Source organism: Rhipicephalus sanguineus, chromosome 7 (assembly GCF_013339695.2).
Source record: "Rhipicephalus sanguineus isolate Rsan-2018 chromosome 7, BIME_Rsan_1.4, whole genome shotgun sequence".
In the NCBI taxonomy this organism is placed as follows: Eukaryota; Metazoa; Arthropoda; class Arachnida; order Ixodida; family Ixodidae; genus Rhipicephalus; species Rhipicephalus sanguineus.
The window spans coordinates 121057781-121201959 of NC_051182.1; the positions used below are offsets into that span (position 1 = coordinate 121057781).

General features: G+C 47.2%; 1 protein-coding gene across 3 annotated transcripts; it reads right to left on the minus strand.

Annotated features, from left to right (window-relative positions):
* Positions 1-11829: 11829 nt before the first annotated feature.
* LOC119399817 (uncharacterized) lies at positions 11830-105440 on the minus strand. 3 transcript variants are annotated; one of them, XM_037666673.2, is made up of 6 exons: positions 105322-105440; positions 98609-98656; positions 77428-77579; positions 67079-67173; positions 28469-28585; positions 11830-12140 (listed from the first exon to the last, which is right to left on the minus strand). In XM_037666673.2, exons 1-6 carry the CDS (start codon positions 105415-105417, stop codon positions 11917-11919), a joined length of 732 nt encoding a protein of 243 aa, XP_037522601.1. In that variant the 5' UTR covers positions 105418-105440; the 3' UTR covers positions 11830-11916. The 3 variants fall into 3 exon arrangements, with proteins under 3 accessions (XP_037522601.1, XP_037522600.1, XP_049273574.1); XM_037666672.2 differs by having other exon boundaries at positions 67079-67212; XM_049417617.1 differs by lacking the exon at positions 28469-28585.
* Positions 105441-144179: the final 38739 nt, after the last annotated feature.

Genomic DNA, 144179 nt, shown 5'->3' on the forward strand with positions numbered 1-144179 from the left:
GGCGCCGCCACGACAGTACACGGCCTACCGTTGCCTGGGAATGCCATCCACGCTTCCCGCAGCGCCAACGGCTTACTCGGTGCTCCATCGGCACCCGAGCCGCTTAGGGGTGCTGTCCAAGCTCCCTCGGACAAGGGTCCCTCCTATGTGAGTACACCGATTGTGTCCAACTCCTCGGACGTCACCACTGGCTCCACAGGCGGCTCGCCCGAGAGCACCGCCGAGCTTTCCGCCACCATCACGCGACTCCGAGTCACGGTGAACGCCTTGGCAGCGTCAATCTCCGTGCTATGTCCTGCCGCCTTGCCAGCACTGCACTCACTCAATGCCGCGTTGGCCGCCGCCGCCTCGCAAGACCATGAAGAGAGCTCACCCGAGAGCCACAGAAAGCTCCTGAATGCCCTCACGGAGCTCTCATACCAACTAGGCTGCTTGGCGTCGTCATGCTCCGGAGTTTCGGCTGCCGTATCACCATCACCGGCTGCCTGCGAACTACCGGAGTTCCGCGGCTTCCAGGACGACGCCGACCATTGGGTGGCCACCGTCAACGCTCTAGGAGCTCGTCAAGCGTGGACGGACCAACGGAAATGGTGCGTGGCCATTGACCGCCTTCGGCTTGCTGCCGCGGCGTGGCATAGATTCGAAGGCGTGCGGCAGCAGTCCTGGGCGGAGTGGAGCTTCAAGCTCATTGCTGCTTTTGGCCGGACACCCTCCAACTTCTATGCGACCACCGAGGCCAATCTGACTGCGACCGAGGATGGAGCTCAGGAGGAGAACCACCTCGAGGCTGCAACTGCGCATTGCAGCTCACCGGCGGGCAGTTTGGCAACCTGTCCTGGTACGCACATACCTCCGAAACCAGGCGCACCACTTCCTGCCCCGGTATCTGACACCATACCATGCTGGATAGACGCCGAGACCACATCCCATTCACAGCGGGCCCCGACGCGGCCTCTAAGCTGGTCAGCACTAGAGCGCACGGAGCCGTCGGCCTGCTGTCTGACGTCAGTTTCCACGCAACAAGTTGGAAACAATGAACGAACCGCCACTCCATATTCGACCCTCACTTGGAAGTCACAGCCCCGGAAATCGCGGCAGTCATTGGCCGAGTGTGCGAGCGTTTCACTCGCAGAAGCCAATGCAAACGAATTCACAATCGTCGAACATCTGGCCGTTTCGTCAAGATCTCCTGACGACAACATGGCCGGGCCTATCGATGCAGACGGTGTCGGCATCGACAATTCGGGCTACATGGCATGCGAGCCTGCTGATGACGCGACTCACTTCGTTCTGACTACGGGCGTACCGCCTGAACGCCGCGCAGATCAAGACGAAGCTGTTCTCGTCGCTACAGGACTCACCACTGATCCTTCGGACAGTCACCGCAGAGCAAAAGAGTACGATGACCGCGAGGGAGATGCTGCTCTGTCAAATAACGACGATCCCGTCCCGCTGCCTGTCCGAGTTCGTACACGTTCTGCGTTGCGCAAGTCTTAGCCGGCTCTGCACGCAAACGCAAATAATGACCAGAGCGTCAAGCTGAGGCGGCACAACGATTGTCTGCTTGGCGTGCGACGACCGCTGCATCACGGCCAGGGTCGCCCACCAGACCCACTTACGGCAGATCGACGAGCCAAGCAGCGTCGTTGCAGGCAACTTCGACTACCGCGAAAGAGCCAATTTCGTCAACAAGAGACAAACAAGCCAGCTAACCGTGCAATGTCGCAGTATGGCCGAGACCAACATTCAAAGTTAGCATCGCCAAAGTTTCAGGCGAAGCCCCAGCGTGGTCGAGACCGGCTACAGCGATTCGACCAGTGTCGCCCACCAGAGGCTCTTCTGGCAGGTCTCCCAAACAAGTTGCAGCGTGGTCGAACCCGACCACCGCGATGTAGCCAACACCGCCCACCGGAGACATTGTCGGATGGTCCGCGAGTCGCAGTCATGGCCGAGTGTGATGACGAAAAGCGGCACCGAGGCTGGCGCGCGAGCGGCTACGGCGAAGGAGAGAAAGATGAAGTTTAAATAAGAACAGCCGGCCCACGAACGGGCGTTGTCTCTTGTTTCTCTGTTTCTTCGTTACAATATATATATATATATATATATATATATATATATATATATATATATATATATATTGAAGCGGTCTGCGCCTGAAGCATCAACGCAGAGGCATCACGGGGAAGAAGAAGAAGAGGAGAGGTTGAGAACAGTGACAATAAATGGCGGAAGACATCCGTCTCTCTATAGCTCAATGTCTAAGTAATTTACCTTAGAGGAACGCTACATTTTGGCCCAGCCGTCAAGCGAACATGTGGGTGACATTCTTCGTTGATTCAACGTCACCAAGTGGGATAACCTTCTCCAGCTACCAAGTGGAAGGTGAGCCAGCGGAGAACCTTGCCCGCGATGCGACAACCGCTACCGTCGTCAAGTCGGTGCTGCAAAGAGCATCAATCAGCCGCGAAGAACTTCTAGAGACGGGATCCGCCAGGCTAGCCCTGCAGCTGGACGAGCTTGAGGACTGGGTCTTGAAGCCTTCGCGCCGACGCACCGTTCAAAAGGAAGCATCGGTGGAAGTGAGCATTTTTATGAACCTCATCGAACAAGAACAACGACAGATGACGCAGCAGACAATTTCTCGCAAACGTAATGAGACTGCATGACCACCGACGAAACATAGTGGAACCAGATATTTTCGAGGAAAGCCCCGCAAGCCCCAACTACTCGCTTTCGTTTTCCGACTATGCATGCGAAAAAAATAGGTGGGTCTCTGACGACCAGAAGATTGAGAATATGCGTCGCTATCTTGGTGGTGTAGCTAAAAAGTGGTATGAAATGCAACTTCTGCTTGAACCACCAGCATGCTGGGAAAACTGGGAAATGATATTTTTCTCAAGTTTTCATCACAGCGCTGTAGAATGTTGGGATGCGGCTCTGCGCTTCAACTACCGGTGTGGATTGTTGATAGAATATGTTCTTGAGAAACGGCGCTTATTGTACGAAGCGGAGTCTAAGCTCACACCACCGGTAGCGGTAGCTTTAATTATGCAAGGGCTATAGGCCTGACTGGCTGCCCAGGCGGCGCTGCGAAAACGGTGCTAAAAAGCGCCCCCTACGACAAGTTCTTTGGTTTCGAGTAGTCAGACTGGCGGCCGCATGCAGCACTAAGCTCAGATGCGCCATGGAGCCGCCGCTGTCGGTTGTGCTGCGCTTTGAATCTCGGCCAGTTTCTGGCGTGGCTGAGTTCTTCAGGTCAAACAATCTGCGTAACCGCAAGAAGCTCGTCATCGTCAAGTATGTTTACGACGTGCAGTAGATTGGAGGAACCATTTCGGCGCGCTGCAACTCGCAAGTGCAGCGAATCTCATACGACGTTGAACTCGAGTTAAGTTTTACGAGGCATGCTCGCGCGATTAACGACAGTGCATAAACGAAAAGATTGCTGTTAAGAAAGCCGACATGATTTGCATTACACGACGAAACGGAATCAAGAAAGGTCCAGTGACGAAGGCTAGCCGTCGGCGGCCCGAATGAGCGCATTCGCGTCGTGTGCCGTTTTCTGCCGCATTCAGTCGCAAACACACTTTTTCCCCATTCACGGTCGTAATTTTCAGCATTTGCTTCTAGGGAATTCGTCAAATTCTGTCAGCGAGCGGTGGCGGTCGAGAAGCGACGGCGCGCAATGTTTACAGCCGGTCGCTGGAAGCAGCCGGCTGTAAGCTGCCGGAAAAATCGTAGGCACATACTCAGGGTGACTCATGGCATCGTTTTACTCGTTTCGAACGAAATGCCGGCTCCATATCCTCGTGATCGCCGTCGGCAGCCACGGCGTGCCGTCTGGACTGCACACAGGGAATATATACATATATAAACGCGTGCACGTGCGTACGAAAAGTAATCAGCACGTTACGTTGCAAACCACGTTTTGCTCGCGTACTCACTTCACGCGTCGGACGGCACGTATCCAGCGGTTCCGTCGCTCCACTTCGTACGGCTTTCAGGGGAACCAGTAAAACCGCACATTAGGATTCTTACCCCCATGTTCGAGGCAATTAACCACTCATTAATAACGACAGCGACCGCGCTTCGGGACCGCGCGCTGCTCAGAGCCGTCGCCCAGACCACCTGCTTTCGGCACGGTTTGTTGAAGCAGGGATCGCTCGTCAAACATGTCAGACTCTGCAGGCATAGCGGACAAGTTCCTGTGTACGTTTTAAGCACTTTTTGAGCCTGAAAACTAGGCGCAAAATTAAGTAAAACGCTTAAAGCAACTGAGACCTGCGTAACTCGCCGGTCGGCGTCCATTTTTGACTACCCAAGCAACTTCGGCGCACGCCACCAGGCTCCGCCACAGTACTCAAAACTCCAGCGCGTCAGCCCTATGCGTCGATGTCCGAAGCCAAGTTCAAATAGGAGGCCCGAAGACATTTGAAGATCTCCTACAGTGCCTGGAATTCGTGTCGCCAGCAGCTGAATTGCCGCAAGAATGACCGCCCTGTAAAACAGAACAGGTTTATAACTCAGCTGAACTGAACGCACCACATGAACTGAACGCCCATGAACAGTTCGTTCATGTGTCTAGCTCGTCACCTTATCTAAAAGAAAGTTCATACCACGATAGCAATCGTCATAGTGACACACTGTCAGTACCTCAACTGTTGCCGCCGAGAGAACCAGAGGCCCATGAAGAGCCTCACATGAGAGGCTTGAACGATACAGTCTACGTCGTGTCCACTTGCTTGCTCCACGTTCCTGTTAAAATCAATGACATGGAAATGAAAGCCGTGGTCGACAGTGGAGCATCTCTGTCTATAATAAACAAGAGGCTCGTGGTCATCAGCAGCCTGCGTGCTGGAAGGACTCTGCGCATTCAGGGATATGATGGGACTGTGAGGTCTTGTAATGAGTGGACATCTCTAGTTCTCGAATTTCCAGGCCACAGAAATACAACCGATGCGTTGGTGCTGGCAGACGTCACTTACGAGTTCCTACTATCTCGCCCTGACATAAAGAAGTTAAAGATGAACATTTACTGGGAGGACAAGGTTCTAATTGAAGTTTGACTTCGTCATGTGACATCGTGCAGGTCCTCTACTCACTGATGCGGATGCGCTGTCCAGGCTTCTGATACCAGCCGCAGTTGACAATCGTCTACAAATCAATCACAGAAAGCTCTGGGAAGGTACCGAAGAAATGAAATTCATTATTAGAAAATATCAGGTGCCACCAACAATGATCCCCAAGATTCTGCATCTTTACCACGACACCCCCAAATCAGGCGGACATGACGGTTTTTGGCGCACGTACGGCAAACTACTGAAAAGATTTAAGTGGCCAGGTATAAAAAATGACATCAGGACCAGTATCCGTACATGCCACGAGTGCCAAACGAACAAAGTCAAATACAAGCAACCCACGGACGCTATGATAACAACATATCACTCCAGTGTTCCATTCGACGTTGTTCACTTGGACTTCGCGGAGCTCAAAAAGAAACGGAGAAACAGCAAGAGGCGTACAAAAAGAAAATGAAGAAAAACTTCGACAGTAGACGGAGCAGTGACGTACCAGACATCCAACCTGGAGACTTCGTCCTGGTGCTCCAATGATAAGTTTTGTGGGCCCTTTCAAGTCATCAAGACGGCTTCACAACGGGGTATCATGAAGACCATCTGGTACCTGGGAGTCTCTTGGCACACCGAATGCGCCTCCATCAGCGATATGTTTAAATATTACACCAGGAGGTGTGAACAATGAAGTCCGGGAGAGTGAAGCGGTCTGCGCCGGAAGCATCAACGCAGAGGCATCAGGGAGAAGAAGAAGAGGAGAGGTTGAGAACAGGGATAATAAATGGCGGAAGACATCCGTCTCTCTACAGCTCAACCTTAGAGGAACGCTACATATATATATTGTTAAGCTGTTTAATGAACGGCACTCGGCGACAATGCACTTTGGCGACAGTCAAGGCAAAAGCACGGGCTCCGAGCGCGAGAGGCGTTTAAAAGAGGACGACCCACTAGGAGCCGCTGGAGAGCGCAACCGTTGAACAGTACCAATTGCTTCGCCACAACTACCCCGGGTACGAAAAGGGAGCCGTCCGGCGACCTAACAGATCGTTACTATGAGTGGGTCATAGTAGGCCTTGAGGCGCTCCACGTTGACTATGTCGCGCCCTCGACGGCGCATGTCTGAAGCTGGTTCGATGGGTTCGATCAGGTAGTTGACCGGGGATGTGCGCTCGACGACCCGGTAGGGGCCTTCGTATTTCGGCAGTAGTTTTGAAGAGAGGCCGGTTGCAGTGGTAGGGACCGAGAGCCATACGAGCGCTCCGGGGAGGAACGTGGACTCAGAAGTGGTGGTGCCACCGCGAAGCTCTTCTGCCGCTCTTGTTCGTGCGTTGTAAAGGCCTTTGCAAGCTCGCGACACTCTTCAGCAAGCCTGGCTGTGTCAGAAATAGGCGCACAATCAGATGGATCCGGCTTGTAGGGTAGTATCGGGTCAATGGTGTGCAACGGGTGCCTTCCGTACAACAGGAAGAAGGGTGAAAAACCAGTAGTGCTCTGAGGGGCGGTATTATAGGCGTAGGTGACGAAGGGCAGAATGGCATCCCAATTTGTGTGATCGGCGGCGACGTACATTGAGAGCATGTCGCCGAGCGTGCGGTTGAAGCGTTCGGTTAGGCCATTCGTCTGCGGGTGGTAAGCAGTAGTTTTGCGATGAACAGCATGGCACTCTTTGAGAATGGCTTCGACGACTTCCGACAAGAAGACACGGCCTCGATCGCTGAGAAGCTCCTGGGGTGGACCGTGACGCAGCATGAATCGGTGTAGCAGGAAGGAGACAACATCACGCGCTGTAGCCGCTGGGAGGGCAGCGGTTTCGGCGTATCGCGTTAGATGGTCAACGGCGACGATGGCCCAACGGTTACCAGCCGACGTCAGAGGAAGTGGTCGGTACAAATCGATGCCCACGCGCCCGAACGGACGGTTAGGGCAAGGTAATGGTTGTAGACCGACTGGTGACACGTGCGTTGAAGGTTTTCGGCGTTGGCAATCGAGGCAGGAGCGGACGAACTTCTGCACGTAGCGGTACATCCCTCGCCAGAAGTATCGTTGTCGAATGCGGTGGTAAGTTTTGGATACCCCAGAGTGCGCGCATTGCGGATCAGAGTGAAAGGACTCGCATATTTCAGCACGCAGACTTCGGGGTATCACAAGAAGCCACTGCCGGCCGTCGGCGTTGTAATTGCGTCGGTGCAGTAGGTCGTCACGAATGGCGAAATGGTGGGCTTGACGACGCAACGCGCGAGTGGTTGGTGTTGTCGACGGATCAGTGAGCAAGTCTATTAGCGAAGCGATCCATTTATCCTTGCGCTGCTCGGTAGCGATGGTGTGAACATCGATAGAAGAAACAGCAGTGTGAGATACTGAGCAGGAGGCATTGTCGTCAGGCAAGGGGGAGCGCGAGAGGGCGTTGGCGTCAGCATGCTGGCGTCCGTTGCGGTACAGCACGCGGATGTCGTAGTCTTGCAGGCGAAGTGCCCAGCGGGCGAGACGGCCCGAGGGATCCTTCAATGACGACAGCCAACATAGTGCGTGGTGATCGGTGACGACATCAAATGGGCGACCATACAAATAAGGTCGAAATTTTGTAAGGGCCCAGATGATCGCCAGGCACTCTTTTTCCGTGACAGTGTAATTGGTCTCGGCTCTAGTAAGCGTACGACTTGCGTAGGCGACGACATATTCGGGGAACCCTGGTTTGCGTTGCGCAAGAACAGCACCGAGGCCTACACCGCTGGCGTCCGTGTGTACCTCGGTTGGGGCCGTAGGGTCGTAGTGGCGTAGTATGGGAGGAGCCGTCAACAAACGACGGAGCTGTGCGAACGCGTCGTCGCATTCGGACGACCACGAATGTAGGGGCCCATTACTTCCAAGGAGCTTCGTCAGCGGCGATATGATGGTGGCAAAGTTGCGTATGAAACGTCGAAAATAGGAGCACAGTCCTACGAAACTGCGCAGTTCTTTGACGGACGTAGGTTTGGGAAATTCGGCCACGGCTCGAAGCTTGGCCGGATCGGGAAGGATTCCGTCCTTAGACACGACGTAGCCTAGGATTGTCAGCTGCCGTGCTGAAAATCGGCACTTCAGGTTCAGTTGGAGGCCGGCGTTGGTCAAACGCGTCAAGACATGCCGCAGACGTTGAAGATGCGTGAAGTCCGGAGCGAAAACGACGACGTCGTCCAGGTAACACAAGCACGTGTGCCATTTCAAGTTGCGCAGAACGGTGTCCATCATGCGCTCGAAGGTCGCGGGCGCATTGCACAGACCAAACGGCATGACGTTGAACTCGTACAAGCCGTCGGGCGTGACAAAGGCTGTCTTCGGTCGAGCGTCATCAGCCATGGGTACTTGCCAGTACCCCGAGCGCAAATCGAGCCCCGCCACGGTGGTCTAGTGGTTATGGCGCTCGACTGCTGACCCGAAGGTCGCGGGATCGAATCCCGGCCGCGGCGACTGCATTTTCGATGGAGTCGAAAATGTTTGAGGCCCGTGTACCTAGATTTAGGTGCACGTTAAAGAACCCCAGGTGGTCGAAATTTCCGGAGCCCTCCACTACGGCGTCTCTCATAATCATATCGTGGTTTTGGGATGTTAAACCCCAGATATTATTATTATGAGCGCAAATCGAGAGATGAAAAGTATTCTGCTCCTTGGAGGCTGTCAATCGCGTCGTCGCCGATCACACAAATTGGGATGCCATTCTGCAATGTGTGACGTCGTCATACGACGTCACACATTGCTAAAAGCACTGCTTCTGATTTCTTCTATAAAATTAAAGGAAATTTTACGTGTGACACTTACAATTGCATCTATTTGCTCGAATGTTCCGTCTGCAAATTACAGTACATTGGACAAACCGAAACGCCCTTCAGATATCGGTTCAACAACCACAAGTGTCATGCTGCCACCATTCCTAACCTTCCGCTATCAAAACACGTGCACATTCCGGGCCACTCATTTGATAATATTACAGCTACAATCCTTCAGTCTGGTTTCCGTTCCCACCACGAAAGAGAGCTTCGAGAATCGTATTTAATCTATAAGTTTAAAGCCGTCACTTGTGGTATGAATGAAAGCGCTGGCAAACTTTCATTTTTACCCATTTAGTTTCCTAAGCACTCTTGACTACCCCCGCTATTATTGCCGCTATTCTTTCACGCAGATAGATTAGTTCCCTGTTTGAGCTTTGTCGGATCATGACAAGATGTTACACCTGCGTTTATGTTTATCGATAACTTGCTCGCAGTTGTACCTATGACGTGCTATTGATGTTTGTGCCGGTGACTCACGCGTTATGTGGCTTCATCATTTTTTACTCATTGTTAATCATTTTTTACTCGTTTATTCTTTTTGTCTTACGCAAGTGCGCACGCGTGTATTCTCGTTTTTTCTTGTCCTATCACGCGCACCGTTTCCCCACGTGCTTTTAACAACCGCTTGTCAGCCAATAACAGCGCTATGATACGCTACTGCGCATTTTATATTGCGGTACCGTCGCATGTTCGCATCACTCCGACGAAGGCCGGTCCCGCGGCCGAAACGTCAGTCCTTTACTGAACAATTTTTCCTACGTGCTTGATTTTTTTCAACAATATATATATATATATATATATATATATATATATATATATATATATATATATATATATATATATATATATAATCTCCAGCGCCGATCGCAGCGATCGGCACTGAAACATTCCTAGGTTTAAGTGCACATATACACTCCATAAAGCGGACGGGAGGATGACCGCTGTCCTAGCTCAGCGGTAGAGCATCTGACACGTTCATCGGAGCTCACAGGTTCGGTCCTTGCTGGCGGCAAGTTATCTTTTCGTCCGCTTAACAGTCTTCAAATTTATTTCCTAAATACTACAAATAACATCCGCTACACTTTGCTTGGAATTATTGCCTGTTAGTTCTTAATATTGTTGTCTAACAAAAAACAGCCCTTAATAGTCATCTTATTTTCTTAATTCATAGCCAGAGTGTCGTTCTGGCAGACTTGGTGCCTTCAGGTAGTATGCGAGGGATTATTGGTCAGCTGCCAGCTCGTAAAAAGATCACGTAGTACGTGACGTCAGGAAGCAGAAAAACAGTGCTCCACACTCACCGCCATGGCTGCTATCGGCGCTGACTAGCATTGCTAGGTTTAAATGCACATATATACCCAACGGTGTGGACGGGAGGATGACCGCCGTCGTAGCTCAGTGGTAGAGCATCGGAAGCGTTAATCGGAGGTCGCAGGTTCGGTTCCTGACTGCGGCAAGTTATCGTTTCGTCCACTTTACTTTCTTCGCATGTATTTCCTAATTACTGCAAATACCATCCCTTACACTTTGCTTGGCATTATTGCCTATTAGTTCTCAATCATATTGTGTCTAACGAAAAAAAAACAGCTCTTAATAGTCATCTTCTTTTATCAATTCATAGCCAGGGCGTCGTTCTGGTAAACTGGTGCGTTCAGGCTGTATGCAAGGGATTATTGGTCGGCTACCGGCTCGTAAGAAGATCACGTGCTACCTGACGCCAAAAGGCAGAAAAAGAGAGTTCCACACTCGCCGCCATGGCTTCGATCGGCGCTGACTAACACTCGTAGGTTTAAATGCACATAATAACCCCATAAAGTGGACGGAAGGATGAGCGCCGCCGTAGCTCAGTGGTAGAGCAACACACGCGTTATTCGAAGGTCACAGGTTCGCTCCCTGCCAGCGGCATGTTATCTTTTCGTCCACTTTAGTTTCTTCACATTTATGTCCTAAGTACTACAATTAACATCCCCTATACTATCCTTGTCATTATTGCCTGTTAGTTGTCAATAACTTTGCGTCTAACAAAGAAAGACGAGCCCTTAAAAGGGATCGCTTGTTCATTGCTATTTTTTGTAGTTCGCGGGAATCTGTAGTAAGTAGAAAAGCACAAATATTGAACAGATATGAAGTTCTAAATTGTATAATCAGACGTTTTGCTAACCTATCTACACTTTTTCTCCATAGAATTTTTGGGCTAGCTTGGTTACTTCAAAAATTATTTGATTAAACGGGCCTAATTAGGCAATTTAGCGAAAAAAAAATAGTGTGCTTTTTTCTACCCAATAGTAGGCAACATGGATGTGGTGGTGTGTCGTCATAGATTGCGTCGACATAGTTTTAAACTCTCGTTAAAGATAGCTCGGGCACCCTGTATATATATATATATATATTGTAATGAAGGTAGTGGACATGCGGCTTGACCTAGAGAGAAGACAAGGACGACGACGAGCGATCGTTACCTGTGCTGCTAGTTAGTCCTTGTCGGAGTAAAACCGGTGTCCAGTTGTCGCGACTCCTACGTTTAACACATCCTCGTTTGAATTGGTGGAGGTGCTGGGTATTGCCAGCACCTCCACCAATTCAAACGAGGGTGTGTTAAACGTAGGAGTCGCGACAACTGGACACCGGTTTTACTCCGACAAGGACTAACTAGCAGCACAGGTAACGATCGCTCGTCGTCGTCCTTGTCTTCTCTCTAGGTCAAGCCGCATGTCCACTACCTAAGCCGCATGTCCACTACCTTCATTACAATATATATATATATATATATATATATATATATATATATATATATATATATATATATATATATATATATATATATATATATACGCGCGCACACACACACACACAGCCAGGGAGCGACAAAAACGATCCGAGACAAGTACCTACCTGCTTACCTATGAGAAGGCGTCTGTCATGAGCCAGAAAATACTGCGTAACGAACGAATTATTTGGCAGAACTTTATTTCTCATATTTCTAGAACGCATATCACAACTGCGTGTGTAGCTTTGTCTCATTCAGTAACACTTCAGCGCTACCTAACTTCACTGTCGTAACTCTCGGAACTCTCCTGACTCTCGTCATTTCTGTTTTCTGCTTTATCGTTTGAGTCAACAATTGTAAGGCATGAATAAGTCATAAGTGTGATGTTCGGCTCGATGTTTTTGCAGTATCTTTTGGCAGCTCGATCACACGTGGTAAAATTTCTGCTTTGTGCTAGTGCAGAATTTCGCACATGTATCTCGCACCATGGTTGCCCTGTAAGAGAGCCATAGGAAAGCTTTTGAATAATTGGCAACGTTACTACACAATGGACAGAATGAAGTCCTATTCGGGCATTTATTGTGCGTTTCAGTGTAAAAGGCAATTAATTTCTGCTTTAATCCGTCCCGCGTCCGTCCCGTCCTCTGCAATACATCGAACAAAACGTGAAACCGAACGCGCAAATTTTTGATACCATATGCCTACATATTGTCATTGCTTTCGAATGCATTGCTTGGAACTTTTCAAGCACCGGGAATGTCGTTGGTTATGCAAAATATTTCAAAAGCCCTTACCTACTAATGACCAAAAGCCTGACCTGGTACTTTTTTAGTTTTTAGTAGCGGAGGTGTATGAAATGGCCGTAAGTCTGTGAGCCGCGTACATAAAATGATCATCGTGAATCGGCCTGCGGTCTTTTCGTCCTCTTCTTCGTTGTCATCGGCTGCTATAACTTATGTTTCGCTCTCGCCGATTTCTCCGGTGCGAGATGCAATAACTGATGGGCGAGCCAACGAGTACAGACAGAGAGAAAGAAAGCGAGAGCGAAAGAAATTTTAGGGGAAAAGTTTCTTTGCGAGGTGAGATTGAAACCTGTGTACCCATGATCTGAAGGGAACGTCGTAACCACTCGTCTGAAAATATTACCAGGACTTGTTGTCAATACGCAGAACATAATTCGTCACGTAAAAATAAACTTTACATCCAGACACGCACATTGATCCGGATAGAAAGAGGCGTTTCAAAATTCAGGCAAGCATGCAAGCGCCCAGAAGTCCAAGGCGCCCCGGAAAGGGGTCAGGAGTCTGAAAAACCCTGCGCAATTGAGCATCTTCTGGGAAGACAGACCTCGTTTTGTGGTTTGCATGATTGCGCATAGAAGACTCTGAGGATCGGCGCTATGTTCCTCCGTGATGTGACTAGAAATCATTGTTGATAACGCCAGCCGGGAGGAAAAGAATAACCGTTATGTTCTTTGCTATGCCTTCGACCCGTTGTCAGATTAAACACTGCACGTAGCTGCCGCGGCACCCCGGGCAGGAGCTTTGTGTCAGTAGTCATTGTCTTGCATTCATAATCATGCAAATCGCTATTACACTTTGCAGCGGGATATCTCGGGGCACATACATGTTAGAAGATTTCTTCCAAATGGAACTGTGTAAAAACGCGACTGTCTCCAACATTTCAATACAAACATGCCCGCTTCCTGCACTCACTAAAAAGTTCATTATTTAATCTTGTTTAACTGGGCGGCTGGCAGCAATAACTACTTTTGCACTTTGTGTACCCCTCGATAAAAATACTTTTCTGCAAAGAGCTTTTCCCGTACCTCCAAGTGCTGAATTTTAAGAAAACCGTAAAACTTATTTTTGAACGCCCTGTATAGTAAGCAAGGACTTTGGAAAGTGAAGTGGGGGGAGGGGGAAGAGGACAGATGTGAGGGTGAAGAGGAGGGAAAGTAGGGGGGGGGGGGGCAGAGAGTAAAGTTACATGTATGCAGTTACATGCATGGGCGCTTGTGGGCTTGTAAAGCATTGCACAGGAAGAAAGACAAAGATATGTTTATAAAGAACGAAAGGCAGAAAGAGCAAGAATGTGACAGTCTAAAAAAAGAGCGAAAGAAAAAAGCCGGCAGATCCCACGCATTGTGGGAATCGATGTAATGCGAAGCAGCCAGCAGAGAGCTGCATACATCGTCTTGTATGTCATTGAGGAAAATGCGTGTCATGGTTTTCATGTTAACTCCTATTATTTATGTTCGTCACACAGTAACGTCGCGCAATACCAACTTCGGGGTCGATCAAGCTAGAGAAACGGCCGCCAGCACCCCATGAGCGTGGCACGCAAGTCATGCTGTACATGACATACGTGTCATGACTTTCATGTTAACTCGTGATACTTATGTTCCTCACACGGTCACGTCGCAAGATACCAATTTTGGTGTATATAAATCTAGCGAAACAGCCGCCAGCGCCCCATGAGCGTGGCACGTAAGTCATGCTGTGCATGACATGCGAGTCATGATTGTCATGTTAACTCGTGTTTTTATGTTCGTCACACAGTCACGTCACAAGATACCAATTTTGGTGTATATAAATCTAGCGAAACCGCCGCCAGCGCCCCATGAGCGTGGCACGTAAGTCATGCTGTACATGACATGCGTGTCATGATTTTCATGTTAACTCGTGTTTTTATGCTCGCCACACAGTCACGTCGCGCAATACCTATTTCGTAGTAGATCAAGCTAGCGAAACGGCTGCCAGCGCTCCATGAGCGTGGCACGGAAGTAATGCTGTACATGACATGCGTGTCATGATTTTCATGTTAACTCGTGTTATTTATGTTCATTACACAGTCACGTCGCGCAATACCAATTTCGGGGTAGATCAAGCTAGCGAAACTGCCGCCAGCGCCCCGTGAGCGTGCCACGTAAGTCATGCTGTACATGACATGCGAGTCATGATTGTCATGTAAACTCGTGTTTTTATGTTCGTCACACATTCACGTCACAAGATACCAATTTCGGTGTATATAAATCTAGCGAAACCGCCGCCAGCGCCCCATGAGCGTGGCACGTAAGTCATGCTGTACATGACATGCGTGTCATGATTTTCATGTTAACTCGTGTTATTTGTGTTCGTTACACAGTCGCGTCGCGCAATACCAATTTCGGGGTAGATCAAGCTAGCGAAACTGCCGCCAGCGCCCCGTGAGCGTGGCACGTAAGTCATGCTGTGCATGACATGCGAGTCATGATTGTCATGTTAACTCGTGTTTTTATGTTCGTCACACATTCACGTCACAAGATACCAATTTTGGTGTATATAAATCTAGCGAAACCGCCGCCAGCGCCCCATGAGCGTGGCACGTAAGTCATGCTGTCATGACATGCGTGTCATGATTTTCATGTTAACTCGTGTTATTTGTGTTCGTTACACAGTCACGTCACGCAATACCAATTTCGGGGTAGGTCAAGCTAGCGAAACCGCCGCCAGCGCCCCATGAGCGTGGCACGTAAGTCATGCTGTACATGACATGAGTGTCATTATTTTCATGTTAATTCGTGTTATTTATGTTCGTTACACAGTCACGTCACAGGATACCAATTTTGGTGCACATAAATCTAGCGAAACCGCCGCCAGCGCCCCATGAGCGTGGCACGTGAGTCTGCCCCATGAGTGTGGCACGCATGTCATGTACATGCGTACATGACATGCGTGTCATGATTGTCATGTTAACTCGTGTTTTTATGCTCGTCACACAGTCACGTCACGCAATACCTATTTCGTAGTAGATCAAGCTAGCGAAACGGCCACCAGCGCTCCATGAGCGTGGCACGGAAGTCATGCTGTACATGACATGCGTGTCATGATTTTCATGTTAACTCGTGTTATTTATGTTCATTACACAGTTACGTCACAAGATACCAATTTTGGTGTATATCAAGCTAGCGAAACGGCCGCCAGCGCACCATGAGCGTAGCATGTAAATCATACTGTACATGACATGCGTGTCATGATTTTCATGTTATGACTTCTCATTTATGTTTGTCATACAGTGATGTTACGCCATACCAATTTTGGTGCACATTCGATGAACCAAGCGACCAGGAGAGCACAAAGTCGTAGGCGGCTAGATAGATAGATAGATAGATAGATAGATAGATAGATAGATAGATAGATAGATAGATAGATAGATAGATAGATAGATAGATAGATAGATAGATACGCTCAAAGTCGCAGAAGTTCGCTAAGAAATGCTTCGCATTTAATACAGAGCGAGAGACGTGGTTATGGCGGGGGTATGTCACGTGACCATAGGTCGGCAAACTCACTCATGAGTCGACTCATTCAGACTCACTCAGGCTCAGTTCGGGCCGTGAGTCTGAGTCTGAGTGAGTCCGGCTGAGTAATATTTTGGCGAGTTTGAGTCGGATTGAGATCAGTTGAAGACAACATTAGTGAGTCTGAGTTCGAGTGAGTTCAATTGAGGAAAATATTGTAGTCTGAGCCCGAGTTAGCCTTGCTCAAAATACAATTCTTGAATGAGTCCGAGTGAGCTCCACCTTTTGTTACCGACTTACGGTCCTATATACTCATCTTCAGCATTACTATCAACCTTATAACGGCTTACGTTTATACTCAAGTATATTCACTCATATCTTAACACACTAGCAATCATGCGCCACCTCAATATTTATTGATCAGACGGGCGAGTTAGGGTAAGGGGTGGCATCACGTCCCCCCGCAAACTCTTTCATTGGAAGTTCTTGATAAGGCTACCTTCTGTGAGTCGTGTATCTCATATAAAATGTCCTTACTGAATTTAATATGATAATGATTATATATGATTATATGATGATAACTCGTATTTGATGGTACAAGGTCAAATGTCGTATCTTAGATCACCGATTATGTGAGTATTGGCGTTAAAGGGTTGCTGAAGTGTTTTTACAATTCGGTAAAACTTTTTTGTTAAGAAGGACCAACATTATTGTCGACGATGGCGTAATTGTTTTCGCTGTTGTGGCAGCAGGAGCTTTAAAATACGCGAAAGAAAAGTTCGTTTTGCTCCCCCCAAGCAAGCGCGCCAAAAGTGTGGGCGTGGAAATGAACTAACCGGAACTACGTCATAGTCGGTAGTTTTGGCCACGGTGGTAGAATAACAGGTGGCCCGACGCGCCGCTCCGCCAATGTACCGCGCGTGTCACGGTGCTCGAGTTGCCGCCGCTTTTCCGCAAGGTGGCAGCAGGTATACTCTGGGCCGAGGAGGAGGAGGAGGAGGAGAGGTTGAGGAAAGGAAAAGGCGCAACTTCTGCAACCCTAATTGGGAGCACGGCTCAGCGCCTGTAGGGGAAAGGAGGAAAGGGAGATATAGATGAGAAGAGGGAGGAGAAGGAGAGGAGGAATGCTGTCCATGACCGAGGACGCGGCGGGCGGCTACTATAGCCGGTTGGCAAGTCCAGTGTCCTCAAGGAAGCGAAGAACCGCCTTGAAAATCTGGGTGTGATGCTTTGCAGGGAAAAGGAGGTCCCTCTGTGTAGCCGCGGGAATACCCTGGCGACGGAGTGCGGCGAGCAAGGCAGCTCGTTGTGCTTGAAGCGCTGGGCACACACACAACAGGTGATCAATTGTTTCGTCTGCCCCACACGCACTGCACGCAGGTGACGAAGCTCTGCCGAGCCGATGACGTCGTGCCGCAGGCCAGGAGCAGCCGATGCGTAGACGCAGTAGAAGGGACCGCTCCCTCCTGGAGAGGCCCCTGTCAGGCAGCCGGGTCGGAGGTTCCAGCCTGGCCACACGTTCGTCGGGGTGGCAGCGTAGCAACAGCCGCCTCAAAGTCAGCCTCGAATAGTCTGAGGCGACCACAGCACGGCATACAGCGACGGTAGAGTGATGTGCCTCCTTCGCCAGTGCGTCTGCTTGCTCATTTCCCTGAATACCCACATGAGATGGGACCCAATGCAGGGAGACATCGACGCCGCTGGCGAGGAGGGCATGCAGCTTAGTGACCAGCAGTTGAGTTCCGAAGCCCGCCCGTTCCGGTTTCGCGACGGCCTGCAGTGCGGCTCGTGAGTCGCACGCGACAGCCACGGGACACATGGGGGGGTCTGCTGCCAGGAGGTCCACGGCGAGGTGGAGACCGGCCGTCTCTGCGGCGGTAGAGCAGGCATCAAAGGGGAGACGACAGGCGGCCGTTCTGCCAAGGGCTGGCATGACGCAGGCGGCCGTGGCTGTAGCTGGGAGGACGGAGCCATCCGTGTAGACAATAAGCCTACCAGCCAGCTCTTCCTCTAGCTTGGAGGCGACTGCCTGCTGGAGAGCGCAGGTGGGTGAGCGACGCTTGGAGAGCCGACCTAGATCGGTAGTGACTGTCAATGGTTTCACTGTCGGCGGAGGAGGGGGCATGGCTGGAGGCACAGGTCCTACAGCTTCTCGATAGACCTGTAGCAGTGCGCCCATCCGAGATGTTGGTCGGCTTTCCAGCCGGGCAAGGAGAGGGCGTCCATCAGGCGCGTGGGCGAGCCGATCGATGTGGAGGAGACCACACTGCTGTAAGAGCAGGGAGAGGGGGCAGGCGCCCGCCTCTGCCAGGGTGGCTGCCACTTGCGAGGACCGCGGCAGGCCCAGGACACTCCGAATGAAGCCCCTATGCAACAGCTCGAGGCGCTCCAGTTGCCGGAGAGGAAGTGCCACCAGAGGCAAGGCGTACAGGAGCCTCGCGGTTGCAGCTGCTGCATGAAGACGAAGAGCCCAGGATGGTGCGCAGCCGCGGCCGCTCAGGAAGATGCGCTTCACCGCCTTCTGAACTCTTTTCACCATCCCCATGGCTTCTTTGATGGCGGGAGCCCAGGACAGCCGGTGGTCGATACGGAGCCCAAGGTAGGTCACTGTAGTCTCCCACGGAATCATGGAGCCATCGATGGTGAGGCGCGCCACGCGGCGGCGTACTCTGGGCCGATGTCTCCGCTCCGGCGCATTTGAAAGCATGTGGCCAGCGTGCGTCGCGAGCATTTAAACCGCAATTTACATCTTTAACTTTTGAGAAAGAGATCCGCGGTGTATTTATTACACCAGAGAGGTCTTGAGAAACACTGGAGTTGCCGTCGCTTAGAACGCACGCGCCACTAATGAAAGCATGCAACGCAATCAGCGGTGCAGCGGCGTCTCTTCCTTTCTGCTTGGTCATCTTCGATAAATGCGGAGGCGTCCGGGAGTGCAAGCGTCCGAAGAGCAAGAGCGTCGCTATGCGACGCAACCAGCGTCGCAAAGTCGCAATCAGCCTTCGAGTCATGATCATGGCCAGATCACGGTGGTCTTGATTGGGTGATCCCACGGCTTGAGATCCGCTCTGATGCGTCGCGTTTGTTGCGCTCTGTCAAACCAACGCGCGTGACCGCATCGGTGTTTCCGCTCACTTTGCAAGCTGGAACCACCTCTGAAACCACGGTGGCTCGATCTGTGCCGCTGATGCGGCGGCCACCATGGGACGAAAATGCTTCGCTCCAAATTGCAAATCTGGCTACAAAACGTGCAAGGAAAAGCTGTGTGTTTTCTCCGCGCCGAAAGACGAAAAGCGACTGCAGTTGTGGAGAAATGCAATTCCACGGAAAGACCACCAGTTACAGTCCTCCGACATACATACGATAACGTGAAAACCAAATGCTTTTTTTTACTCTGTACACTCGCCGGTAGAAATTTTCACGCTTTCGAAAAAAAATACGTGCGTGTCTCTTGCAATCGGCACCCTGTGACAGTCATATCGGGACTACCCGCGCCAATTAAAAAAATTAAGCTTCATAAAGCCTGGCGCTCCTACTTTTGTGGTCGAAGCTGGCAGACAGCCACTACAAGCTAGTGAAAGCCCAAACAACCGTTTAAAGCCACAAAATTGGCTAGAAAAACCGGTCTTTACAGCTCAGCGAGAGCTTGCAATGCGCGTCTTTCGGCCCAAAAACTCGTCGCGAACCTAGCGACGGCCGCGAGCAACTCGAGCAGTACGGCGACGCGCTCGCGGCGCTCGATGGGCCACCTGTTTTATTCTACCACCGTGGGTTTGGCGGAGCCGTGGCCTCCGTGACTACTTCTGGGTGCGCGCGTTGGTGGAACTGATCGCGAAGGCCGTGCTTTTACAGAGATGATGGCGCCGATGACGCGGCACACTGAAGTTGACGTCACCGCCTTCGCTCAGTAGTTCAAAAAGCGCTACGGCTGCAGCCGCTCCTTTTTTGCCAAGAAATGCCATTTGCGTTCACTTCTGTGAACTCTTACATTGGTTTTCGAATTCAGCAAGGATCAAACTATGATTACACATTCCAAAGTCATTTTTTTTTAAAGTGCTTCAGCTTCCCTTTAAAGAGGATTGGCACCATGATCGAAAAAGCTAATTTTACGCCAACGGACTCGTGAGTCGACTCACTAAGGCTCACTCAGACTCAGGTGAAGCCGTGAGTCTGAGTGAATCCGGCTGAGTAATATGTTTGTGAGTTTGAGTCTGAGTGAGTCCGGTTGGGCATAAGTTTAGTGAGTCTGAGTCTGAGTGAGTCCGGCTGAGGAAAATTTTGGTGAGTCTGAGTCCGAGTGAGCCGTCAGAGCAAAATATATTTCTTGGATGAGTCCGAGTAAGCTCGAATTTTTTTTGCCGACCTATGCACGTGACTAGATGCAACCTGAGGTTACGTGATTTTTGTTACATGAATAAATATTACGAAGAAGAGGGTGAAGTCAGTGCGTGCCGTTTCGTGATGATGATGGTTTCTGTTCGCACTACCCGGCCCAACGAAAAACTGAAACAGCTCCGCCGGTAAATGGACAAATCATAGACGTTTTTCATAGACTTATTTTACTATGTGATGAAACGATTGAGGAAAAAAATGTCATCATTCTGCAGTGCTGTTGAGGGCAAGAAAATGTGTTCATGTGATCATGGTTTTTGTAACCGTTTCTAATCTTTACACGAGCACATGTTTCCATCCCATTTCGGCTATCAATGATGTAAGAACACATGATACTTGGTGAAGGTTTGCATAGTGAATGTTCTTTCTAATAAGGTTAGTTGTGAGAAGGCACTCTGTGGTGTGTCGCACCTTTCTTTTGTACTTGTTTTTTGCGCCGCCCGTTTCAAAGATGCACAACCAATTCCAACTTGCCCAGACATGAATTCTTCGGTTGACTAATGTCGGTGATCCAAAACGTTGAATATGGATTCCCCAGGCTTTTGGAACATTTTTTCAAGTGTCTTTTTTAAGGTCGTTCGTCAAGACTGCCACCTGCGCTACAACTTCAAGTGTCTGAACAGGAGCACGATTCTCAAAAACCTGCACTGCCGGGTACTGGTAGACACATCCTAAGGACGTTAGCCCGCAAGAAATTTTAGCAGGGATTGCTTAAAAGCCCGCATTCAGAACAAGCAGCTAGTCTCTCAGGTAAGAGGTCAAGTATATATAACCGAGGCATATGTTCGAACTAACCTATATGTTGTTCAGTTCAGAGAGGTTCTCGAAGCAAGAGAAAATGCGGAAGCTCTTTAAAGAAGAAAATGCACGCACGCCCACGAGGAGAAACTGCAAGGACACTCTGAGGCCACAAGCATGAAAAACCTGTCTCGAAAGCAGCTTTCATGGGATGAAGTGAGCGTTTTCTCAAAGGGGATGAAATTTGCTATAGCACCGCAGCTTATTCCAAAATTTCACGTTCCTTTAGAGACTAAAGCATGTTTCTGCCACATCAATAATACTGCGACTGTAAGCTATGCTCGTAGCTCACGTTTTGTAACGTTTTGGCTAATTACGAAATACCTCGGTCGAATGGCACTTGTAATGAACGCGCTCCGCTAGACGACCTGAGGTCTGATCCGTGTGTCGTGGTCGTGGAAGCCGATAAATGTAAAGACATTGTTGTAATGGACCTAAAGGACTATCGAAGAAAAACGCAACAACTCGTTTTGGATGATCTATGGCGCTTTCGGATGATGCAGCACGAGCCTGCTTTAAGTTGTGAAAAGCAGTCGGTAGACTTTTTGCACAGACTCAAAGAAGAATGCATGATTTACCGCCATCTTTTTTTCGTCGGATGGGGCGACGCCTTGAGCTTGTGATAAGGATGTTACGGTATCTTTCAAAGCCGGACGGTACTAACATTGCCACTGTTTTTAATGAATGGAGCTACCTTCAGCTTTTGGTCGATGATACGCGACGCTGCATAAAAAAACCTCGCGAGAGGAGGACTAATCAGGCGAGTTTTTTTGCGTGCATTCCTTAAGGTCGCAGTGTATGTGAAGCAGTGCATAGGGCCTTGCGGCCTTTGGGAGTTCGAACTGTGCCTAAACTTATGTCCCCAATTGGAAATGTGTTCCTGGAAGCAAACAACTGCACACCCTCGGACGAACGAAGCGGAGTTGTGAGCAAAGTCAACTGCATGGACCGTGATGCGAGCTTCACCGGCGAGACAGTGCCGCGACGTCGTACTCGCGTCAAGGAACACAACGAGCATGTGTTAAGATAGAAGTAGTCGATCACGCCTGACGAAAAGACACGTGTTCTCTGTATTTCTCGCTTCGTCTTCTTTTCCATCTTACTTGTTTTGTCCATAAAACTTTCTCTATTTGCTCCTCTCTCTGTCTCTCTTGATTTTTCTATTTTCTATGCCGTGCTTTACTCTCTCTCCTCCTCGTTTCTCTGCTCTTCACTCTCACATTCCTTCTCCTGGTCATCACTTCTCTTTACCATAGCCTTGTTATACTATACTACACAAGACTATGTTATGCTCTGCTAGCGTGCCTGCATAGCCGAGGTGTTACGATGCTCGCCTTCTGATCGTGGGTACGCGGGTTCGAATCCCGTTTCGTCAAGAATTTTTTTCGCCAAGAAGTCATCTGTTCCTTTTTCATTATATCTCCTTCTTTCTCACCCTCTGTGTGCTCGTTCTCTCACCCATCAGAGTTATTGCAGCTTATACCGGACAAATCAGCGCACGTGTTCTGGGAGCAAAGCAGTAGATGAAGGAGGGGACAAAGAGGGCGCGCGCCGGTCCATTTTCTGCTGACGCTTAAAGGCATAAGGCTTAACAGCTTCGTTTAAACGTGAGTTAGCCTATGCGAGTGATTCTGTAGTTTCAACAAGTGTGTGTTACGTTCGTGCGTGTACAGCTACTTTCGGTCCATCGAAAGGCCTCGCGAAATGAGATTTACTATCAGTTCTTTCTGCGGCGTCTATCCCGCAGCTTGCCACGTGTGCACGAGCGAAATTGCTTCGTTACTGATCGTCGTGCGCGAGGTGCGGACGCGCGGCAGTGCACTCAGTGTTTCGTCGATATAAAAGCGCATAGCGGCATGCTGTTCAACTGCGCAGCTCGGTGATCTGTTTGGCCGATGTGGGTGTTACGAAAAGGACAATATGGAATTGTTGTTCTTCACTTCGACAGCATGGACTGGCCTGTTCATGGCACAGAAAATGTATTGTAACGTGGCTGCGGTGGTGAAGAACGCTGCAGGAAGACTAGGAAATACATGACTCTTTATTTGGGCCAACTTGCGCCCGGAAATTGGAATTTGCAAACTACAAGCAATTCACACTTTACACTGATAGCGGAGAGAACAGTCGTCGGCCATCGAGTAATCTGGTGATCGGGGAACCGCGTCGTCTTTTATACACCAGTCATCGAACCGTCCTGCGTTATCGCTGGTGCTTGCCTAAGCTCTGGAATGACCTTGACTTGTACGTCTTGTGCGTACTCTTAACAGAATGACCTCAAACAATCGGAAAGCATCCTTAACATTGCGGTGTGGTCTATGCACATTACGGCTAACAGTTTTTGATTGTATAACCAGAACACATCAAAATAAAGAAAGAAACGCGCGCGGCAATGACCCTCTTTGAAAAAGCATCGCTTTGTTGCCTATAACAGAATATAGATGTGAAGAAATAGATGCAATACGAAAGAACAATAACAAAGCAAGCAAATAACTAGAATCGTAAGAATGCTTAACACTTACGAAACGGCTTAAGGCACCCGACATCAACAACTTCGGCTCGTGGTCTGTGCCACTGAGAGCTTCTGATGACGCCGGAACGACATCGTAGTCTAGTTTGCCGATACGTCGATGTACTTTGCAAGAGCACACATATTCGCGAAGAAGCTTCTCGTTAAGTGCGCATCGGCGTATCGGAGTCCACTCCCACACGCGGTCAGCGGTTCGGTATTCTACGTGGCATTGTAGAAGATTAAAGTGACGGCTGTCGATCCTCTTCTAGTTTTGATACGCAGGCGCGCGAGCTCTCGAACTTCGTCGAGATCGCCTTCGCGGGTCGCTGTTGGCAGCACTGCCTCGCGCGTCGTTGTCGGGCTCCTTCCGTAAACCACCTTGAACGGCATCAAGTGCTTTTTTTTCCACTGCCGTGTTGTAAGCGAAGGTTACTCACGAAAGAATGACATCCTAAATCTCGCGTTCCATGTGAAAGTACTATTCCAGCATGTCGGCAAAGATTTTAACAGTGAACCTGCTTACGCTCTGCGTAAGTTGCATGCCCTATCACGATTCATAAACGCGCATGTGCCACAGTAATTGGTTAAGTTTCACTACTCCCCACTGGTCCACTAAAAATAAAGAAGACCACTGGTCCTCTAAAAATAACGAAGCCAAAACCTATCAACATAATTTATTTTATTTATTTTTACATACTGCAGCCCAATTAGGGCTATCGCAGGAATGGGTTTTCTGTACATCAGCAAACACAAGAATACAACTCCTAACAACAATTTTTTCCTCGTGATTTTTTTTCCTCGGCGGCGCCCCAGCCGCCTGCTGGCTCCCCACCTTTCACTTCTTTGTTTTAAGACGAAAGTGTTTTATGCCGGGGTCACGGCTCCATTGACGTATTTCGGTCACGGATATGACGTTGTAAAATATAAACACTAAGAGATGGCAAAGAAAAAACTAGAAGAAAAAATTCGGCAGAACCCACGCGTTGAGCCAAAGTACTGAGGAACCAACCAACCAACCAACCAACCACGCGTTGTGGGAATCGGTTTCATGCGAAGCAGTAAGCGAGTACTTCTGGCTTTGAGCCAATCGTTACGAGGTGGATCGACGTGTTTTTGTAAGTGGAGTATCTATGTGCACAACGTGGGCTAACAAGGCATGTCGACAACGCTGGCGTTTAAATGGTAACTTATGGTGCGATGTAACGTCTGTTCTCGCCGTTCCTGGGTAGATATGAACTGTCAATCACCTGTGGCGCATACCCGGACACCGCGGCCCGTGGTAAACAGGTATGTGCCACACGTGTCTGAAGGAAAGGATTTGACGACGTACGCGAGAGGATTTTCAAGTTATTCATGTCATGACGCGACAGTCATATTCTTCAAGTCCTCTTACCCGCCCACACCAATTTTGGTCTACACAAGTTAAGGAGGCGGTGATAAGAGCACCCAGACGGAGGCGGCTAGACAGACAGACAGACAGACAGACAGACAGACAGACAGACAGACAGACAGACAGACAGACAGACAGATAGATAGATAGATAGATAGATAGATAGATAGATAGATAGATAGATAGATAGATAGATAGATAGATAGATAGATAGATAGATAGATAGATAGATAGATAGATAGAAACGCTTAAAGTGCCAAAGGGTCACTAAGAAATGCTTCGCATTTAAAAGTTTCGCCGCCGACAGTCGAACTTACGAACCCTCGCTCAGCAGCACAAAATGACTCGGCCACACACGGCACGTTCTTCGCCATACTAACGGCGACCTATTTGTATACACCATTTGCCGTTGGCGGTACTCAAAGATCAGTGGTACATCAGCGTGTCTTCGTTATCACCAGCGAGATGGCGCGAATGGCTCGAAGGGCGCGCTTTAAAGGTCCTCGCCCCACGCGCTGCTATGAGCACGCGCCTCTACAGAGAGACTACTCGTGCGCGCGCTTATCGCGTGATTGCGTTGGTTTGTACGTCTTGTGCGCTCACCGCAAGTTTGCGATTACGTTAGAGAGCACGAAGGTCACTTCGCTCACTGCAGCTGCCGTTTTTGCGAAAGGAACGTGCGGCTCACACACAAATAAGTTAAACTGTGATAGTTAGCGCTCATCTTGTGTATAGTTGTGCGTTCGTTTCGTGCGTCCTACTTTGTATTTGAGCAGAGCGCTCTTACTGTCGAGCTCTGACAGTTGGTATTTCGCGCTCATCCTGTGTATGTTCCAGGGGCGTAGCCAGAAATTTTTTTCGGGGGGGGGGGGGGGGTTCAACCATACTTTATGTATGTTCGTGCGTGTGTATGTATGTGTGCGTGCCTATATACGCAAGCAAAATTGAAAAATTTCGGGGGGGGGGGGGTTTGAACCCCCCCAACCCCCCCCCTTGGCTACGCCCCTGGTATGTTCGTGCCGTGCGTCCTTTCCGCTTGAGCAGCGCGTTGCAAGTTTCGAGCTTCTTGCCGTTCTTCGCGTGATATTTCAATTTGTTGCTACAGCATTCATTCCTTCGCTCTTGCGTCGAAGCAGTGCATAGCAAACGCTCAACTACGTCTCCGAAAACACGTTTCACATTCGTGTTATACCGATTCCCATGAGAGAGGGATCAGCCATGTTTTTCCTTATGTCACCGTCTTCGACTCGGACGCATATTCGAAAAAGCGCTTCTCTGAGAAGTTGTGATGCGTATTGACGCTGGCGCAATGCTTGTGTTCACTTCAAGCTTTCGTGTACCAGCGTTTATTTTTAACTCAATAAAACTATGAAGGTGTCTTTCCTACGTTGACCAATTAGAGGAATGGAATTGAACTGCCCGGCCATTCCCGGAGTGGGAATGGGCTAAGTTTTTTCATTCCGAGGAATTGAAAAGAATGGAACTGCGGAAAGTTTTAATTCCCCGCAATGAAATTGGAATGGAATGAATGCGCCCATTCCGCAACACTGGTATAGAGCGACGCTCAAACGCAGGCCACCAAAATCATTCGTAGGCAGCCGCCAGTCGAAGAGATTAGAGTCTATACGGCCGATGGCATATACGAGTCCTGCGTCTAATCATTTAGTCCAAGCGAACCAAGAAAACAACCGTCAGCAATCTAGAAACCAAAGCCGCTAACGCAATGAGGCTAGTGTGCAGATTTACATACACCGTGGCATGGAGGAAACCAGCGTCATGCGTCTAATACAGGCACTTGTAATTATCCACATTGCATACGTAGCGGCCTTCCAAAATAGGTACAAAGTGGAAATCAACAAAATGAACGCCCTGATCAGGAAAGTGTACAAACAGGCCCTAGGCGTTCCAGAATATGCGAACACGGAATTATTTCTGAAACTAGGCGTTGAAAACACGCTAGGGGAGATTGCCGAAGCCCAGCGCGTCTCGCAGTTAGAAAGGCTGTCCGCGACGAAAGCGAGCAGAAACATAATGACAAAATAGAGTATCACATACCACGTTCAGCTCGGAGAGAAACAGGACATTTCCATGGAAATCCATGCCAACATCGTCATAAATCCACTCCCTAGAAATATGAACCCCACCATCAACGCAGAACGCAGATGCCACAGAGCAAAAGCGCTGCTCAAGATACACGGCACGAGTGAAAAATGCCTGTTCGTAGACACCAGCCCATACGCCAAGCAGAGAGCGCATGCTGCAGCGGCTGTAGACGCGACCGCAAAATGCATTAACGCATGTACTGCCTTAACTGCAAGAATAGAGGAAGCGGAAGAGGTGGCCATCGCCATGGCCCTCATTTCCACTAAGCACAGCTTCATTCTGAGCGATTCACAAGTCGCGATGAGGAATTTTGCGCACGGACGTATTTCGCAACATGCCTGGAAAATTATAACGCAGTGCCAGGGACTGACGTGTTCGGAGGAACCTTGATATCTAATTTACTACCCGGCACACGCAAAGACAGCCACCTAAAGCGCGAACGAAACTGTCCACGCGCTATCGCGAGAACTAACCCGCCGCGCAGCCTAAGGGATACCTTCGTCGGGCGATGATGCTGCCGAAAACGAACTACTAATGAAAGACAGAATAACCAGCTATGCAGAATGCACAAAGTAATATCGAGACTTTAGGCGGATTTGAGACTATTGAGATTTGAGACCCTCCACGTCACCCTAAATTAGATAGAAAAGAGGCGACAGAGTGGCGCACATTCAACCCAATTCTTATCCCAACCATTTCAACTACACAGGATGTTCCCAGAGATCTACGCAGTCTCAATATGTAAAGCATGTAAAATAGAAGAGGCCTCTCTAACCCACAAACTGTGGGGGTGTCCTAATCAGGCGACTCCCCAGAAGTCCTCCGGGAGCGATGGCGCAAAACGCTGGTCAGCTCCGATCTAAGCACCATACCTGGGCTATCCAGCAGGCCACGGAGGGTAGTGGAAGACAAGGTCTTCCATCCTCTATCTCAGCGGTGTGGCCCGGACCAGCAACTAGACTGATCTCGAAATAAAATCGTTTCATTCATTCATTCATTCATTCATTCATTCATTCATTCATTCATTCATTCATTCATTCATTCATTCATTCATTCATGAAGTAGTGCCGTAATTAGGGAGGGAAATCTGAATAATATGTTGTAACGAGTGTTTTAGTTTTTGTTGGTCTGAGTGCAAATGTTCTCATGTAAGAGACGTTCAGCGAAATATCTTTGGCTAGCTCTTTAGAATACGCAGCTGCTCAAACTGTACTGGGAATAGCTTTAACCTCCCGTGGCTTTACACTTTGCTTCGCATCAGATGCTTGGAACATGTCTTTGAGGAAGGATGCATGAGATTGTTGCCCCCAAATGAGTGCTAGACCTCTGGTTCCCGAACGTACACTTACCGTTTCTCTCATCGAATTCTTCACTGCTTGACATTATGATGTCCTTGCGCCTTACTTTGAAAACGGCACACATCTCGGTGCTGTTCCAGTACCGCAGTTTTTTCTTAAGGAGATATTCTGTAATGTATTGAAGAACTACAATTACCAGTGCATACACACTGGGTATTGTGATACAGATTCACTTCGCAGCGGCTTGCTAAGGCGTAAGATTAATGCACCCGGATTTAGACAAAAGCCATCTGCCGACACATACGACAAAAATTTATTTCGGACAGTATAAAAACAAAAGTGCTAGAAGCGCACAATACAAGAAAAAGGACGTACTGTCGGCGCCAAATGAAGCGGGAACAGGGCGAGCATTCGCAGGGGTACAGTGCGAGCCCTCTAGTCATCACCATGGACAGGCGCGCGCATCCGGTTCGGCAGCACTGCGCATACATATGCGTCTGTCCACGATGATAAATTGACGGTCTTTAATATACCACTTCGAATGCTTGCCGCTGTTCGGGTTCCATTTCACGCCCACAGTACAACTTCTCGCTTTAATTTGCTCTGCTGAACACAAGCATCCTGGTGATTTTGAGCGTTCTGCTGACTCGTCAAGCGACATATGTTTTAAGCTGTTTGCATTTTAGGCTTAATTCAATTTTCTTAAGCTTAAAGCCAAGCCTTTTTCACAACGAGAAAAAAATCTGCGTAGGGCCATGTGTAGCACAATTTCTTTAGTGATGCACAGCCGCGAGCACGCTACACTCGAACGCTCCGCCGCGTGACCTCGTCTCGCTTCCACTGACACCAGCGTCGCCAAGCGTTCGACGCGGTATGTTTGCTGCAGCAACGGTAACTGGAGCACGGTTCAATTTACCTGGTAAATTTCTGCTTCATTCTAATCCCGTGCAATTAAAGACTTTTTACCCTGAGATATAACGAGCGATACAAGCAAGCTATGCAAGTCGGCTAGATCCACCTTACAACACATGTTGTGGGGATGTCCAAAATATCAAGATCAGATGGCAGTCTCCCCGGAGGACCTATGGGCGCGGTGGTCGACCGCGTTGCTCAGTTCAGAACTGACGGAACAACTTTCGGCTGTGCAGCGAGCCGTGGAGGCAGCTCACGCACCTTTCAAGTTTGAATTCTCAGGTGCCGCTCGAAAGAAATGACATATTGGATAATCAGGGCAAACGCACGTCATGGCGTTTGTAAAACTTCCACACTGCATAATTCTGAAATACGGTCCTGTAGTTCATTCTCTGATTCACTAATTTTCAGACAGCGTGAATCGGACTGTTCTCGCAATTTAGTGGTCGCCCTCCTGTTTATTTCACGTTGCACTGAAGATGCGGTGTCGGAGCGTAAGATCTGCGCGTGTTCTGAGTAAGAAGAAAGACTCATGGATGCGATGGAAACAAACCAATTTTCGTGCATAATAATTAGGAAAAAGCGGTAAGTGCTATCTTGTCGGATAACAAACTCTCTCTTTAGGTAAATATATAAACTCTGGTCATAAATGCAATATATCGAACAGGAGCAGTTTGTAGCTGTGAATAAAATAACTCGTCGGCCCTTTGCACCATCCCGATGCTGGTACCCATAACGCCGTGTTGCCGTTACGATTCAAGACGCTATTCTTGATACTCGAACATAAGCTTAATGGCAAAAGCACGAAGAAAGTAATGCGATGCGTGTTTCCTATATGGTTTTGAGTTATTATTCATAAAAAGCTGCAGTGAATATTTTTTATCTTCGTGTTTACCGGCGGGAAATGATTGGGCAGGGTCCCTCAAGACTGCCTTGTGGTTTGTGGAAGCGCCTCATGTAGGGAAGACAGACGTTTTGTTCGGGTTTACAAGTGTAGTGTATTACCGTGAACGTGTCTTTTTGTTTTTAGGATTTTCAAAACCACTCACACTCACAGACGCGGCACGCAGGGTTGCCGACACCGCATCATAGGTGCCGCGGGTACTAAACAGGAAGGCGAGCACTAAATGGCGAAAACAGTCTGATTCACGTTGTCTCAAAATTATTGAATCAGAACATGAAATACACGACCGCATTTCAGATTCATTTATCGTGCAACTTTTACAAACGCCATGACCATGCCTCTGCTCTGCTTTTCCAATATACCATTTCTTTCGTGCGGCCGCTCCGATTTGAAACTTGAAACGTGCGTGAGCTGTCGCACGCAATGGTTCATTGCCGAGATAAGCATACGACGAGTTTTCATCGGCGCACGTGAGAACGTAGCCAGGAGCGAAACGCGGTAACCCTTTCAGTCACGGTGTGTACAATTGTACACATCAACTTCGGAGTCGCATCACGCACCGCGTGTTTCTTCAAATGGCCTGAAACTTAGTGTGCACATTCGCGCATGCTTCCTGAGTGGATAACTAGCAGTTATTTAACTTCATTATGCTGCTTATTGCTGCAAATGATCACTATGCTAGAGACACTACCATGTTCGACGATCGTTCGACGTGCGCCGTTCCAGGACCGATGTCAAGAGTATTTTTTTTCTTCACTCGAAAAGCATGCAACCAAACAACAAACTGGGCGTGCATTTTCGGCCTAATAGTTGAGTCTTTTTATGCAAGAGTTGAAGCTTACTAATTGCAGAATAATTAGATATTTAATTACACGCTAATTAACATTAATTACTGTAACTCACACAAAACAACACATTCTTTCATTTTATTTCTTGGAATGTAATACTGAGTGCCTTGGAATGATGCCACGCAAATTTGATGCATTTGCAGACAGTGCATCATAATTCGTGACTGAAAGGGGTAAACACGAAGCTGCGAAGTTGGTGTATTCGATCCACACGTCATGCAGAAATTAAACAGAATTTTACCAGTGCAATCGAACCGCGCTCCATCTATCGTTAGCTGCAGCAAGCACACGTTGTCCAACGCTTGGCGGCGCTGGCGCCACTTGAAGCGGGACGAAGCCACGTGGCAGAGCGTTCGAGTTAAGCGTGCTGACCGCTCTACGTACATGAGAAATCGTCTGTGGCGAATGCTTTCAGGTATGCTCATTATTAGTAAATATGTGTGCCGTGAGAGGGAGGGTCGATTGTGTGAAGTTGAATGCTGTGAACGACAATTGTGGGGTAAGTTGTGGAAAATCGCAGTTTAATAATTCACAAAGCACCTCTTCAGACATCGTCGATACAAGTGCACTGTCATTTGATCAGCGCTTGCGCCATGCAGCCTGATACTGACAGAGTTCGCGCAGTCAGCGAGTCGGCAGCTGCTCATTTTTATGCCGATGACCAACACTTCCTTCCACCGTGTTTTCGCTTCAGCTCTCTATTCAGACATTTTCCGAAATCTCCCACACTCTCACCAGTTTTCTCAAGAAAGGCACCACAATATTTTGGTGACCCGAGCAAGTTCAGGTTTTGCATACGATTGATAGTCGCCTGATAAACCCAAACATAGTGGTCATTTTGATCACCCACGTACAGTGAAATTCGCACTGACGGATGTAGCCATGACGATTGCGCTACGTTGCGTGACTTCAGCAGGGCAAAACTCATGTATTCCCTTAGGCTAGCCGCCGTCTTTTACCCTAGCTGAGAAATAACTTCAACTGAATGTGAACGTGTTCCCATGGCTTGGGCTATCGCTAACTTTCACCCTTACGTGTTCGGCTGAGAGTTCGTCATTGTAACATAGCACCATGCCCCATGTTGGTCTTCTTGCCCAAAAATTGATTGGGCCCTCTTGGCAACTAGGTCTTACGCCTACATAACTACACATTTTATGTGTGCTCGAAAAACACGGGCGACCACATAAACGTTCCGAGTGCCCCTTTCGCTGTGCGTTCGTCTTGCGTAGCTCCACCTATATCGATGCCGGCTTCTGCTTTATCGACCAATACTTTTGCACACGTCGCCAATGCACAGCGTTGTGACCCGCATTTGCTATCCCACATTGGGCTTCTAAGTTCGGAAAAGGAGACATTTTCCTTTTGTGTGTTTGCCGTGTAAGATCATGCATTGCCGCATTGCAAATGCGGATTTCTGTTGTTTTAGCTAATCCTTGGAACTCTGTAATGCGTCATCCTCTCCAGCGCCTTCTCGAGGGTCGCCTTCTTTGGCTCCTTTCAAAAAGAATGCCGCTTGTGCTGGGAGTCCATGCTCCGATGGTTGTCGCCATGGTACATTGTAGCCGAGTGCCGTCCAATAAACGGCTTTAAAATTGGTGAAGAGAGCTGTGCCCTCAAAGGAACTTTGGTCCTCCTACGATGTCCTGGAGCTACCATCCCGTACCCCGTTATCTACTATGCCTCAATACGACACCCAGTGAACACTTCGTCCAGCACCGACTGCATGTCCCGGTATCCCTCGTGTCCGCGACCCACCTGTTTTCACTGGTGCGGATGGCACCGAAGTTGGGGAGTGGCTTGCAATTTATGAGCGCATGAGCGTTCCCATTAAAAAAATCACGCCCTACCCACGAAGTGAATGATGATTGAGGAGCTGGCTCGGAGGTAATCGGGTGAACCGTCAAGGACTGGCGCGCCATTTACGAACGCATGAGCGTTACCAATAAATAAGACGAGGCAGGAAAACGTAGCAACTTGGTATCCTACCTCACGTGTGTGGCATGTCTGTGGTACATCAACCAGTTTTTCCAACGTGGTCCGATTACAAGTCCGTCATTATCGACGTGTTCGGCCGGCCTGCCATACGTAAGCTGCAAGCAGAATAGCGCCTACGCGAACGAGCTCAGCAGGCAGGTAAATCTTGCACGAGCTACATCGAAGACGTCCTCGACATGTGCAAGAAGGCCAACGCGACCATGTTGGAGTTGAGAAAGTCAGGAATGTTATGAAAGGCATCGACGACGTTGCCTTCGCCATGCTGCTCGCCAAAACCCTCACACTGGGGCAGAGGAAATCACGATGTGCCAAAGCTACGAGGAGCTGCGCTGACAACCGGTCGATGACCCGTTGCCCTTCATCACGCGACGCTGATCTCGCTCGCTTAACGGCCATTTATTACCACTCTGCCTTGCTCGCCGAAATCAAGTATATTGTGCGCGAGGAAATTTCCCGGCAGGTTTCTCTACTGGCCGTTGCTCACTCTCAGCATGTTGAACAGCCGTCAACTACACCTCGGCCTCCCTTCAACCATGCAATTGAGCAGAAAATCGCAGAAGTCATGCAAGAATACCACCAGCCCCCTCCAGTGCCTGTACTAATCATTTACGGGCAAGTTGTAATCAGGCTGCGCATGCGATCTCGGTGGCTGCCCCATTTAGCTACGCCGAAGTCGTCGCCAGACCTCGGGCCTTCGAAGCGGGTGTGCCGTGTGAGGTTTTAACTAAAAGGGTTTGAATGAAAGCTTTCACCCTTACGTGTTAGGCTGAGAGTTCGTCATGGTAACAGATCACTATGCTCCATGTTGGTTCCTCTGGATCAAAAACTGATTGGGCCCACTTGGCCACTGGTTTTTACGCCTACGAGAGTACACAGTTTATGTGTGCTGAAAATACGGACGACCACATAAAAATTCCGAGTGCCTCTTTCGCTGTGCGTTCGTCTTGCGCAGCTCCACCTACATCGATGCCGGCTTTTCTTTTATCGACAATCACTTTTCCACAACGGACAAGGCTGTGGAGGCTGCGTTGTTATGTGCACTTTTTGTCCATGTTGTCATGCAGCACTGTTTTTTGTTGTGATGAAGATCTTACCACTGACTCCGAAGCCCTCCTGGAACATTTTTCTCAACGCACCATGATGCACAGAGAACGTGCTTTTCCTCCAGGGGGTTATGTTGAAATTTGGTTAATTAATTTGGTAACACTAAAACCTGTCGAAAGGACGCAGGACGAAGCGGACAATTCGCTGTGTGTGTCACTTCTCTCCTTTGTCCCGTGTCCTTTTCACTGGTTCATTCTTTTAGAGCTAATGCCAGCGAGTATTTTCTGACTTGTGCCCGAAATGACGTTGTGATGCGAAGAAGAGGTTGAAGTCGATAGTAGCGCTCTGGCCATAGTGCTAGAACACTTTGTAGTGTATCTTAATATTAACGCGATTGCGTTGAAGAGCTTGTTTCGCAGAAAATCCAGGGTCGGCATCCATGCTGGCCTCGTCGGTTGTAAGCGCAAAATCATCATGTTGTCTGTGACCAAAAAATCGAGAAAGATGCAAATAAAATAAATCATAAAATATATTCGGTTCGAGTGAGCACTGATACCATCAAATTTGCGTGGCAAGCAGCTGTTCTATTAGAGAGACACGCAATTGCTTCAACTGCTTCGGAAAAAGAAACATACGAATATCATGTAGTGGAAGGAGTCTCCGTAACGTCGGGCTGCAGCAGCATAGCTCACTGCTTGCAGGTGCGGCTGCGCTGACTCGGGGGTGCCTAGAGACTGCTGGATTTCCTCTCGGACGATGTCGGCGATCGAGGTAGCTTCAGGCTGTGGTAAGGGCAACAGATTGCACAGTTCTTCCCGCACGATCGCTCGGATCGTTTCACGCAGGTCGTCGGAGCCGACGGCATGAACAGCTGGGCTGTCTTGAATCGATCGGCGATTATACTGGCGGTTTCGCATTTCCCGCGTCTTCTCAATCGTCGTCGCCTCTGAGATGAATTCTTGGATTGTCGAGGGTGGGTTCCGCATCAGCCCAGCGAAGAGCTCTTGCTTTACCCCTCGCATGAGCAACCTGACTTTCTTGTCCTCAGGCATGGCAGGGTCAGCGTGGCGGAACAGTCTGGCCATTTCCTCTCCAAAGATGGCAACGCTTTCATTTGGAAGTTGTACCCGCGTCTCTAGCAAGGCTGCGGCCCTTTCTTTTCTGACGACGCTTGCAAACGTCTGCAGGAAAGCGCTGCGAAAGGCGTCCCAAGTTCGAAGAGTGGACTCCCGATTCTCGAACCAGGTCCTTGCTGCGTCTTCAAGGTAAAAGTAAACGTGGCGCAGCTTGTCCTCGGAGTCCCAGTTGTTGAACGCTGAGACCCTTTCGAAGGTCTCGAGCCAGGTTTCTGGGTCTTCGAACGACGCCCGCGGAAAGTTGGCGGCTCCTTGGGCTGCCGGTGAAGTATCGGCGCAGGCTGCACGGGGTCGGTCATCGTCGCTGCGGTTGGTGTTGGGACCTGGGGCTGCCTGGTGTTTTCGGGAAGGAGCCCGTACTCTGGCTGCAGTCCCTTCTGCCTGCGGCTTGTTCGACGATGCGGGTTTTCTTTGCCGTCGTCCTCCTCGCGGCTTGGGCTTGGGTCAGCGCTTCGCGGGGCCGTCCGGATCATGGAAGAAGCAGCACCTCCACCAGATGTCACGTGGTCGTGACGTCGACGAAGACAACAGTCAGCACGTCCGAGATGAAACTGTTTATTTGGCCGAACTTGTGGCCGAGAAACTGAAAGTCAACAACAGCAATACACTGATTGCGGCGAACAGAGCGTCGACCTTCGATCAACTTTACAAGCGGTGAAGCGCGTCGGCATTTAAACATGTGCCGTCGAATATTCCAGCGTTATCGCTGGCTGTCGTGCAAATTCTAGAATAAGCTCGAGTGTGCGCGTCTTGCGCGCAATCTTAACAAAACGATCTACAATGATCGCGAAGGTTCTCGAAGAGCGAGGCGCGGTTTGCGCTGAGCGTTGCTGACAGTCTTTGTGGCCGAAAACCGAATACAGCAAAAGTGATAAAGAAACGCACGTGGCAATATAATATTACTTAGCAGAAGCGTAGAATCACTCCAGGCGCCAAAACATGTGAATTGCGCAACGAGTGGGTGCTTACAAAGCGCTTAGGCATATTTAATGATCATCAGCTGTGAAAGCATCAACATAGTGAGCAGCTGCGTAGTTTGGTGTGTTGCGTTAAGAACGCCCTTCACTGATTCGCAAAAAAAGAATTGTGGCGTAGTGGACACTTAACAACTGTACTTGCAGTAGGCATTCCTATAAAGTTTCAAACGGCCAATGTTACGTGCACAGTCGTTTGTTTCCTTACGACACGGTTGAGGTATGCATCAAGAACCAAATCCAGGCTAGCATTTGAGAAGCCGATGTGCACGGCGCCCGATTACGCTATTAAGTTCTACTCTTCCAGGAGAAACTCAAGCGTCCTCCAAGTTTTTACAGCGAAAGCTGTTATGAGATCATTTTAACGGCCGTTTTTGCCGCCGTAGTTGTCCGCCGCCGCTGCCGCCGCTGCCGCCGCCGGTGTCCGTAACCGCTATCGCACGAAATAAGAAAACAAGGGAGATAAGAAAAAATTTCTAGGACGGAACGAGGTTCTAACCTGGGCCCTCTGCGTGGGAACCCAGTGTTCTACCTCTGAGCCACGCCGGTGCTAGAAACTGCGTTGCAAAAGGACCCTATACAGGCTTCATGTCGCGAAGGAACCACATTAACATATGTAATGTGGTGTGGTAGAAGAGTAAAATAACAACCACGCGTCACACAGTGCGAATTGCGCAACGAGTTGGTTGTTGAATGCTTCCAACCCATTACAAAGGCCTATGCGATAACTCTTCATGGTCATCACCCACAGCATCAACAAAGTGCACATAATGCCTTACAGGTGTTTAGCAGGTACCACGGTTATCCGCAGAATGACGAAGAATTGCATAGTTGATGCTTCCCCACTTCACAAAAATTATGATGATTTATAGCGTAGAGGGTTCCTCGCAAGTGCACTTCTATTGGTTGCCAAGGAAGCCCATAATACTCCCATGATCTCTTTCCTCAGGGTCTCAAGAAAGTTAATTCCCTCTCTCTCGCTCTCTGTTTCTACGGTTAACGTGTGTAATAAAGCGTGGTGGGACAGTTAAATAACGACCGGGCGTCACACAATATGAATTACGTAACTAGTGCGTCGTTTAAAGCTTCCAACCCATTACAAAGGGATCAGCGATAATTCTCAATTCTCATCAACGGTCGCATCAACAAAATGCACATAATGCCTTACAGATGGTGCCTCGCTTCTCCGCAGGATAACGAATAATATCGTAGTGGGTGCTTCACAACTTCCCCAAAAATTATGATTTGTGACGTAGTGGGTACGTTGCTAATGTACTTGTATTGTAGCCACAAGAGAGTTTATAACGGGCTCTAGAAATGCCGCTCTTCCAGCTTTCGCTGTGACTGTGCTGCGCTTTCCGCGCAGGCCTGGCGTTTTTTTCCTCTTCTAGACACTTTTCCTGTAACGCTATATTATTTTGTAGTGCTCTTCTATGGCTGCTAGTATGAATTCTGACAGTAGGTTTTGCAGGGTGCCCTGAACTTGGACTCCATTGTGGCTGGCTGCCATCACTGCTGAAATTAAACCTATGCTTCTGGGAGTTACCTCCCCCACTCATATTGTTATGACGCCTTGAAGTGGTGACGCACCATACAGCGGCCGAGCTTATTTAGTCGACCAAAGTGCACGTTTCTACGATTTTATCTGATACACAGTGAGAGTAAGAGAAATTTAACGACAGTAATCTCTCAGTACGCTGTCTCTGTGTCTCTGACTTTAAAACGTTGAGTCGGGCTAAGGGATAACTGAATCATAAGTAATGATCTTGTACCTAATAGAACGGCTGATTAGCTGATTTTGATACTGGCCGACTACCAGAGCGTTATTTCATCTCTGGTAAATTGATTGCCCGTAATTGCCTAACGGAAACACAAGGAACGTAATAAACGGTTTAATGTGGAGAGATATAAGTATAATACTGACAGTAGAAATAATAAGCAAGAATAAAAGCACTTAGTCATACGATTCGGAGAAGATCACCCTTATGGAAGGTAATATTGATGAACGATCAAGGGAGCGTAGACACCAAAATCATCTAAGAAACTTGTAATATATGTAAAACGCTGATTACTAGAATCCCTGATAGCGACTACAAAGTGGACGATAGTGCCGGCACTAACATAACATTACACCGTTTTAATGTCACATATCCGAATTGCGAAAACTCCAGCCAAAAAGTTGAAAACCTCAGTGTGACGAAAGGAATGAGTATCACGTGATGGCAACATGGCGAGGAGTACTAAAGCGCTTACGTCAGCCAACCAATGTGCTGTCTGATACGTTTCAGACGTGGGCCTCGGCTTTGCAGCAGGAGCAGCACCGCAGCACGCAGCTGCATATTTAAACAAGGAGACGCGGTAGCTGTCGTCGACTCAGTAATGCGATCTTATGCGTCCACCTGGACGTGAGAAACTTGAAGTGAAAAGCCATTAGACAACTTCAGCTGGTCCTCAGCTGACTTTTGCAGGCTCTCATTAGAAACGCCTCTAAGCTGTTAGCGTAGAGGTGCTACGGTAATTGAACTAAAACTATCTTTCACGTCTTCGATCCACTGGCGCTGAAGGATGCAGCCGAGCACGACGTCCTAATGCTTTCCACGGACAGCTCCAACGTCACATCCTTTGGAGCTTTCTCCTGGAGCTATTACTGAGGGTTACTGCGAAGCCTTTGGAAAAGTGCCGATATTTGTTTTCAATGTATTAAAACTGAAATAAGCAATCTCTAAGCCGCCTTTTGCTGTCAAAATTGGTCAGAAAGCTCAAGTTGTAGCCTGTTTGCTGCTCTAATTTGGTGTGTCGACGCTCTTAATCGAATCTCGATTACAACAGCCACGTGTGTGGGTGTGGCAACATTGTGTTTTTAAGCTTTTGAGGAAATTTGGGCAGCTCTTACAAAATGTGGACAACAGAAATCTGAGAAGCACGCGGCGGGATGCCGGTTGTGACGCATTCGTGCAAATAATCCGAACATTAGGAGGTGGACGGACGTGTTTGTGCAAATAGTGTGCGTATAAATGCCGTAGTAGACATTGCACATACGCATAGATGCCCAGCGCACTCATATATCGACAAAAGGCGAACCAAGGCGTTGAAATGGTTGTTTATAGTTGCGTGACGACGCCACCAGTAACGTCAGCAATATCACGTCCAGCAGTGGTGGGCTATGTTTTCTTGTATTGGTCAGCGATGGCAGAGAAATGACTCATGATGATGACAGAATAAAACAATAAACACTGACTGTTCCGATATTTGAAATGAGTCGACGGTGCAGTGTTCATGTAGGTCATGTTACTGTGATGACGCTGGATGGCGAAGCACGGTGAACATGGAATGCCACAGAAAATGCGAAGACCATGTAAGATTCGAAGCGGTCTTATGTAATGCGTAGTCTTTTCACTATTCGCCGCGAGATCGGGCTATAGTGGCAGCACTGTCGCCGCGTTAGTGTGGATAAGCGGTCGGCGGCGCGTATATAAATGTACACAGCGGCGCTTCGCCGTAATCGGTTTGAGTCGATTGTCGGCGAATAAAGCGCGTTGACTGGAGCCTAATGGTGATGAATACGCCCTCCATTGCCACATTAATGCACAAAGCCGGACAAACGTTCCTGATATGTGTGAGAGAAGCGCCATCATCTGCAAATCAAGGGGCTTGACTGCGCTCGATGTTTTTTCTTACTTTAATTGTGCGTGCTTACCTTGTGTACTGACTATACCACAATATAAATAGCGTTGTGCGACTGAGCCAAGTAAGATTTACTTCTTACTTTAGCGGCTACAAAAACAAGCCTCTATTTCTAAGTGAAGTAGAACATTGTGCACTCTACTTTTCTTTTTGCATCAATACGCGTATACCGCTATAGAAATGCGTGGCTTGGGGTCTTTTCTACCACTAACCGGCCTTTGCCCACGCTAGTCCTCAATTTGCTGTATCACAATGATTTCGAAATCGCCAACGCTTTACGAGAAGGTGTCGCTGAAATTCTACATTCACACCTCGACATTTAGTACTTCTTTCTTTTAGGACGGCGCCAAAAGCACTATGTGATGTGCTTGAACGACAAAGTGGCACCCACATTGATATGATTTTGGAGAATGGACGGTAGAATGGTTAGACCTAGCGCCATACCGACACGTGCATGCACTCACTTATTAGAGTATCTACAAGTCAAGGAAGGCGAAATGCTTGTGTATATCGTGTAGGCATATGTACAAGCATTTGATATTGTGCTAGCACAACGGAAGAAGCTGTAATCTGAGGACGTGCATGACGTACGCGCCATGACGTACACGCCATCTACATCACGGAGTTTTGTCCGCTCGCCGCTAGGTGCCGACTCTGCTCGATCTCGCGGCCAATAGCACGAAATCGCAATCGGAGACAGCGCAAACTGCACACACCAAAGTGCGACGTATGGACCACCATGCTTTCTCTGCTTTTGCCGCTCTGCAGCATAGAATGGTCGGACATTGACTGCTATGCTTAAGTGACATATTTTGTAGCTAAACAGTCTTACGGTATATTCTACTGGTGGCCTCCATCCTCCGACGTACAGGTGGGCGGATCCGGCGTTACTCGCCCTACGAGGCACATAATACACAAGCGAGCTGCACGTGAATTTTGCTCTTGGAGGCAAGACATCACTGGAGAAATCACATGACTACAGTGAAAATTTAGTTTCTAGTCGAAGCGGTGTCGAAGATGAGCCAAAGCTCCTGAAGCTTTCGAGCAAAATGGCGGACGCGTAGATACACCAAGAGAACGCTCAGCTGGGCAAACTGCTGCTCGCAGGCGCGGCTGAAGTCTTCATCTCTTTCGTAGCTTTTGCTACTGGTGTTCAGTAGGTCAGCAGAGGGGATGGAATCAAGTGAACGCTGAAACTCAACGCTCAAAGCGATGCTTGTTTCGACTGACCTGAGAAGCTCGGGATAGTGGCAAAAACACGGCACTCTCGTCACCCACAACTTGCGCGCACTTAAGACATAGTATATTACTAAACAAGTTTTCTTTCTTAGTTTTCATCCGAACCTTGGTAGCCCAGTCCAAAAGCAAGTGTCTTGACAATTAGGGCATATTGCCATGCTTTTCCGAATGTGAGTTCAGCTGAACTGAAGCATAAGATTTCTGACGCTCCATCGATTGATACTTCCAATCGACGACGCAAAATGCAATTGGGAAGCGCAGCATTTACCGTGTGCGCTTCATTTAGATATTTCGTGTTGGTGGACTACAAGCTATTAGCTGGACAACGCGTAAGGTCAAGATCAGAAATGCCATATTTCACAATAGCGCAACTAGAGGAAAATTGAATTCCAAACACGCATATCCACGATGGCGTGATGATCCTTTCGGTGCGCCGTTCTAGAGGCTGAAGAACACTAGAGACATAAAGAAAACACGGTAACGATTAAGCCCGAAAATAGCGTTCCGGGGACGGCCACTCGCTACAATAGAGCTGAACGCTTACGTTAGGAGGGAACTTTGCGCAATGCGAAAGATAGTAAGAAGATAAGAAAACCTCTCGTCGAGATGCAACCCCCATCAAGTGCGATCCATTACGCGGACTCGACGGAAGCTGTTCGCGCACTCCGTCGAGACGACTATTCTATGCGCGTAGCAATGCTGCTTCACCGTTGTGCGCAGCCTATGCGTGCTCAGTTCGAGTTTGCTGGATTCGCCGATCTAGTGTTCTGGCTCATGGCGCGGCAGATGACTCCTACTGTCCTACACTCTAAGAAAAAAGAGAGTCAAAAGAGGGTCATGGAACCGTGACTCTCCTCGGGTGTCCATCTGACCCCTTTTGGAAGGTACAGGCAGAAAAAAAGAGTTCGCATTTGGGAAGGAGTCACTGGACCCTCCTGAAGCGCGTTTCGATTGGCTTCGGTATACGGAAGAGCCGCCATATACGCCATACATATCGCACGCTCGCCCTTTGGCGCCGTTGTGGCGCATTGCTCGGCGACGCAGACGGGGTTGGCGCCGGGGTGGCGCGCCGCTCTCCTCTCTCAGTCGTCTCAGTTCTCAGTCTCCTGGTCTATTGGAATGCGTTGCGTGGATGAGTTGGTTGCGCGTCTTCGGTGGTACTGACGCCGGCTCCGTGCACGAAGTGACGCTTGGAGGGCGGAATATTCATGGAGCTGTGGATACGGACAACGGGCGCCAGTTAACGGTGAGTGTACTGCTTTCGTAAGCACTAATTATACAGCTTTAGCTGGGCGTCTGCAGCAGCTCTGCGGAAGTTATCTGCCAGCCATTTCCAACAGCAGCCTGTGTCCACCGGGCTGTTGCGAATGGCCAACTATAGCTGTCAGTTAACGAGTTGCCACCGTTATGCGCGTTGCTGTACAAGCTCCCATAAAGTGAGCGATGCAAACAATAATCGAGGGTCATTTCTTGCTGATCGCACGTCGTGTCTGCACTACTGAAGGTGCAAGATGTCGTTTTGAGATGCCCTTTAGTCTACTTCATAATAACATTTCCATCGACCTTGAGTGTGCGGCGTGCTTCCACGCGTGGGAACGTGAAAAAAAAAAAGCCTGTGTACAGAACGCTCAGACGCACTATATGTAATGGTTTTTGTTGGCTGAAAGACGGTAGTTTGAGGTGCAGATATAGTACGGTGGCTTCCAGAATGTACGCGGTAGTCATTCAAGTTGGACACGCCTCGCCGGTGAAAGTGAAAGAGCTCTAGACTTTCGACGGCGCGCGTTGTTGCGGCCGCCGGCGTGCACTCTTTTCCCTCGTTTCTGTTTGCTGTTTTCGTGGTTTGCATACAGTGCGATAACGTTGGGCGCTATAACAGAATCGAGTGAGTGTACGTGATTGTGGGAGTTGTGCGCGCTAATTCTAGCATATGACATGTCTGATCTCGACGTAGACGGCGTACGCACGCGCTGGGTGTCGTTCGGGCCCTAGTACTCGCATCTGTTTTTCTGAGTATTTAAGGATGGGTTACGTTTGTAAAACGTGCGGTCAATAACCGCTCACGGCATGCCCCTGGCTGCCGGAGGATGTGCTTTGTTGTTTTGTTGTTAGCCTTTATTATGTCTGTGTGAACCACTTATTGTGTAGGTTGTGCAAACCTTTACTGCAATTTCATTTTCTCATCATAATATCACGTTCTGCTTTTCAGATACCGTTTTTCATGGTGCTCACGCTGGACAGGAGCGACAACCTAGCAAGCCACAAGTCTGATGCTTCCAGCCGTCACCACTTTTTGATTTATTCTTAATCACAAGGAATAAATATGGAAACATGACGGCAATTTCTGCTGTTCATTTAGCACTATATGACACTGTGCACATCACAGTCACACATTTTAGTTGGCTATACTCATAGAAGCATGTGAATGAGGAATACCCAAACTTCTTAATTGGAAATCACAGACCATCTTTTCGCGCTTTCTATATAACTTTGTTGGAAAATATGTGTTGTTTTGACGAGTTTTATTAAAATAATGCTAAAACTGAACTATTCTTTTTTTACAGTAGCTGGGCAGAACGGCAAGTATTATTGGACTTGTTTAAAATGAATACTCCACTATTTTCAACAGTAGTCGCGCAAAAGTAGGGCAAGGATCAAATGAGTAGCTTAAAATACTTGTGGAGTCGCTTGATGCTTCGGTGTGGGTCCCTTGACCCCCCTAAGAGCGGTACCGGCAAGAGTCGTCTGACTCCCTATGAGTGATAACGTGATCCTCCCGATGAGAGTCTTTGCACTCTTCCTAGAGGGTCAGGGGACTCTCCTAGAGCGAGCCGACCCTGACCCACCAAGAGAGTCACCGTGACTATTTAAAGAGAGTCGTATACGTGGCAAGTCAGAACTCTCCGAAAAGAGTCACGCATACTCTTTTTTTTCTTAGAGTGTATAGCGGTCGTGTACCATTTACCTCTGCCCCTGCTGCCACCTTCTGACACTGCGGACATTCACAAAGAGAATTTTTGGCACACCAGGGGAGCTGTCACACCTTTGCGTGGTCATTTCCTCCCTAGTGGACTCACTCGTCAAGAGGAGGCAGTGCTCCGAAGAGTTCGTGTGAGTGGTTGCTGTAACGCCTTCAATCTGTGCGAAGTCGGAGTACACCGAAATAAGTTCGAGCTGCCCATCTTGTCCGGCGCCTTTGCGAAAAGCCGGCCTGAACCACCATTTATGTACATGTCCTGAGCTCCATAATTTTGCGTAAAGTACATTGATGCCATAAGGAAAAAAACCTGAGGAAGTGCTTTGTTGTTCCCTTAGCTTCCCCACAGCATGTGCATTATTGTTCTTCATTACTGAATTTCGCGTTATAACTACGTGTTCTAAGCCAAACCGGCCTCGCTTTAAACAGTAAAGTGCTTCCCGGTAAGTTTTCATAAAATACCGTTTTTTACCAACGCTGCTAGCAAAGAAATTCCCTCCGACTGTCCGAATATTTCGCTTTCGCTTAGCGCTCTTTGTTTCCATATCCCCTACACTCCCAGCCATTATACTTGCTACTGAGTCGCTTAGTTCTTTTTCTCGATTGTGAGTCAACGCTCTTCCTATACAAATAGCGGAACTTTCTCTGCCCATCTACTGGCTCACTGAAGTTTCAAATGCGAACTAAGACAACGACAAATGAGGGAACAAAACCAGCGCTTACTATTGATTCAAAGATGTATTAAGCTTGAACTAACAGATATACCCAAATAGTGCACGGGACCCGCTACACATGCCGATATACACCGTATCCTCTTCACTAGCAGAATGCGTTGCTGGGCGAGTTGGTGCACTGTGTGAAAATAAAACCAGAGCGCGAGAAAAGACGGGACACGAGAGACGAGAAGAGTCCCGTCTCTTTAGGAGCTGGCTCGCCAGGTTTTTAAAGTGGGGCAAGGTCCCGCGCCGTAAGCGTAACCTTAGTTCCACAGGCGACCGGTGCAGGTGCAGCTCGCGCGAAAGAGAAGTCTTCTTCCTCTTGTTCTTCGAGTGCCTTGATGATGATATTAACGCAGGCAAAACCCCACATAGCATAGCCAACTGTAGCATGCGCATGCTCGCGCGAAAGAGAAGTCTTCTTCATCTTGTTCTTCAGAAGCCTTGATGATAATAACGCAGGCAAAACCACATATAGCCTAGCCTACTGTATAGTGATGCAGAACTATCGATGGTACTATCGATACTATCGATAGCTGAGTCACTATCGAACTATCGATGGTGAAAAATACTATCGATAGCGCTATCGATAGTAAAAAATTTGATGGTATTATCGATAGTATAAAATCAATAGCGCCGACTCACTGCGCAATGAACTTGGTTCCCCGCGCGCGTGGTACATAGTGGAGACGGAGGAGCATGCTGAAGGGCAAGAAAGTTGACATGATTGTGTTCTTCACCAGAGTGCTTTGCTTACGCATGATCATAAAGTCAAGCTGTTCAGCTGTAGCGGAAAGGAAGCCTTTACACGTGGTGGGACTGCGCGGCTTCAAATTCATATTGCATTTTATGATTTCAAAATAAAAAAATAGCAAGAAATTAATTGTAAGGTGTAACTGGTAGCTTTTGGATACGAATTTATTGATTGATATATTCCACCATATATTCCACCAACGAAGAACACAAGGCGGTGGATTGGAGGGCTCGCAGGGCAGCAGCAGCGAGGGCTCGCTGCCAAGACGCTGCGGCGAGAGCTTGCGACGGCTCAGAGAGACGTCAGCGTCGTGCGGACCGCGAGATACAAGCCCACGAAGCCGAAGCTGCGCGGAAGCGGCGGCAAGAGAACCTCGAAGAGGTACAGGCGCGGGATGCAGCGGCCAAGCGTCGAAATTGGTCGCTACCTGAAGTTAGTAGCGCCGACGCACGCTTCAAGCGCGATTTTCTCGGCCACACGTTCGGCCACGGGTGCAAGTCAGTGACAACTTGTAATTCGACAACAACCTGACCACAATCGATACTATAAGAACGTGTGACGTCTTTATATCACAGTAGAGGAATTGAATATGGACTTCGTGGATATGGCGTCATTTTTTCTGCTCTGCTTTTATTTTCAGTCTTTTCACTAAGCCCGTTCCTTTTAAGGAGTGGATTTACTTTGCTGGAGTTAAGGTCTGGTGACTCATTCAGGTTATAATAACAATAATATCTGGGGTTTAACGTCCCAAATCCACGATTTGATTATGAGAGGCGCCGTAGTGGAGGGCTCCGGAAATTTCGACCACCTGGGGATCTTTAACGTGCACCTAAATCTAAGTACACGGGCCTCAAACATTCTCGCCTCCATCGAAAATGCAGCCGCCGCGGCCGGGATTCGATCCCGCGACCTGCGGGTCAGCAGTCGAGCGCCATAACCACTAGACCACCGTGGCGGGGACTCATTCAGGTTGACCATCCTATATTATTGGTCTATGTTTGCAGCCAGGAACGGTGCGCACGTGTGGTGGGTATTTATGTCCTGGTTGGGTATATGTGTTCGATATTGCTTAATAAAGCGTGCAGTTGAAAACAAGCGCCCGTGTCATTGCCTCACTTGTTCTTGTCGCAGATCGCGCATGAAATTTCGATGACATACCAACTAGCTGGTGTTTTATATCCCTTAGCTTACTATCCCTTATTCTTACATATTCCTTATACTTCTTATTCCTGTTGTCTGTCATATAACTTAGGCTCCCTTCGAACTTAACTTCTCTCTGATCTTCTCAACCTCAAAACTTGTCGATCCCATGCCGTCGTGATGATCATCCCATATCGCCATGTGGAACTGAGAGCACCGGCTTGCCAGGATTCTGGCTGGGCTGGCGGCAAAGCACGTGAAGTGACGCGTTCGCATGAAGCTGCTTTACTTGCCTAGGTAGATCACATGATCTCGCTTTGTCCAATCAGGTGTAAGCGCGGTCATTTCAAATCTAGCGGTGGATTCGCTAAACGCACGCGCGAATACAGCTTCGCTGTTCGATGGTTTGCACGGCATGCAGCTGGCTGAATTCTTTTAAGGCCAAAGCCTTTGAGGCCTCATGAAACGCGAAAATTGACTTAAGCGTTGACGGCGTCGCCTTCAGCACGAGTGATGAAAAAAATTATCACGTGATGACGCCACCATAACACGTCTTGATGAGGCCACAAGTCGCAAATATTCGTGACGTCATATTGTCACGGGATCGTGAGGTCAATGAAGGCAGTATTCGGCGTGTTGAAGATGAAAGTCTTTATTTGGCTGAACTTGTGGCCAGAAAACGGAAAGCCAAACTGCAGCAATAGACGCAGTACACTGATAGCGGCGAACAGATCGTCGGCCGTCGATAAACTGATCATCGCTGGGACGCACCGTACTTTTTGCAACGCGCATCGGACTTTCCAGCCTCATCACTGATAGTCGCGCAAGCTCTGGAATTATCTTGGCTATTCGCGTCGTGCGCGATCTTAGCAAAATGATCTACTACTATGTCGAAGCTTCTCAAACACTGCGGCGCGGTCTACGTCGAGGGTTGCTAACCGTCCTTGCGGGTCAAACCCGAATACCTCAAAATAAAACAAGAAGCGGGCGTGGCAATATGACGTTAACATGGCGCCACTATGAAGTAACATAACGTGGCATCATATTATCACATGATCTCAGAAAATCGTCGCTTGTTCAAAGGTGGGCTGACCACAGAGGCAGTACTAATCCAGGAAAGGTGTAAAAAGCTTGCAATGCTTCCTATCCTGGAGGCAACGCAAAATGGCGTTAGGTGGAGAAATATGTCTGAGGAGAGCGGGGGAGGATCAATACATCAAGACATGAAAAAGAACGAGAATATGGTTTGCGCCTTAGAGTCGTCTTTGGTGAATGCATAAGGGACCCAGTGAGTTTTTCTCGCTCTTCGGTCTCCCACCCGCTCTCTCGATGCACTAGCCAGACCGAGTGGTGCTGCTCTGACTGTGTACCACGCTCTACGAAAATTAGGTAGTGTCCGCTGCAGAGGAGAGCACATGATTGTAGGTGGCTAGAGAGTTACATAGAGATTGGTATAGATTGCATAGGTACATTTAAATTGCCTTTGGCTTGACGCATATTCTTCGCGCTTAGGACTAACGTTTCCCAATGCAGGGGAAACCATTGCAGCAAGACTCGTGCTGTGAAAGGGTCGCAAAAGCTGCGCAGCGCGTATTCGCGTTGCTTGCCCCCTTCATTGTCTGGAAGGGCAACGGCACGCTCGCGCTGTGCCAGCGAGAATTGTCTGCAGTCGCAGGAACAGTTCTCGACACCTTCTCTGAGCTAGTTTATCTTTACCGAAGTGTCACGCCATATATAGAACACTGGATATGAAATATAGCCGACAGAGGGTATGCATGGAACTCCCTCCGAAGAAGATAGCGATCGCTACTTAACATCACGATGCGCTAATTTATATAAAAGCCCACATTAGCAGACTCTGCATACGCTCCCAATTTAGGGTGCTCCACAGAATGACGTAGTCAACTACTGAGCGAAACGCCACAGATAACGTACGTTGCAAATTCATTTTCTCGTTTGTAAAATGAAAAATATTTGAAGTTCTTTTGGTATTTTCATTTTCATTGTCTGCACCTCCCATAGTCCCGGTTAAATCATGCGGTGCGCGTTGATGTCGGGGGCAATAGTGCTTCAAACGCTTTTTTTTTTCAACTACGGGACCGACGTGAATTAACCGTGACCTCGATTACTAGGGGCAGCAAAGTTATTAGGCATACAAAACGACCCCCCCCCCCCTCAAGAAAAACCGATTATAACAAAACCAAGACTGAGGAAACAGCGGAGCGGTTGGCGTCCCCTCCTCCTTTACCTCCTGCTAGCGTATACAACACTCCTCCTCACCTTCGCTTCCGTTTCGCGCTCTTGCAATACTATATTACACAACGATATGCTATGCTTTACCTTTTTTCGAACTTCTCACCCTCATATCACTGCTCCTCAACCTCACGTCCCCTTCCTACCCCTTGCTATGCTATACTATACAAAACTATGCAATACGTCACTCTCTCCCCGCCTCTTTTCTTTCATCCTCACCCTCCCTTCCCTTTCCAATCCCTTGTTTTACTATGGTCTAAATGGTAATACTGTGCTTTAGCTCGTCAAACGAGACAGCGAAGGAAAACAGGGCAAGAAAGGCAGAGCGGACTTCGCGCTGGTTAACAACATGAGCGTTTATTTTGTGGGAACAAATATGTACAATTCTTATTCTTTACTATATCCCACTCCTCCTTTCTCTCCTCCATTTCACACTCTTCTTCCTCTCCTCCTCATCCTGAATTCCTTCGGCCTTCCATCAGTCTCATCACCCTCCCGTCCCTTTCACATCCCTTTGCTGTTTTCGGTAGTGGTGCTTGCCCGATTCCTGTAGAGCATACATGCACTAGTTCTAAATGCGAAGCATTTCTCAGTGAACCTGATGCACTTTCGCCCTATCTATCTATCTATCTATCTATCTATCTATCTATCTATCTATCTATCTATCTATCTATCTATCTATCTATCTATCTATCTATCTATCTATCTATCTATCTATCTATCTATCTATCTATCTATCTATCTATCTATCTATCTATCTATCTATCCGCCTACGTCTGGGCGCTCTCCTGGTCGTCTGCAAAGGTTGCAATATACGACAATTCGCATAGCAGTGTATCAGTGTATGAAGAATACGATTCACTGGTCATGACGTGAATGAAGCAAAAAAATCGGCAGATCCTATGCCTTGTGGGAAAAGATTTAGTATCGAAGCTTGGGCGTGTTGGTTAGACACAGCGCTCTGTGTGCGTCGCCTTTCTTGTCCTCGTTTTCTCTTGCGCTGTATCCCCTCCGGTGGGAAAAGATTTTATGCGAAGCAGTGAGCGAGTAGTTCTATGCGTCATATTTTGGCTTTCAGCCAAGCGTTACGAGGTGGGTCGACGTGTTTTTGTAAGTGCCGTAGGTGTGTGCACATCATTGGTTTACCAGGCACGTCGACAACGCAGGCATTTAAAGGTAACTTGCGGTCTGATGTAACGTCAGCACTCACGTTAGAGCACATACGTCAGTATTATTGAAACGAGGTGCACTTTACGGTGCGATGATGTAAATATCATGCGTGCCTTTCCTTAGCCTGCTCCTCCGGTGTCGAGCAGCGTTTGAAGATAGCTTGCTTTACCATAGGAATACGAATTTAATGTTTGTTAGACTGCAGTGTAAGCGGAGACAACACTAGAACATAGACGTTAAACCGACATGGCGCATGTATCGTACGATTACATATGTAGCGTCATTTGCTTTGTTTAAATTTAGATAGCCAGCACCACAGCCATTTGGCTTTGCGCTGACATTACGCCTGCACAGGGTGTTTTTCCGAACCTGCTTGTAGACCTGACGTGGTTCTGTGGTAGAATACCTGATTGCCACACAGAATGCTTGGGTTCGATTCCTGCTGGGACCCTAAATTTCATTCTTTGCCTTCTACGAGTCATAGCTGCCGATGTACTCTCTCGTATTTAAGTCACCAATGTCTGTTCTCGCCGTTCCTGGGTAGACATGTTTTTCACTCGTAATCATGAACCTACCAGCGCAAATGCGTACCCTACTGCTTACCTTTGTTTTACCGTAACAAGTACGCAAAAAAAGGATCTAAGTTTTTAGCTGTTTGTTGAAAAATAATTTACTGTATAAAGTTTCAATCATATGTGGCGCATACCTGTACGCTGCGGCCCGTGTAAAAGGGTATGTGCCACACGTGTCTAGAGGGTTTGACGACGTACGCACAGGATTTTCACGTTATTCATGTCATGACCCGACAGTCATATTCGTGAAAGCCACTTGCCCGCCCATGCCACTCCTGCTCTACACCAAGTTAGGGTGGCGATCGCGAGAGCACCCAGACGTAGGCGGATAGATAGATAGATAGATAGATAGATAGATAGATAGATAGATAGATAGATAGATAGATAGATAGATAGATAGATAGATAGATAGATAGATAGATAGATAGATAGATAGATAGATAGAAACGCTCAAAGTGCCTGTGGTTCGCTAAGAAATGCTTAGCATTTAATACCTGTAACGTACGGCATGAAACCCTTTCAGTCGCATGTGGCACATACCCCCATACCACGGTTCATGTTATGTGGGTATGTGCTACAGGTGATACAGAGTGTTAATCGCCACAGTAACTGCGAACAAACACGTCGGCACGCCAGATATGATACCAAGATATGATATGAGTGACGTCGTAGTGGAGGGCTCCGGAAATTCTCACCATTGTTCCAGTGTTATTTAACCGGTGTTCACCATAGTTCTTTAACGAGCATTAACATCGCACGGAACACGGGCCTTTATCATTTCTCCTCCATTGAAATTCAACCATCGCGGCCGGGATCGAACTCGCGACCTTCGGCTCAGCAGCCGAGCACCGTAACCGCTACACCTCCGTGGCAAATGCAAGGAAAATGAGGGAGGTAAAGGCAGAACACCCCTGGAAGACGCTCGACTACCATCCACTTGTCCACGTGGTTCGCAGCGTGGACCCAGTAGAATGCGCAAAAACCGGGGTCGATGTTTTTTACAATAACTCTGCCGAGGGGACCACGCCTCTAATCATTACCGGTGACTTCAACATTGCGTTATCAAAACCCAACAACGCCTGCTTCTTACACTGCATGAAAGACGGCTTGGATTTGAAAAGCACATCGCAACACCTCGTTACCACGTCGAGGACAGGAGGTATCATGAACCATTTCTTCGTAAGAGGCGTCCACGATTTCCACCAGCTGTACTATACCTTGCACTTCATTACCCTTAGACCCCCTGTAGCCGCGGTCACGAACAGATCCGATAAGTTCTATCCAGCTGTCACGAACTGTCACGAACCCCTTCCACACATGCACACGAGTTCGTGAAACGTACTTGCGTTCTCCGTCACAACAGACAAGTACAAGCGTAACAGTAACAGCTGCAACTGCAACTGTGACTGGAACAAACAAGCAGTGGCCTGCGCGTGCTACTCGACTGCGTATATATCTAGAGAAATGTTTCTGAGTAAAGCTTAGGCGCGATTAGCGCCTGTCCTGTGCATCTGTGTTACTTATTTTTGCTGTTCAAATTCGTGCTATCCAGTATTGAAAAATATATGCACTACATATCAGCTTACCGCGTGTGGTTTTGATAACGCACCTCTTGCTGTTGGCATCCCTGCGCTATTGTAAACAACTGGTTATGTAACACATGTGCGACTATTCAACATAGGTGTGTGCGTACACCATTTGCAAATATTTTTTGTACACACCACGTTGCGCAGCGAAAAGCTTAAACAGCTCCGCTGTTAAAAACCGAAACTAATGTTACAACAATTACTTAGTTCAACAAAGGAGGCTGCAAGGCCGCGTGCGATGAAATTCGCCGAGTTTTGCTTACATACAAGTTCCAGTTCTTCCTGACTGCAGGGACAACAAGGCCTCCATCTCCCTCATACAAGCTGTAGTTCGGGAAAAAATCGCGTCTGGGCATGCCGTCACTCTGCCTGGTCCAGCACGCGAACTCTCACCAGGTTTCCGCGGCCACTCGCAGCCAGGCGCAAAGATCTCTTCCGCCCCCCCGCCATCCAGCCGAGTGGCGCACTGTGGACGATAGGCCCATCTGCTTTAATTTTTTTCCCGTATTGGCACTTCGCCGTCTCTGCCGCAGCCGCTTGTCATCACCTCCTGGGTGGTCGTCTCCTAGTCACTACCCCCAGCTGCGGCACAGTCATACCTTCTTGCCCTACACGTATACTCGAAGCATCAACGTCGACAGTGTCCCGCCAAGGTCTAGCCGTTCCCCGTCTCCACAAGATCGTCCCTCACGTCTACCTCTCATTTACCGCTCATCGTCTCCATCCTCAACGAGCGCTTCAATTCGGGAAAATAGGCGGCACAGCTGCCGGAGGTGGCTCTGCAACTACGACCCGGCCTTCAAATGCTCTACCAACCCTGCCTACATGCGGAAACCTGCGGGACGTGAAAGGTGATGGTGATTATGTCACATGTCTTGTCGCCACAGGGGCGCAGCTTTCGGTTATGAGCGCTGCTCTCCGCCGAAGGCTCAGAAAGGCCCTGACACCCACCGCGATGAGTGCGGTATGCGTCGCCATGGTGCCACTGCGCCTGTTTTTGGAATGTGTACATACGTGTTACCGTGTGTGAACACTACGTCATAGTTTTATTTACTGCAGTCGAAGAGTGGCCGCATGACCTCATTATAGGCATAAACTAACTTTCTTTCGAAGCACTAAGCCCAAACTGACTACTCCGAAGGAGTTGTGCAAGTGGACCTACCATTCCCTACCGACCGTTTATGACCGTTTATGTTCTGCTGAGTTCGCTCGCTTGTCCCCATAAGCTGCGACAGCTGTTCTCCTGACGCTGTGTCCTCCCGTTCCAGATCGCGACTATGTCATGTTACTATTCAACGACGGGGTTTTGACGCGAAATATTGCACTGCCAAGCACCATATACCAAATAATCGAGAATTGGGCTCTCGTACCAGTCGTCAGTTTTGTGTTTCTTACGCACGTGCTTCCCCATTGCATCGCCATGACGCATATCACCCCTTTAGAAGAATGTGAGATCTCCTATTTGGCTACTGAATTCCTCTCCAGTACCAGCCCACCTATCTCGCCTATTATTTCGTCCTCGTCGACTGCGGACAGCATTTGTAAGACGATTGCCCCTGATTTTTCTGCGGAACAAACAACAGCTCTTCGTCACCTGCTCTCATCTTGTCGGGTTAATTTTCATTTTAACGACCACCCACTCGCACGGACATCTGTTGTCACCCATCGCATCAATACCGGTGACGCGAGTCTCATTCGTAGGAGACCACATCGCGCCTGCACTGCGGAAGGATCGTCATACAAAAAGTGGTTGACAAGATGAGCGACAAGCACAATATTGTACCATCAAGTAGCCTATTGGCATCCCTGGTAGTCTAAGTAAAGAAAAAGGACAACAAAGCTGGTCGTAGTCGATGCAGAAGACCGCATCGACTACATCCACCACAATCAGGCAAGAAAGATGCGTATCCACTACCTCGCAGAGATGGTGCCCTTGACTGCCTTCATTGAGCCATCTGTCTTCAGTTTAACTCTGTGCAGGCTATTGATAGATTACCGTTTATGAGATCCACCGGGAAAAACGGTGTTCTTAACACCACATGGTTTATAACAGTTCAAAGTCGTGCCTTTTGGATTGTGCAATGCGCCAGCTAATTTCGAGCGCATGAGGTGCACGGTTTTGCGTGACTTGAAGTGGCCAATATGCGTCTGTTACCTCGACGATGTGATCGTATTTTTCTCGACATTTGAAAGCCACCTGTAGCGCCTCACAACTATCCCATCTATACTGCGCGCTGCTGGCCTTCGGCTAAATTCATCTAAATGCCATTTCGGTCGCTGTGAAATTACCATGTTCGGACATCCGTTAACACAGCAGGAGTCCAACCTGATCCAGAGAAAGTTCGAGCAGTGCGAGATTTTTTCCTCGACGAAAGATGTCCTCAGTTATGCTCTTACTTGCCGCTTACATGCTCTTACTTCCCGCTTTGTAAAAAAATTGCCGACATCGCTCGTCCTCTGACTAACCTTTTTAAGAAGGATGCCTCTTTCTTCTGGGGCTGTAGCAAGAGCAAGCATCCTCTACCCTTACTGAGCGGCTTAGAAGTTCACCGATTTTCTAAAACTTTGACCCTTGCGCGCCTCTGAACTACTCACTGATGCGAGTGGCCATGGCATTCGCGCTGACAAGATATCTCATTGCGCGAGCGATACCGACCAGATGCGTTGCAGATGTTGTCGACTTCTTACTCCACGGCGTCATCCTGCACCACGGCTCCCCTCACCAGTTACGAACAAATCGTGGCCGTTGCTTTTTGTTGAAGGTCGTTGATGACCTGCTCCGCTCCTGTTCTACCGAACACAAGATCACCACCGCGCACCACCCTCAAACGAATGGGTTCATCGAACGCCTGAGCCACACCCTAACTGACATACTTGCCATGTACGTTTCCGATGACAACCGTGACTGCGAAGCCACCTTACCGTAGATTACATTTCCTTATAATTCGTCCCGTCGTGACTCCACGGGATTTTCGCCATTCTACCTTTTGTATGGCCACGAACATGGCTTGGCCTTCGACACGTTGCTTCCCTCTGACATACAAATCTTAAGGACTGATTAGTTCCGCCATGCAATCACCGTGGCCTCCCATGCTCGAGAGTTCGCTGGACGTCGCCGCACAGTGTCACACACTTCTCAAAAGCAACGCTACGATCATCGGCACCGAGAAACAGTATATTAAAGACGATAGACTTTCTTGGGGAACTTAAACGCAGAAATTTTGGTCTGTCTTTCTGTTTGTCGGCACGTCACCCGATTTAGACACCCGGCCAAAGTTGAACCACTTGCTTACCGCCCACCCATCTTGAACTGGTACGGCTGTTCATACTTGTGAACGTTGTCGATCAAAAATATTACGCGTATCTGAGGCGCAACATCATTAGGTAAGTATTAGGTAGTGTGTTCCTTTAATAGAAAATACATAGATACGCAATTTTTAAGACCCTAGTTTCTTAAGCTGCGCTGAAAATGCGACTGCGCTGAAACTTGTCTTCCTCCGTGCCCTCTGCACTAGCTCATGTTGTGTTTCGGTTTCGGTTCAGTATTGCATTGTACGAATGACAGGAAGCGCCGCTCTGGCATTCCTGTTTTACCCAGTGGACGTGTAAATAAGAGAGTTTGTTTGTGGAGACTACTCGTTGAGTGGGGACGTTTCTTCTCCTTCGGCGCATCGCGCCAAACAGCGTGTTCGGGCTGGCCGGCGTCCCCACCGGTCGCTTTGGTCACCGCCGGTCTTCGCCTGCCGCTGCGCCGGGACTATCAGCCCGCAACACAGCACTCATGTTTCCCGACGTATTGCCAGATGGCGTCCATATCTCACGCAGCGCCTCTTCTATCGTCTTTAGACGACATTTGCAGCGAAGCACGCAGATACGCGGCCAATTTTTGACTGGTTCCCCTTTTCTCCTATGGACGCCCTCTCGTCGTGTCGGTTTAGCGTAAAAAATCTTTTCTCGTTGCTCTATTCCCTACATGATCTTGCGCCAACTCTCTGACGTGACGTACGACATCGCAACAGCCGACGTGTCTTTGCTACCTCACGTCACCAACGATGTTTACGTTGTCAGACTCAAGACCTATATACCCACATTAATTGATGCGGCATGATTTGAACGGGCACGGAGCTAAACCCGCGGGGAGGGTGATGTTGCGGTGAAAGGAACGAGGACGCTGGCTCAGGTTAGAGGAACGCGACGACTCTATAAGGCGCGCATTTGGGTTGGTTGGTTCATGATTAACTTTATTAACTGTGATTAACCGGTGCGCTAATGACCGCATGCGTGAGCATGCGAACAACGTCCGTAAACAAGCCAGAGACAGTCAATTGTCGCTTCACTCTAATGAATGTGGTTGCCAGCCGTCTTTAAAGATTCGATATTCCTGTCAAAGTACCATGTTGAACGGGCGCGTGTCATTTCTAAAGCGTACCATATCTATAACGGCGTAAAGGCGTATGTCAGCCTCCCCTCGATTTCCTTCCTTCCGAAGGAGTTAACTTTTCTGCCCGATTGAAGATTTTTTGGCCTCTGCGCAGACCAATCATATTTTTCTTTGTCTCTTTGCTTTTCAGTTTTCTTGAGATTGTGGCGCAGTTTATACACGCGGACTGGAAGAATAAAACACATTTGGTTGTTAGCCAGCGCCGTGGTTCGTGTCGTTTGACGCCTCTATGTATTGTAAATACACGGACTCTGTACTCGCGCGCCTGCTTTCTTCGTGCAACAATATGAAAAGCTCCGTTTGCCACTCCTCACGTTCTTCTTGCAAAATTTCAACATGTCGTCACTTTGGAATCCCTGCATGAGGTACATGCTAATACTGCACGCCGAGATATGCATTAGTGCTCACGTTGCATCCCCTCGGTTGTTCCGGATTGGCACTTTTCCCTTGAACCGAAAACCGGTGAAAAAACAACCAACCTTGCAGGACGCTTGAGCTTCGTTTTCAAGAAAAGAACGCGGTTGCGTAATCGGGCCCCAGGCGGAACGCCTTCAACTGTGCCACACGGAAAGGAACGTTGGTGCGCGTAACATTGGCCGTTTCAAGCTGTTCTAGATCGTTTACTGGATGTAGATTTGCGAAGTGCCCACTACGCCATAATTTTTGCTCTTGGAAATTGGCGAAGTACCCACTACACGTCTGTATGGTGCCGCGCACATTTAAACCCTTTGTAATGGATGGGTAGCTTGATACCACACACTTATTGCGCAGTTGACTTGTTTTTACGCCTGGTGAGATTCTACAGTTGTGCTAGCCAATATCACATGCAGTAGGAGAATCCACCCACGACATGACATTCTTATAGCGTTTCTTTTTACTAAGCAGTTTGAAGCACTGTCGATGTTCGGTGGTAGAATACCTGCTTGCCACGCTGAAAGGCTGGGTTCTAGTATCACCCGGGCCAAACATTTTATTATTTATTTGCACCTATCTGGAATTTTTCCTCACGGACAAAGCGGTTTTTTGTTCACGACCAATGGCACGGACACCAACACCTCGATTTCTGCGAAACGAGCTCTTTAACGACATCGCGTTACAATATTTCGGATTCACTCCAGGACGACATAAAAGACAACGTTTCCGTTATGTTTTGTTCCGGAAAAAATATTGTGCTTAAAGCGAAACTCTTAGGCGCCCATTCCTGCGTTAAGCGGCGTGGAGTTGCCGTTGTCGGCGTAACCCATAGAGCGAACGAACACGAAAGAGAACGAACGCGGCTCAGTGATCCGCTATGTTAGCCTCTGCAATGCCTCGTGAATGCTCGCGCTTGTGATAGCCCGACGGATGCTTCTAGAACGCTGCCATGACTGAGTTCGCACACCCCGCTTCGCGCGCTCCTCTGCAGGGCCATCGTCGCTCAGTTAGTACGTCAGCTCCGTCCTTGCTGCCCTCCCACTGACGTGGCCGTAGCAGGACCCGTATTGTTCAAAGCGTCAGCACCGAGCAGCGCCTTCCTGCAGGGATCACGCTTGGCGCTCGCGTTCGCGTCCTTTGTGCCGCGCGGCGTCATCGAGGTGCGCATGAACAGCCGCCGAAATATTGTAGCAGTTGACGTATGCTCCCGGGAGTTTTTGGAGGAGCTTCTTGGTGTCACGGAGCTCAGCGGCATCGCTGTATCGACGCGGGTACCCGTTGATTGAGAATTCAGCACCGGGTACATGCGTGGCGTGGATGGCGATTCTGCAGATGACGAGCTGCTTTAGTCTATTGAGCTGAGCGTGCCGGTGGTCTCTGCCACCGGGACCAGAAACACAGTGATGCTACGGCTTGCCGGCCCTGGGTGCGCCAGGGCCGGCAAGCCGTAGTTGCGGTTTTGGGTGCGCCCTGCCAGGCCAAGCCCCCTTCAATACCTGCAGTGTGGCCGTCTTAGACACGCAACAGCCACCTGCAGGCGTCTCAGCTGCTGCGTACGCTGCGATAGGAGTCATCCTTCAAGACAGAGTTGCAACACCAAAGCTCTGTGTGTAAACTGCTGTCACAAACGGCCTGCCTATCGTAATTGGCACGAGGACGCAGGGTGGCCACGATCATCGCTTCCTATATGGTCCCGCTATCAAGGAGAGCTGTGCGCGCTGTAGTACAAGGGGGAATCACTCCCACTTCTCGGGCCCTCCTTCCACCAGCACAGCCACCCGCGAATATGCTCAGGCTCCCTGCAGTGCACCGCGTCCTGCACCACCCCCTGCCTATCAGCAGCTTGGTGGCCATACGGTGCTGCCTGGTCCCGCTTCCAAAGCGTCGCCTGTTTCCTATCCTGTGAGGCAGTCTGCCGAACCCATGGCGACACTGTGCGATGATCCGCGAGACGCCATCATTGCTTCGCTACAGCTTAAAATGCGGGCCATCGGCGAGCTGCTCCCATCAGACAGTCCTCCAAAAGCCACCTGTCTTCAGGCAGGTGGTCTGCAAGACGGCTCCTGCCGTCATAGCTAGCTGACAAGAGCCCGGCCACCGCGCACACGTTCTGCACATACCTGTGGGTACACAGCGGGTCCTCCTGTTTCCTTCCCACCACCACGCCCAGGTGTTCAAGGTGGTTGTTAACTTCCTTGGGGATGGTGGACTGGGCGAACGGCTGTAGAGGCCACCGCCACGTTCCCTCTCCCCATTCCCCTGCAGACGCTGAGACGGGTTGCACAAAAAGCATAGTTTCCTTTCCCTAACCTCTCCTCCTCCTCCTCGCATGCCTCTCGCGCATTGGCGAGTAAGTGGGTTTGGGTTGATCTGCGAGTCTTGAGAAAAGAAGAAGACGAGCACGAGACTCCGAGCAACGCTCCTAGTGACGCGTCTCCAGGGGCTGTAAATGAAATACAAAAAAAAGCCAGGCCTGCGCTGAAACCGCAGCACAGTCAAAGCGAAAGCAGAAAGAGCGGCGTTTTTAGAGCCTGATTTAGGCTCTCTTGGGGCTACAATACAAGTACACTAGAAAGGTACCCACTACCCCATAAATCACAATTTTTGTGAAGTTGGGAAGCACCTACTAAGCCATTATTCGTCATTCTGGGGAGAAGCGAGGCACCAGCTACACGTCTGTAAGGCATTATGTGCACTTTGTTGAAGCGACGACTGATGACAATGAAGAATTATGGCTCAGCCCTTTGTAATGGGTTGGAAGCTTTAAACGGCCCACCAGTTATGTAATTTGCATTGGGTGACGCCCGGTCGCTATTTCCCTCACCCTTCATGCTGTATAACATATGTTGACGTGGAAGAGAGACGGGGGGGGGGCGAAGAACTTTACTGAGACCCCGAGGAAATGGATCATGGGCTTATGGGCTTCCTTGGCAACCAATACAAGTGCACTTCCGAGGAACCCACTACGCTCTAAATCATTGCAATTTTACTGAGACCCCGAGGAAACGGATCATGCGCTTATGGGCTTCCTTGGCCGCCAATACAAGTGCACTTGCGAGGAACCCACTACGCTCTAAATCATTGTAATTTTACTGAGACCCCGAGGAAATGCATCATGCGCTTATGGGCTTCCTTGGCAACCAATACAAGTGCACTTGCGAGGAACCCACACGCTATAAATTATTGTAATTTTACTGAGACCCTGGGGAAATGCATCATGCGCTTATGGGCTTCCTTGGCAACCAATACAAGTGCACTTGCGGGGAACCCACTACGCTATAAATTATTGTAATTTTACTGAGACCCCGAGGAAATGCATCATGCGCTTATGGGCTTCCTTGGCAACCAATACAAGTGCACTTGCGAGGAACCCACTACGCTATAAATTATTGTAATTTTTGAGAAGTAGGGCAGCAGGCACTGTGCCATTTTTCGTCATTCTACGGAGAACCGTGGTACCTGCTAAACGCATGTAAGGCATTATACGCACTTTGTGGATGCTGTGCCTGATGACGATGAAGAATTATGACAGAGCCCTTTGTAATGGGTTGGAAGCAATCAACAACCTACTCGTTGCTCAATTCGCATTGTGTGACGCCTGGTTGCAGAATTCGCGTTGTGCGACGCTTGGTGCTTATTTTACTCTTCTACCACGCTATATTGCATATGCTAATGTGGTTCCTTCCCGACATGAAGCCTGTATAGGACCTTTTGCAAAGCAGTTTCAAGCACCGGCATGGCTCGGAGGTTGCATACCGGGCTACCACGCGAAGGACCCAGGTTCGAACCTCGTTCCATCCTGGAATGTTTTTCTTATTTCGTTTTTTTTTTCTTATTTCGCGCGATACTGGTTACGGACACCGGCGGCGGCGGCGGCGGACAACTACGGCGCCAAAAACGGCCGGTGAAATGATCTCATAACAGCTTTCGCTGTAAAAACGGAAGCAAATAGACGCTGAGCGATACAGACGCACTATAGCAGGCGTCAAACGGCGTTTGTTTTTAGGGGCGAAGCTCCTTATGCCGTGGGTCCGTCCATCCTCCGTTTGTAGGTTTGTTTGTGGTAGCCACCTCTAGTTCGTGAGAAGCGCGCGTTCTGGTATGCAGTAGAAGAAGAAGACGCCGTTGACGAGTGAGACCCTCGTGCGTGTTCGCCTGTGTGGTATTCTTTCTTCTTTACTGCGCGCGTTCTGGTATGCAGTAGAAGAAGAAGACGACGTTGACGATTGACACTCTCGTGCGTGTTCGCCTGTGTGGCGTTCTTTCTTCTTTACTACGTCTCGTGTTTTCAACGACACCCGAAGACAACATTTCAGAAATAACGTGCCATGAGGCTCCCTCTTGGCACGCTTTCTCTGTAGCTCGGAGTCGCCAGATGGAAGACAAGGCTGCGGAACGGAGGGCACGGAAGGCGGCAGCAGCGCGCGCTCGCAGACAGAATCCTGAGGTGAGAGCCCGCGAGGCCGAAGCTGCACGTCGACGCCGCGAAGCAGATTCCGCCGTTCGAGCCCGCGAGGCCGAAGCTGCTCGACAAGCTGCACGACTGCGGCGAGAAGACCATCCGGGGGACGTGTATAGACCTGGTATTTTCTAATTTCCAGTTGCAACCCGTACAAGAACCGCTGTCCCTTCACTTCACTGACCATAAAGCCGTGATAATGAAGGGACAACGCAAGCCAAGCATAATCTAATTAGGAAAAATAAAAGTTTCATGTTTGTAATATACACACAGTGTTTCTCACTCTTCATATGATGATTGATGGGGCGTTACACAGAACATTCACGGTTTACCGATGATTCTCTCCGGAGCTTCGCCCCACTTATCATCATTCACCACGTGGATATGCTGTGATTTTTTTGTAAAGTAAAGAACATCTTCAACTACTACTCGTCGTAACAAGAAAAATTCCTTCTGGGTGGTAAGAACATTGAAACACTTCTTCATGCGAACGCAACTACTGCAAGAAGTCTCGCTAGCTTCGACAGCGTCGCACGTGATGTATGGAGCGGAGTTGGCAATGCCCAGAGTGGTGTGCGCTGCAGTCGAGTGCTGGCAGTTTCCGTGGCAATATGTCATGAATGCTACATTGCCACAAATGTGGATAGCCACAATTTCAAACACAGTTGATATTGCGGCGCTCAGCATTTGCATTGGCAGTATCTTAATCGTATGTGAAGTTTTTCGTTTATAGTTTTCGTCCCTTTGCAGCGCGGAGTGTAAAGATGCGCACAGCCAGAGTAATTGGAGGGAGGATTGGTAGAGGGCGTGCGGAGAAGAATATGTCGCGTGAACAAGTCAGATGTTCACGGTCTTTTACCATGCTTTAAGTAATGCCTATACAACGCTTAGCTGCGCCCATTCCATTCCATTCCTTTTATATTCGTTTCGGGCATACATCTTCTCTAGCTTAATCGGTTGGGTTAACTTTGGATGCGCTGGACATCTACTACTGCAGGTGCCACAACAATTCTAGCTGTGTAATTTCTATCTAAACTAATTTGTAGCAATTTTGAGACTCTAATATGAACTTATGACAAAATGATAATAACTGTTGGGGTTTAACGTTCCAAAAGCACGATAATGTTACGAGAAAACGTATATTCAAAAATATATACAAGCAGAAATAGACGCTGAGACAATGGCGGACCGGAGCCTGTCCCTTCAGCACTTCGTCGTTGTCCCTCTTCCAGAGTGGGCCCCACTACTACCTTGTGCCACTGGCCCACTGCTACCTTGTGACACTACCCCGCGGCGTAAAAGCGCCGACCCGGCGCTGGTCACGGAAGTAGTGAGGTGGACGGCACATATAGTTTCAGTCTTACGACGTGCACAACAGTGAGTGGCGTTGGCGTTGAGTGCACTGAATCGGCGACTCGCTGTATTTCATGTGTGAGGTCAGTGACCTTCCGCAGGACTTTGTATGGTCCGTCATAGCGAAATAACAACTTTTGTGAGAGACCGATGCGACGACATGGAGTCCACAACAGGACAAGTGAACCGGGTTCATAAGAGACATCTCGGTGTCGGCGATCATACAGGTCTTTTTGAGAGGCCTGAGATGCTGTGAGGCGCTCTCGGGCAATCTGTCGTGCTGTGTCGGCTCGGGCAATGGCATCGAGAACGTATGTGACAGGCGAGTTCGAGCCAGTGGGAAGCAGCGTGTCAAGAGGGAGGGATGGCTCACGTCCATACAGAAGATAAAACGGGGAATAACCTGTGGTGTCATGCCTGGAGGAGTTGTAAGCGAATGTGACGTAGGGTAACGCTGCGTCCCAGTCGCGGTGGTCGGCAGAAGCGTACATCGACAACATGTCGGTGAGAGTGCGGTTCAGGCGCTCCGTAAGCCCATTAGTTTGCGGGTGGTATGCCGTTGTGAACTTGTGGTTTGTAGAACAGGAACGAAAAATGTCCTGGATGACGCGGGACAAGAAGTATCGGCCTTGGTCGGTGAGAAGCTGGTGAGGAGCACCGGGATGCAAGATGATGTCATGCAGTAGAAAGTCGGCGACATCAGTTGCGCAGCTGGTGGGAAGAGCGCGGGTAATGGCGTAACGTGTGGCGTAGTCAGTCGCTACGGCGACCCACTTGTTCCCGGATGCAGAAGTGGGAAATGGTCTGAGGAGGTCGAGCCCGACGCGGTAGAATGGTTCGGCGGGGATGTCAATAGGCTGAAGGTGGCCGGCTGGAAGCATTGTTGGTCGTTTTCGACGTTGACAGAGGTCGCAGCTGCTGACGTATTTTTGCACGGAGCGATAGAGGCCTGGCCAGAAGAAACGGCGCCGGACGCGATCGTAAGTGCGTGTAACTCCAAGATGACCGGCGGTAGGTTCATCATGGAGCTGGCGAAGGACATCTGCCCGCAAGTGGGAAGGCACGACGAGAAGGCGTTCAGGGCCGTGGGGGCGCATATTGTGGCGGTATAGAACACCGTCGTGAAGGCAGTACAAGTTTAGAGAACTGCTTGGAGTTCCGGAACTCAGACTGTCAATGATGGGACGTAAAACCGAGTCGCGGCGTTGCTCACAACCTATATCGAGGAAGTCTGGTATTGAGAATGCCCCAGACTCAGCGGGTCTCTCTGCGGTGTCGGGTGGATCCACTGGGTACCGTGACAGACAATCGGCGTCCTGATGGAGTTGGCCGGATTTGTAAACCACCGAGAAGGTGTATTCTTGAAGGCGGAGAGACCAACGACCGAGGCGGCCCGTGGGATCTTTGAGCGAAGAGAGCCAGCACAGGGCGTGATGGTCAGTTACAACAGTAAAGCTGCGGCCGTACAGGTATGGGCGAAACTTAGCAACTGCCCAAACTAGAACAAGGCACTGTCTCTCGGTGATTGAATAGTTCTTCTCCGCCGTGGACAACAGTCGGCTGGCGTAGGCGATGACGCAGTCTCGTCCGTGTTGACGCTGAGCGAGAACAGCTCCAATTTCATGGCCACTTGCGTCGGTGCGAACCTCTGTCGGGGCGGTGGGATCAAAGTGGGCTAATACTGGAGTAGTTGTGAGGGCTGTAACGAGCGCCGAAAACGCAGCAGCTTGAGGTGAACCCCAAGTAAAGCTGACGTCTTTCTTGAGTAGTTCTGTGAGAGGACGCGCAATATCGGCAAAATTCCGGATGAAGCGGCGGAAATAGGAACACAACCCGAGAAAGCTGCGGACATCTTTAGCCGAACAGGGTACGGGAAATTGTGTCACTGCGCGAATTTTGTCGGGATCAGGCTGGACGCCAGCTGCGTTAACGAGGTGACCCAGTACAGTTATTTCACGACGGCCAAAACGGCATTTGGAGGAGTTCAACTGTAGACCAACTGTAGACCAGAATATGAGAGACGCCGTAGTGGAGGACTCTACCATTTGTACCAAATTTCTACCATTTTCACCGCCATCAAAAATGCAACGGCCGCGGCCAGGATTCGATCGCGCGACCTGCGGGCCAGCAGTCGAGAGCCCTAACCACTACACCACTCTGGCGGGTTAACTTATGACATACCTAATGTTTATTTTAGCGTATATGACGCCTTCCATCATCTTTATATTGCCTTTAACAGTGGAGCTGCTTAAGCTCGGCAAAGCTGCGTGCATACCCGACAAAAAACTATCGTTATGATGAATGGCCTCTGCTTTATATGCCATCTCGCGTCGCCGGGCACCTGGCTCAGCCTCCCCTGCTGTATGCCATGCAATAACTCGGCAGGCGCGAGCTCTCTTTGTCCTGTTCTTCATTTTCCGCTTCCCTCCCCGTTAACGCCCGCGCGGCGCGCGCTCTACCGCTGCACCGACTTGTCAGGCGCGGCTGCAAGAACTAAGATGGGCGAGAGATTTAGAGAGCGAGACAGAAAAAGAAAGAGATAGAAAGAAAGGAGTAGGAGAGCAAGAGAAGAAAAATGAAAAAAATCACGCCATATCCACGGAATGAATAAGGATATGTGGGCGAAGCTCGAGAGGGTAAACCGTAACTCTCCCGTGAAAGTTAGCCCATTACATCATTAGAAAGACGTAAGACTGCGTATATTATACAAAATCAACTTTTATTTTGTTCTTGTTCGTTTGTTTCGTTTCTTCGTTTGTTCTTTTCATTTCGTCGTTGTCATGGCGGCTGGATTGCGAGGTTCCTTCATTATGACGGCTTTATGGTCCGTGAAATGAAGCGAGAGAGGTTCTTGTACTGGCTGCAGTGGGAATTTTGCAAACACTAAGTCTATGCACGTCCCTCGGATCGTGGTAGGTTGCATATGGATACATCTGAGTGCGTATTTGGAAAGCATGTGCTGCACGATCCAGTCATTGGCAATGAGGTCCACGTTGAAGTCCCCAACCAGCACAAACGGACGGTTCTTCCACTTGTTGTCGTAGTCACGTAACGCAGCGTCTATAAACCACTTGACGTCCCCGATAGACAGGTTGGGTGCGAGGTACACGGTCATGACAGCGACTAGCAGAAGGCGACTAAATCGGTGGACCGGTGTTTCGACGCGTGGTGGCGATTCCGGACTCGACTGTCGGCTCCGCGATGGAGTGCCAAGCATGAAGCTTACCGCGCACCTCCACCAGTGTAACGACGTGGGATCGACGAGGACACGGAGCACGACAAACACGCTTTATCGATCAGAGAAAGAACTGCAACGTCTTCTTCGTCCCTGCGCTGGGCCAAGAACACTCGCGCTGCTTCGTTGCCATCACCACTGGCACATACGCGCGGCATAGGCGGTCACGTGCGAGCTAGGAGGGACAGACCCATGGCTTTAGGAGCTTCGCCCCTAAAAAAGATCGAAAGAAAGAAAGAAATAGGCAGAGAGAAAAGATAAAAACAGATATAGAATTATAGAGAAAAAGCAGAGAGCGAGACAGAAAGATATAGAGATGGAGAGAGAAAAATGGAAAGAAAGTAAAGAAGAAAGAAACAGAAAACTAAAGTGAAACAGGGAAGGCCGTCAAGCTCCTCTGCTCCTCCAGGCTAGGCACTACTGATGCGAAGCTGCGTTAACTTTTTATAATTTTTTGCAGGTCATCAGACTTCCAGACAGTACGGTCTGAAATGTAGCAAAGAGTGTCCCTCGGATCTTGTTCCACTAATAAATTGTTTAATGCACACTTTGTTCCGATTGGTTATGCGATGCAGCCAAGCCATATGGTTGGCCCAAATCTATGCCACCAATAAACCACATAAACAGCAAGGGCAGTCGTTTGATTCAATCGTGATATTCTATGCAATTAAATGTAATTCAGTGATGAAATGTATCGTAATTCGAAAATTGTGATGGCTGATAATGCGTAGCTGAGCAATCGATGAGGTAGTCAGTGTTTGTTATTGAATGCAAAAGTTTGCCCTCATGCATGGTCGCTTTTTAAGGTCTGACAAATTAGCTTCCCCGAAAAGCAGCTGTAGATATTTCACTTACGGCTGGAAATTTCACCTCGATATCCATAATTCCAGTCCTCAGTCATAGTCGGCTTGTTATGGTATGACAAGTTAGCGTGCACGTATTTCCCTAACCTGCGAAGGCGTAAGTAGCATATAGGTTTTATCGCTATGCTGGAAGAAAGTCAACAAAACAGCATTTTCGAAGCTTTGTAAGAGCGCCTTTGCAGATAGAATACAGTTGTAGAGATAAGCGCTTCAATGAAAGCACGAAAATGGACACATATGTGTACAGACGTGCACATTCTCTCACGAAAACAGCGCGAAATGTCGTATAACAGTTAGCCGCCACTCCCCACTTACCCACTCTGAAAGCATAGTCCATAATTTGCGAATACTGGCAAACAGTTTTAAATTTATATGCCAAAGAGGTAGCGGCAATTCGCCTTCAATGAAAAAAAGTGGGAAGCATTGGATTTCGTTGTTGTAGAGATATTTTGCTATTATCTTCAGAAAAGAATACAATGAATACATTAGATACATTAGACTCCAGCAGCTGTAGATATTTCCCTTACGTTCCGCGTGAAAATGTGCTGCGCTGCTTCCCTCGCATCGACATAATTTTATGGCCTACGAAATTATACTTATTTTACGTTTTGTTCGCACATTGCGAGTTCTCATCGGAAATTCTGGATCCTTTGTCCTATCGGAAAAAGTGGGCAAACGAAGCTTGGTGAGTGCGTGCCTGACGTACTACTTTTCTTTCTGGTTCGGTCTTTCTTTCTTTCGTTGCTCCGTTCTTACTTTCTTTCTTACGTTCCTTTTTTCTCTCTTTCTCTTTATAACATTGCGCAATGCTTTCTCCACTTTCCTTCCCTCATGCCGGGAATGAGACATTCATCCACGTGCTCAGCAGCGTAATACTTCAGTTGCTGGAGGGAACAATGACGATCATACGTCCATACCAGAGCAACAATGAAATGTGGCAGCGCGAAATGACAAGTCATCTCGACCACCTCCATAACAGACCAGATTACCGTATCGGGAACAGCTGATCGCCTACAAGTCCACAATCGATACAGTGTCAATTCTTGGAAAACGGCCCGTGCAAATTAGGCACGTGAGAGGCGCATCTTCGAGGGCACAGGAGCGCGCAGGATTCTCTATAGTGGGGGGGAGTCTAGTTTCCGCGCAGCAACCCCCTCCACCCTCTACAGCGTCGGGACCATCGTGATTAGCTGTTACACATAAATAATTGTATAGAAGGCGATGTAGAAAGCATTAGTACAAAAAAAAGAAAAAAAAGCCGTATGCAAAAAAAAAAATAAAAACTGCCGCCACCGGGAGTCGAACGTGCGACCTTCGGATCTCGAGCCGAGTACTTTACCACTACGCCACGCTTTTTTTTTGCTTTATTGCCTGCTTCCAGACATAAACACATCACAAACACATAGAATAAATAACATCAAATATTGTCCGTCCTACTGGACAGACATCAATTTTAAAATTCCTTGAGCACTGTCAAGGGTTCCACTCTCGATAACCACTCAGGTACAATCTCCTGCGTTTTCTGCAATTCAACAAATTTCGACATACACTCTCGAAAGTACATTCTTGCGGGCCTTGCATCTGGATCGCGGTGAAATCTGCCATACGAGCCCGCCATAGACAGTGGAGGCCGGTTAACATTATTAAGTCTAACGGCAATCCATTCTCATTATCTATTGGGAGAAACCTGATACCGTATTGATCTAACGGGAATTCCTTCAAAATGACTAGTCAACATACGAATACACCGTTTGGCTTCAGCTTTGTATGTCTCATACTGGACACAGACGCGATCTTCACATCGTACTAAAATTTGCATAGTTATTAAACGCGAACAAACTGCTGCCGGTAACAAATGGCACGTCGATAATGGCAACAGCGCTAACTTTCTTGTAGAATTCACAACGTAACTCCAAAAAAAGTGTCAAGTGGACCGAGGAGCGGGTATAGTGAACCGAATGTTACAGCTAAGTTTAATTGCCGTTTCTCGCTTTTTCCAAAGGGCGACATGTGCAGAGGCTTTACGTCGACTCAAATCTCATTCGATAAATAGGCGCGTACAGTTGATTGAGTATTGTGATGCTGTTTTCGCGCAACCTACAGCGCAGCCGTGCCAGCGCACTGATCTGACGCTGTATCATTAGCTACAACTGCAGAACAGCTCGGCCAAACGCAAGTGCAGTGCGCGGGAAAAATATGCCATCATATTGGTTCAGTAAGGCGTTCGAATTGACAAGTCTATGTTCTCGCATACGTGTCAGAGAAACGCCGGCGAGTGCGACCGGCGGCGGTTGGTGAGCGGAGGCGTTTGCTGGAAGCGCGTCGCATCTATGCTGATCGCTTCTTGTGCGGACACCGTACACAAGAAAAAACGCTTCATTTAGGTTAGCCGATGCCACAGCTGTGCTGTAAAGTCATTCGTACTCATCAGAATCGTGTATCCTGAAACCCAGAAGTGCCGATAACACGTAGACGGACTCGGTCGGTAAGCTATGCCTAACCTTTGGTGGCAATCATGGTGGTAGAATAAGATGGTGGAAGTGATACTTGGTCGGGCTTATCTCGACGCAGGCCGAAGGTAAAAGTTTGTGCATTTTAGCTTCGCACGCATTTCCACTGTTGCCTTAAAGTGCCGCTGAGGTAAGTGAGTGTGCAAGAATTGCCAGAGTTGCGTTTCTAGCGTGACGGTATCAAGCGGCGGCGGTTTTCTGGTCTACCCACTGGAAGGGCTCATTTACTTCTCGGCAACTGCGCGCCGATGTAACACAGATCGCGCCGATGTAACACTGTCGCTGTTCACACCGACACTTCTAGACATGTAAACATCACAATGGAGCAGCACATCGCGGATGTAAACCTGATAAGTACGTGCGTAAAATGTAAACATTCACGGCTGCTGTGCTCCACAAATCTTGAGGCGGTTACGCCGCACGAATAAAAAAAAGCGTGCTGAAAAGCCTAATGATCGGCGTTGGCTTCTTTGAACTGTAAACATACTTTTCTACACATTGAAGAGCAAAACATTAGAAGTGACAGTGATTTCACATAACCTCACGTGCACTTCCATCATGCCACCGTCATCCAGCTTGTTCACCAAGCCATCCACCGAAACACGTTTTTCTCGCCACCATCAGCCAGCATTTTCCACTTAACACCAAAAAAAGCTCGCCACCACCACCACCATCTCCCACCATTTTTCCACTCTCGCCACCATCAGCCAGCATTTTCCACTTAACACCAAAAGAAGCTCGCCACCACCACCACCATCTGCCACCATTTTTCCACTCTCGCCACCATCAGCCAGCATTTTCCACTTAACACCAAAAGAAGCTCGCCACCACCACCACCATCTGCCACCATTTTTTCCACTCTCGCCATCATCAGCCATTATGACCACCACAGTAGGGGCGTAGCCAGAAATTTTTTTCGGGGGGGGGTTCAACCATACTTTATGAATGTTCGTGCGTGCGTTTGTATTAGTGCATGCCTATATACGCAAGCAAAATTGAAAAATTTCGGGGGCGGGTTTGAACCCCCCCAACCCCCCCCCCCCCTTGGCTACGCCCCTGCACCACAGCTTCCACCATATCCACTATTGTTTCCACCTTGTCCACCAAGAATTCCAGCATCCACCAACCCACGATTTTCAATAGGGATTATGTGGTAAGCAGTCTGCCTAGCAGTCTGCAGTCTGCCCCTCAACCGCTAGCGAAATTCGAGAGCTGTGGCTTTCCCCATCTGCAGACATTTACGAGGCGTTGAAGGCAACACTCATTCGCAGAGTCACGCCCCCCGAAAGCTAACGGCTGCTTCATCTTATACATGAAGCCAACCTTGGTGACAGTAGGCCAACAGCTGCGTCATGTGTAGCAAATCATTGGGCAATATAGTAAATGGTCTTGACAGGCTGCTGCTCCGGGATATATTTCTACAGAAAATTCCCCCCAACATCCGAATGGTCAAATGAAAACGATTTTATCCAAACTGGCCTAGTTAATCGACAAGCTCATCGCGGTAGCTCCCCCATCAGTCGCGGCCGTAACAAGCGAACCGTTTCCCCACATGAGCAGCCTCAAGAGATGAAGAACGAAATGTCGCCTCTCGTGGACTCCGTGGCTGCTCTCCATACGGCGTCACAGTCAACCAGTGAGAGTGCTCCGCAGTTGCCTATTAAACGCCAGAAGATATGTTGGCACCATCGCAAGTTCGGCAATGCTGCACGCAAATGTGTACCACTCTGTGAAACCTCGGGAAACATCCCAGGCAGGCGCTGAGGGCGTCCAACGCTGCCGGCTTACAAAAACGTCGCTCATCAGCCTTCTTCCTAACCGACCGTAACAGCGGCTTGCGCTTCCTCGCCGGCACCCAATTACCAACGGCATGATGGAACGTTTACGCCGGCAGCTCAAGTCTGTGCTCACTGCAACAGAAGAGCGCAGCTGGAGGGAGACACTGCCGCTCATTCTCTCGGGAATACGAACACCTGTCAAGACAGGCACCGGCTGCAGCGAGTCCAAACTGGTCTACGGAGCGACACTACACCTTCCAGAAGAATTCTTCACGGGCAGTCAGCAAGACGAATGTAGTACAGCCACCGCAGCTTACGAACTTAGGCTACGAGGCTCAATGGAGAAGCTTCGCACTAGGCCACCGCGACGGGCAGGGCGGCATGCCTTGTACGTACTATGCGAACTCGCTTCGTGCACACACGTGTTTGTGCGCCATGACGCAGTTCATCGGCCACTCGAACCACCCTATGACGGGCCATTCCGAGTACTACGTGGAGATGGAAAGCAGTTCACCATCGACGAGCGCGTTTGTCACGAAGCGGTATCACTAGGTCAGCTGAAGCCAGTGCACAAAGAAGCTGCAAACACCGTTTCAGATGCACCATAAATGTGTGACACCAACATCCAAGCCTCTACTCTTTCAAACACGCCAAGTCACAAGGACTCGCAGTGGACAGTCTTCAGGGCGTCCCGCCGTATGGACTTGTGAACAATTTAAATCGTCCTGTGAACGTAGGCCAACTCAATAGGAGGGGAAATGATGTGGCGGCTTCACGGTCGCACAGCAGCAGCCCGACATCCTTTGCTATCTTTGACTGTCGGTGAACTTTTATCGCGTTGTGTGCAGGAAACGGACGTGGTGCGAGGGTGCGTAACCGTAGCTGTACGGTCAGGAAAATAAAGTTAGTTGTTGCTTCTTCTTCAGGGACGCGCTACTCGCTTCTGTCTGCTGATTTCCAGCAGCGCACGTATCCCGCACATCATACTCTTTGTACATGAGTCTTGCCCTACAACATCATGTCCTTCAGCAAGTGTCCACTTGCCCAAGATAAATTATTTCAGGAAAAAAACACTAGCACACAAATGAAACAGACTGGATGCGGACGCAGCGCTGGTTTAGTAAATGTGGCTCAGTTTCATTCCAACAGATGCAGGGTTTGGCTAATTTTATTGCGATAGCAATTATATGGACACTCCCGGCGGATTTTTGCTGTCTGTCATGGTGTGCGCAGTAGTCCCATCTGGTGCACGGCGTTGGTGTTTTGTGATGTGCGCCGACGAAGACGACGACGAGACACGGAGAAGGCCGAATCATGTCGTCAAGGTCAAGCCAAGCCGCGGTGAGAAGACAGAAGGAGACGATGTGGGGTTTGAGAACGAAAACCGAGCGAATTTTTCATTTCATTAAATTTTATTCTTCATTTATTCAATTATCTTCCAAATTTTATACAACGAGTTCTTGGCCAATCCTCCAGAGTGTGTGGGTGCCATGGTGTAGAGGGCAAAAAACAAACAAGCAGTCGCAGTGCGTAGCGCTCGTCGGGTCCTGGTCCCGAAGCCTACCTATGCCTGTTGATCGCCCGGGCCTCGCTCCTTTCTAGGGGGCGTTCTAGCAACCGGCGCCAGTCCGTTGTGCTCGTACTGGGGCGCATTCCAGATCTAGGCCTATTACTGGCTGTACGGGACGTGTTTGCCAGACTTCGACTCTGCCACTGCTCCACTCCGACTATGCCCGAGTCATCGCTGCTGGCGGCGTGAGGCGCAACGGAACGAATCATCGGCCTTTTACCATCACACGGTGAAGTGTTACATTGTGTAGTACAGTGGGGGACTGTGACACCTTAAGTCCTTCAAGAACGCGTGTCATGCTCACACCTATGGCAGTTCTTCGTTGTTGTCATGTAACGCACTAAACGCTACCATCATTCTTTGTGGCTTCAAAGCCTCATAAATCAAGCGGCCAATTGGGATGTTGTGGCGCCATCTATAAATGTGCACAAGCACTGAGTGCGCCTTAGTGTGGCGCGTAGTAAACAGATGTATGTAACGGCACACGTGACAGCATTCAGCCAATCTCGTGTGCACGCGCGTCCGTTATATATTTCTCGAATAAACGGCCGCTGGCTGGCTCAGTCTATGTCGGGTTTCCGCTGGCTGCGGAGTCATTCACTTCTACTGCTCGTTTCGCGGGCTGTGCCGGCGCATGTCGCGTCTCGCGTCCAGTCGTCGGGCCCTCGTCGTCGGACACCGCCCGCCGACACAACACAAACGTCTTCGTCAGTCTCGGCAACGATTATTTAGGTTGCCTTGATTATCCGAACCTTATCCCTCACAATTGGCGTCCGCGCGGCAGGGCGAAGCCGTTTGCACTGGGTTGAAATTTCTGTAGTGAAGATGAGTGAGGAAGAGCTTATAACGCTAGCGGAACGCATGGGTACGACACCTAAGGTGCGACATCAAGCATCGACCAAAGTTAGTTTTACTGTGATAAGAGAGTGGTCTACAACATATCTTTGTCCTCTAAAAGAGCTATGTCGGGCAAACAGAACGCTCCTTATCTAATAGATTATTTGACCACACAGCCTCTTTGAATGGACCACCATGTTCGAACCTTTTGCTGCATTGCAGGGACTGCGGCTGCGGGCCTAGGCTGACGGAAGCAAGTGTGCTAGCAAGATTTAACGAAAAAACGGATCGAGAATTTCAGGAAGCGTTCTGTATCTACAGATGTGGTGATGCATGTGTCGCGAGGCCATCGTTAATGTTGCGGCCTATCGAAATAGATTACCTCAGTGCTAGTCACTAAAGCACCATTTCATTCTCTCATCACGTGTCTAGTTCTTTGTGTATATATGTGTGAATTTTCTTCAATAAATTTCAGTTGATAGACCGTGCTGTGAATGTTGCTCTTTTACTGTGTACGTGTTTTTTGCGCTACGTTTATTATGACAGTATCTGCAATTTCTGTAAGAATCCCAACAACAGCGACTCTATATCAACACTTATCGTGACACAAAGAAAAGGAAGGTGGTAACTCAGACGGTTTCGAAGAACTGCCAAAAATAAATGGGTGACAGACGTCCTTAAGGTAAACAAAGTCGCAGCACCAAGTGTCACACAAACAAATGCACCAGACTGAGGCCACCTTACTCAAGTGGAAAAAAAAGGTTATCTCATCTTATAGGTTCCAATGCAGAGCACCAAATAGAACTTTGATGCAAGAAATACCAAGCATGCTTTAGTCCTCGCAAAAAATGGAAAGGTCTCGTCAGTGCCATGTTGACACCTTTCGACGGATATTAGTTACCGCGGACGTCCAATGTGGGCCGCTGTTGCGATAGTTATCGAGAGACACACCAAGATACCGCATAGCAGTCGCATACGTCATTTGTTCTTCAGGATACTGACGGCAAAATACAAACGCACGTGGCGTTGGGCGAAACGCAGGGGGTGCCGCACGTAGCAAAAATAAAATTATGCCACATGCTGGCCATGCTACAACGTTGCCCGCGCTGAGTTTGCGCCATATTGCTCGATACCCATGCTGGTTTTTTATTTGCGCGCCGCGCCACTCGTGGCCAGTCGGCGAGGGAAAAAGAACAGCGTCCCGTGGCTCGTGGCGGCGCGAGCTAGTGGGAACGCTTTGCCTCTTGTAGACTTATGCCACATGAGGAAAGAAACGCGAAGGCTGAACCAGAATCACGGTATATACGTGTTACACCGTGACCAGAATACAGAGGCTAAAATTACAACACAAACGCACAAGACACCCACAAAGAAAGCAAACGCACGACACAAGCGCTGCTGAAACTGTTCTTTCTTTCATACGTCAATGCATATATTAGCCCAAGCCAACCTTATCGCACATGGGCACACAATAGTTCTAAACCAAAACATGTAAATGATAGTCTATCACATACGCGAAGACATGAAATCATATTCAGATTGGTGCAGGGTCAAATAAGCAAAGTAGTAAGCAAGACAAAGAAGTGCGTTTGCGCTGTAGATTTAGCCTCAAGAATATGTACCAACAAGGCCAAAATCAAGTTTTGTTTTAGTGACCAGAATCGCCGCCCGCAGAAAACGCGAGCCGTGGCTTCACATGTCACTGCCAATCGCCTTCTTTATTTTCTTCTCTTGACGTCGCGCGCTCTCCGGTTTTGTTCACCACCCAAAGGCCGGCGCTGCATGGTCTTGGGACAACGCGAGCGCAAGAGTCCGCGAGTGGCTTGCGTTCTGCGCAAGAGTCCTGGCGGCTAGCAAATTTCTGAGGTCACCAATTCTAGAACTCTCTCGTGTTTTGCCGGAGTTAGAATGTGCGCCTCCAACTTGTTTTTTTACATACAGGGTATGGTCGACCATGCTCGCGCGATTATTTCTTTAGGGGGGAGTTTTGTACGTCTTGTGCTTTCACCGCAAAGTTTGCATTGAAGCTATAGACCACACGGTGGTCACTGTTCTCGCTGGAGCGCCCGCGTATTCGAAAGGAGTGATCTGCTAACTAGAAGATTCAAAATATGGGCTAGTTCAAGTAACGACAGTGACACTCCGCTCTAGTGTTATGTATACATGTGCGTTCTACTAGAGGGTCGGCCGCTACCCTGCCACCTCGTACGCACGCCTATGCAAACCCCCCTCTAGCGTTCGCGAAGACTATCATCATCATTGTCAATTCTGGATAGGGCGAAATCGAACACAACAGAGAAGGAACACAGATGCGCATGACAGGCGCTGTCCTGGCCTATCCTGTGTCCTGCACAGGACAGCCGCCTGTCTTGTGTCTCTGTGTTTCTTCTTTGTCCTGCTTCATTTCGTTCCATCCAGCATTGAAGATTATGAACCAACTAGCCCAGCAGCGAATTTTCTTTATCATCATAATGCCTGCGCGTTTTCTCCGTCCTCTACATCTTCTGCTTCGCTCCCCGAGCACGTGCAAAGTGCGCACGCTCTCCCGCTGCGCCGGGGCAGAAAGAGAGCGAGAGAGAGACACAAAGAAAAGGAACGGCATGAAAAGTAACATAGAGAAGAAATAGAAAAAAGAGAAAAAGACAGAGAAAGGATGCAGAGAGAGAGAAAGCAAAAGAAACATGAAAAAAATAACACAAAATAAACAGAGATAAAGACAAAAAGAGAAAGAAATATAGAAAGAGAAACAATTGAAGAAAGACTGAAATAAAGAGAGAGAAAGAGATACAAAGACGAAACGAGAAATAGTGGGGCAGAGAGAAAGAAAAAGGAGGAGCGAAACGTGACCTGAAATCTGTTGCTAAAATCATGTAAGAAAAGTCACGTGACATATTTTCACCATAAAAACGTAACACTAGTCACGCAAGATATTCTCGCTACACTAACGTAACACTAGCCACGTGAGATGTTTTCGCCAAAATCACGTAACACTAATCGCGTGGCATAAAATCGCGTAGCTCTAGTATAGCGATATGTCCCCGCGAAGATCACGTAACGCTAGTGACGCCATCATGAAGAAATCGCGTAATACTATTCACGTGACGTGTTCCCGCCAAATATCGCGTAGCACTAGTCACGTAAGATGTTTCCGCCACAGCCATGTCGTTTAAGCGGGGCAGGGACACTGGCTTGGGAGGGCAGCTTTAACTCGGGAGTCCGAAAACTCCCTCCGCTATTGGGTTGAGCCTTGCACAAGTAGTGCAAGATGCGCGAATTTTTTTAAAGTGTAGGACGAATGTCTAAGAGTAAGGTATCAACATCACTGAAGTCATAGCGTGAACTCCAAGGTACTAGCACGAGCCCGGCTAGCCACAGCGGATTATGGTGTATCACTGCGCAGGAGAAGACAACATACGCGGTGGTAAATGCGGAAAACGCCGGAAGGAACAGCTGGGCACGCTTTCCGCGTTCGCCAGCTGAAGCTTGTTCGTTGTCTATGAGACGCAGGTTGGCCTAGGTTGAACGTCCTTGCGGCACTTCGCCGAAGCCGGACAACGGGAAGCTTGACGGAGTTCTTCTTCCCGAAGAACCAGACGTGATAATGAGAAAAGTTCATGCAATCTTATACACAGGAAACATTACTTACCCTGAATTGTCGTTGAACAAATAGTAGTATAAGACGACGCTAGTGTTAGTTAAGTTGAACGGTCGGTAGCTGACGCATTTTATAGATGACCAATAAGTGGTCACATTCACGGATACCTTATGTATCCATATCCAACCAGTGGTGTTCAGCAGCTGAAAAGATGTTACTTTTTCGAATAGTCGGCCACTTTCGCACAATAATTGAATATACTATCTAGGCGTTTTACGATATCGAGCACTTCACTCTGTTTAACAGAACCTGCAGTCAAAGCTGTGTTCAAAGCGTGGCCAAGTGCCAAGTGACTGTTGTGCAGTCAACTAGATAAACTCTTCTGTAAAGCGTGGGTGTTTCTTTTGTGCGAACATTGTTGTTAACGTGTGAACACTATTGACGTGCGAACAATGGTTATAACGTATCAACATTGCTGTTATGAATCGAACCAGAAAATTTTTATTATTTAAATTATTTGCATCGTTCTTGATTTTTCGGTCACGGACAAGATGATTTTTTGCTCACAACCAACGACGTCGCCGCCGACGGCGACATCGAAATTTCTGCGAAGCGAGCTTGTTAAATCTATCGGTTTATAGTTATTGCTGATGACCACATTTTGACTGTAACACCTACTTACACCTACTAAACCTTCTTCTCATGCAGATGAAAAGTTAAATAAGGCCAAACATGCAAAAAACTTGTATTAAGCAACGCGGTCGGTAGGAACAAAAAAGTGAGGAGCTCAACGTGAGGGGCTGGTTAACAAGAGCGTTGAATACACATTAAACATTTTTACACCCTTAAGGGTGTAAATCGGCTTGTCGCCAGACGGACACCCTTAGGGTGTTATTGACAACACCATTCAATTAGGTTGTTAATTTAACACCCTAGAGAAAGGGTGTTCAGCAAAAACTGTGGGGTGTTAGGGTGTTAGCTCGTATTAACACACTTTCGTATGGGTGTTGGAAGGGTGCACCCCATTCATTTCGCGTGATGTTTAATGGCCGAAACAGAAGCTTCAGGTGGCCACAAAGGGCGTCATGCACGTGTTCCTGCGGATATCATTAATTTGGGATGTACTACCGAGTCTGCTTCCTTTGCACAAACACGTCTTCATATTGGTTTGGCAAAGGTCGTGTTCGCACAAGGAAGGCTCGGTTGGAAAGACACCCCGAATTAGTGAATTCTGCAGTGATCCATGCGTAAGCCTCGTGTGTCCACCTGAAGCTTCAAATTCGGTCATCACCCACTTGTGCTGCATATTAAGGATCATGAAACGCAATCAGAAGTAGTACACACATATAAATATGTATATACAACATCATGTACGAGCATATATCCAAAGCAATGCTTAATATGGCTCGCACATCCAGTCACACTGGTCTGCAAGACATAACGCTTGATTTTGAAAAAAAATCTAAGATTTATTGTCTACTGTGATACAGAAAGGTATGAAAAATTGGAAAAAAAACAGACATGGGTAATTATCAAACTTTTTTTACGTACAACAAAATTTGCATGTTATGTGCACTCTGACAACAAACAAACATAAGCTGATCGAACCTGCCAATGAGGGTGCCTGATACTTGAAAACAATTTGTTTGTGTATGAAAAAGAAATTTGAAAGAATGTAAACTTCATTTTTTATGGCCTTGCGAAAAAAAACCACAATGGAAAGGTTAACGAAGGCGATACCAAAATTCGAATTGTAAAACAGTAACTGAACCCTACTATGCATTTTTTTACATAGCATTGTATTAAAAAGCCATTGTGAAAAGCAGGCCCGTAGCCAGGAATTTTTTTCGAGGGGGGGGGGGGCATTTGCTGAAAGCCCTGAAAAACACCCATTTTCATATTTTTTTTCGGTAAAGCACCCCCTTCCATCAGAATTTCAGGAGGGGGGGGCATGGCCCCCTCTGCCTCCTGGCTATTACGGGCCTTGTGAAAAGTATATGTGATAATTCGACACTGAATATAATGGAGAGGACGAAATAGTATTCCAAGAATACAACTTTGCTTCAAAATAGTTCTCGAGCCAGTAGCTTCATTTCATTGTAAATATTTTGTTGAGTATGTTGATCCCCTCAATTGAAATCTCTGCACCAGCATTTCAACACTACATCACTTCTGAAATTTTTTTAACATCAACGCACAACTACAATATAAAAAAATTCGGCAGATCCCACGCACTGTGGGAATCGATGTAATGCGAAGCAGCCAGCAAAGAGCTGCATACATCGCCTTGTTTGTCTTTGAGCCAAATGAAATCATTCATGCCATGGCATCTAGTCCACCATATATCGCATATTTGCCATGCACGCATGCATGCACAATCTAGTATACACCATGCCAATGAAACGCATATTCTGGTATATACAATGCATGACCTGTCGCTTATGTTCATCCCGCACTCCAGTCGTGCCATACCAATTTCGGTATATATCCAGTTAACAAAACAGCCGGAAGCACACCATAACAGTGGCATGTAAATCATACCGTACATGACATGCATAACATGATTCGCATGTTAAGACCTCTTATTTACGTTCGTCATGCAGTCGCGTCGCGCAATACCAATTTTGGTGTATATCACGCAAGCGAAACGGCCACGAATGCGCCATGACCATGACATGTAAATCATGTCGTACATGTCATGCATATCATGATTTTCATGTTACCATGTCTCATTTACGTTCGTCATACAGTCGCTGCGCGCAATACCAATTTTGATGTACATCAAGCTAGCGAAGCGGCCGCGAATGCATCATGAGCGTGGCATGTAAATCATGACATACATGACATGCATGTCATGGTTTTCATCTTACCAACTGTTATTCATGTTCTTCATACAGTCACTTAGCGCAATACCAATTTTGGTGTATATCAATCTACTGAAACGGCCGCTAGCGCACCATGAGCGTGGCATGTAAATCAGGTTGTACATGACTTGCATGTCATGATTTTCATGTTACCACCTCTCACTTACGTTCGTCATACGGTCGTGTCATGCAATACCAATTTTGGTGCATATTATGCCAGCGAAACGGCCGCAAGTGCACCATGAGCGAGGCATGTAAATCATGACATACATGTCATATATGTCATGGTTTTTGTGCCAGCACCTGTTATTCATGTTCTTCATACAGTCACATAGCACAACACCAATTTTGGTGGATATCAAGCAAGCGAAACGGCCACGAGTGCGCTATGAGCATGACATGTAAATCATGTCGTACATGTCATACATGTCATGATTTTCATGTTACCACGTCTCATTTACGTTCGTCATACAGTCGCTGCGCGCAATACGAATTTTGGTGTACATCAAGCTAGCAAAGCGGCCACGAATGCATCATGAGCGTGGCATGTAAATCATGACATACATGACATGCATGTCATGGTTTTCATCTTACCAACTGTTAATCATGTTCTTCATACTGTCACTTCGCGCAATACCAATTTTGGTGTATATCAATCTACTGAAACGGCCGCTAGTGCACTATGAGCGTGGCATGTAAATCAGGTTGTACATGACTTGCACGTCATGATTTTCATGTTACCACCTCTCACTTACGTTCCTCATACGGTTGTATCGCGCAATACCAATTTTGGTGTATATCATGCAAGTGAAACGGCCGCAAATGCACCATGAGCGTGGCATGTAAATCACGACATACATGTCATGGATGTCATGGTTTTCATGCTACGACCTGTTATTCATGTTCTTCATACAGTCACATAGCACAATACAAATTTTGGTGTATATTAATCTAGCGAAAATACCGTGAGTGCGCCATGAGCGTGGCATGTAAATCATGTCATACATGACATGCATGTCATGATTTTCGTGTTACCACGAGTCAGTTATGGTCTTCATACAGAAATGTCTCGTCATACCAGTTTTCGTATATATCCCTTCATTTAAACGGCCGCGAGCGCCCAGAGACCATGTCATGTAAATCATGCAGCACATCACATGCGCGTCATGATTTGCATGTTGGGACCAGTCATTATGTTCCTCGTGAATTCTTGTCACGTCGTACCAATTTTGGTGCATATGAAATTAACGGAACGGCCGCAAGAGCCTAAGGTCGTGGAATGTAAATCATGCTGTTCATGACATGCGTTTCATGATTTTCATGATCTGACCTGTCATTTATGTTCGTAATAAGGCCATGTTATGACACCAATTTTGGTATACATCCGATTAACGAAACGGCCAGGAGAGCACAAAGTCGTAGGCGGCTAGATAGATAGATAGATAGATACGCTCAAAGTCGCAGAAGTTCGCTAAGAAATGCTTCGCATTTAAAAATCACGTCCACTGTGGGGAGTTGTACAGTAAAACGACAGCTTTACGTTACTATACCAGTGTTCAAAGTTATGGTTTATGGTTTTCTTAAAATTCAGCACTGGACAGAATGTGAAAACCAACTTTGCAGACATGTATCCAGGGGGACACAAAGTGAGACAATTGTAATTGCTGTCAGCCACCAAATCACCTAAGATTCAATGCTGAACATTTTAGTGACTGTAGCACGCGGGCACGTTTGTACTTGAAAAGTTGGGAGCAGTTCCTTTTCTACACGGTTTCACTAGGAAGAATTCCAGCATGTCTGTGCTCGACATATTTCGCTGCAAAGTTTGATGGCGGATTGCATAATCACGCATGCAGAGCGGTGTGGACCGGCGCAATCTTCCTCCGTGATGTGACGAGCAGTAATTGCTTGCTATCGCCAGTCGGTAGTAACAACGTGGGGTGAGGGAGAGGGGCTTTGCGCCAGCGCTCACCGTCTTGCATGTGTAATAATGCAAATCGCAATGAAATTTTGCAGCAACATATCTCGCAGCACAGACATGCTAGAAGAATCCTAAGTGGAACTGCGTAGAAAAGCGACCGCCTGCAACTTTTCAATACAAAAATGCCCGTTTGCTGCAGTCACTAAGAAGTACTTCATTCAATCATAATTTACTGGGCGGCTGACAGCGATATTTATTGTCTCACTGTGGCTCCATGGATACATAACTTATCAGCAAAGGTGATTATAACGTACCTCCCGGTGCTGAAATAAAAAAAAGCAATAAAGCTGACTTCTGAACACCCTGTATTCTGCTCTTGATGAAGCGAAAAATCAACCCAAAATCAACCAAGAGCACAACTGCACTATAGCCCCAGTGAATATAAATCACCAAACTTTAAATTTCTTGATTTCCTGCATAAAGTTGCAGTAATGCAAGTTTAACGTTCCTTTCAAGTGGTACAAAATAGTGAAATTATTGGGCTAACATTACTAGAGGTGACATGAGTTGAAGCTTGTGTTTCTTGGTACTGTGCTGATTTTAATGAAAACCTATACACAGAGGCACAGAAAGACATAACAGCGCTCTGCTGCTCTGTCCATAAGTGTATCAGTGCATACATCACATTCGTGCTATGATTTGCAGTCATACTAGTGCAGCATCATAACTGTTCTTAAAGCAGAACTTGTCGTGAATGTTGCACATAATTTTCAAGAAAAACAGTTTCGCCCCAGAGTGCAAGTTGAACATCAGAATTAAAATTCACCAGCACAAAATTTACCCAGCAATTAAAATAATGAATTCGTCTTGAATAGTAAAAAAATGTAAAACATTCTTACTGTGCTCGAAAACTAACAACAGACCTTTGCATTATATCAACACTAAAAATATAATCCAAGCAAACAGATGCCGAAAAGTGCCCGTTGTACTAAAAATTGTAAAACTGAAACAGGCGTTTTCATACAGCAAGCCGTTTCATCGTCCTTAACAGAAAATGTTCATATTTGACCTCGAGGTAGGGGAAATCCGCAAAATCGCAAGTAGATGCACTTGGAACCACTGGAACACCACTGTCTAGTTGATGCAGCACATGACACCTCTGAAATACCACTGTCAGTAGATGGAGCACGACGGATTGCAAGAAAGTCACCCTGCATTGAAAAATAAAAGGCATTGTGAGTGTGTGCTGCATATGCACCTCGTACTACAGCGCAAACACAATGGTAAACATGTGTTCGCTATTTATTGTGTCCTTATGTGTTTGCGCACTAATACAACGTGAATACACACAAACTTCCTCATACCCGTTCACTACAGTATATCGCTCATTAATGTCCTGTACACCGCAGAAAATTGTGTGGCAGTGTGATGGCATGCATAATCAGTTGCGCAGGGAACAAACGGCAAAGGGAACAAAGCTGACGCTATGGGTGCTACTGGTCTCCTGTGCATTAGAAAAAGAAGGCGCACACAGTGGTGAAGCTTTTCTACAGCTGCTTCTGTTTTACGAGCTGCAAAAAAATTGTTTATATGGAGCACCTACTAGCTATGTGACCAACCTAGGCGAACTATTGTGCTGTAATAACTTTCATATACGCAACAAATGAAACCAACAGACAATTAATAAGTAATAACATCTTTATTAAGCGAAGGAAGGTTGCCTTCGTTCAGCGAACTGGGAGCGCAGAAAAAGACACAAAGGACGAAGCGAGGAACCACATAAGACGTCTTATGTGGTTCCTCGCTTCGTCCTTTGTGTCTTTTTCTGCGCTCCCAGTTCGCTGAACGAAGAAAATGAATTACCAACCGGCCCACCTTTCGATCCTCCTGCGAAGGAAGGTTGATTTAATTGGCTGTTAGTTATTTGGCTCTGTCTAACAAAGAAACTAGTCCTCGAACAACTACTTTCCTAGAATAACAATTATAGTTGTGTGCTTGATCGGTAGTACATGGGTGTGTGCAAGTACTCGGAATCTCGAATACGAGTCGAATATTTCCGTTATATATTATTTGTTAGCGTATTGGATTAAAACAAAATGCGAAATCGCGCTTTTCCGAATATTCGGAAAATTCGAACAAATGAAGACTTTTCAGTGCTACGCATTCTTGTTTTTCAAGTAAAACATCACTAACACGTAATCGTTCTAAGCCTACTAAGGTTAAAACGTAATTGCCACGAATCGCCAACCAAGACTATACCCTGTCGTAGTGGCTGGCCGTATGCCTACCGTTTGGCGCATGCCGCGATCACGATTTGTCGCGGAAAGATTAACCGCGCCCCTCATCTCGCGATATGGCCGACGCCACGGAAAAGGCCTTTCGTCCTTTGGGAAAGCGAAATGACTATCAATAAGTCCGACTTCAGCGCCAATGCACGCGGCAACGCCGTTACAGATAAATACCGGAAAACACGAAAAACGCGATTACGGCCATCCACGATCTTGCCAGTACGGTACAGCCCTATCACCATAAGAAAATGAAGCCATCTGCCATAGCACTGTTGTATGCGTGCTGCGCGGCTTAAATAGGTGACGAGCCAAACGCACCTGGCCGCCATTGGCTGCCACCTTCGTTTCTTGTGATGAACCGCGACGTGCGCGTCCGTCGCGGAAACTAAAACAGCTGGCCCTCGCGGCGTCGACCCAACAAGATACTTTCCACACCCGCGGCACCTGTGCTTGTTTTTTCTTGTTCCGTGTGCAGCTTAAAACGGGCGTTATGAGTCGCCAAGCAACCCAGCTGTCAACCCTGTTGCATTATAAAACCTAGGTAGGTGTCCCGCCGCATTGTACGAGCTCAGGCACACATTCACTTACATCCGAGTATTACACACGCGCTTTGTGATAGTGACAAAATGGCTATGCGCAGCAGTCCACAGCCAAATGTAACAGGAAGCGCGTAACAGCCGCTAACCGACACCGCGGACGGCGCACTTTTGGCGCTGAAACGTTTCGCTCACGAAGACAGAACAAGGCGCGGATTCGAAGCGCGGCCGGCGCGACAGCAAACAACGAAAGGACGAAAGAGTTCAGAACAGCGTGAGCTGCGCCTACGCTATGTTCGTCGCAGGCGGCAGCGGCCGCCAAGCTTCCATGTTCCATATAGCAGTGAACCGCTCAGTACATACAATGACACCTGACACAAGACACAAACGCTAACCACAACAACATAAAAGAAGAAACAGGTACTCGCCTGGAACATCCGTGATGACAAGATCCCATAGCGCCAACAATGGCGTCACAATGGCACGGCGGAATCTCGCCGTATCCATTGTTAACAGCGTACAGACACTTTCCCTGAGAATACGCATGGCTAACGCACAACGTAGGGGCGACATCTTAGATCACATCACGCGCATATCAATCACAGCTGCGCAACATATAAATTATCACATCGCCGCACGCGAACAAAAACCAAACCATACCGCACGACGACGCACAACCACAGCCAAGTGCGAACGGAGCATAGCGCGGCCGCGCCGCCGCGAGGCTTCCAGGCTAAGAGCACCCCACGTGATTCTACGCGCCATCACGTGACTGACAATCGTTTTCATCGCCAGGAGCGCTAGGAGCAAAGGAGGGAGCGCACAGCCTTGGCTTCCGAGATGGACGGTGCGCTGCGCTCTCTGGGAGGCGATGGCATAGTTTGTAAGAATGGCAGACTGGGGCTTGTTGGTTTAGCGAATTTGAAGTGTAAGGCGCGGCAATGACAACGGACAGTACACACACACTTGTGACAGCGCGTCATGTGATGTTTTCGAAATAAACATTGTTCAAAGTGGCGCTCTGTGTGTGTACCTTCACTTCAAATGCGATGTCATAGCGTGATAGCGTGCGTAGTTCTCGCTCTCTCCCGTAGTTGCCGTAGTCTTCCGTCTTTTCTCACTCTTGAGCGGTGGGATGGGAGTTGGCAGTGCGTTCGTCGTGCCGTGCATTCAGGCATCATTGGGTTTACAGCATATGACGTGCACTGATTGTCATGCTGTAAGTTTTACGAGCATGCGCGGTCATGCACGCGCTGCGCTAAATCAGTGCAGCATGGGAGGCAATATGTATACATGCATGGAGTTCGCGGTGTCCTAGAAACTCTCTCATCCAAAGGTGTGCGCACGAGGGGAGCAGGCAGGAGGGAGGGGGGCAGCCGCTTTCCAAAGTAATCTGTAAAGGGGCGCCAATTCTGTCCCGTACATTTACTCTGTCGAACCTCTCACGTCATCTTTAATGGGCAGGGTTATGGCTGTGCATGCTCTTCGACAATAATGGCAACCGACGACCTTCGACGTTGAATTCGAAGCACATTTTTTTTCCTACCTTCACCACCGGTGGCCGTCGGGAGAAGCACGCCATCACTTCATTTTCATTTTTCCATCCATAGTTGAGCTTGTTTTGTTCCTTGAGGTCTCAACAAAGAGGAAGGAGAACTCGGAGCACATGTTCTCATCTTCCTCGTTCGGTAGCGAGGTGCTAACATTATTGTTGATTGATTTCCTTCCGAATCTTTGCTTTCCTTTTCCAAGTGCTTCTGTGCGGAAATCATTAACGTGGAGAAATTGTGCGGCCAGTTCTTGACATGGTATATGGAACCGATAATGATTTCCCTGCAGGTTTCCCTTGCATGGTAGAGTGGTACGAATTCGGGTGTAGAAGAGTTAGCTTCCACAATGTTTACATTAGCTGGCTAATAGTACTGCAAGGCTAGTGTCATTGTGTCCCATCTTGTTTAATGAACCTCAGTGAGGCCTCGGCTTACAATAATGTTTGTGGACGAAAAACACAACACAAATACATTTCCCAATGCACGCGCGTAAACAAGTGGGTCCTGAAACTTTCTGCATCAGTGAGTAATGTATGTGTATTTATGTATGTGAGAATTGCTTGCTGTATGCTGTATACATTCCACATGTACAATTGTACTATATTATCCTATATCTTTGTGTGTTCAAAGTAATTCTTTTTTGTCTGTCTTATTGGCTAAGTGATTAAGTAATTAAAAGTGTTCATACTTCAACTTGTAAACAGTGTGCATGCCGGCGGGAAGTTTTCTGTCCCACTTACAGCTCTATACCCAGAAAAGGCTTTGTAATGAATTCAACTTTTGTTTCAAATTGCTTCTACATTTGTATAGGTGCTGGCAATATATAGCTCGTATAAATGTTCATGCGGTTGGCATATATTGTGGAAAATATGAAACGGTAGGGCACACCTCGAGCCTGTGCAAAAAAAGTGTTTGCAGATTTTCTTGTTCATTTTCTCGAGTCTTGTAGTATTTTGTGAAGCAATGATACTTCGTCATTTGTCTATGTGAAAATAAAATATCACTAGAACTAACATTGTGCCAATAGCTCCACCAGTTCCTTGTTTCTGTAATGTCACTGACATCGTAACCTTAGAAAAGGCAGCACAACAACAGACGCATTGCGCAATGCAGGCGATTTTCATATGCATACATGGATGCAGCTTAATGCTTCAATGTGCACCCTTACGTTCTTCCATTAACACCCTTATGAAAGAGATTAACACCCTTTTTCCGCGAACACCCTTCTCTTAGGGTGTATATACAGCGAAAAGAGTGTTGTACAATGCGAAAAAGGGTGTTAATGTAATTAACACCCTTTTTACACCCTTAAGGGTGTAAAATGTTTAGTGTGTATATCTTGGTCTGTTGAAAGTCATTCTTTTTTGTCTATCTTATTGGCTAAGTGAACAAGTAATTAAAAGTATTCATACCGCAACTTGTAAACAATGTTCATGCCGGCAGGAAGTTTTCTGTCCCAATTACAGCTTCACACCTAGAAATGCTTTGTAATGAATTCAACTTTTGTTTTAAATTGCTTCTACATTTGTCTAGGTGCTGGCAATAGCTCGTTCATGCGGTTGACATATATTGTGCAAAATATGAAACGGTAGGGCACACCTCGAGCCTGTGCAAAAGACGTGTTTGCTGATTTTCTTGTACATTTTCTCGAGTCTTGTAGTATTTTGTGAAGCAATGATAGATCGTCATTTGTCTATGTGAAAATAAAATATCACGAGAACTAACATTGTGCCAATAGCTCCACCATTTCCTTGTTTCTGTAATGTCACTGACATCGTAACCTTAGAAAAGGCAGTACAACAACAGACGCATTGCGCAATGCACGCGATTGTAATATACATGCATGGATGCAGCTCAATGCTCCAATGTACACCCTTACGTTCTTCCATTAACACCCTTATGAATGACATTAACACCCTTTTTTCCGCGAACACCCTTCTCTTAGGGTGTTGTACAATGCGAAAAAGGGTGTTATTATCATTAACACTCTTTTTACACCCTTCAGGGTGTAAAAATGTTTAGTGTGTACTTCATCATATAAGAACTATTTATGGACCACAAAGAATTTGTTATCAGCTAATCTCACAATTAAATAAACTCCATGTTGCCGATAAAAAAGTCAGACAGTACACTTTTCCAGCGCCGTGAATTCCTTAATAACTCTTCCAATGCTTAAAAAAGCGTCATTGTTCTCATATGTCCGCCAACTTATGTGTTTTTTGTCGCTAACTTCTAGCAACAATGTATAAATCGTGTATTCATGACAGTCGTTTATGCTTCTTGCTATTTAATGTGTGCATAGAACCTGCATTGTATAATCACAATAACTAAGATATATTTGTGCATACTGTGTAACTTGGGCCAGTTATGTTGATAATTTTACCATAAGCATTCTCATGACAACGCTTCTGACTGATATAAACCTGGGTGAGCATTTAGTCAAGCGGTTAGTTACTTTCGTTCAGACTTCGTCTACCAACATTGTATTGTATTGGCTGAAATAAATCATTAATCTTACTATGTAACGAGAATTAATACCACATCAAGTTCATTTATATCTACATACAACACGTGAAAGGAACGCTTATGTATTTCAAAAAAATGTCGAAAGATTCAACACGTGGCTTTTGAAGCTGAGCTATAGTGGCAGCGACTATACACAATAACGTTATTTATTTATTTACGGAATACTGTCAAGCCTCTATGAGGGTTATTACATGAGCGGTTAAAACACAAACACAATACAAACAAGGTAAATCAGTGCTTATGCAAAGAAGAGTACACAAAATAAAAAAAAAACATACGAGAATAATCGTATCGTCAAGCGCGAGGGGGAGAGCGCAAAATCTGCCCCATACTTTGGGTTAGTAGGGCGGGGTGTGCTGCGATTAACCTTCACCCCCCCCCCCCCCTTTAAAGAGAACCCTGCACACGCCTATGGTCATAACAAAGCACAACCTTCGGAGAGACTTATTTCTGGTAATGCACAGAGGTGCGATGCGCGCAATACCATCACGGCCTTTTCCAAGAAGCAAAAAAAATAAATTCGGCAGATCCCACCTACCGTAGGAATCGATGTTATGCGAAGCATGGGCACGAAGGTGGCTGTGTCGCAATTTTTCACATTGAGCGAGACGTTACGGAATGACGCTAGAGAAATGTGCAAATGTTATACGCAGACACATATTTTGAAGAGTCGAACATGTGTTATATAACCAGTTGTTTACAGTTGCTTAACGATGCCAACAGCAACATAGGTGTTACCAACACCTGACGCAGTAAGCTGATATGTAGTGCTTATATCCTTCAATACTCGATATCGCTAATTCTAATAGGACAATGAAGGAACACAGATGCACAGGACAGGCGCTACTCGCAACTAAGCTTTATGCAGAAAAGTTTCCCTAGATATATACACAGCCGAGTGGCACGAGCAGGCACACTGCACGTACGTTACAGTCACAGTTGCAGTTGTTACAGTTACGTTACAGTAATATGCTTATGCTTATCCGTTATGACGGAGAACGCACGCGCGTTTCACGAACTTGTATGTATGTGTGGAAGGGGTCCTTGGCAGTTCTTGAATGAGGTCATCATCACCCTTATCAGGGAGCACCAGCAGCTGGACAGGACTTGTTATCGGATCCGTTCGTGATCGCGGCTACGAACGGTCTAAGTGTAGTGAAATGCGAGGTATAGTAGAGCTAGTTGAAACGCAGATGGCTCTTGCGAAGAAGTGATCTATGATGCCTCCTGTCCTGGACGTTGCACCGAGGTCTTGTGATGCACTGTCCACATCCAAGCCGTCTTTTATGCCATCTAAGAACCACGCGTTGTTGGGTTTCATAGATCAATGCTGAAGTCAGCGGTAACTATGAGGTACATGGTCCTCTCGGCAGTGTTAGTATAGGAAGCATTGACCCCGGTTTTTGCATAATCCACGTGGTCGAAGTTGCGGACCACGTGGACGAGTGGATGGTAGCCCAGCGTCTTTCAGGGGTGCTCTGTCTACAGTTCCCTAACTTTTCTTGCATCCGCCGCTGTGGTATAGCGGTTACGGTACTCGGCTGTTGACCCGAAGGTCGCGGGTTCGATCCCGGCCGCGGCGGTCGCATTTCGATGGTGGCGAAATGCTAGAAGCCCATGTACTGTGCAATGTCAGTGCACGTTAAGGAATACCAGATGGTCAAAATTTCCGAACCGCTTCACTACAGCGTCTCTCATAGTCATATCATGGTTTTGGGACGTAGAACCCCAGCAATCACTGTTATTATCACTTTCTTTCCGTGTCAGTGTGTATGTTCGCGGTTACTGCGCTGACAGAGATTATGCTATCACCTGAGGCACATACCCGCATAACATGAACTGTAGTATACGGGTATGTGCCACACGTGACTGAGGGAAAGAATTTCATGACGTACGCGACAGGTATTTTGCGTTATTCACGTCATGACCAGTGAATCGTGTTTGTTATACACTCATCATATGCTGTGCGAATTTTGGTATATTACAACCTATGGAGACGACCAGGAGAGCGCCCAGACGTAGGCGGCTAGATAGATAGATAGATAGATAGATACGTAGATAGAAACGCCCAAAGTGCCAGAGGTTCGCTAAGAAATGCTTCGCATTTAAAATAATTAAAAAAACATCTTAATGGACGCGAGTGACCACAGCTTATGGAACAACAGTAAGAGTGAGAGAAGCTTGCCTGATGCCTTTGACTCCTCGAAAAAGAATTATCGGCCGTGGCAACCCTCGAGCATTGACCAAAAACTACTGCGGTAGTTTTTGGTCAATGCTCGCGCAATCACATTCAAATCACGCTAAGCTGTACCGGCTCTAGGACCACGTCGCGGACGACATCGGTTAGAGCAGTTACACGGAGTCATATCGTCAAATCGTCCTACCCTCCCATGCCAATTTTGGTCTACACCAAGCCCCGCCAGGGCAGTCTAGTGGTATGGCGCTAGCCTGCTGACCCGAAGGTCACGGGATCGAATCCCGGCAAGTTGGAAGCAAGCACTCGTGTCGTTGCCTCAGTTGTCCTTCTCGCAGTTAGCGCATGAAATTTCGATGATGCATATGTACCAACTAGCTGGTATTTATATTCCTTAGCCTAGAATCCTTTATTTCTGCTTATTCCTTATTCCTACAGACTGTCATAATCTATAGGCTCTCTTCGAACCTCATTTCACTCTGCTCTTCTCCAACGTCAAAACTTGTCCATCCCATATCGTCATGCTGATATGGGAGTCCAATATTAATAATGATGATGTTTTACTGTCTCTCATTCAAATGTTGAACCTGATGCGGCTAGACGGTGCAAGTTCCCTGGCTGCACTGAAGTCTTCATGAGTTACAGCTACAAGTTCCGAAACGAGCTTTATTCAACAAGCAAGAGCAATTGCTTTCTTTGTACCACACTACAATGTGTGACCTAGTCACTGTCATGTGCAAATAAATATTTGAGTTCAAATAACACTCACTATATCTCCCCTTGAATTTGTTCCTTATTTGCTGGTTGATGCAAATTTGCAAAGTACTTTTTTCTGCTCATAAAAACGCTAAAGATCAACGACATTTATTTTCGATGGTAGTACACCCATTATTTAAATGCGAAGCATTTCTTAGCGAACCTCAGGCACTTTGGGCGTTTCTATCTATCTATCTATCTATCTATCTAGCCGCCTACATCTGGGCGCTCTCCCGGTCGTCTCCATAGGTTGTAATATACCAAAATTTGCATAGCACAGGATGAGTGTATGACGAACACGATTCACTGGTGATGACATGAATAACGCAAAATACCGGTCGCGGACGTCATGAAACTCTTTCCCTCAGTCACGTGTGGCACATACCCGCATACCAGAGTTCATGTCATGCGGGTATGTGCCACAGGTGATAACAGTCCCAATCAACGCAGTAATCTCGAACATACACACTGACACGGAAGGAAAGTGATAATAATAGTAACTGTTGGGGTTTTACGTCCCAAAACACGATATCATTATGAGACGCCGTAGTGAAGGGCTCCTGAAATTAGGACCATCTGGTATTCTTTAACTTGCACTGACATCGCACAGTACACGGTCTTCTAGCATTTCGCCACCATCGAAATGCGACCGCCGCGGCCGGGATCGAACCCGCGACCTTCGGGTCAACAGCCGAGTACCGTAACCGCAATACCACAGCGGCGGATGCAAGAAAAGTTAGGGAACTGTAGACAGAGCACCCCTGAAAGACGCTGGGCTACCATCCACTCGTCCACGTGGTCCGCAACTTCGACCACGTGGATTACGCAAAAACCGGGATCAATGCATCCTACAATAGCTCTGCCGAGAGGACGATGTCCCTCATGATTACCGGTGACTTCAGCATTGATTTATCAAAACCCAACAACGCCTGGTCCTTAGACGGCATGAAAGACGGCTTGGATGTGGACAGGGCCTCACAACACCTCGGTGCCACGTCCAGGACAGGAGGCATCATAGATCATTTCGTCGTAAAAGCCATCCGCGATTTCCACCAGCTCTACTGTACCTCGCACTTCACTACACTTAGACCGTTCGTAGCCGCGATCACGAATGGATCCGATAACAAGTCCTGTCCAGCTGCTGGTGCTCACTGATCGCGGTTATGATGACCTTATTCAAGAACTGCCAAGAATCCCTTCCATGCATGTACACGGGTTCGTGACACGTGCGTGCGTTCTCCGTGATACCGGATACGTATAAGCATAACAACTGTAATGCAACTCTAACAACTACAACTGTTACTGTAACGTACGTGCAGTGCGCCTGCGCGTGCCACTCGGCTATGTATATATCCAGGGAAACTTTTCTGAACAAAGCTTAGTTGCGAGTAACGCCTGTCCGGTGCATCTGTGTTCCTTCATTGTCCTATTCGAATTTGCGCTATCCAGTATTGAAGAATATAAGCACTACATATCAGCGCACTGCGTATGGTGTTGGTAACACCTATGTTGCTGTAGGCATCGTTAAGCAACTGTAAACAACTGGTTGTATAACACATGTTCGACTCTTCAAAATATGTGTGTGCATATTACCATTTGCACATTTCTCTAGCGTCATTCCGTAACGTTTCGCTCAAGGTGAAAATTTGCGACACAGTCATCTTCCTGCGCATGCTTCGCATAACATCGATTCTCACGGTACGTGGGATCTGCCGAATTTTATGCTTCCGTGCAATTGCATGAATATTGTATTGACGGAAGAAAAAATTGTGCAGTAAATGTTTAATACGGAGTCCCCCACTACAGTGTTCCTTATAATGATATCATGGTTTTGGCGCGTGAAACGCCAGCAATTATTGGATTTTCATTAGGACATTCTGTTACGAGTGCCAACGCTTGGCAAAGCGAATTGTAATCGATCACTTCGACGCCGTTCTCAGCGAACTAAATTTATAGTTGGGGAGATTTCCGGAGCCGTCAAAGGTGATTCTACGGCGATCCTGTAGTTCACAGCAGGCTAGCGTTATTGACGTTTCAAAGATGAAACGGGACTACCCGCTTTGACTTTTCGTGCAGCCCATTTGTGTGACCTTATCAACACTTCAATATGGCTCCATGATGTGTGCTTGTGTGTGCCGCCATCACTAATCGGGGTGATTTTGTCTTTGTGAGGTAGTGAAGCCACGAGCAAAAGATAATTTTTTGTCACGCGGTATCGTTGCTGGTAGGCAGTATGTACCGATAAGGAAGAAAGATGAGGGCATGGAAACGATGAAGACGACGGAGTCATGCTGTCAGTTACTCCTGGACAATCCACCACAGTCTCTGTGAGCCACAGTTGAAGGTGAACAAGAACAAGAACAGTAATTGAGTGAATCTGATGTTCTGGTTTTTGTTAGATACATGTTTCTGTTTACTGCTACTAGGATATAATGTGACAATATGCACCCTCTTCGAGAGGTGAAGGGTCTCCTTGCAGGTCAATGCAATGGTAAACAATGTACGAAATAATAAGTAAATTCACATGACGGAGCACCCTCTGCGGACAACTTAAAAGGAAGTTATTTTGCTTGCGTATTGAGATGTTTATATTCCAACTTTATTATTAAGTACAGATTACTCTAAAAAAGCACCAAATATCATTCTCACACCTTGACTATTATACCTTTGATCTTTTATGTTTTTGTAATGTCCATGACTGCATATAGCCCTCACAGCATACACTACCGCATGTTTCTTCTTTATAAGCTATGATTTGTTCCTGTGTATTTCGATCGAGAGCTCTTAACAATATTAAGAAACGGACGTTACTGTAACATCTGATGGAATATTTCTTGTCGTTCCTACTGTTGCTATCAGCACAGGAGCTAAAGTACACGGGGCAAGGTTAGCGAACCGTAATTGTGATACGGGGTGTTTCTTGTTTAGACAATACAAATAAAAAAAAATCCTATTGCACTAATGCACCTGTCATTTTGGCGCATGATCTCTACGTCGAGGTGGAAATACTTCGTCGCATCTAAATTGACACTGAAGTGAGTAATTAAGAAAAGCTAATTGAATAAGCTTTTTATTATTGACCTGAGGGCAGTCACTCACTTGGGAAGTAGTAGTCCATGACAATTGATGACGTGCCTCTCTTAAGGAAATCACAAATATTGCAAGTAATGTCAGACGCTCATTTTCTAATTTTAATGGCGATATGAAAACTGATGATGCCTGACGTGTCGTAAAGGCGGCCATTCTATTCATCATACTAGAACCTCACGTACAAAGGAAGTGGCAGAATTCGAAACAAGACGCGTCGAAGCAGAATCTCCGCAAGAAAACAGACAAGTAGTCCTAAATAAACAACTACACAGCTTATTCTTTGCTTGCGATGTGTGGCGCCCATCTGCTTCTTTCGGTTGGCATGCAAGAGAAGTTCAATGCCCACCATCCGTTCTCTGTACAAGACAAAACTGCAGGGAAGCCACTGTGGTGCTTTGACTTGAATAAAGGTGATGGTTCACGCCAATTTTTAGTTTAAAATAAAACAGCCAGGCCTGCGCGGACAGCGCAGCACAGTCACAGCGAAAGCTGGAAGAGCGGCATTTCTAGAGCCCATTTTAAATGCCCTTGGGGCAAGTAGACTAGCAAAGTACCCACTAGACCACAAATCATAATTTTTGTGAAGTTGGGAAACACCCACTATTCCATATTCGTCATTCTGCGGAGAAGCAAGCTACAATCTGTAAGCCATTATGTGTACTTTTGTTGATGCGACGGCTGATGACGATGAAGAACTAGGGCAGAACACTTCGTAATGGGTTGTAAGGATTCAAAGACCCACTCGTTGCGTATTACGCATTGTGTGACGCCTGATTGCAGAATTCGCGTAGCGTGACACACTAATTGTTATTTTACGCTTCTGCAACGCTATATTCAATATCTTAATGTGGTTCCTTCCAGACATGAAGCCTGTACAGGGTGTTTTTGCAAAAGAATTTCAAGCGCTGGCAATGCTCTGTCGTAAATTATTGGCTCCCAGGCAGAGTGCCCAGGTTTGAACCGCGTGCCATCCTGGAATTGTTTTGCTCATTTCGTTCTGTTCTCTTATTTGGCGCGATAGCGATTACGCGCACCGGCGGCGGCGGACAACTACGGCGCCAGAAACGGCCCTTGTGATCTCATACCAGCTTTCGCTATAAAACGCAAATAGGCATCTCACGTCGCACGCATAGAATAAGCAGTGTGCTTATGTGCTTTGCACTATTTACCGTTTTACAGCACATATGTTATATTCGAGGTTTTCCGCGTGGCGTACAAAGAAAACTATCATCATCATGAAAGGCACGCGCTCTCCTTCTTATTCTTTATCTCTTGCTTCACTGCCGGAACACTTGCGCCGAATTGTCCGGTGTGGGATGCAGTAACACTGATGGGCGAGAGAGCGAGTCCAGGTAGGGACAAAGACAAAGATAGAAATATAGGAAGGGAAGACACAATAAGATAAAATGACAGAGAAAGAAATAAACAGAGAAAGCCATAGCAAGAGAGTTGGTTGGTCGGTTGGTCAAACATTACTAAACTGCCCTGAGAGACGCGAGTGGCGCGCAGCGGGCTCCTCCTAGGTTGGGACGGGTGGGCTAAGCCTGACAGCCGCATTGCGGGCTCTCTGGACGGCCCATAGCTGATCCCCGTTGTTGCAGCTTCTGATGGCGGAAACCCACTTGGCTTCGATGGCTTGATCGCTGCCCTCTAATGAAGGTCATAGCGAGAACACGCACTGTAAGCTACTTGCCCGCAACGGGGGCATGAGCTTCTAGTGTAAGTATTCGGATAAACTTTGAGAAGTAAAGCTAATTTTTGGTACAAACCTGTCTGTAAGAGTCCAAGTATCATTGCCTGGGCTCTGCGTAATTTTCTTTCAGGAGGGGGATGGTAAATCTCCCGCCAAGGTAGAAGTGCTGCGAAATTTCATTGTACGTGGTTGGCTGATCTCTATCCTCCGACATCGTGAGCTGGAGAGAACCTCCGCGGGCGCGAAAACTCAGATATGGCACCTTGGATTGGCCCAGCTTGTTGGGGTTGGTGTGGCTTGGCCCATGTGAGCAAGAAACCACGTTAAGATGTAACTATAAATACATTTGTCACCAAGGATAGAGCGTGCTTCCTTGGAGATGGCGCCAACGGCATAGACTCGGGCGGCTGCCAGGAGTCACTGAATACGTTTTATGGTGGCCATCGCCATAGCAAGAGAGTGACACAAAAAATTAAAAAAAGAGAGTGGGCGTACCCATGTGTATTATAGTATAACAAGTGCTGAGAAAGAAAGAGGTGAGAGGATAAAAGCCTAGCCAAGCCAGGACCAGCTGGGTGCCCACCAGCTGGGCTGTGACCAAGCCTTGCGTGATTTAGTGCGAGCTGTGCTAATTTTTATTGCGATAGCAATTATATCGACAGTCTCGGCTGAATTTTGCCGTCGCCGCCGTCATGCACCGTATATGTATAAGTATGTATATATATATAAAAGCCCCAAAGAAAAATAATCCAGAAAAATGCTTCCGAAGCGCGGAATCGAACCAGGGACCTCTTGCTCCGCAGCGAGTGGCGCTAACCACTGCGCCACGAAACGCAGATCCTCCACGTAGCTAACGGCGAGCGTTACATACACACCCTTTCCCGCTGGACGGACTCAGAGACGCTTGGCGCTTATAAGCGTTTCTTCATTACCAGCGAGATGGCGATAGTAGCGCGATGGGCGGATTTAAAAGTCGTCGGCGAGCTCGCTCGCTTCTTATATTTGCGCAGGAAGAACCTTGCCCTTCCGCTGTCTGCTCGCGCGGTTTTCTCGTGCTGAGGGGAAGAGGTATGTTTCACGCTTTCACCGTGATGTCCGCGCTCATGTTACGGAGCGTACGAAAGTCACTCGAGCTCAAGGGACACCGCTAAACGAACAAACAGAAGATGAGCGCGAACTATCAAGTGTCACAGCTCGACACTTGAAGCACTCTAGTTTCCTTCGCTGCTTTGGCCGCCTTTGCAACAGGAGCGCTGTTCAAACTGAGAGTATCCATTGGCGAGCGTCACTTCGTATAGCATTAGTTTCTTGTTATCGCATTCATTGCTTCGCCCTTGCGGCGAAGCTGTGATTTTTTTTCTTGACCAGATTAGTTTCATCCCCCTCATGCCGTTCTCACGGGACTCCGATATAGCACCTTATTATTTCCATGCACTGTAGTGAAAGCTTTGCGCCTAGTGAGTAACTTATTATCGTTTAAAAAACACTTTGGGGCTTCACTGCTCTCCAGGAGGAATCTAATGGTGGCCGTGGTGGCTGCATGTCGATGGAAGGCGATTGCTGGAGCCACATTGTGCTTAGATTTAAGGGCTCCTTAAAGAATCCCGGCTGGTTGAAATTTCCGAAGCCCATCACTTCAATATCACTTACAATTATATCACGGTTATCGTATGTTCTTTGTTCCTCTTGCGAGCACAGTAAATATTAAATGTTCCAATGTTCTTAATGTCAAAATTTTTGTAACTACCATATTTTACGCGGGTTTGGATGCACAATATTATTATGCATTTTAAATGAGTATAACAAGTTCTTACGTCATAAAGATCCGTCATGTTGACATTGCTTCTGGATTGTCCTTGTCTCTGTAAGTAGGAAAAGCAAACGAAAAAATATAACTCGGCGCCTGGTTCTGAACTTGGCTGGTGTGTCTGCAAAATAACGAGAGCTAACTCACATTGCTTTATATATGAAACACATAAAAATATATAGGCCGTTTGAGAGCTGCGTTTTACCAATATGTTTTATGAGTCCGCCAATAATCGCGGAGTGTTTACAGCGTATAGAGTAATCCTTGCCCAAAAAGTGTGGCCTACAGGTCAGATATCGGAAAATTCATAATGTCTGAGCTAAATGTGCCTATAACGATGCGCCTTGAAAATGGTCGCGTTGAGCCTTGCTCTCTGCTCAACCAACCGCTGGTTTGAATTGATAATGCTTTCTGGCGAAGCGCTGAAAGCTAAAAAAGAATTCCGGTTGATTTCACGCATTGTAGGAACCAGTTTCTTGCGAAGCACAGCGTAATTCGCTGCATTTTTGCAACTTCTGACTTTGATCCAAGTCTTACGAGGTGGATAGACGCCCTTGTGAAAATTCAGTAGTTCTATGCATGTCGCAGACTTACCAGTCACCTCGACTACACCGGCGTGTAAGGATCAAGTTACGATCGGACATAACGTCGGCACTCATGTGACTGCACTGAAGTCACTATTCTTAAAACTTAGTGAGTCCAGCATTCAGTGGCTTATTCCTGGGGTGTCATGCGACGCTAGGCTGTAGGTTACTAATTTATAGGACCATATATGCGAAGTTTACTATAGAGTGATATAAAGGTGATAACCAACACTAGAGCCGCAATAGACAGATCGTTTCTCAGCGTTTTTCTGCCACGTCAGAATCGCAGGCTGTAAAAACTGTGTCTTTTGAAATGTGGATTTTGAAAGAACCTGGGTTTCGCCTTTAATTTGTTCTAGGCAAAGGCATAAGAACCCGTGTGCCTTTTTTACCACGAAAGTGCTTTACGCCGGGGTCCACCAAGACTTCAGTGACGTATTTCCGCCACGGAAATGACGTCGAAAAAATTTACACAATCAGATGGCAAAGAAAAAATAAACTTCCGTCAAAGGGCATCGAACCCATGACCGCTCGATCCAAAACAACAGATGCCGGGCACGCTATTCACTGCGCCACGGTCACAGACTCTAGAGGCTTCACAAACGCGCCTTTTATATCTACCACTCTCCCGGCCGGTGGGGTGGTGTTGCCCTCTGGGAGCAGTAATTCGTCATTACTGCGGCCTCCGCAATTAACACTTGCAACGCGTTACACCTCCATCCCATTCGGCGCGTTTTCAATAGAAGTTCAATTTTTTCAATGCCTTAACACACCGCGAGGTGGCGATCTTAGACCAAGCGTCGTAAAAGCGTCGGCCTCGCTCATAGCATCATGCTAATCCAAACCAAAAATGGCTCTGCGACACGCGCCTGTCTCACCTGGCTGTAACACCGCGTTCACCGCTGACGCGCTCGCCCGAGAAAAATCGCGGCTGGGCTACCGGGCGGCAGGACGCGCTTTGCGTTTCCCTCTAGTCCGGCCGTGGTGTTCAATCACATTTTAACATGCCGCGGGCTGGTGACCAAGTTCAGCGTCCAATATGCGCCGCTCTTCTGGCTATCACACCTCGTTCTCTGATTACGCTTTCACCGTTAACTACTACAGCTTCCACAAGGGTTTGTTTAATCATTTAACATGGACGTTAGTCGTCGGGATGGAGATGTACCAACAGTCATCAAAGTGTGTGCATCCACGTTAAACGGTGCTATAGCTGCCAGGCATCAATATAAATTGTGCAAGCTATCTTATATCAGTGCACAGTAAACGTTCAGCTACTTGTGTAAGGGCACGCTTTACTTTCGTGCTATTCCGAGTCCTATGACGGAGGGATAAACCATCTTATTTGATGAGCTGTCAGTCATGTTGGTCAGACACGCATGTCCCCCTGTGCCTGATTTGTTATATACCAGTTTAAGGAAGCGGCCGCGAGTGCTTCCTGGCAAAAGTGACTAGACAGCTATTGCCTTGCGTTATATTCTATGGTCCAGGGGTAGGGTCACGGTGAAGATAAACTGCGCGAAATAACACGGCCGACCCAAAACAACACACAGACAATGAAAAGCAAACACTATGTCCTATTTGTTTACTTTTCGTTGGCCGCGTTTTTTCGCGCTGTTTATCTTCAGTATGAAGAACCAACAAGCCCAATCAGGTACATTATTTGGTTGTGTCATGGTACCTTGATTTCGGATAAATGAAGCCGAAGGTGCAGTATGCCCGAAATAAGGAGAGCTTCAGAGCGCAGTCTATAGAAACAATGTTAATAAACTTGAGCACAACAGAAAACACCTTTCACGAATTCGGCTTGAAGAAAACGTGAACCGAAACTCCAACCGCAGAATGCATGGCATCTGCCAGAAATTGTCCCTTAGTGGTCATGAACCACCCGTCCCGCTTGGTGTGAAAAACACCTTGGAAGCAGTCGGACGCATTCCCAGGAATAAATAGTCGACAGCATGTTTCGAAAAGCTAAAGTACGACCGGGGATATAGCGATCGCTATATTGTCCTGACGCATTCCATCTCAACTCACTTCATTCCGAGAGAGACTGCAGCGCCGTTTGAGGTGTCCCGCCAAGTGCATCTCGTCACCTCGCTTCAATGTTGTGTGGATTTATTTTCGCGAATCTTGGCGGTGCTGACGGATGCTGCTGACAAATGACAGTTCCGATCAGTTCCTTCTCGCTGCGCTGTAGCTGTGCGGTCTGGCGCGATGTATCCACTGATCACCACTATGGGGGAGCTGGATGGCCATTCGAGTGCGCGCGGATGAAGCCACCGCTAGCCGTCGTTTTTATCCCGAAAGCGAGCAGGCGACCGCTCGTGTGCTTTTGGCGGGCCAGCGTTTCTTTTCTTTATTTTGAAACAATGCCGGCCTGTAGCGCTGTAAATTTGTCAAGCTTTCTATGAAGGCCTTCAAGGAAGACGTTTCACGAGAAGGTGCCCGAAATCGTATTACGTTTGGCTCGTTTTACTAGGAAATGAGCAGTGTGGTATGATCGGTTGGTAGTGCGAATTACCTGCATTTTTTGTGAGATCCCCTCAAAAATAAAATTGAAGCGTGAGCTGAGCCTAATCCTTTGCGCTCACCATATGTTGACCATATGCTCACCATATGCTTAGACCTGTGCGCCGGACTCAAAATCACCGGCGGCGGCGCGCCGGTGTTTCCACCTCCTGCGGCAGCGCGGGAACGGCGCGGGGTTCATCGGATCGGCGGCGGGGGGGGGGGTGGGGGAAGGGGAGGAGGGCGAAGCACTGAATGCGATATGTACACGTCGTAATTTTACATGAACGAGGGCTAGCATCTAACTCTTTTTGTCCTATCTCACTTAACTCTACAAAACGCTGGTGTATGGCAATACGGCCGCTCCCGGGAGAGAAGCGGTTTTCGGTCAGTTTGTCGTATCAATGGTCCGAGCGCGAAGCAGTGAGATCACAACGCTCACACTGCGTTGAAGGTGTTCGAGCCGTTCGCTGGGGGATGCCTGCCGAAATAGCGTGCGTGCCAGCGCTCTCGACCGCGCCCTTATAGTCAAAGTTCACAGTTGCAGCTCGAGTTACGCAGTCCCTCTCCCCAGACATCCCTTCCTGCTCCTTGGCCCAGCAAATCACGGGCGGGGCGTTTCCTTGTGCTTGAGGAGCAATCGACGGCAGGCCTCGCACGCGGGTTGATGTTATTCCGTGTAACGGAGATGGCCAGCTTGTTTCTTCTCTGCTTTCTCTATGTTCATTGCCAACGCTCGCGAGCTTTTACTCGCAGGTAGAACATACAATGCGCGGAACGATGTTATCAATTTAGAGTTTACACGGAACATGACGGCGACGGTGAAAACCTGTTCTGAGTGTCCAGACAATTGCTCACGCAATAAAAAATATGCGAAAAATCGTCGAAGCGGGCTCGCCTTTTTCCTAAAAGGTGCATCGTCTCCGCTGTAAAGAGTGTGTCCGTTGGAAGAATCATATAATCCGGCGCCTTTTTCATTGGTTTCGTTCTCGCCTTCAATACCCTTCTGAGAGGAGACATCTCCTCGCCACTTATTTCTTCATTAAGCACACGTACAATATCAACACTAAGCGTTAAAACTATCATGATTTCGCGCTTGTCGGCTACAGTCTGTTATCTCTGAATGTCTGGTCGCAAACGCAAAATATGGAGCGAAATCAGTTAATCACGCACGATAGTCGTGCGAGAGAAGGAAGAGCGGGTGGGCGGCTGCATAGCAAAGCAGTATGGGAGACAATTCACAACTGTGATTTCTCGTACATGAACCAGTCGAGAGTATGTACCCTGAGAATGTCACGTGAATCACTGTTCTGGCATCACGAAGTGCACCAAAAGACAAGAAACGCCAAGAGAGAATAACGCGGTCGTTGTTTTTGTTTTTTGTTGTATTTTCAGAGGCTGTTTAGGGGCCCTTTATAAAAACAGGGCGTGCAAACACGGACACAGGAGAGTAGTCAAGACACTAGAGACGACGCTAACAAGTGAAAAATCACACAGCGGCGGAACCCAAGGTAGACACAAATATTTATCTGCGCATTCCCACGTAAGAGGCCATACTTATCAATCAAGCACGATTAGTGGTCCACGTGAAAGATAGCTGTTCACTCTCTCGACTTTTCTCTTATGTCCGTGTTTCCACGTCATGTCTTCTTAACACGAATACCTACCAACTAGCTCAGCTATATTCTGAATTTGCCATTCTCTTTGCTTCTGTATTTATTTATCGATTTACTCGAGTAAGAATGAAAGGAAAAAATGTACTAACGTACCGAGATATATATATTACTTATCTATTTTATTTATTTATGGACAGCGTACTAGGTCCAAGACTCCAAGAACATGCTATTCAGCGAGTTGGGTCTTCGCCCTTTAAGGCTGGAGGACGCGGCAGCGTTAAGGTCAGGCAATACTCGTTATAATTCTGGAGAAGAAAAAGATACTACAACTACTGGGGAGCTATTCTCGATGCGTTCATCCAAATGAGATATCAACAGTCCATTTCGGCAGAGCGCATTCAGTGATTCGAAAAAGCGGTGAGACGTGATGTCACCTCGCTCTTGACCACGTCGCCGCACCGAACCCACCAGCACATTCCTAGCGTAAGAAGAGAGTAGACGAAATGTACAGAAACAGGAACTTTACAAGCCTGAATTTGCATATGAATGTGTCCCAGGTGTTTGAGAACGATGCAGGGAATGCTTACCGACCTTACAGCTGCGTTAGACGAGCGGCCGCATTAAATCTAAGTCGATAGCTAACACGATCAAAAGACATGTGCACCGAAAATCGGATCTCTGAGGGCTGCATTCGTTGCATTGAAGCGCATTCCGTCCCTATCATTCGTGTCGAGAGTGTTTGAAAGCTTCGTGATGTCATGATGGAGCTGCAGAACAAGAACCGGAAACAGGGGGCGCACTTCTCGCCGAGCTCCCGCTATTCAGCGGCCGCTGCAATGGACAGTTCATTAGCCTACATGGACACATCAAGAAGATGTGTCCTCCGGCGAAGTGCTGTATTTTATTTTCAGATTCCCCATTCGAATTAAAAGAAAAGACTAACGGCGGCGCGCCGGAATTACTGCGCGGCGGCGGCGGCGTGATCTTTCTTGGGTCTTCGGCAGCGGCGCGAGCGGCGTAACCAAAAACAGGCGGCGGCGGCGGCGCGGCGCGGCGGCGCACACCTCTAATTCTGCTGCGGCGGTTCCCCTGTACGACGTGCCACTGCTGTAGCGTCAACAGCATCGGCGTCTCAAAAAACGGCAGATACGTTCACGTTACCTCACGAGCGCAGGTGCCACGATGCATGCGTTCATTACGGGCTACACTACTGGAAAAACAAGTGGCTCAGTTCAAGTGCCATACATGACTATTGGAGCAGTGGGGTGCAGGGTACTAGGAGGATGGCGCACTGCACAACGCACCCTGGACGATTGCACGCGGCACACCCATTTTAGCCCCAGATTGGGCTTTCAATTTGCTGTTGAAAATTCTGGTTCTGCCCAAGTCGTAATTCCGACTAAATCACAAGCACTTCAAAGAACCTGCTGGTCCTTCCACGCACATTGAATTATGAAGCTGCCCCGTTACCGCTACACCACATTTCAAATACGGATGGCGTTGTTTTTATCTTATGCCTTGCTCAGGTACAATTGACTGTGGCGCAAAATGCATTTCGTGAAAAGGAGGCGTAGAGAAGTGAATAAAGTGAAGCACAGCCTTCAAACTGTTTAATGACACTCCCAGATGTGTACCGAGAAAAAAAGGCACTTTCCACGCATGCGTGAAGAGTGAACGTATGACGTGGACCGACATGCTCATGATAACATGTGATCGAGAAACCGCATTTCTGAGGAATACGAAATTATCGATGTGGCACTGACACAATCAGGCCCTTTCTTTTTTTATATTGAAGGCTTCCAAGCAGTTTGTTTCCTATTTTTGCCGAGAATCAGCACTTGCGCAAAGCATGGTACACAACCGCAAGCATTGCAATGCGCGGGAATAAGCGCATAACCTCTCTCGCCTATGCTATTAGCACGCTCCCATAGTCTGTCGTTAACAGAACGTCCCGTTGCGTTAACGATTCTGCGAGCACGATGTAATACACTAAAAGTTCAGATAAAATTTCTTACCCCAAGTAGTCCGACTGTGCCTCCCCTTTTATATATGACGGTAGATATGACTAAAAAAATTAAACCTGCGCTTTGATTCATGGTTCTACCCATCATCTTGAACTTTTGTAGAATACAAGCTACTACCTCAAGTCGCCTTTTATAGCAAGCAAATGCAGGTCAGAAGCAGTTGGTGCCCAATGAGTTGTTTTTAATATTCGATTTCGGAATAGAGGCTTGACCTACGTAAGCAGCTAGCTTAACTCGAATGACGCATCTAGAAAAACACTCCCGATATCGCCGCTGTCGCTGCCGTTGGTGTTCGTTACAGCAATCGCACATGTGGAAGAAAAAATTATGAAGCTTCCAATAAGTCGCGGAAGGTATGAAAAAGCGAAACTGGACAATTCTGAAGACTGATCCGGTTGCTTCTAGGTTGTTGCCAGGCTTTAGCTAGCTTAGTCACGAAACGGATGTCCAAACTCCAGTACCGAGCGTTCGCACCTCTCATAGATTTCCGGGCACGTCATCGTTGGCGTAAGGCTTCCATCGCTTCCGGCTCTTCTCGCAGCCGCCGTTGCCTTTGCCGATCCCTATAGTACGGCAGATTCGCACTTGTCGTCCTAAGCCGGAAAGAAGAACGCAGCTGGGTAGCGTTCTTTGTTTCTCCTTATTTCATAATTTATTTTTCTTTCTCTTCGTTTCTTGTATCTGTATTTTTATCTGTTTCTTTCTGTTTCTTCGTTTCTATTTCTTTCTCTTCTCGCTGTTTATATCTTTATTCATCTCTCTTCCTTTTCTTTCTGTTTATTTCTCTCTGCATCTTTCTTTCTGTTCCTGTGTTTCTCTTTCTATCTGTTTCTATACCTTTCCACCCGCGATGGTGTTCTAGTGGTTATGGTACTCGACTGCTGAATGCTTGAGGCCCGTATACTTAGATTTAGGTGCACGTTAAAGAACCCGATATATGAATAATATTACTAATTAATTAGTTCCATACCTTTCTCCTTGTATTTCTTTATTTCTATTATTTTCCTCTCACTTTCTTTCTGCAGCTTTCTCTTTCTGTGTATCTTAGTGAACCAGTGGTGTGTTGTGGGATTTGCGTAATTTCTGTGGCACATGCCCGTGATGATAGCCATTTCTTGGGCTAATTGTCGACTTCTTCATTTTTAGTGGAGCAGTATTGAATAGTGGGATTTGCCTAATTTTTGTGGCACATACCTGTTCATGATGATGATATTTTTCTGCTAGGCTGCCCAAATGACAGCGAGGTTAAACATCTTCGCTGTTAAAAGTGCAAACAGCTTGCACTACTGGGGCAAAGCTGAATCACAGTGCAGCTTGCAGTCTCCTAGCTAGTCCTGGATTGGTTGAATCTCCCTTTAGCTCAATTAGCATAATTAAACCTAATTAGCATAATTTGGCCACAGGAATCTTGAGTGTCGTGGGTGGACTTCATTTGATCACGATCAACTTAATTAGTCTTCATAAGGTTAGTCTTGAAGAAGATGAATTACAACTTATTGGGCTTAATTACGCTCGCCTCGGTCAATAATTTGTACCTTCCTCAGCGTGGCTTCACTAGCTTCGTGGGGAAGTTGACTGTGATTGCTTGGAATAATTGGGCTTAACTACGTTCGGCTTCATTACTCTTAATGGAAAGCATCCTTTGAATAACGCGTCCGATGCTCTACCAAACTCCCACAGCGGCGGTCACCCTCCCGTCCACTTTCTCGTGTATATCTGTGCATTTAAACCTGCCAGTAGTATACCACAAGCACACGGCCACCACCAAACTCTAAATCCATCAATGTGAAACGCCATTAGGAACTGGAGATGGAGCTGCGCTCTTGTAACTCGGCAATTTCATGAGCTTTGGACACGACATTGGTCTAATGACGCAGAAAACATTCTCAACGGTACGTGTGATTATAAAAACTATAATTTATTCACATCGAAAGAAAAAAATGTATAGGCTTTTATCACAAAAGCGAGTGCCGGCAAGCACGTTGGCAGTAATGATGACAGGTGTGCCGGCACCACTGTACGTATGCTTTGTTCGGGGTTTCTATACGTGCACCAATTTTCAATCACGCTGCAAATTGTTGTCGAGCTCTTTGAAGTTGAGTTACCGCATGGGTGACATTCTTCCAATATTAGTTGAGCACTTGTCTAACGTTCAGTCCACGAAGCCCTTGCTTCGAATGGGTTCCGCAACAGTTCGCATGACCTGCTGGCACGACTGCCGGCGTCGACGAAGAAGGTAGAAAACTCGCGTCACTCACTGCTATGACGTTTGGTAGTATGGACGTGGAATAAAAAGCACCACAATAAGAAGGGAACGAGATGCACAGACGTAAAAACAGCGGTGCACACGGACTTAGAGGCACTTAACCGAAATGGCGGCACGGCGGGTTTTTAGCGAGGCATGGTGCCGAGAGTATGTGCATTTACACGCGCATTTTTCCCGTTAAACTCACGTTATCAATTCATTATGCAGTAAAATAACTTTCAGTATTGTTTAATATAATTATTTCGATGACCGCGGCTGCTTTGTAATTGCAGTGTTTTCGTGACTACAGACTATTTGGGACGAGAGGATTACATTCCGCCGCTAATGGAGATCGTTGAACTCCCTTCGCCAAACGCTCGGTTTAACCTTCTTGGCGTAAGGGAGACCGTGTGACACGGATGACTTCTCTGTTGATGTAACGGCGAGGGAGTTAAACAGAGTTCATGCCCGTGGGACAGGCATATTATTCAGCGCCGCTTGTAACCATGACGGCGAGTGTGGAACACTCTTTTTCTACCTGCTGGCGTCACGCAGTATGTTATCTTTTGACGATCATGCAGGTGACCAATAATACCTCGCGTACTACCTTAAGGTATCCAGTCTGCCAGAACCACACCCTTGCTATGAATCAACGAAAGAAGCGGAATTTTCAGGGCCCGTTTTTTTTTCTTTGTTAGACACAACATTAAAAACATATAACGGTAAATCAAACCAAGGAAAATATAGGACATGCTGGTTATTGTAATTGCGATATATATGCGAAGAAATTACAATCAACAAAAAGACAAGTGCTTCCGGCAGGGGTGTTGTGCCTAAGAAAGACAAAGAACGAACTTTTAACATTCCACTTTCGTTCTCATCAGGTTACTGATGTTACAAATAATCTCATCAGGTTACTGTATCTATCGAGCAACTAGCGTGGCTAGAATATTGTCAGATAGTGGTATGCGGTAATACAATTTCTTAACGGTAATATAATTTCGAAAATGTAATAGAATTTCGAAACGGTAATAGAATTTCCTAAGCGGTTCGGTATTACAGGTATTGCAGAATAACCTTATTGTTAGCGAACATGACAAGTTGAAAGATGATTCGTTTAAAGAAGACACAATAACGCAATTACAAACATAAATGAAGGTGATTCGAACACCAGCAATGCCACGGGCACTTAGAATAAGGCATTCATATGATACTGGCGAGTTGGGTGTCTAGTTACATAATTGATAATGGCTGCAGCGCAAAACAAACACACACACACACACGCACGCACACACACACACACACACAAACACACACGCACACACGCGCGCGCGCGCACACACACACACACACACACACACACACACACACACACACACACACGTCTGGATGGATGGGTTGATGGACGGATGGATGGACGGATGGACGCACGGAGCTAGGTGACGTGGGCGAGCGCTCAATAAACACTTATCAGCTTTTATTGTGAATTATTCCGCTTGTACATATGTTGTCAGTGGCAGTGGTTAACATCTGCGCATGTGTAAGTATGCCAGCTCATTATCTGAAAAGCGCCATGAAGGCTATGCCGACACATGTGACTGCAGTTGCGCACGTTCTGCTCTTCTAAGTAACAGAATTGTCTTCGAAGAAGAGCGAGCCGCCTTAACAAGAGATAAAATGAGTTGCCAGAAAACGACCCAAGCCTTTTCCTTCATGAGCACCTTCCTCTAACAATTTTCGTTAACGGAAAAAAGAGATACGGAAAGAAAAACACGTGGGTTTAGGAAAAGTTCAACCAGTTCCGCTTCGCGGACACCGATGAAACAGCAAAGCTTGTGGGCTTCCCTTCCTGAGGCTAGCGCATTTCTATGTTTCGCAGGTTTTTCAGATATGTTGTATCAGGGGCTTAGACAATTTTTTTTCGGGGGAGGGGGGCACCTTGATGTCATGGGGGTCGGCCAAGCAGATGTGGTCGAGTGTCATTTTGTGCTCTCTATGCCGTGGCAAAAAAAATTTTAAAATATTCGCGATGGGCCAGGTGTGCCGCCCCTTGGCTACGCCACCGTGTTGTATCACTGCTCTTTAATAAACACTCTTTGTTAAGCTTTGAGGCGGTAGTATAGTTTTATTGCATCTTGACCATACATCTCTTATACACAGGTTTTTAATGAAGCCTTCGCTTAAGATGCTCCGATATGTTGTATTTAACAGTACAGATTGTTAGGCTAGTTGGTTATCCAGCACCGCCACGTTCGTCTAGTGGTTATGGCACTCGACTGCTGACCCGGAGGTCACGGGATCGAATCCCGGCCGCGGCGGCTGCATTTTCGATGGAGGCGAAAATGTTTAAGGCCCGTGTACTTAGATTTAGGGGCACGTTAAAAAACCCCAGGAGGTCGAAATTTCCGGAGTCCTCCTCTACGGCGTCTGTCGTAATGAAATCGTGGTTTTGGAACTTTAAACCCCAGATATTATTATTATAGCTGGCTATCCATGAGCACTAAAAGTATAAGCGCTGAAAAATGGACGAGCACGAAGAGGGGAGAGCAGACAATGCAGAAGAAGAGAGCAGAAGAGAGCAGTCCATTGTTTGCGCTCCCTTCTTTGTGCTCGTCGATTTTTAGCGCTTAATCTTTTAGTGTTTATGGATATGTTATATCGGTGCTCTTTCTTAAAAAAATATTTGTTAAGCTTTGAGGTGGTAGTATAGCCACCACCTTTTATAACCACGAAGTATCACGTGACAGGCGTGTGACTATGGTAACGCGCACACCAATCGTTAGGCTAACTGTTGCCTCCTTCCTGATAGTGCAAGTTATGTGTGGTGGGATTTACTTTTCGTGGAAGTTGTCTGTAGTGAAACTGAACCAGTTTTTGTAGCATATGCGTGTTTATGATGACAGTTTTCTGATAGGCCGCGGAGATTTCTGTGGTACATACCCGTTTCTTGCGCTACTGCTTCTATCATTTTTAGTGGACCAACGTGTCAGACAGACAGACAGACAGACAGACAGACAGACAGACAGACAGACAGACAGACAGACAGACAGACAGACAGACAGACAGACAGACAGACAGACAGACAGACAGACAGACAACGAACTTTATTGGATCCTGAGGAGCTTTCGGGGGAACCCCTATCGGGGACCCGCAGAAGCTGCTGGCCGCGTCTAAGTCGGGGCTGGAAGACCGTGATGCATGCATTTACCTAATGTCTGTGGCGCATATCCGTTTATGTTCCCCACAAGCATTACCACGGATCCCGGACATGAAAAGCTTAACCTAGAAGAGCTTCGCTGCTAAAAAGTCCGTTTCACCGCAATGTTGAAGTATGCGAAAAATTAGAATGTTATAAGAAGTGAAGGCTAAGAAGGGAAAAGCAGCGCTTAAATTTAGGCGAACACAAAGGAAGACAGACGACACAGAGAAAAGAAAGCGCCTGTCGTAGCCTATCTTCCTTTGTGGTCGTCTGAAATTCGGCGCAGTTTCTTCCTTCTTTGCACAATGAACCAACTTGTCCATGCATTAACCCTAGCAAGTAAGGCTAACACTTCCCTCCTGCTGTAGCGGCCTCGCAAAAACCTATAAAACGGTGGCGTAAGGGGCGGCGCTGCAGCAGCGAGTGCAGCAGCCTTCGTTCTGTCCACAGCTTCATTGCAAACTGCAATGAGAAGAGAGGGCGAACAAAGGTATAAGGCGTCAATTGATCGCTGCCATCAGAAGGCACGCGCAATCGTGGCCGATTGCGCCAAGTCGACCAAAGTAGCCATTAGCAGATGGAGCCACACGGCCCTCCTTGAAACCCCCCGCTCTTATGCTCCTCTCGCGTTCCTCGGCAGCCCTCGCACATTTTTCACTACCACATAGAACGCATATGGCGTGCAGGGCTACGTTGTCGATTTGAAATTTATTCGAAAACTCTCGGTGGCGCTGACGCTGAAGGTTACATAAAAAGTGAGCCCGCAGCATCGATTTAATTGCTACCCCAGTAAAAAGGACATATGAATTATAATATGGTCAGCATGGCCTACATCACGCATCTGGCTTTCGCACAAGCCCGTTGTCCTCAAAAGGCAAAAAAACTCTTTCACGGATCCCTTTTTCTCTTCTCTTTTCTCTTTCTCATTTCTCTATTACTATTTCCAAGTTCCTCAGTGTATGGAAAATGAGACGCTTTGGTGCTTTTCCTCCCTGCCTTAAGACTTTCTGTCGTCCGTTCAAAACACGAAGTCTAGCAAAGAAATACTCCGGTGATCAATTCGAAATCCAGCCCCTCCTCGCCTCCTCATTGTGGTGAGTGCCCTATTTATGCCTATATGCTTCATGCCCCCTAAACGCCAAAATGTCATTACACAAGAGGCGTCACCCTTCACATCTCATTCACCGTTTTTTTTTAACCATGTCCAAACGGTCGCCACGCGTCGGCAGACTAGGTGGCATACCGTAGACACTGCGAGAGCACCTACAGATCGTCTGATGACTCTATGTGTATTTGCAAGCATAGTTACATGTGCTTGTTCATGATACGTAGGTAGACAAGTAGTCGAGCTTCTTCGGCGCGCTGCAAATAGGCGGAGACGTCGAGCTTGTCTTCGTCAGTGACAGTTGATAAAATGGTGTCGACCGTCGCCGCTTGGTTCTTTCCGTATACAAGCTTCAACGGTGTAATTTGTGTTGTTCCTTGCGCCTACCTTTTGTAGGCGAGAGCCATATACAGAAAGATAGCATCCCTACCCTAGTGTTCAATTGTCTCATACATGGCCAACATGTCGGTGATCATTTTAATTCATTAGGCTCCATTAGGCCATTCGCCTGCGGTATCTAGCGCTGTCTTGCGACGACTTGTCCCGCTGTACCACAAAGTGACTTCTGTTACACCGGCAGTAAAAGCCGTCTCTGTGCTGTGTATGAGGACTTCTGAAGCACCATGTCGCACCAGGGTGTTCTCTACGAAGAACACTTCTATTTGGGCGGCACTGCATTTTGGCAGTTCTTTCGCTTTGGTGTAGCGGGTGAGTTAGTGTATAGCCACAGCGATACCCTTATTACCGGATGTTGACGCTGTAAAGGATCCCAGCAAGTCTCTGCTAATCTCCTTGAACTGTCGGCAAGGTGGATCAGTTCGATCTGGGTTTCACGCTGGCATTGCCATTGTTGTCTCACATCGCTGAAAGTCCCGGCAAGTTAACCGTACTGGGAGACATCGGTGTTAAGGTGCGACCAATAATGCTTCCTAATACTTACGCGCACCCACGCGAGAAGCCCACGTGACCAGCATTTGAGCTGACATGAATGCCCTGCAGAACCTCTGGACGCACTGCCGAGGGCACAACGAGATTGTGGTTGGCGTCAACAGTCTAAAAGTTCTACTTTACCAGTACAGGGTCCCTTATGCATCATCATCATCGTCATCAGCTTGTCTACGCCCGCTGCAGGGCAAAGGCCTCTCCCTTGTTCCGCCAATCAACCCGGTCCTGTGCTTTCTGCTGCCACGATATACCTACAAACTTCTTAATCTCATCTACCCACCTAATTTTCTGTCTCCCCCTCACGCGTTTGCCATCTCTTGGAATCCAGTCAGTTACCCTTAATGACCACCGGTTATCCTGCCGACGTGCTACGTACAAGACAATAAGAGGCACAAGATGAAGGTTGTACAGGCCTACGCGCCTACATCCAGCCATGATGATCAGCTGGTTGAACGCTTCTACGAAGACGTAGAATCAGCAATGAGTAAGGAGTAAAGACACAGTATACTGTACTGATGGGCGACTTTAATGCAAAGGTAGGCAAGAAGCAGGCTGGAGATCATGCAGTTGGGGAATATGGCATCGGCTCTAGAAACGCCAGAGGGGAGTTACCAGTAGAGTTCCCAGAGCGCAATAATTTACGGATCTTGAATACCTTCTACAGAAAACGGGCTACTCGTAAGTGGACGTGGAGGAGTCCTAATGGCGAAACTAATAATGAAATAGGCTTCATAATGCGTGTCCACCCGGGCATTGTACGGGATGTGGAAGTAGTTAACAAGATCCGATGCAGTGACCATAGAATGGTAAGATCTAGAATTCAACTAGACTTGAGGAAGGAACGGCAGAAACTGATACGCGAGAAGCCGATTAATGAACTAGCTCTGAGAGGGAAAGTACAGGAATTCAGAGTTTCACTTCAGAATAGGTACGCGGCTTCAACCAAGGAAACCAACGTTAGCGTTGACGCAATGAATGATAATCTGACTAGTCCCTTATGCAAAATGAAGATACTCACGCCTGAATGCCTCTGCACAACAATGGTTTCGCCTTCCATGTACGTCACGAGGCGGTGACGTTCTGGACCGTCCCGCCGCTGCACGGCGAAGTCGTCTGCCCTTAAAGGTCCCAGGAAGGCCTTCTTTTCTTGCCCGTCTTGACGCAGTGTGTCCACAGGAGCACTTGAGATGCAGTCGTAATTTCAGTGCTCGTGTTCAGACTTATATAGCACGGTGACATCCAATTTTTGGACTCTGAGAGTCACCCATGCGAGGCGACCTGAAGGATGTTTTAGGCCTGCCAACATAAGGCGTGAGCTTCGTTTACCACTTTGAAATGTCTGTCATATAGGCAGGGCCGAAACTTTGACGCTACCCAAGAAGGGGTACGGCATTCCTTCTCTTTCGTTGATAAGCTAGCTTGAGTTTTTGACGGCGACTGGCTGGCATATGCAATGACCCTTTTAGGACCATTTTTCCTTTGTACATGCACGGTACCGAGACCTTCACTGCTTGCACAGGTCTAAATCTTGCTTTCGGTTGTTCGTCAACGTGATAAAAAATGGACAGCGACTGCCGGTCTCGGTTTTGCTCCTCAAATGCTTCAATCTCTGGCGTGTCACACTTAAAATTGAGATCAGATTTTGTGAGAACTGTCAGATGTGCCACGATACGAGAGAAGTTTTCACAAACCATCCATAATGTGCCGGCAGGGAAACAAGCAGGTGCACTACTTTGTTGTCAACCTACTGAGAGAACTTCGCGGTGGCTGTATTCTTCTGAGGATCAAGGCGAATGCCAGACAGGCTAGGCTGGTCACTTGTCCCAGATATATTAGCTCTTCGTACGCGAAACGGCACTGTTCTGGTTTCAAAGTCACTTTAGATGACTTGATGGCTTGTAACACACACTCAATTCCGCTAAAGTCATTGTCTAAATTCTCAGCAAAAACGACGGCGTGCTAGCGCCGACAAGACAGGACTGCCGATATAGGCTTGCCAATACTGTGTCAATTATGCGTCGGAGAGTCACCGGGGCCGAGGAAGGTCTGAATGGATGACTATATTCGCGAACTTCAGTTTGACAGCAGCCCGTCTTCAAATCAGGGTACAAGGAGCACCCTGCGTTGCACAGTCCGTCCAAGGTGTCGTCTATCCGTACGTCCTTGTTCATGATCTTGTTCAAACAACGATAATCGATGCAGGACTGCAGGTATTCGTCCTTCTGTTTTGCTAATACTACGGGTGGTGTCGATGGGCTTTTGGGCGACTCTTTAATATCAGCACTCTGCGCTTCGTCGACTAATCGCTTTATGGCCTTGCGTGCACGTGCAGAAACCTCGTACGGATTTTGAAAGAGCGGCAGGGTATATTCTTTCGTTATCATGCGATGTTTAGCAACATGACTTTTTCTACTTCTTGATGACAAAAAGAAGCAGTTTTTGTATTTTGGAGCATGTCCTCGAACCATTTTTGCCTATGCCTGAGAAGAATGAGATTTTCAGGACTTGGATTGTCTGTAACACTCGGTGAAATTGGTGAGGGCGAGAGCGTTGCTGACTTCCACAATTTCATCCATGTAGGCATCCGTCATGCCTTTGTTGATGCGTTTATGCTCGTGGCTGAAATGCGTGAGTGTCACCTTCGCTTTTCCATCGTGTAGTTTGGCTTTACCTATGGCTCATGCGACGCAAAACTCACGGCTCAACAACCGCTACTGGTCGTCTTCGATGACGCCTTTCAAATCTACAAATTTGTCTGTGCGATAGAAATGATGAGGCTCAAACGAGGCAGACTGATGTCCTGGCCTTTGGGCGCATTTAAGGCACAGTTTTCTGGCTGTGTGCAGTGGTAACGCTCGTTATGAGCATATAATAATCTACTTGGACTTGAGGTTGATGACTACGCCGTGGTGGCTTAAGAAGTCGATTCCGCGAATCGCGACTCGCGAAGATTCCTTCAGGATGACGAATGTCGCAAGGTACGTCCGGTCATGAACTCTTGCTGTGCATATTTCTATGTGGCCTCAATTTCCTTGGGATTGGGGGCCTTCCACTGCAGTCCTAAGCTTCTTCGTCTTGGCGTCGAATGCTATAGTCAACACGGATTGGGCGTTTCCGATGGTTTTCTTGGCAAGAGAGAAAGCGTTCATACTTCTTATTGCAAGCTCCCATTTTTGGTGTTGTGCTTCTGCGAAGACTGTATACGTCGCATTTATTACCTGGCATAGCATGCCACGCTGTCACAGGGGCATAGTTTTCCACCCTGGTTAGAGTAAGGATGTCTTTTGCACCCCACAGACCATTTTTGCCAAAGAGCAACAAACACAATGTGATTTCAAATGACACAGTTTCCCTTCGTAATGATGACGTAAGCCGCGCATAAAGCCTACGAAAGCGGTCATCTTAGATTTACTGCTTATCAAGAAGTAAGCTGTAGAATTCTGTCATGAAAGTACACTTTTGTAGAATACACTGCCTGGAACGTATTTGCAGCTACCAATTATGTTTTCGGTGCAGAAAACGCATATTCAGTTATTTTGCGTTCAGTCCAAAAATTACTCTAGTCAACGAGAGCCCAACTTACGTGGCCGGAACCCTTCCCCTTCTCTAATATTCATGTTACATATCAAGAGGATATTTCCCTGAATTGCCCTCCCGCGTAATCAAAGTGGCAATTTGTGCACGTTGGCAGTCATTTTCTATGAACCTCAAGAGAGCACAAGAAACACGCACAAAATTTTCACATGCACGCCCACACATAGTACTTGGTCCAACTGTTTATTTCTATCGATCCCTTTACTACTTATATACATAACAAAAACAAAAAAAGCAACAAATCTGAGCACATCCTATGCGTACGACAAACAAGCCATTATCAGCAGCATTTCAGTCAGTACGCTATGGCATCACAGAAAAATAAAATATTTTCCTATCAGAGATATAGATTGAATGCTGAAGCACTATTCGTCCACATTTTCGTTTCTCTGCTTGTCTGTATTTCTGCATTTTGCGGTATAGCGGTTACAGACACCGGGGGAGTGGGAGGTGGCAGCGGCGGCGGCGGACAACAACCCTACAAAAATCGCCTGTTGATGTGTTCTCATAGCACCGTTCGTGGCAAAACAGGTCAGTGGTCGGGAGAGCTAGGCAAGATCTGATGCAAATAGCACTTTTAGGGGCGAAGCTCCTTAAAGCGGCACCCGTTCGTCCCTCGTAGTCGTAGTGCGTAACCAGTCGTAACGCTAGTACCAGACCTTGACCTCCAAGGTGATGCCGGTGGGAGATTTTTCCTGTGCGTTGTTGAACAATGAAAAATTCGCAGCGTGCGCGTAAACTAAAAGCCGAATTCTTCTGTCCCTCATTTCCCATTAGCAGCCATTGGCATGTTCCAGTAGAAAACGTTAGTAGAAGTGGAAGTGTAAGTGTTAGCTAAAAGCCGACTTCTTCTGTCTCTCATTCCCATTAGCAGCCATTGTTTACCTCCAAGGTAGTGCCTGGTGGGATTTGTCCTGTGCGTGATTAAACAATAAAAATTTTGTTCAAAACGTCGTTGATTGATGAAATAAACCAACGAAAGACGCCAGAAGTTTTCTAAAAGCAAACGAAAGAACTCCAGATGTTTCTAAAGCAAAACGAAAAGACGCCAGCTGCTTAACGAAAGACGCCAGATGTTTTCTAAAGCAATGGTTTTCTAAACAATGAAAATTCACAGCGTACATGTAAAATTAAAGTGAGCTGCAAGTCGTCATAACTCTCATCGAACCTTTAGTATAAACGCGCCCGATCTCACATCGGTGATGATGTACTGGGCAGAATTCACGGAAGATTCACGGTTTACCGATGAACCTCCGCAGCTTCGCCCACTCATCATCATTCACTCCGTGGATATGCTGTGATTTTTTCTAGCTGGGAGTATATTCTCATAATATAAAAGTAGGCTTTAGGTACCACGTCAAAAGTTCACATGAATGCGCACGAAAGGCCAGCCTGAAACCAAACAAAACCATACTCATCGATGACCTTATCAACAGGAATATAGGAATTTATCGTGAAGCGTTGCATAAAACTATTATTTGACGTCAATAGGAAAATCTGAACGTGAAGTTTTTTGAAATCAACACACACTTCAGATTTTTTGACATGAATTAGGTCAGGGAGCGACAAAATATCAAGCTTTGCTTGTAGAATGCACGCTACTAGATTTTGCCAAGTGTAATGCTCGTAGAATAAAACTCTGAATGGCGCGCATACTTTATGCCTCTTCGATGTTAAAAAATTGCACCATCTCCCGCTAAAGGGGACAATGAGGCGATGCGAAGCCGCAGCACTTGCACGATCGCGTTCCGTTGGCGTTCGCTGAGCATGCTACCGACCTCGCGTCCTGGAACGCGAAGAGGAACACAATGCGCGTCGTGTCTTCCCTCTAGCCTGGCCGTTAATTTTCACAGGGCGTGCTGGGAACGTCGACAGGCACGCGAGAGAGAGGCAGCATAGGAGAGGAGATAGAGAGGAAGGGGACGTGCATGCGCTGGCCCTCATCGCGGCGCTGCGCAGGAGAGAATTTCGGCATGTCAAGCCCGCATTTCAGAGGAGCAAACCGAGGCAAGCGCTGGACTGAACGCGCGCAGCGCTCTGCCATTTGAAGGAGAGGAGACTAGAGGAGAAGAGTAGCGTATGCGCCGTGAGAGCAGAAGCGAGAACGCAGGAGAAGCGCAAGCAGGTGCTGGTATAGAAGCGCAGACAGTAACGCGCAGCTGTTGGAGAGAGGGAAGGAGGAGACTCGCGCATGCGTACTGTGAGTGCGGACGCCGACGCTGCGTGCGGATGACCGCGCCGCGTTACCTACCCCCGGGTAAGAGATACTTCGCATATAAAACGAAAGAGGGGTCATTAAATGGCTTCCTTTTCTTTGCTGGACCCAACAATATTAAAAACTAACCGACAATCAGGCGAAGAAAAACATTGGGGATGTTATTTGTAGTAATGACGATATACATCTAAGTGGAATGAAAATAACTTGGACGAAAAGGCAAACTGCCGCCGGCAGCGACCGAACCTGCAACCTTCGAATAAGGCGTCCGATGCTCTACCAATTGTGATACGGCGGCGGTCGTCCTCTCGTTCACCTTTTTGGGTAAATATGTGCAATTAAAGGTAGGATTGTTCGCACCGCTCGTAGCCATGACGACGACTGTAGAGCATTCATTTTTTTGCCTGCTGACGTCACGTAGCTTGTGATCGTCTTACGCGCTCACAGCTTCCTAATAATTACTCGCATACCGCAGGAAGGGCGGAAGTCTGCCAGAACAAGACCCTCATAATGAATCAACGAAAGAAGGGAAATATAAGTACTCGTTTTTTAGTTGCGAGACAGCGCTCGTCTTGTGATTTATTTTCCTACGTCCTCGTCTTTTGGTGCTGCATAAAACATGCCAGTAGTCAAGCTAGTCCAACATTGCGTTCTGTCAGGACAGTAAATTTTGCGCACACGCTGTTATTTCGCATGGCTGCCCATGCTTGTCATCGCACGCGCCAATCTTTTCCAGCGTAGCCTCATGAGATCACCACAGTCGATTTCGGTTTGCTAGTTGTCCGGCACCACCGCCTGTGTGCGTAATCGCTATTACGCAAGATGAAAAATCGCTATCGCTATCGCGCAAAATGAAATAATAAACGAATTCGGAAAAAAATATTCATGATCTAATTTGATATGATGCCAGGTTCCTTGCATGGCTGCCGAGTAATCTACCACAAGCCACCACCGCTGCTTGAAACTAATTCGCGAAAAGACCCTATACAAATGCCAAGTAGGGCGATGAATCGTGTTAGATAGCGCGGTAGAAGATTAAAAAAACAACCAACCTTCACGCAATGGGAATTGCGTAACAAATGGGTCGTTAAGCTTTTCAAACTTATTACGAAGGGCTTATTACGCATTACGAAGCGTTTGCGCTGTAAATGTACTTCTAGGATTATGAACCAACTAGGCCCAAAAGAACTTTTACTGACATTCCTTTTCTCGGTAGCTTAAGATTTGTCCATATCTTGTAGAAGCTTTTGCCAAAACACATAGACCATGTCTACAGGTTATGTTATTTTGCGTGTGTCTTGCTCTTACCTCTGAACAATTCTTGCTGTTTCCGCATAACTCCTACGTGTTACAGACACCAACTCAAACTGACGTGCTTGCTGAATCTCTTACAGAGAAAAAAAATCACAGCATATCCACGGAGTGAATGATGATGAGTGGGCGAAGCTGCGGAGGTTCATCGGTAAACCGTGAATCTTCCGTGAATTCTGCCCAGTACATCATCACCGACGTGAGATCGGGCGCGTTTATACTAAAGGTTCGATGAGTTATGACGACTTGCAGCTCACTTTAATTTTACATGTACGCTGTGAATTTTCATTGTTTAGAAAACCATTGCTTTAGAAAACACCTTGCGTCTTTCGTTAAGCAGCTGGCGTCTTTTTCGTTTTGCTTTAGAAACATCTGGCGTTCTTTCGTTTTGTTTTTACAAAACATCTGGCGTCTTTCGTTGGTTTATTTCATCAATCAACGGCGTTTTGAACAAAATTTTTATTGTTTAATCACGCACAGGAGAAATCTCACCAGGCACTACCTTGGAGGTAAACAATGGCTGCTAATGGGAATGAGAGACAGAAGAAGTCGGCTTTTAGCTAACACTTACACTTCTACAGAGACAGAAGAATTCGGCTTTTAGTTAACGCGCACGCTGCGAATTTTTTATTGTTCAACAACGCACAGGAGAAATCTCCCACCGGCACCACCTTGGAGGTCAAAGGGTAAGACTTGTTACTCACTACTACGAGCACGACGAGGGACGAACGGGTGCCGCCTTAAGGAGCTTCGCCCCTAAAACATTGTCCAGTGTAGTAACCCAAAGACGATGAAGACCTGCTTTCGCGGGGAACTGGGGGAAGAAGAAGAAGAATAAGATATTTTGTGGTGACTAGTATTCGAACGTTACGTTGGCGCAGTGTATGACAGGGTCGGCACCGCAAATATGTGGGAAATTCTTACAATATCCCGAAGTTCAAGTGAAAAGCCATATTTTTCGACGTGCGACGTGGATGAAGACCCCAGGTAAAAGTTGCCTAAAAGCATCACGACTCCCGAGCTGCGCGAATTGGTCGCTCGTAATGCCAGGAAGACGCCTGAGCAGCTCGACCACCAAACATCAGTGAAGTTGCGAGGGAAGAGCTCAGAGTTTCAACAAAATCACACCATATCCCGCTAAAGGGGACCATAAGGTGATGCGAAGCAGCGTTTCGGCATGTAGAGCCCGCGTTTCAGAGAGGGAGTGGAGAGGGGGAGCTAAGAGGGGGAGGGGAGAGAGGGAGAGAAAGAAAGGTGAGAGGGGTGGTGGTGAGGAGAGGGGGAGAGGAGAAGTGAGAGGGGAGGGGGAAGGGCGAGTGGAGAGGGGCCAAGAGAGAGGGGGAATGGGAAAGGGGAGAGGATGTGGAGAGGGAGAGGTGTGTGGAGATGGCTTGTGCATGCGCAGTAAGGGTGGTCACGCCGCACACGACCACCGGATGAACTCCGCTATAAGATGCTTCACATCTTATTTATCATGATGCCGCTTCTGGAAACGTCGTCAAGGGTTTCGACAAGAAATGAAGACTCTTCTGTTCACTCGTACCTCCTTGAAACGCTCCCCCGTCAGCAGCAGTACGCAGAGCGACAGCAAGAATTCATGGACAGCCTTCTTGTCGTCATCAAAGCACAGAAAAGACCTAACAAGGGGATAGTAAAGCCTGATCCAATCCCCGCAGAAAGCACAAGCTCGGCGACCAGGACGAAGTTCTACGAACAAGCATGAGCACAATAACTCGTGGCAAGAGTCCAGTGAGCGCATCAGGAACATGCCTCCGTTTCTTACCTGACTGGCTAAATGGTGCGAGCTCTCTTACGCTGGACACGAGAACGACACATGGAACGAGTGGAAAAGGAGCGTCCTGGCAGCTTTCGACGAAAACCCAGTTGAAAGATTGGACCGCGCGATTTTTACAAATAGCGATCAGGAAATCCCCTAGAGTATTTTTATGAGAAGAGGCGGCTTATTCCAATGGCAAGCCCGGAACTTTCGGAGTCTGCGATTGTTCCGCTCATCATTCAAAGCCTTTAGTCCTAAGGAACTCCAGAAACAGGCGCAAGTGCAATCGCCCAAACTGTAGAGGAACTTCTAGGTTCTTTCAGAAATCTCTCGACTGATTCGAAATCGGAGAATCCGTGTCGGCCGGATTTCATCCCGAGAAAGCATCATGGAGGTCGCGCCAGCTTGACAACTTGCATGGTCGAAACCAAGCGGTCAGTCAAATCTCCGCTGCCAGTAATGACTAAGAGCATGTCGCTTCTTCGCATTCAGAAGCAACGGAAACTAAAAAACGAATAAGAAAGGGTGCACAGTCCCAGCTGACTTTAGTTTAGTTTGATATATAGAACGTTAAGATGTTGATGCACTGTTGAATAGTGGGGCATCTGTGTCTGTCATAAATGAGGCACTTGAAAGAGGAAAGAAATTATTCGAGGGAGGCCAGCGCAAGTACAAAGATTTGATGGGATGACACAAATTTATGATGAATGGGTGAGAACAAATGTCTCTTAGACGGCGAGAATGCTGAAGTCGGCGATCTTGTAATTAAAGACTGCGACTACAATTTTCTAATTTCTAGACCTGATATGAAGCATCTAAAGCTAAACCTTTATTGCACTGATGAGGTAACTGTGGCTAAAGAGACGTGCGCTTCCTTGAGTATCGCGGATCGCCTTATTCAATGTGAAGACGACGTCCACCGCTATTTCCCCGAACTTGTCTGCTTAATAACTATCCACAGGCAACAAAAATTTTTGGCATCCTTTGAAACTGAAAGATATTGCACCGGTCAGGTTAAAGGCTTCCAACATGCCACGCGAGAAGAAAATTTGTTTGAAAAGTGACATCCAAAATATCTTAGATGCTGGCAGATTACGGCCATCGGTGTCCTCGTTCTACTCGCCGATTATGCTGGCCCCAAAAGACGGATCTCTGAGGCTATGTACTGACTACTAAATCCTTAATCACCAAACAGACCTATTTCATTTTCCGACGGTAAGGATCGACGGAACAATTGAGGAAACAGGAAGTTGCAATGTCTTATCCCGGATAGGGCTTCACAAAGGATTTTGGCGCGTACGACTCGAAGAGGAATATGATATATACACGGCCTTCGTCACTCCCTTTGACGTATATGAGTACAATCGCTTACCTTTCGGGTGGAAGAGCAGTGCTCCCTGGTTTGAAAAGATGATGGATGATGTTTTTAAACCCTTTCTTGGAGTGTTTTGTAACGTCTATGTCGACGATATCTTAGTTTATTCTTAAGATGAAATTTTACACACTGAACATTTCACTGCTGTTTTGATCGCGCTGAGAGAAGCTAAACTGAAAGTGAAATTTAAAAAGAGTGAATTCTTCAATCCGAAGAATTACATTACTTGGACGTGTTCTAGACGGATTTACTAAGAGCATTAAGGAAGTGTGCGTGGAGCGTGTACGACAAATGAAGAAGTCAGATAATGTACACGCGCTCAGATTTTTCCATGGGCTTTCCGGACATTTTAGAAACTTCTTAAAGAGCTTTGCGGCCTGAGCGAAACCACTGAATAGCTCGGTTCAGAAGAACGCAGATTATGTTTGAACTGATGAGTGGGAAAATTGTTACAACGACATAGTGTCAGCGATATCATCAAACCCGGGCCTTACGCTGCCCGATTTAACTCTTCCCTTCGAACTCACGACAGATGATTCCAACTTCGGCCCAGGTGCTGATCTGTAGCAGCGAGAACACGGAAGAGGAGGCCAAATTATTGGGTAGTTTCCATATACAGTTACGACGGCAGAAAATAACTACAGCACAACAGAGAAGGAGGCATTGGCTGTTGTGCTAGCAATAAGGTATTTTCTGTCCTACATTGAAGGTAGAAATTTCAAACTATTCACTGATCATCAGGCGCTTGCGCACCAGCTGAACATTTCTCAACAAAAAGGGAGAATTGCCCACTGGATCACCTAAATTCAACAGTTTGACTTTGAAGTCACACACAGAAGCGGACAAGAATTATCAGATTCTCATGCACTTTCTCCGCTTCCAATAATCAGTGGCTGTGGGAAAAAGGAAATTGTGAACTTGGTCAAAATATGGGAACGTACATAGAAACTCATGCCCACAGGAGGAGATATACTGTAGAAAGATTGAAAGCTGGGCTAGTTGGTGTCAGCACTTGAACATTCTTGGAACAGGGCAACGACGACGAGGACGAAGAGATAGGAACACAAACCTCAGCGTTGACACGCAACTGAATTTGTCTGTGGTTCCTTTCTCTTCGTCCTGGTCGTCGTTGCGCTGTTTCAAGAATGTTCAAGCACAGGAGGAAAGCTTCGTGTTTCAGTTTAGTGGGTACGAAAGGTTCTTGAGCTGTACCACGGCAGCCGAGATTTCAGGACGACACGACGGGTTTTGTCAAACCTACTACAAATTAAGAACAAGGCTTGCATGGGCAGGAATGAAGAAGGATGTTGGTGATGACATCAGCTCCCGTTATGAGTGCCAACTCAACAGGGCCAAAATAAGCAGAAAACGGTGAATATGACATTTCCATTTGATGCAAATGTGCCATTTTAGTCAGTGCATGTTGACTTCGCCGGGCTAGAAAAGAAAAGCGAAGGTGTGAGGAAACCTCAGTCGTTTCTAGTGGGCATTGGCGAATGCACAAAGATCGTAGCTGCCAAACCAGGAAGGGAGAATGTGCGAACTGTCGTAGCGCTGCTTATTAGAGACATGTTTATGGGACTCAAATGCGTAGTGTCTGAGAATGCGTCTGTATTCAGAAGCCAGCAACTTGCAAAGTGGGCACAAGAAAGGAACATCACACTGGAGTTTACAGCCCCATGCCACCCGTCAGCCGATGGGCTCGCAGAACAGGTCATACGACACATAAAACAGCATATAAGTATGTACCCGGGATTCCCAGGAGCATAGAAATGTTGCCTACAAGCAGCAGTGTCGCATCACAATAGATCCCATACAATTGCTTTGGGATGGAGTCCTCAGTATGCCGCCTTCGGTGAGCCGGCGTATCTACCAGCACACGACACACAGGGTATCAAAGGAAAACCTCACCTTGGGGCGATCAAGAAGACTGCAGAGAACTATAGAAGGCACAGGGAGTCGCTTGAACGAGAATTTGACAAGCGCCATGACAACAAGATTACCGATATTAATTTAGGCGATCTGGTTTTGATACGGAAAGGCTATTGCGGCCATAGTACAAAACTTGTGGCACCATTTAAAGTGACCAAAACTGCTTCAAAAGACGTAACACTTAAAACCATCGTCTACATGACGGAAGATGGTGTCATGGAAACAGCAGCCATCAGCAATGTGATTCCCTATATCCAGCGGAGGGACGGAACAAAGTCAGGGACAGTGTAGTGAACCAAAGACAATGAAGAATCTGCTTTGGCATTGAACTGGACAAGAAGGAGAAGTAGAATAACATATTTTGTTGCGGTCAGCATTGGAGCGTTACATCTAAATTTTATAATGTGAAGAAAGTGACGTTATATCATTTCGTGTCCGTAGTTGTGGCTTAGCGGCGGTATTCTTGAGTGGCGAAACACGAAGGCATGGGCTCAATCTCTTCTGCGGTGGTCACATTTGTATTCCCAAGTGCAGGAAAGCGCTCTCTCACTTAAACATAGAAAGGTAAACACTTAAACACTTCAAGATGAAATTTCCCACCATTTTGAGGAAGCCGTGATTACAGTCGTTATGTTTCGTATGCTGTGGTAGCCAGCAGAGCAGTGACGTGTACGGTATAGTGCGTAAACTTAAAGCACGCTTCACGTTAGTGCCATACCGCCAACCGGTTTTGGCAGCTTTCGTAACGTATGTGTAGAATGAGCAGTTACGGGGACTGTAAGCACGGGTGATACGTATGGCAGGCATAGCGCAATAACGACATCTGCACCCATACGTCTGCACCCACAGACCCATACTCTGCATTCTGGGACCAAAACGAGAGGCAAGGTAGAAGTAGTAGACGCACACCGGAGGGAACATAAATACTACCTCTGTGTGGAGCATGTGCAAGGTGACGTACGAGGCCTCAATAATTACCACATACGTTTTTCCTTATTACCATCCTTATACGGAAATTATCTCACTTTCCACTAAACAGCCAACACAGCAGCCGAGCATGCATATATAAGCGCATGTGGTGGAACATTCCTGTTCAGTGTCGTTCTACTTATGTCCTTTCTTCCAAGTTCGCACGTTTAATCCACTCATACAACACTTGATTGGAAATATAGGAATTGAGTTCAAGTGGGTTCAAATGAGTAAATAAGTAAGGGAAAGGGTGCTTCACTGTGACGTGTGTGCGCGGCACATAAATGAAAAGATAATGCTTTCTTCAAGTAAAGCGCGAGCATTGACGTCAATAAAGTCAACTAAATATTAAATATTGACCTTCCTCCACTCTGACGTCTAAATCGCGGAAATGAATGTGAATAAACCAAAGTTGCCGGTTCCGCTTTTGTAAGCGAATTTGGACTTCTTTTTCTAGCCGAGTCGCTTCTAGAATTTTTAAGTCCCTTCTCGCATTTTATGGGCATATTTGCAATTTCGCAGCAGATATAGTGATTTTAGTGTTCATCACGTTCACCAATAGACAGTTTGCGTTCACTATTAGCGTGTCTGTCGATATCTTTGAGTAAGTGAGTGTTGAATTCAAATATACGTTGGGGGAATCAACAAGCACATTAATCATGGACTGGCAAACGTGCATTCAACCGAATATTGACTATCCTGGAGACAATGTTAAGGAAAATATGGTATGTCGTTCATGCTTGCGCATATGCGCATATTGTTGCTCTACAAAATAAAGTAACTTTTGCAACATCTTTTGGTACTTATGTGATATTTTTAACGGCGAAGCTGTTCTTGAAGTTGAAAGGACCTTGCAAATAGCTTGTCACGACGTTTTCTAGAAACCGCCGACGCCACAACTGCGCACCACCTGGCTATGCTAGCCACTGTAACCTCGCCTCGCTACCGCGAACTGGTTTGACGTCATACCAAGCAGCGCATTCGTCTACGCAGTAGCAACGGAGAAGCAACGGTAGCACCGCGTCAGCGACGGAAGCACCGCGTCTAGCCAACGCCTGGCATCACTCTAGCTACCGCGACAGCTGGTGTGACGTAGAGGCAAGTCACGCATGCGCCATGTTGCAGCTCTGCAGGAACCACGCTGAAGCTACAGAAAGGACCATGGGCGCAATCGCGGAGCGATGCCTTTTCCGATACCAATGCTTTTCGTGCTTTTCGCACTCCACGCTCCGTCCGTGTTATTAGCTCGATCAGCCAGCGGCTAGTGGTGGATGATAAGAATAGCATAAATAAGGCACTAAGCATTCCTCCGCGCTAGCACCCCTAGTATAACTACACCAACTTTAAAACAGGTGTCTCACTAAGCAAGGCTCATGTCATAAAATACACCATAAGTGGAGCTACTGCGCATGTGTGTGCCTTCGAGGTCGCTATAAAAGTGCCGCGCCTAGTTGTGTTGAGGCAGTTTCTGGCCATGGGACGACCGACGAAAATCCGTACACCCGAAGCAGCTGCTAACTGCGAGGCTCGGCGTGCCGCGGAACTATAGCGCGTCCTTCAGCGGCGACTAGTTCCTGCATACGGGGCCCAAGAAATTGCCATGACGGGTAGATCCGGAATATGCTCGACATGAGTTTGAAATGGAAGCGGCAAGGAAGCGAACTTGACGTAGTCAACGCTAAGTCTGGGGAGCAGAGTACAAGCGACGAAAAGCCCGGCCTTCTACCGGTGGAACCAATGCTAGGTTCACGCTCAAGTTCCTAGCCCTCGACTTTGGTCATTCGTGCAGAGTGTGTCATAAACTATGGTTTAACCCCAACTTGTCTACGATAAGCTCTGTGCGCTGTGTCGAAAAGCGTGCAAAGGCCTATCATTTTTCACGAGGCATGTTCGCGGAAGAGAGTGACCAGGGTGAACTGAGGTTGTGTAGGACGTGCCGGGACACGATTGTGCGTGACGGTGTTTCTGTTTAGCGCCACCGGTAGCTTTGTATATCTGGACAAGATTGCGGCCCTACCGCGACTCAACGAGTTCAAAGGGCGAATGGTGTCACTGAGGATACCGTTCATGACCATTCGGCGTCTTACTCATAATTACTGGTAGAATGGCACACGGGGACATGCGAATAACGTGTCCATCGATGTGCAAGAAATTCCATGGTTGCTACCACGTAGTGTTCCAGGAAATGTCTCTGTTGACGTGAAAATGAAGCAGAGACTGCTCTCCAAGCCCGTGTAGAAATCTGACTTTGTCGAGACGCCGCTTTTGGTGAATCCAATAAAGTCTTTACTTCGAAAAATTACTTTATGTCAAAAATACTATGGTGGGCTGGGGTAAATCTTAACAAAATGAAGAGGCTTGTACTGACGCGCAAGACTTGATAACAGTGAGGCTGGTACATCCAAGTGTCATAAATAATGTAAGAACAACCTAGCGTAAACCAAGTTCATCTAACACTGACAAGCTCAAGCCTAGGATTAGCGGAATTCTACGCTTGCATTAGCAGAGTTCAACCTAGCATCAGCCATGAAATGACCATTGATCGACCAGCTCTACTGATTATCAAGTCTATCCATGAGTGCTCTTTTCAAGATTTTTTTATTATAATTAAAAATATTTTCAGGAATGACGAAATTCATTACATTTTCACTTCCTTAGGGCTTCTTTGCGAAAGTCGCACCGATTTTTTGGGGCTCCTTTTGTGATGAATATTTGCTTGTTATCTCGGTAGCATCTAGAAGCTCTGGAACGAACACCTGGCACTGCACGCTTTCAGGGAAACTAGTTTCCGACTTAAAACTATTTTATGGCATTGCTGCTGAGACGACTTGTAAACGAAACATAACAAAGTGATTGCATTGGCAATTTCGCACGTGTTTATTAAGGCAGTTTATTCATATTACAGTCATTCTCAGCGCTGCAATCACAATAAATCTCCTGGTGGCCAGAAGCAATAAGTGATTCACATTTGCTTCCGAATCTATCCAGTTTTTCATGGTTTGTACATGGAACACGCATTATGTTGTATTCAATGATCGGATTGCGTCCACTCGACGATTTAGTGTTCGGTCACCACTCTTATGATTACCTATACCTTTTTGTAATTTATGATTGATTCGCGAATGTATTAAAAAAAAACAGCGCAGGAAGCTGGCACGGACACAAAGAACAGAAGGAAAAAACAACAGCTACTTCTAGTTTCCGTGTCAGTTTTCTTGACTGCTTCACTTTTTTAAATGTAGGCACGAACATCCCGCAACGATACCAGCGTTCGATTTTTCTTAGCTCATGATCGGCACTAAACTTGCCTTTCCCTTTTTGGTTTGCAGCGTAATACAAACGGAATTACACCGTACAGAAGATCAATTTTCGGCAAATACTGAACAGTTCGTAAACTATCGGCAATGAAGCGCAATTACAATGCTGTGTGGTGTTCAGAGATGGTAGCTTACTTACTGACGCCAGGGCTGTGACAGTATGACGACCTGGAATGATGAGATTATGAAGCGACAGCGTGACGACGATAGGATACAAGAAGCGCAATGAGCCGTATGGTAGGATAAAATCTGAATAAACGCCGACAGAATGATTACGACGCTATGGAAATGGCATATGAAAGTAGGAGGAGCAACGGAAACCCAGGGCACCATGCTGGTGACTTTAAAAAGTCGAACTTTTAAGGCTGAAGTTATCTGCCCTGGGGGGTTGACGGAATAGCGGGATTCCACCCCAAAGTAACGTCGTAACTACTTTCTCAAATATAAGGACCATGGTTTTACTATTACCGAAAGCACCTGTGCCATCATTTGAGGTCGGCATGGACGCCTTTTAGGAGGCCCGAGGGCCGGCATGTCCTGGCACCTGTAAGGCAGCGCATGACTTCCTGTTGCTTGGGAACACCGTTGCCATTTCGGCGTCATCTGTCTCCGGACCCTTCAAAATGCAAATTGCTTCTGCGGAGCCAATTTTGCACTATTCCGAAGTCATGCGCTTCGAGTTGTGCATTATTTTGCCCTCGCGCTGCCAACTACGAGATTCCTAGCTGTCTCAATTAAGAGAGCGACAACCTCCGAAAGGCATTCGTCCCGCGTTGGATCCCCATACCAGGACAAATTTTTGCATCTAAGAATCTTTCTTTCTTAGAAATCCGTAAGGATTTCCATTTGGCTTCGCGCGACAGCCGAGTGATTCTCCATTTTCCTTTCTTAACATTCTCAAGTTATGCAGCATAGTGCATTTTTGCAAGTAGCAGAATATGTTACCGGGACGATTATTAATAGCAAATTGCGCCCTTCGTCCAACGTAATTTCGAAAATTTTTAACAAATTCACTTATCGTGAGTTCCGCAATTCGCAACAGAGGCGATTTTCTGCTATTAATTTTCTGATAGAAAAAATAAATAGTGTGCGTTTGTTCAGTAGGATCACATATTTAGCACGGATATCTTTTTATGCCTGGATCCACCGCCAATAAACGTGCCATTTGCGTCACGGAAATGACGTCACCAAACGGAGATCTCCTCAGGTGGCGCGAACGAATTTACAGGAAGAACTCGGCAGTGCAAACCGACGAATGAATCGGACTTCCAAAATAACTCTTGACCAGAGAAGCTGTATGCACTGACCACTGCGCCGCGAACTTAGGCAGGTACCTCGGCGTGAATGCACTCTGTGTGCCTTATCAATGCGCAGCCGTACTGCCCGTTTACTACAAGGATTGCACCGCCCTCTAGGAGCAGTCCAATGATTATTAATCACATTAGCGAGCGTTTTAGAGCTGCCAGAGCATCTCCTTGCGGCAGAGGTTCGAACACAGCGCGATATGTGTGGTTTCCTAGCAGTGCAATTTGGCTAGGGATCGTTTTGCACGTCAGGTTAGCTTAGTTATCACATCTTGTTGCCTTGCAAGCGAATCTTCATCATGTAGCAGCGCTGTTTACAGGTGGCCAATTCTCTTGCAATGGTACCAATAATAATGAGTACGGTAAAAAGTTGGGCGAGTTGGTATTTGTTCATGATGACTTAGGGGCGCGAGAAAACGGCACACAACGAAAATGGCGCGTCGTCCCGTGTACTTCTTTTCGTTGTGTGCCGTTTTCTCGCGCCCCTCAGTCATCATGATCAATAATAATGATCCTGCATTAAGCAATGCAGAAAGGCAGCAATCCCTACGTGCGAATCTCGCAAAAGTGTCATCGCTGGACCGAGGGAAACATGTCAGAGGGCAGAACGCTTTCACGTGTAATGTGCACAGTAAAAAAATTCGGCAGATCCCACGCATTAAGGGAATTGGTTTCATGTAAGCAGTCAGCGAGTACTATGCTATATTTTATGCCTTTGACACAAGCGTTACGAGGTGAATCGACGTGTTTTTGTAAGTGTAGTACATTCCCACGAATTGGAGGCATATGTACGTGGCGCCATTTCTCGGTGGCAGCAACGGTGTCCTACCATAAGTGAATGCGTCATATCTATTGATAAAAGCTGGTTATCAAAAACGACACCGCGTTCTATACAGCAGAGAAGTACTGGAACATATTGGTAAAATTGGAGTATCGCACTGCAAAGCGTGTGGCGTTTCAGGACAGTTGAACACCGCCTATTAGAAACGCGTGGGGCTCCGTTGTAACTTATTATACACTCCGGGAAGCCACGCGTTTTGTAGTGCGAAACTGTAACAAGTTTGTGCTGTATAGAACCGGGAGGCGTTTTTGATAACTAGAATTTTTCGTCAGATATGATTTTTTTCGCCTATCTCCTCTTCAGTTACGGCAGGCCACCGCAATCACCGACGAGAGATGGCGCTACGTGCGCATGTCCTTAAATTCTGGTAATGAGCTATGTGCAAACTGTCGGCTTACGAGGCACCTCGAGAACACTGGCGCTTAAAGGTTAATTTATGGTGCAACATAACGTCAGCCCTCACGTTAGAGTACTTACGTCAGCATTATCGAAACTATGTTCACTTTGTGCATTCATACGAATATCATACCAAAGTTTCGTTAATGTGTTCCTTTCAGGGTCGCGCAACGCTTCAATATAGCTTGCTGCATCATAGAAATACAAATGCAATGTTTATTAGATTACTATGAAAGCGGAGCCAACACTGGAACCACAGATGTTAATCTGATATGACGCCTGTATCGTAGCAGTACAAGTGGAGTGCTTATTGTATTCATGCATTTTATTATTAAATGTGTTTAAGGAGAGGTTGGTGCCCATAAATGGCTCCGGCTGCTCCTCTTCCCTTACTTATTAATTAGCGTCACGAGCTTATAAATGAAAGTGCACTCACTAACGGCAATGTCCATTTAAAAGGAATGTTCACACGTCATGCATAATGTCCACGTGATGCCAACAATGTTCACACACAAGACACACAAGAATCGTTCGCATTTTGCCGAAGAGTTCAACTCACAGTCCTTTGTAGAGTGCGATCACATCACACAAAAGTCACTGGGCATTGCCCACACTTTAAACACAGCTGTCTTGAATCACAAGAGGCAACGCGAAACATGTGACCGGAAGTATCTCAGTGTAAGAATAATTACAAATGTGAATCAATATCTTTTCGATATTCCCGACTCTTCTAAAAACTGTACTAGGGCGCGTGCAGCAATGTTTTGAAGAGTTTCTGTTGGCCATGGACCCAATACTTTTCCTAATGATAGCGGCCGTCTGTCCAACCTGTTTAGTTTTTGTAAGAATCTTTTACGGGGAACAGCATAATTGTTGCAGAGTAGAAGGAGGTGTTCTATGTCTTCTTCTGCCTCTTCACATGTACGTACATGCAGCGCAGTTAGTTTTTCTTATCCTATATAGGAAGCTCTTAGTGTAGGCAGTGCCTAGACGAAGTCTGTGAATTACTGTTTCTACAGAACGGCTAATTTTATTCGGAATTTGAAATTCCATTCCAGGATCGATTGTATATAATTGAGAGTTATGAGCTCCATTCGCGAACCAAGTCTCTTTGGACAATCGACCACAGAGTTTGTTGAAGAAACATCGTGCATCACTCGCCGCGAGAGGTAATCGAGATAAATCGTCATCTTGATGCGCTGCATGTGCCAAACAATCAGCTGTGACATTTCCGGTGATTTCACAGTGACTTGGGATCCACTGGAAAACGATATCATGATGTAACTCTTTTGCTATGGCGTATGTCTTCCGAATTTCATATGTTAATTTGTTATATGTTTTGTCAAAGTTGATGTCTTTAATACACATTAATGATGATTGCGGGTCACTAAAAATTACCCAGCGAAGTGGCCGTGTTTTTCCACATATGTAGCGTAAAGAAGAAAGTATAGCTAATAGTTCTGCCGTTGTGGACGTCGTAAAGTGACAGAGCCGAAAAGCTTTTCTCTCTTGGTATTCAGGTATATAGAAAGCTGACGTAGAACTTTGTTTTCGACATGACCCATCAGTGTAAACGCTAATACGATCAGCATAACGTGTGTAAAGATGGGCTAAAGTAAATTGTTTTATTGCAATAACGGGCATGGCACACTTTCGTGTTATCCCCGGAATCGATGTGACGATTTCTGGAATGGAAAGTCGCCACGGGGGGTGAGTTCTGCACGCCGACCAGTATTCATGAGTAGGTAGCAAATTTTTACATTGCATTATGTCTGCATGGTTACGGGCAGCGGTTCTTTCCTGAACCGCTCGGCAAAGAGGATGATTAGCGTGTTCTGTCGCCAATCGAAAGTAGTGCCTACAGGTTTCCGTAAATGTAAGCGCTTGGAAAGTTGGTTGACGGGACTCCGCAATGACCAAGGCGCTAGAAGATGCGCGCGGTACGCCAAGACATATGCGAAAGCTTCTGGCCATCATTCTCTGGATAGTTTCTTCCAAATTACGATATATACCGTATAGTACTGGAGCAGAGTATGCAATTCTTTGTCTAATCATTGCCGAATGAATTCGTATTAAAGAAGAACTGGAACTGCCCCATCTCACTTCGGCAAATCGACGAAGAACGTTGACTAAGGAATTGACTTTTTCTTCTAATGCTTTTATTTGCGGAGCCCATGACAGCCTCCTGTCATGCTCTGAGCAAAGAATTTGCTCTGAGCAGTCAGACTTTTATGGAAACTGCGTACAACTCCGCGAATCTTTGATCCAGCAGCAATACCCACCCCACATTGTTGAGGATGCCGTCAAAAGAGCCGATGCGCTGAATCGCAAGGATTTGTTTAGCGCTAAAAAGCAACCATCCGTTCAGGCACAAAGTAATCTAGTTCTAACACACTCAGCATCGGTGCCAAACGTTTCCTCAATTCTCAAAAAACATGTCAACACAGTAGCGCAGAGTGCTCATCTTAAAGTAATCTTTCCATTGCCACCTCGGGTAGTCTTCAGACGGTCTCGCAATCTGCATGACAACCTAACTTCATCTAAAACAAGGGTTCCCGATAATGTCGGTTGTCGACCTTGCAAAAAACCACGATGCAAGGTTTGCGCACATATGACGACGTCACACATTGCTAAAAGCACTGCTTCTGATTTCTTCTATAAAATTAAAGGAAATTTTACGTGTGACACTTACAATTGCATCTATTTGCTTGAATGTTCCGTCTGCAAATTACAGTACATTGGACAAACCGAAACGCCCTTCAGATATCGGTTCAACAACCACAAGTGTCATGCTGCCACCATTCCTAACCTTCCGCTATCAAAACACGTGCACATTCCGGGCCACTCATTTGATAATATTACAGCTACAATCCTTCAGTCTGGTTTCCGTTCCCACCACGAAAGAGAGCTTCGAGAATCGTATTTAATCTATAAGTTTAAAGCCGTCACTTGTGGTATGAATGAAAGCGCTGGCAAACTTTCATTTTTACCCATTTAGTTTCCTAAACACTCTTGACTACCCCCGCTATTATTGCCGCTATGCTTTCACGCAGATAGATTAGTTCCCTGCTTGAGCTTTGTCGGATCATGACAAGATGTTACACCCGCGTTTATGTTTATCGATAACTTTCTCGCAGTTGTACCTATGACGTGCTATTGATGTTTGTACCGGTGACACACACGTTATGTGGCTTCATCATTTTTATTGATTGTTAATAATTTTTTACTCTTTTATTCGTTTTGTCTTGCGCAAGTGCGCACGCGTGTATTCTCGTTTTTTCTTGTCTTGTCACGCGCTGTGTTTCCCCACGTGCTTTTAACAACCGCTTGTCAGCCATTAACAGCGCTATGATACGTTACTGCGCATTTTATATTGCGGTACCGTCGCATGTTCGCATCACTCCGACGAAGGCCGGTCCCGCGGCCGAAACGTCAGTCCTTTACAGAACAATTTTTCCTACGTGCTTGATTTTTTTGAACTTTTACTTCCGGGTCCTTTGTTAGCACTTCATTGTTATATATATATATATATATATATATATATATATATATATATATATATATATATATATATATATATATATATATATATATATATATATATATACATAGGCGCGCGCACACACACACACACACAGGGAGTGAGAACAAAATTGGACCATCTCCCCGAAGGGAATGCGAAGCAGCAGCGGTGCGCACCGCGTTGACCCAGTTGAAACGGGCGTCGACGCGGGTGCTGGAAGACCGGTTTCAAGCGAAACTCGGTGTAGTGTTTACTCGAGTAAACGTTTGTTTGAAACGCAAAGACACGGGAGGCGGGTTGACTTTCGTGTTACATTAAGGCGTTTGGCAAGACTTCGGAGTCGTTGTTTCTTCAGAGTCGAGACATGGGCGCTGGACCGGAGCAGGCACGCGTTTCGCCTTGACTACCACGAGTGAAGCGAGAGAGAAGTGACACGTTCAGAGGTGTTGCGACCGGGCGGAGCAGCCGGCAGCTGCGGTCGCTACGGCGAGCATGCTGCGGGTGAGGGAGAGAGTGACGTCAGCGCGAACCTGCGAGGGAAGCGTGCGAGGGGCGCGTGACGTCAGCGCAAAGCTGTGGCGTGACCTACTTGGCAACGCTCCAACACCTACGGCGAGGGGGACGCGTTGCGGCGCATTCGTACGGACGCACGTAACGTACGGCGTTACACACGTGAGTCAAAGAGCTGCTTCGCATCTAAAACGATCCCAGACAAGTACCTACCTGCTTATTTACGAGAAGGCGTCTGTCATGAGCCAGAAAATACTGCGTAACGAATGAATTATTTGGCACAACTTTATTTCTCACAATTCTAGAACGCATATCGCGACTGCGTGTGTAGCTTCGTCTCATTCAGTAATATTTCAGCGCTACATCTATTCACTCCCGTAACTCACGTAAGTCTGGTAACTCGTCACTCTTCTATTTTTCTGCTTTATCGTTTGAGTGAACAATTCTAAGGCATGTACCAGTCATAAGTGTGATGTTCGGCTCGTGTCCTTTGCAGTACCTTTTGGCAGCTTGATCGCACGCGGTAAACTTTCTGCTTTTTGCTAGTGCAGAATTTCGCACATGTATCTCGCACCATGGTCGCTCTGAAAGATAATCATAGGAAAGCTATTGAGTAATTGGCAACGTTACTACACAATGGACAGAATGAAGCCTTATTCGGGCAGTTATTGTGCGTTTCAGTGTAAAAGGCAATAATTTCTGCTTTAATCCGTCCCGTGTGCCTCCTCTGCAATACATCGAACAAAACGCGACACCCAACGCGCAAATTTTTGATACCATATGCGTACACGTTGTCATTGCTTTCGAATGCATTGCGTGGAACTTTTCTACCACCGTGAATTTCGTTGGTTATGCAAAATATTTCAAAAGCCCTTACCTACTAATGACTAAAAGCCTGACCTGGTACTTTTTTATTTTTTAGCAGGTGAAGGTGTTTGAGGTAGCCGTAAGTTCGTGAGCCGCGTACATAAAATGACCATCTTGAATCGGCCTGCGGTCGTTTCGTCCTCTTCTTGGTTGTCATCGGCTGCTATATCTAATGCTTCGCTCTCGCAAGACGTGCGCCGATTTCTTCGGTGCGAGATACAATAACTGATGGGCGAGACAACAAGTACAGACATGAGAGAAAGGGAGAGCGAAAGAAATTTTAGGGGAAAAGTTTCTTTGCGAGGTGAGATTGACACCTGTGTACCCATCATCTGAAGGGAACGTCCTAACCAGTCAGCTGGAAATATTGCCAGGACTTATTGTCAATACGCAGAACATAATTCGTCGCGTAAAAATAAACTTAACATCCAAACACTCACATTGATCCAGATAGAAAGAGGCATTTCAAAATTCAGTCAAGCACGCAAGCGCCCAGAAGTCCAAGGCACCCCGGAAAGGGGTCAGAAGTCTGAAAAACCCTGCGCAATTGAGCATCTTCTTCTTGGAAGGCCGACCTCGTCTTGCGGTTTGCATGATTACGCATGAAAGACGGTGAGGATCGGCACAATACTCCTCTGTGGTGTGACGAGCAATGATTGCTGGCTAACGCCAGCTGGTAGCAAAAACGTAATCGTTATCATCTTTCATATGCCTTCGACCCGTTGTCAGATTATACACCGCATGTAGCTGCCGCGGCACACCGGGCACGAGCTTTCTGTCTGTTCTCATTGTCTTGCATGCATAATCGTGCAAATCGCAATTAAACTGCAGCGGGATATCTCGGGGCACATACATGCTAGAAAAATGCTCCAAGTGGAACTGTATAGAAACGCGACTGCCTCCAGCATTTCAATACAAACATGCCCGCTTCCAGCCCTCATTAAAAAGTTCATTATTTCATCCTAGTTAACAGAGCGGCTGACAGCAATAGTTATTGCTGCACTTTGTGTACCCCTGGATAAAAATACTTGTCTGAAGAGGTGGTTTTCACTGACCTCCCAGTGCTGAATTTTAAGAAAACCATGAATTTTAATTGAACACCCTGTACAGTATAGCGAGGATATTGGAAAGGGAAGTAAGAGGGAAGAGGACAGATGTGATGGTGAAGAGGAGGGAATGTAGGAGGGCAGAGGGTAAAGCATTGCACAGGAAGGAAGACAAATAGGGGATTAAAGAGAACGAAATGCAGAAAGAGAAGAAATGAGAGAGTCTAAAAAAGAGCGAGAGAAATACACAGTGAGAGACGTGGTAATGGCGGGGGCATGTCACGTGACTAGATGTTACGTGATGTTACATGATATTAGTCACATGACTAAATGTTACGAAGAAGAGGGTGACGTGAGTGCGTGCCGCTTCGTGATGATGATGGTTTCTGTTCGCACTACCCGGCCCAACCAAAAGCTTGAGCAGCTCCGCCTTTAGATGATCAAAACATACACGTTTCGTCACCGACGCAGGTGGTATCGTCAGTACAGAAATCGCAAGAGATCAAAGAACGCATTCTACTTACGTTATATCCCGCCGTAAACGACCGGCAGGGGGCCACGATTACAATTACATGCAGATCGATTGTGATTGATATATTTACGATTGCCGGATGTTTGAGGCAGGATATGAAACAAGTAGGATGGATTCTTTCATGTGTTGCCATTCGTGCACTGGCGATACCACCCGCGTAGGTGGCGAAACGTTTGTTTTGTTGTTGCTATTATTGAGAAAGCCTTATATGCCTCATCGAACGCGAAAATTGAGTGGCGTCCTGTGTCGGCGGCGTCATGTGATGGCATAACTATGGCGCCACAGTTCGTCAAAATTTGAGACACCATCATGCCATCAGTACGCTGGCACTGTGGCCTCACACCTAGTGACGTCCCATAATTACCTGTTCATATGGCACCATAGTTTGGTAAGAGCTGGCTCAATCATGAAGGCAGTGAAAAACTAGGTGAAGTGACTCCGATGCTGGAGGCAGTGCAGAAACACGTTTGGTGCAGAAAGCCTTTATTGGGTGGTGGGACAGGATCAATACATCATCTAAGAAGAAAAAGAAGATGGCTTTCGCCTTCAAGAGAGAGAATAAACATCTTTATTTTGTTTTCATTTAGGCATCGTCTTTGGGGTGGTCTTCCCAATTCCAGGAAACCATAGGCTCTCGCCGCGTCGACAGCCCTCGCTACCAGCTGGCGCTGGTCTTCGAGGGTGTGGCTGACTAAGGCTCACTCCCAAAGCTCTGGCGTGTGGTATGGATTAGATGCACTTATAGGTGACTCAAGCCGTCTTAGCGAATGCATAGGGGACCCTGTGAATTTTTCGGGCCAGTGATCCGAAACGTTGAATATGGATTTCTCAGGATTTTCGAAAATTTTTGCAAGTATCCGATACAGTTACGGATGTGCCCTCTTTGGCCCTATGCGGGAATACAGCGGACAATCTACCAAGATCATCCGTCAAGGCTGTCAACTGCGCTCCAACTGCCAGCGTGTAAACAGCAACGTGGTTCCCAAAAACCTGCACTTCCGTGCACTCATAGACACACGTTAAAGATGTTAGCTCGCAAGAGATTTCAGCAGGGATTGATTAAGAGCCCGCAATCAGTAGAACAAGCAGCTAGTCTGTCAGACGAGATGTCAAATATATACACTCGAGTCATACGTTCGAACGAACCTATACGTTGCCGACGTAAGAGAGGTTCTCGAAGCAAGAAAAAATGCGGCAGCTATTTAAAGAGGCCACGACGAGAAACTGGCTCTTTTACTCCCCATTCTTCCGGAAGGCCACTCTGAGGAGGAGCTTTCGTGGGATCAAGTGAGTATTTTGTCAAATTGGATTAACTTTGTTATAGCACCGCAGCTGATTCCGAAACGTGACATTACCCTTGAGACAAAGGCATGTTTCCCCAATTGAAAAATGCTGCGGCTGTAAGCCGTCCTCGTAGCCGCATTGTGAGCATTTTGGCTAATTCCGAAATACCTGGTTCGAACGGAATGCCTCGCAATGAACGCGCTTCACTAGAGCACTTGGGGTCTGATCCCTGTGTGATGGTCGTGCGAGCCGATAAATGTAAAGATATTGTTGTAATAGACCTAAAGAACTAGTAAAAAAATGCAACTCATTTTGGATGATCCTTAGGGCTTTCAGAAGATGCAGCACGAGCTTACTTTAAGTTGTGAAAAGCTGTTGGCAGACTTTCTGCGCAGGCTCAAAAAAGAAAGCATGAATAACAAGTCGTTCTACCGCCATCTTCTTTCGTCGAATGGGGCGACGCCTTGAGCTTCGTGATTACGATGTTATGGCACCTTTCAAAGCAGGACAGCACTAATGACACTGCTTTGAACAAACGGAGCTACCTTCAGCTTTTTGTCGACAATACGGAACGCCGCTTGAAAAGACCTCGCGAGAGCAGGACTAATCAGGCGAGTTTTTTTTGTGTGCATTCCTTATGCTCGCAGTAATATTATCTTGTGTTTACCGTCGCAAAACCACGATATGAATATGAGAGACGCCGTAGTGGAGGGCTCCGGAAATTTGGACCATCTGCGGTTCTTTAACGTGCACCTAAATCTAAGTTCATGGGCCCCAAACATTTTCGCCTCCATCGAAAACGCAGCCGCCACTGCCGCGATTCGATCCCGTGACCTTCGGGTCAGCATTCGAGCATCATAACCACGGTACAAGCGTGGCGGGGCTTATGGTCGTGGTGTATAAAAAGCAGTGCATAGGGCCTTGCGGCCTTTGGGTGTTCGAACTGAGTCTAAACTCATGTGCGCAGTGGGAAATGTGTTCCTGAAAGGAAAAGCCTGCACACCCTTGGACGAACAAGGCGGATTTGTGTGCGAGGTCAATTGCATGGACCGTCATGCGAGCTAAATCGGCGAGACAGGGCGGCGGCGTCGTACTCGCGTCAATGAAAACATCCAGCATGTGCTAAGACAGACGTAGCCGATCACTGCCTGGCGAAAAGGCGCTTGTTCTCTCTATTCCTCGCGTCCTCTTTCTTTCTGTGTCTTTTTTGTCCATATAATTTCCTCCATTCGATTCTCTCTGTTTCTGTCTCTTCTGCTCTTTCTATTTTCTATGCTATGCTTTACTTTCTCCCCTCCTCGTTTTCCTGCTCCTCACCCTCACGTCTCTCCTCCTCGCCATCACTTCTCCTCGCCAACACAGCCTTGCCATACTATACCACACAAGGCTTTGTTATGTTCTTCTAGCGTGCCTATAGGTAACCGAGGGCTTACGATACTTGCCTTCAGATTGTGGGTACGCGGATTCGAATGCCGTCTCGTCAAGAAATTTTTTTTCACCAAGAAGTATTTTCTTCCTCTTTCATTTTATCTCTTTCTCTCATTTGTCTTTTTCTCACTCTCTCTGTGTACTCGTTCCCTCACTCATCAGATTTATTGAATCTTATGCCTGACAAATCGGCGCACGTGTTCTGGGAGCGAAGCAGAAGACGAAGAGGACAAAGAGGGCAATGACAGCGCGTACCGGTTCATTTTATGTTTACGCGAAACGGCATATGGCCTAACAGCTCCGTTTAAAAGTGATATTAGCCCACGGAAGAAAGAGAGAACTGAGAAGGGGCCCTGACATCACTCTTGGTGAAGCCTCGGTGAAGCCGGAGGTCAGCCATATTGGCTGGGCAGAACCTCCTGTCTCGTTTACGCGCGAACAGCGCAGTAGCAGACACGCCTACCTGGTTACTTACGAGAAGGCGTCTGTCGTGAGCCAGAAAATACTGCGTAACGAATGAATTATTTGGCACAACTTTATTTCTCATAATTCTAGAACGCATATCACGACTGCGTGTGTAGCTTCGTCTCATTCAGTAATATTTCAGCGCTACATCTATTCACTCCCGTAACTCACGTAAGTCTGGTAACTCTAGTCACTCTCGTCACTTCTGTTTTTCTGCTTTATCGTTTGAGTTAACAATTTTACGGCATGTACCAGTCATAAGTGTGATGTTCGGCTCGTGTCCTTTGCAGTACCTTTTGGCATTATGACCGCACGCGGTAAACTTTCTGCTTTGTGCTAGTGCAGAATTTCGCACATGTATCTCGCACCATGGTTGCTCTGAAAGAGAATCATAGGAAAGCTATTGAGTAATTGGCAACGTTACTACACAATGGACAGAATGAAGCCCTATTCGGGCAGTTATTGTGCGTTTCAGTGTAAAAGGCAATAATTTCTGCTTTAATCCGTCCCGTGTGCCGCCTCTGCAATACATCGAACAAAACGCGACACCCAACGCGCAAATTTTTGATACCATATGCGTACACGTTGTCATTGCTTTCGAATGCATTGCGTGGAACTTTTCTAGCACAATGAATGTCGTTTGTTATGCAAAATATTTCAAAAGCCCTTACCCACTAATGACTAGAAGCCTGACCTGGTACTTTTTTATTTTTTAGCAGGTGGAGGTGTTTGAGGTGGCAGTAAGTCCGTGAGCCGCGTACATAAAATGATCATCTTGAATCGGCGTGCGGTCTTTTCGTCCTCTTCTTGGTTGTAATCGGCTGCTATATCTATAGTTTCGCTCTCGCAAGACGTGCCCCGATTTCTCCGGTGCGAGATACAATAACTCATGGGCGACACAAGGAGTACAGAGTGAGAGAAAGCGAGAGCGAAAGAAATTCTAGGGGAAAAGTTTCTTTGCGAGGTGAGATTGAAACCTGTGTACCCATGATCTGAAGGGAACGTCCTAACCAGTCAGCTGGAAATATTACCAGGACTTATTGTCAATACGTAGAACATAATTTGTCGCGTAAAAATAAACTTAACATCCAAACATTCACATTGATCCAGATAGAAAGAGGCATTTCAAAATTCAGGCAGGCACGCAAGCGCCCAGAAGTCCAAGGCACCCCGGAAAGGTGTCAGAAGTCTGAAAAACCCTGCGCAATTGAGCATCTTCTTCTTGGAAGGCAGACCTCGTCTTGCGGTTTGCATGATTACGCATGAAAGACGGTAAGGATCGGCACAATACACTGCAAAGCGTTTCACACCCTTATAGGTGTATTTGCGATAAAACACCTATCGTACACCCTTTTTTCTGTCAATATTATCCGAAAGGGTGTAATGTCTTCTTTGCACACCCTTCGCACACCTTTTTTTCATTTTTGGGTGTACAATGGGTGTATGTTCTGTTAAACACCCATGGGTGTTCTTTGGATTTTACACCTGTGGGTCAATTCACGCAGTGAATTGACCCATAGGTGTAAACAGGTATCGTTGTACTGCTGAATGCAATTAACTGAGACACTGAACACCACGGGCAACGCCTCCTGAAACCACGGGTCACCACCCTGTTCGACAGAGCGTCTTGGCACAGGATACTGTTTCACGAGGCACCTGAGTGTGAAGCTACCTGCTCGTGAATCAGTAATGGTTCACCTTGGTCTCCTAAGCTTGCCACTCAATTTTCATTCTTTTAGTTGTGCATCACAAGTCTGCTGCAATTGCAAAGACGCATGTATTTTGTCTACTTTATTAGGCAGTGGTAGTGAAAATAAAATATAGCATTTTCGTGCCTGAGGTTCTGAATGCAGTGAGTCAACGGATGTTACTTATTTTGAGCTCACATATATTTAAGCCTTTACATCCCGATTTATTTTTGAGAAATCGTTTCCGAAATAATTTCATTTATTGCTTGATTGGATTGACACGTTGAAAGAATGCCCGAAATACATTGGGACTAATATATGTATTTGTTTAGCATTCATAAGCATTTGTTCAGTTTAGAGACAGTTGGCTTCACTGCACTGTGATCATCGCAAACACCTCTCCTAACGCTTAATCTATAGCATACATATACAGTGAAATCTCGTTGACACGATTCTGCATAATACGTTTTTCAGCCTAATACGTTTTCGTTTTTATTTCCTGCCAACATCCCTTGAAAATAATGCATTTTCATGCGTTTAATACCATCACATTTTTGCCAAAACTGGATAATACGGCCGCGAAAGTGGATCTTGACAGATATATCGAGAAATCCTGCGTTTATTCTTCGCTATGAGAGCTCGCACCGCGTTCCAACAACCTACGATCTGCGCGTAGCAGAGCCGCTGAGACCACAGCAGCATCAGTTTAGCGGCGAAAAGATCGCTGCTAGGCGATCATTTCTTTGAGATTATATATATACATATATATTGCCGCTTTGTGAGGGCCCCCCCCTCCAGTGAAGGGAGACTTTAAGTCCTGCTTGTAGTTATGCAGCCCTTACTGTGTCGTCGCAATGCTTACTGCGATTCGAATACACTGTGTAAAGCATAACAAAACATAACACTGCCGCAGAAAGAAAGCTGCGCCCACGCGACCCAACAACGGCCGGGGCACCACCTCCTCGGCCGGCGCAGCCGCCG

Bases quoted from the DNA above. Each gene is read 5' to 3' on its own strand.
- LOC119399817 (XM_037666672.2), bottom strand. From the start codon at position 105,417: ATGATGGGTAGAACCATGAATCAAAGCGCAGGTTTAATTTTTTTAGTC. The intron at 98,657-105,321 runs GTAAGAAATTTT...TCCTACTTACAG, and splicing joins GCACAGTCGGACTACTTGGG to AGACAAGGACAATCCAGAAG. The intron at 77,580-98,608 runs GTAAGAACTTGT...ACATCTTTTCAG, and splicing joins ACATGACGGATCTTTATGAC to CTGCTGAACACCACTGGTTG.